The sequence below is a fragment of the Xyrauchen texanus genome, chromosome 27 (genome assembly GCF_025860055.1).
Source record: "Xyrauchen texanus isolate HMW12.3.18 chromosome 27, RBS_HiC_50CHRs, whole genome shotgun sequence".
In the NCBI taxonomy this organism is placed as follows: Eukaryota; Metazoa; Chordata; class Actinopteri; order Cypriniformes; family Catostomidae; genus Xyrauchen; species Xyrauchen texanus.
This window is the reverse complement of record NC_068302.1, coordinates 23677267-23789073: the sequence shown is the minus strand read 5'-3', so window position 1 is coordinate 23789073 and position 111807 is coordinate 23677267. Positions and strand designations below refer to the sequence as shown.

The following is a 111807-nucleotide window of genomic DNA, read 5'->3' as shown; positions in this document are numbered from 1 at the left end:
TTGGCGATCATGATTTCAAGATCGATTGATATATTAACCCAAAACCAGCTGGATTGCTCATCTGTACAAACAATAGTACGCGAGTATAAACACCATGGGTCCACGCATCCATAATACTGCCCAGGAAGGAGACGCTTTCTGTCTCCTAGAGATTAACATAGTTTGGTGTGAAAAGTGCAAATCAATCCCGGAACAACAGCAAAGGACCTTGTGAAGATGCTGGAGGAAATATATATATATATATATATATATATATATATATATATATATATATATATATATATATATTACAGTGCATCTGGAAAGTATTCACAGCGCTTCACTTTTTCCACATTTTATTATGTTACAGCCTTATTTCAAAATGGATTAAATTCATTATTTTCCTAAAAATTCTACAAATACCCCATAATGACAACGTGAAAGAAGTTTGTTCTTTCCAGCCTCCCCGTTTCAACGCACATGTGCGTTTCCTCCAGTATGCCTGGTCCACTCTGTCAAATGCAAAGTCCAAGAGGACATGGAAACGGTTCTATTAGTTGCACCGAAATGGCCAACCAGCCATGGCTTCCATAAATGATGGAGATGCTGTACAGCTCACAATGGGAAATACCACTGAGGAGGGATCTCCTCTCTCAGGCGCAAGGCACAATCTGGCAGCCCCAGCTGAGGAACCCGTATGTGTGGCCCTTGAACGGAGCGCACTACACACACCAGAACTGACGCGTTCAGTCACTAACACCATTTTACAAGCCAGAGCACCGTCCACAAGATGCCTCTACGCACTAAAATGGAAGGTGTTCGATGATTGGTGTCTCACACAGCAAGGACCCAGTAAACTGCCCCATACATGAAATTCTAATATTTCTTCAAGAGCGATAAACACAGGTCTCACCCGATCAACACTCAAAGTGTATGTGGCAACTATATCTGCGTATCACGTACATGACACTGGCACCTCTATAGGCAAGCATGATTTAATCATAAAGTTCCTTAAAGGAGCAAGACAATTAAACCCACCTCGGCCAGCTACTGTCCCGACTTGGTACTTAACTTTAGTCCTAAATGCTCTCACAGGGCCCCCCTTCGAGCCTTTGGACTCTGTTGATTTGCGCATGCTCTCCATTAAGACCGCACTACTGTTGGCTCTGGCCTCAGTAAAATGGGTTGGTGACGCATGTATTATCAGACGACAATTCATGTTGAGTTTGGCCCCAGTCTTTCAAGAGCCACTGTCAAACCACTAAAGGCTATGGTCACCAAGGTCCTGACCACACCCTACAAAGCGTAGGTGGTTCACCTTCTGACCTTCTTCCCTCCTCCATTTTATTCAGTTGAGGAACAATCATCGCATTAGTTATGCCCTGTGAGGGCGCTACATGCATACGTTGAGTGCACCCGCCAGTTCAGACTGTCTGAACAGCTCTTTATATGCTATGGAGAATGCACAAAGACATATGTTTTGCAGCAGGATGGTCCTCTCAAAGCACATTCACAAGGTTTTACTACCTAGACGTAACGTCTCTTTCTTCACAAGTCCTTTCTGTTTTGAACACTTGCTATTCATTGTCCATATAAATATATACTTTTGCCCTTCCCTTTAAGCACGGGCTCCCCATCACAACACAACCCCCTGCATCAGACCGTTATAATTACCATACAGTCACAAGCGCTTTCATAATAAATAAACTCCCTTACCGACTGGGTTCATAAGGAGTTAATTATAATATATGATAGTTTATATATTCATTATGAGTGCTCTCCTCCTGGCCATCATGAGGATCACTCACTGCGCAATGTCTTGTCAGTCGTCGTCCCATAAGACTGCGCCACCATGTTTCCTCTCTGGGAAGTTATGTCGTGTAGTGTGGTGTGATGGGATTCTGTTCCCCATATGCGTTACTACGCAATGTCAAGTGGACTGAGTCGTAAGGGAATGTCTCGGTTACATATGTAACCTCGGTTGCCTTAGATGAAGGGAATGAGACATTGCGAACGCTTGCCGCACTACAAGACTGCGAGTGATGCGCTCCTTGTTCTCAGTCAGAAATTCTGAGGAAATGGTGTCTGTGCACCTGTTTTTATAGCTGTCAGTTTTGCGCAAAAACTGGCGGGGCTCAAACACCATAGCCAATATTCGAATATTGGCATTATTATAGAGAGGTATCAAATAGGTTGTGTATGAAGGCACTCCCTATTTGCGTTAATAAGCAATGTCTCGTTCCCTTCGTCTCAGGGAACCAAGGTTACGTACGTAACCAAGACGTTTTGTAACCAAGATTTTTGCTATTTTAAGTAAATGAGGGGCGAGTCGAAATGATTATTGGAAATCGATCATGAATTCTTTGTATATAGCTGCACTGATCTGAATGCTACCATACTTAAGAATGGAGGAAATACCTTTGAATAGTGGTGAAATTTTACTAATAGTTCGAAAATATAATTTCCATTTAGTAGAATCAAAGACCCTGTCCCAATGCCCACGCTTGCGGTCTTAGCCACTTGAATGCTCATGCACGCGACAGAAATGAAGTGTTCAAGACTGTCTAAAACATGCCAAATCTCAGTGCACTTAACCCACACTAATGTGAACACCGCTTTTGAGCGGTCTTTCATGCTAAGTGTATCCCAGAATTCATCACGATCAGGAGCCACACCCCACCTACCCGAGCGAACGTCAAGGGAAGCTTTTCAACATAAGTAATTTATTATAATCAGATCAATATTTATATTATGTCCCACCCCCAGCTTTTAATTTTTAGTTTTTTCTCTTTTTTATGTATGTATTTTGTTGTTGACTGTTATTACTTATGTACTGTACTGTTTTGAGCATCATTAAAAATTTAAATATGTTTTTTTTTTTTATTATAATCAGATGTAAGTGAAGCATATATTTATTTAAGTATAAATGAATATATTCAACATTAAGTAAAGGATGACTTAATAGCAGCATCATAATTAGAAAATATTATGTGTATATTTATATACCTCTGTTATCATTCTCACCTAATAATCACATCATTTTTTTGGTTCTTGTCTAACACTGCTGGTCATTTTGATCATTTATCAGCCTGTGTGTCATACAATATGTGGTCTAGTAAATGTTGTTTTAAAATTAAAAATGTATCAACTACTACCACAGGTTCTTTCTCATCTGTATGTATTTAAAATATACCTTTTAATGTTTTTTTTATTTGTTGTATGAAACCACATACTGACAAGTTGTGTAAAGCATCCTTTTATTGTCTTATATAAATGACAAGCCAAAGCATATAATTTAAATGGTTTGTATTAGCTATTAATGAATCACACAGGTTATAGGATCAAGTTTTCATTTATTTTTTAAATTAGGTTTTATGTAACGTATTGAGAAACAAAGTAGAAATTAATTGCTTATATTTCATATTTTACAGCAATTATGGATGGTGCAATTTTACAGTTAAACAGTTTTTCATGTGCAAAGTAGTGAAAATCAAAATGAGTAAAACTAGTGAACTTTTACGATTTTCACACAATAAAAACATTATAAAAAATGTCCTTACATATTTTCTACAGCACAATACACTTCCAAAAACCAGTACGTACTAGTGTAATAATAAATAAAAATATGGGTAACATTTTCAGTTATTTATTATTTTAAGTAAGCTATAACAGTCAGCTGAGAGAAAATACGAGAACAGCTGTCACAACAAGCACCAACATCTTTAAGTCTACGAGTGTCCCAACGTGCAAACAAAAGTCAAACACACTCGCAGTCTTCACGTCTGCTTGCGTCCAAACACCGGAAATACGTAAGACAGACAAGTGGGTAAGTACCAAGTGGATAGTAGGACAGGGCCTTTGAATCTCTGTTAGAACAAGACAATGTCCAGTAGATGGCAGTACAAATGGTTTCTATTTTTATGCTGCTCAAAAATCTTACCAGAAGAAGAAGGAGTTTCAAAGACAGCTGCTTTATCTGCTGGGAGGGCGAAAAAAGTTACCAACATGTAGGTATCAGAGATCAGATCACATAAATTAAATTAATGCACGATGAATAAAATGCACGTGTCTCTCCCAAGCAGCCGCTACACAACCGATTGTTCATTTGTTTTCTTTATCTTTACCTTCTGAGTTGCTGAATAACCGGTCACGGTTTGCTCGTGAGTGTTGCTGCGTGGTGTTAATGTGATTTTGAAGCTGACATTCTTGATAAATTGTTATTATAACATCACTATAGCACATACGCTCTTGCCATATATAGACATTTTGAATGAAGCTCTCTTAGTTCCTTTTAGAGAATAGCGCCGCGACTTGTGGCAAATTGCTCAATTTAATCATTTTCTTGTACTGTTTGGTATAGTTAGTTCGTGTGCATTACTATGACCCTGAATGAACCAAATGCATCTTTAAGGTCCAGCTTAAATAATTTACCCCCAAATTAAAATTCTGTTATCATTTACTTACCCTCATGTTGTTCCAACCCTGTATGGCTTTCTTTCCTCCGTGAAATAAAGATTATGTTATGCAGAATGTTAGCCTCAGTTGCAATTTTTAATTTCATTATTTCATACATTTATAGTGAATAGTGACTTGGGTTGCCAATTTTGTATCAGCTGGATACTGGACATTCCAGCTCTAAAGGCCGAAACATACTGTACACGAACACAGATGCGAATGCTTGGCCACAGCATTCCCAATTTGCGGTCCTGTTGGGTTACTGTGGCAGGAACACTCCTCTGTACTCGACAGAGATACCTTTAAACATCTGTGTCATTAAACTGGATGTTATTATTCATGTAAGTTGATATAATTATTGTGACTTTATCTCACTTGCTAAGCAATATTCTCTTTGAACTGTTGCACTTCCATGACAATAGTTGACATGAGGGATAAATCCCACTTCTATCAATCTTAACTTTTAATAAACTATTATTTGTCAAAAGAACGAAGCTGTAATCAACAAACCGGCTTTCAGTTTAAAAATGGGGTCATAAGATTGTAGACAGTATATAAAATAGTAAATAGGGCCTATATAACCAAAAACATGAATAGGCCTTCCCACTGTCTTAGTGCAAGTTTTAGTAGGCTACAATTTTAAGCAAACATTCATGGCATCAGTGTGACGTTTAAAAGCCTATATCTCACACAACTTATGTGAAAAAAGTTTCAGATGCATTTCTCTCAGTTTCTCAGCAGTTTGGGTGTGACATGCTTAAATACTGGCATTCCGGATGGATTTCATACAGAGCTCAATTTTGTTTCCCTAAATACGGGACGATGCATATTATATGGAGGGTTGGCAAACCTAATGGTGACTGAGAGTAAAATTCTGCTTAACATCTCTTTTTATGTTCCATGGAGAAAAGTTGGTTGGAACTGCATGGGGGTGAGTAAATGATGGCAGAATTTTTATGTTTGGGTGAACTATTACTGTAATTAATTTGAAAGTGAAGAGCTGATTGCTCTAGTGAATGAGCTTCCTATTGGTCTAACAATTTGGGTCTATTGGACTCTCTGCATGTTAAATTGTAGTTTCCAGAACAGACTTACCTAGCCTTTTCAAGATTTGTCTCCATATTAGGGCCTGCAAAGAACATTATAGCACAACCTCTCTAAAGCCCACACACTTCATCAGCATTTCACACTTGCTAAAGACAAAAAAAAGCTGTTGAAAGCCATCTTGTTTAATTACTGATCTGGAACCAGCTTGTCCCCACAAAAACAATTTGTAACATACAAGATAACTGGCTGAACTGATTCCATGTCAGTGTTAGATATAACTTTACATCATCCTTCTACTTCAGTCTCTTGTTTCCTGATTTGACCCTCAGCTGCACGAGAGCCAGTTTTTAAATGGTTAACTGGCAGTTCGGTCTGTCTGAATTCTGCAGGTGAGGCTGGTTATTTTATTCACAATTATGATATTGCAAACTCTACACTGTATGTAGCTTTGGCAGTTTTGCATGTGGTTTATTATTTTTATTTGAACGAATGTGGATGTTTATTTTGGCATGCCACATTTGGGTTTTTAATCTTTTTCTGAAGGTCTCAAATAATTATAATCAAGGAATGGTTATCGCCCCCAAAATGTCCTATTCCACAGATTCATCTGTATTTGATTTTTTGCAAAGAAATCATCCTGATCACTTTTTGTTCAAAAGACAAAAATCATGTAATTTAATCTTCATATGTTTGGTTCCATTTATAAATAATGAACTGGTTTTTAAATGATGATGTGTTGTCTGTTCTGGGGTTTATTATTTCTTATATATCTTTTATCTATATTCTTTACTAGATTAAAGTTCACTTTAGAATAACGGCAAGATGTAAAACAGATGTCACATATTCAGACAAACCCAACAGCAACAAATACAGACCACAGCTGCTTCTGCTTTTAAATTTTGCAGATAAGAAAACGTGTTAGTTTTAAATATTATTTACATGCGTTGTTGCCTACTCATGAAATGTTGCCATTGTTCTTGTTTTTGTTATAAATTAAAGGGTTAGTTCACCTAAAAATGTACATTCTGATGTCATTTACTCACCCTCATAACGTTCCAAACCCATATGACTTCCTTTTTACATGGATGATAAGAGAATTTCAATTCACAATGAAAGTGAATAGGGAAATACAGTGAAATGAGTTTGGAACAACATGAGGGTAAGTAAATTATGACAGAATTTTAATTTTGGGTGAACTATCCTTTTAATTACTTGAAATGCCTTCAACTGAGTATCCACAAGCTTTCATTTGCATGACATGTGGCCATTGTGGTGACTGAAGTGTTGAAAATAACTGTCAACTATTGCGAGAATGATATAGCTGCAGGCCGAGCTCCTTAAAGAGGCAGGAGCTCCAAACCGCCAGCAAAAATGTACAGAGCCCCTACACTAACCCTGTAGAAGTGTCACACATTTTGGAGTTGGCCTACTTGACTATTGCACAAGTCACAAAAATAGTATCATGTAGGAAATAAGTGATTTTAAGGTACTGAGTGAAGAGAGCAGCTTTAAACACCATGTCTGATCTGAGCTGTGGGGCGGGGGTGGACTTCATGCATGTTTTAACACATTATCTTTATCAGAACTTTATCATACTTATTAATTGTATACTTAAAGCATAATGAAAGAAGAAACTTAAGCTGCTAATAATGTTTTCCAACAACTCCTGGTTTCTACTCAAATTTAGAGTCACTGACATTTACTTCTCAGTTGACCCCTGCCTTTGGCGTGTGTGCAGGTGCGATGTCGACTGCGCAGTTGTTCAAATCGAACCTCTTCATGAGCGCTGGGACTTAGTGGAGGCATGTGCGGAACTACTGAACACCCAATGGCAACGCAGTATGGGGGCGCGAATGCACTCCCTCCATCAATCGGGCCACAACTATCCTGTGTGTCTCCTCCTACTGAAGGGGAAGAGGCTGAGTCAAGATGAGAAGTTAATCGGCCATGCCCGCTTATCCCGCATACTGGGAAGCCATAGTCTGTTTGTAGAGTCTGTTGTGGTGTGTAGCACACTGCGAGGGAAGGGCTATGGGCGTATCTTGATGGAGGGTGTAGAGCAATATGCAAAGGCACGGGGCTGCACCCGATTGTGCCTAACCACCCATGATAAGCAACACTTCTATGCCCATCTGGATTTTGTGCTGTCCAAACCTGTCCAGAGTGTCGGTACGCTGGCATCCTTCGTGTCTATGGAGGTGCTGCACAAGTTCTGTAGGACTGCGGAGAATGAGGATGAGATGAAGAGTGATGCTGCTAAATTATCTTCAAAATCAATAAATAATATGACACAGTCTGCATCTTCACCGATTCTGCCTCCACCACCTCCTCCTCCTCCTCCTCCTCCTCCTCTGTCTGGCTCTGTTCCTCCACCACCTCCATCTCCTGCTCCTTTGTCTTGGACTCCAGTTACTCAGACTCTGGAGCAAACACCATACACAGACAACAGAGGGCTGCCTATCTTCTGGATGCACAAGGACATCTGAAACAAATACACAAACGCAGTGTTTACTGTGTAATATAAACCTGTTTGAACTTTGGTGACTTAAAACACTGTGACAATCTTAATGTGCCTTAATACCAAAGATTTACTTTGTGTTTTAACTGCTATTTATGTAAAGTTTTTATTGTAAAATCAGTTGAAGGTTGACAAATTTCTCTGGACCAGATATATTTGCTGACATTTTGACACCTGCCTCAGTTTAAATGACTATCTCAAAATAAAACCTTTATAATATTTTTTAAGTGTTGTTCTTGTTTTTAAGAAGGATCGGATATGAGGTTGAGCAATGATGACTTGTAGCTGGGTTTTATCCACATATTTTTATTCCAATTTTGGGATATCGCTTAAAAAATCCTGGATGGAAACACCAAGATGTGAATAAATATGCATAAAAAAAACTTGTACGTTCACTTAAGGTAGAGCATTTTGGAATCAGCAAGAAGACATGCACATAAACTACAATGGAAACACATTTAGCAAATATATTCCTATAAAATGTATATAGGAACAGTGTTGGGTGTATCCGATTACAAAGTAATTAGTAATCAAATAACTTTTTAGTCAATAAAATTAGTGTAACACATTACATTTTAAATTCCTGTAATCAGATTACAATTACTGACTTTCATTTAATTACTTTTAAGTACATTACGTGCATTAAAGTAATATGTATAATTCATTTAAAATACACTGCCTGGCCCCAAAAAAGTTGCATACTCTAATATTTCGTTGCACAGCCTTTAGCTCTGATTATGGCATGCATTCATAGTGGCATTGTTTCAACAACCTTATACAACGTCACAACATTTATTTCTGTGAGTTGCGTACATTTTTGGCAGAGATCTTGTATTGATAACGGTAGAGTTGAATCACTCAAAGTCTTCTCCAGCACATCCTAAAGAATTTCAATGGGTTTAAGGTCAGGACTCTGTGGTGGCCAATACATGTGTGAAAAGGATTCCTCATGCTCCCTGAACCACTCTTTCACAATTTGAGCCCATTGAATTTTGGCATTGTCATCCTCGAATATGTAAGGGAAGAAAAAAATAATTGATGGAATAACCTAGACCTGACCAATTGAAGCAACCCCAGATCATAAAACTGCCTCCAGAAGCTTGCACAGTGAACTGGACTCATCAGACCACATGACCTTTTTCCATTGCTCCAATCTTTATGCTTCCTTGCAAATTGAAGTAATTTTTTCCAATTAGCCTCACTAACAAGTGGCTTTCTTGTGGCCACACAACTGTTTAGTCCCAATCCTGTAAGTTCTCGTCGCATTGTGAATGTGGAAATGCTCTTTCTTTCACTATTGAACATAGCCGTGAGTTCAACTGTTGATTGTTTATGATGTGACTTCACAAAGCATTGTAGTGATCTCAGATCACAATCATTCAATATTTTTCTCTGACCACATTTCTTCCATTATTAAAACCAAGAAGGACAGTGGTGAACCGTCAGCTAACCCTAACCCACCACTATCCTTCTAGGTTTTAATAATGTGTTGCAATTCCAGTTAGTACCCAATTCCAGTTAGTACCCAATTCCAGTTATTTCAGCCATCTCCTTAGTTGTTTTTTTTAACTGCATCAGTAAGGGTAAATTAATTGTTGCCTACTGAAACAAAACTGCAATTATGATCCAATCACAGGCTCTTAAGTACATTATCTGCTTATTTAAATCCAAACAGTGACTTACCTAACAGTGACTTTTTTGGGATATGTGACAATGAATGAGGAGACAATATAGACATTTTGAATTTAAGCAGAAAAACTAAAACTTTTTTGGAAAAGGGATTTAGAAAGTAGCTTAAAAGTAAAATAATTAGTAATGTGATCACTTTTTAGATGAAGCAATCAGTAATGTACTCTGATTATTTTTGGAAAAGTAATTTATAGAGGGTTACTTATTTTGAGTAAATTACCCAGCACTGTATAGGAATATAAATGCGCATCAAAAAGTAATGTGATTTTGCCTCAACAAGCCATGTGAATACATAATGCACTCAGAGAATTTCAGAGAATATTATCACATATAGCATCTCTAATGTTGCTCTGGTTATTCTCAAAAGCTGGACACAAAGCCTGTCATAAAATTAATGTATATTGACTGTTAACTCCCAGAACAGTCTGACATGCTTTTGCTTCAGGGCTACCAAACATGAAGTTTGTCAGAGCATTTTATCTGCTTGCTCAAACCCGCAAATCATTTATTACATTTAATAAAACAGGCACAGTGGCTTTACAAAAACATGACTCATGGACAGGCCACAGAACTCTGCATATACCATCAGAATTGTAAAGCGTGTTATTTTAATTTAAGTTTTTCACTCCATTCCCCACCCACCCTTGCATGTTCATTTATTAATTTTTTTGACTTGCTCATGGTTTCAGCTATATTATTTTAGAATTCTCAACTCAATGCAAGACATTTCCCCTCAAAAAAGAAAATACCAAAAATGTCAGCAGGTTCCGACTGGGCTTGCTCATTGGAGATTTACATTGTGTCCATAATGTCCTTATTTCTTGTTCTGTAGTTTTTATGGCACTACACTTTGGTGAAAACAAGAATCATCTTACTATACCTACAAAAAATATTTTTACATGGCATGTTGCACATATTGCAGCACTTTTTCTGGTGAAAGGAACACTAGACACTAAAACAATGAATTGTATTCCCTTTCACACAAATTATGAGTAAATGGCAGATTATTAGTTCATAAACACATACTTTTCCTTTTCCTCACAATTATATTTTATTACATCAAAACACTTACTATTAATATTTTAACATTTGCATTACATAACCAACTACATTCATAAACTGTAGCTCAATTGATACAGTAATACAAGTCCTGAGTTGAAAGTGAGACAAAAGTGTCATAGTAGTACCACACAATGACAGTTGCTTTTTATGTCACTGTCGCTAAGGTTTAGGTTTAGGGTATCGAGGTATGTTTCGTTGATTTAAAGACTGATAAAGCATTAACCATAAAAACCTCATCTGATTGGGAGAAAATGTAACTTGCTTTTTGCGCCATTCAGTGTAACGTTTCATTTTGGAATGTGAAAGGCAATTTCAGCAATAATAGGCTATTGCCACAGTCACGTCATTTTCATGAGATCCAGTTCACCAAAACTTTAATTAAGCTTCAATCTAGATTATTGCTGCAGGGTATGTTTTTGTCTGGATATTAGTGACACTAAATCTATCTGTGTGTGTATTTCATAGGCATGCTCTTTGGATCCTTTATACCCCATCCCATCCTCACCTTAGCCCTGTCAGTCATTTTGTCCCACAGCAACCCATCTTCTCAAAATATAGTGAAAGGGATGGAGTCTGTTTTGGGGCGGAAAGGCTTTTCAGTGATCTGGAATATGCCTACAGCACGGTGTCAGCGTCGATATGGAGTCTCCTTGCCCTTGCGCCAGTACAACATTATACATAACTCAGAACAGAGGTTTCTCGGTCAGAATATCAACTTATTTTATCAGCGCCGTCTGGGCCTCTACCCCTACATCAACCGTCAAGGGTCGAAGGTCAATGGTGGACTGCCTCAACATGGAAACCTGAAGGCTCATCTTTTATTGGCAGAGGCACAGATCAGTGATGTCTTGCAGCAGACATTCAGTGGATTAGCTGTGATAGATTGGGAGGCGTGGCAACCCACATGGATGTTGAACTTCGGGACAAGAATGGTATATCGGAAATTTTCTAAGCAGCTGGTTAGGTGGGAACATCCAGAGATGTTGGAGAAGGAAGTGAAATTAAAGGCGAAGGAAGAGTTTGAATCAGCAGCAAGAGATTTTATGGGAGAAACTCTTCGCCTTGGAGTTCATCTTTGTCCTAAGGGGTTATGGGGGTTTTATGGGTTTCCCAGTTGCTTTAACAACAATGTCCAGGGAAAGAGTGGCTACACAGGGCAGTGCCATAATGGCACAGAGAAGTTGAATGACAAACTGGCAGTGCTATGGCAACAGTCCACTGCCCTGTATCCGAGCATTTATGTGTGGCGTAAGCTAGCTGGACACACTCATGTTCAACTCATGGTGAGACACCGTATACTAGAGGCCCTCCGAGTGGCATCCCAACACTCACCTGGCACTGCAGCACTCCCTGTTTTCCCTTATGCCAGAGTGGCATTCACACACACCTTGATGTTCTTGAATCAGGTACGTTCACATGCACTCAGCTGTTCCTAAAAAAAAAAAGGGCCCAAACATACACATCTTGCAGCATACAAGCTATGAATCCATCACTTTTGGTATTGCTCATTCTTAGCAGAGGTTGACCAACATTGGATATTTCTGATACTGATAACTAAGAAAAAGCTGATATCCGATTAATCATCTGAAAATCGATTTATTGAAAGTCTTTCCCTGACTGGGACGGGCACCAACAAAGAGGCTACAAGAGTCTAAATTTAATTAAATCCCAGATGCAGTTTACTGTACATCCAAAATCCCAATAATAACCATAAAAACTTAAGATTTGGAGCATAACGTGGGACTTTTATCTATACACAAGCCCGAAATATACTATGGAATTTTATTTTGAAATGTCTGTGCTCCCAGCTGCTTACACAAATACAAAAGGGAAACAAAATATACACTTTTACAATAATCCACAATGTGTCACAATAAAAAGACTATAAGATAAACATTGTCATATAATAAATACTGTATGAGCAGGAATCCATCAACAGTAGATAATCAGCGATCCAGTTATATGGAATCATTTAAAAACAGATTTTTTTCCTTTTCTTGTGACACTGTAATACAAACCCTTAAAGGGATAGTTCACCCAAAAATGAAAATTCTCTCGTCATTTACTCCCTTTCATGCCAACCCAGATATGTATGACTTACTTTCTTCTGTAGAACGCATACGAAGATTTTTATAATATCTCAGCTCTGTAGATCCATACAATGCAAGTGAATGGTGACCAGACCTTTCAAGCTCCAAAAATCACAAAGGCAGCATAATAGTAATCAGTAAGACTCCAGTGGTTAAATCCATGTCTTCAAAAGCAATATGATTGGTGTGGGTGAAAAACAGATCAATATTTATGTCCTTTTTACTATAAATCTCCACTTTCACATTCTGAAAGTGAAGGTGGAGATTTATAGTAAAAGAAAAGGATTGAAATATTGAGCTGTTTCTTACCCAAAGTGATTGGATCGCTCCTGAATATATTAAACCACTGGAGTCTTGTGGATTACCCTTATGCTACCTTTAAGTGATTTTTGGAGCTTGAAATGTCTGGTCAACATTCACTTGCATTGTATGGGCCTACAAATATGACACATTCTTCTAAAAATATTTGTTTGTGTTCTGCAGAATAAAGAAAGTCATACACATCTGGGATGACATGAGGTTGAGTAAATAATGAGAGAATTTTCATTTTTGGGTGAACTATCCTTTTAAGTATTAAACTTCAGCACATACTTTAACTCGTCCTGCATGTGCTACGGACATAAATTATATCTCAAAGTTTGGATTGTTGAGGAGATACTGTATGTGCTATTACTTACTTAAGCAAATGGACTTGTGATTTTTGCCTGACCTACCTTAAAACAAGCAACAACAAAAAAAAGACTATTTTTTTCCCCTGTAGACTTGTATCAAAGGAGCCATATCTAGGGACCAGAACATCATTACTTGTCCTTTTGATTTGAACCAGTAAGCAACCACTTAGCAACGTCCTAACAACTACATAGCATCCATCCATCCATCGTCAACCACTTATCCTGTGTACAGGGTCGCGGGGGGCTGGAGCCTATCCCAGCTAACATTGGGCGAAAGGCGGGGGACACCCTGGACAGGTCGCCAGTCCATCGCAGGGCACAACTACATAGCAATGCACAAAAACACCCGAACACCTTACCAACAGCATTGTCATCGTTTTTTTTTTAATGTGAAGAAGCACCACTCACATTTTTGTCAGAAACTGTAAAAATCTAGTTTTTGATGTGTTTATAATTTATGTTCTTGGATAGAATCTTTCTTACCCAAGCACTACACAAGAAGATGCATATATTGGGAACATGGAACACCGTCAGTAGAACTGTACTGCTAGATACTGTACATTGAGTGTAAAGATAAAAAGTCACAAAATCCAATACGATCACACTTTGAATAGTTATTGTGCCCCTGTAACTCTTTTGTGGTCCTATAATTTGACCACTTCCACATGTTGTCTCACATTGTGAAGGTCAGAATTTGATGTTTCATGTTTGCGCTGAGCTCCAGCCTTATCATGCATTAATTGATTTATCTCTCCAGCCAAGAATAGATATGCCCACTCAGAAACCTAGCTAAAACCAAACCATTCCCTCTCAGACAGCTGGTTCTTTCTGAAAGTGTTTATTGGGGCTAATCAGAGAGTAGTTACTGAATGTATGTGTGTTGATCTTTGCAGACAGATTTGGAGCACACACTAGGGGAGAGTGCTGCTTTAGGTGCAGCTGGAGTTGTGTTATGGGGTGAGCTGAGTTTCACCAAATCCAAGGTCAGTGTCTGTGTGTGCAAGAGGTTATGACGTGTGTTACCGAAATGCTTTAAAGATATACACCCAAAATTTTTAATTCTGTCATCATTTACTTGTATGCCATTACACTGGTTCAATTACACACGAGGTCCCTCGTTTTCTTTAAATAAAAGCAAAAATCGAAGTTATAGTGAGGCGCTTACAATGGATGTGAATGGAGAAAATTTTTGGAGGGTTTAAAGGCAGAAATGTGAATCTTATAATTTTATAAAAGTACTTACATTGATTTTTCAGATAAAACTTGGGTATTATTTGAGCTGTAACGTCATTTAAATTATAACGTCATTTTAGGGTGTTAAGTAGTCATAGCAACAAAGTTGTAAAATTGTATATAACTTTCCACAGAAAAGGTTCATAGATTTGATCATGCTAAAAGCATGTTAACACATATATATTGTTTACTTCTTGTGGCTTTACTTTTAATACAGTGAGTATTTTAACCTTTACAGATTGGCCCCATTCATTTCTATTGTAAGTGCCTCACTGTCACCCAGATTTTTGCTTTTTATAAAGAAAATGAGGGACTAGTCAAAATTATTTTTGTGGTAATCAACATTATGCCACAAAATGCTGTCGATTGTATTGAACCTTTAACTTGTATTGAATCTGGTGTGCCATGACATCTTTCAGCCACCAGATTGGCTATATGACGGAGGGGCTTATCTTTCCACTTAAGTAAAATTATACGGTGGGCCAGGAGTGACGCAAATGCTAGAGAATCTGATGACAAGCACACCTCCTCTGGAGCAACTCCATAAATAGCAGAAATGGGATTTGGGTTAATATCTTGATTGTATGTCTGTGAAAAAGTATAAAATATAGAGGACCAAAAAGGAGCTGTAGAATGACATGGAAAAAAAAACATGTGATATAGATTAGAAGGGGCACTAGGGTATTTTTGGCAGGTCAGATCTGTGTCAGGGTATAATCCAGGGACGTAGATTCTAGGGGAAGTAATCCCCAAATAATCAAATCAAGCAAGTTCAACCCAGCACGAACAATGGAAACATGGGTAATTGCTTCACGCTCCATGTCTTGGGATGTCATATTCTTTGTTCAAATGTCAGAAACATACTTTAATTCCATCCAAGAACACAGAGGAACAGCTAAATCCAGCAGAGCGGCAATGTGGGGTATGGAAATGGTAAAATTTGTTTGCTTGTGGCCATAATCTGAATTTCATCTAAATTGCGACCATGGTCCATATCCTAAGAGAGCACCAAACAATAGAGTTGTTGGAGCGATGCATCCTACTTGGAGGCAAGTGAGCACAAATCAGGGATGCCGGAGCTATTGTTTCTCAAGAATGTTGTTCCATAGTGGACCAAGAGTGAGTAAATAATGACAGTATTTTTATTTTTGGGTAAACTTTCCTTTTAATTTCTACTTAATTCAGATGCATTACAGGCCATATATGATACAGTACATGCTTTACAACTCCTTGCTTGACAGCTGTTATGATATAATAATGTTTTTCTATTTCTTTAGCGGCAGTGTACACTCTTGCGCAAGTACCTCAGCTCAGTATTAGGGGAGTATGCTGCTGCTCTGCAGGCTGGTGTGAGGCACTGCAGTGAGAGAATTTGTAACTCCCAAGGACGCTGTGCTCGACGGGACCCACACTCGGGTCACATGATCCCTCTATATGACTCCTATGATGCCGACAGTCTCAACGACATAAGATCAAATTTCAAGTGTGTGTGTTATGAAGGATGGAGTGGAAAGCAGTGCGAGAAAACAAGTACCTGAGAACAGAGGTGTCCGAAATGTGTGTGTTTCTGTTGTTTTTATTTCTCTTTTTATTATAAAGCAAACTGGTAACACTACACAAGTTTCCATTTGTTAACATGAACTAACAATCAACAATATTTTACATAATTTATGGTGTTATTACTTGGTTAATGTTAATTTCAACATAGTAATACATTTTTTAAATATTAAAATAAACATTTAATGCATTATGAACTAACATTAACAAAAGATTCATAAATGCTGTAAAAATATATTTTTCATGATACCTAATGCATTAACTAATGTTAATAAATGGGACCTTGCTATAAAGTGTTACCAGTACACTGACTAAAATAGTTTCTGATGACCAAATAAATGTTTAAAATCCTGTAACCAGAATACAAGCACTTTTTCATTTATAAATCATTTCACTCTTTATTTATTGTAAATATTATTTTTTCTCCCTATATATATATATATATATAACATCATGGCTCTGGCTCTTAATAATATACACTCATTGTCAATATACGTTCATTCAAGAGAGCTCACTGTAGTCCATTCAAGAGTTTTGGTTAAAAAAACAATCTACCTTGTTCCTGCTTTGGGAGGTTTTTGCCATAATGAACATTAACAAATTATAACATTTAAGAACTGGTCATAGGTATCACACAGGTGTGTCCACAAAACTCTAACTCTTTCTCTGATTAACTTTTAGTCATTGTAGTTTAGTGCATGAGGGCAGCGTATAAGCAGTATTTATCTTAAGAGTGTAGAGGACATTTAATAGGAGTGGAATGGTAAGAGACCAGAAAACTAAAGATACTGATGAGATCTTTGTGGCCTTATGTGCTGTTTTCCTTTTGAGTTACAAAAATGAAACTTTTAAAACATATGAGAAATTTCAGCCATAAAACTGTCAGATCGTATTGTTCATTAAAAAAAAAAAAAAAAACAGGCCAAGTAAATGTCTTTGAGCAAGTCAATGCACTAGTGGATACTTTTGGAATAGCAAAACAAGACAGAGAATCACACATGTTGATCTGAATTTCTCCATCATGTTGGCAAAGTGTAGCAGAATTTTGTGTTGATTGTTATTTTCATGGTCGCTGTTTATTTCCCACTGCAGTCAAGTTCAAGTGCATCTTGTGTACCTCTTGTAAGAGTAGGGAGATTTCTTCAGCTGCTTCTGGTTTCTGTTTCACCATCTCCAAGAGTGTGTGAAGAGCACTGCTCTGCTGTACTGGAATGTTGGTAAGAGGAACCGATGTTATTTGAAGAAATTACAAAATATATGTTTGAACAGAACCTTTAAAGGTGAAGTGACGCTAGTGGTTAAGAAATTACACACTTCACCTTTTAAACCAATATTTCACCCAAAAATATAAATACTCTCATTTACTCATCTTCATGCCTCCCCAGATGTGGAAGACTTTATTTTTTCTGCTTAACACAAAGATTAGAAGAATATTTCAGCTCTCTAGGACCTCACAATGAAAGTGAATGGGTACCAAAATTTTGAAGCTCCAAAAAGCACATAAAGGCAGGATAAAAGTAATCCATAAGACTCCAGTGGTTAAATCCATATCTTCAGAAGTGATATGATAGATGTGGGTGAGAAACAGATCAATATTTAAGTCATTTTTACTATTAATCACTTTCACATATTTTCTTTTGTTTTTGCCGATTTACATTCTTTGGGCATATCGCCACCTACTGGGTAGGGAGGAGAATTTATAGAAAAAACAGACTTAAATATTGATCTGTTTCTCACCCATATTAATCATATTGCTTCTGAAGATATGGATTTAATCATTTGAGTCTTATGGATTACTTCTATCCTGCCTTTATGTGCTTTTTGAGCTTCATAATATTGGTACCCATTCACTTGCATTGTATGAATCCACAGAGCTGAAATATTCTTCTGACAATTTTCATTTGAGTTCAGTAGAGGAAAGAAAGTTATACACTTCTGGGATGGCATGAGGGTAAATTATGGGATAATTTTTATTTTTGATGTGAACTATCCCTTTAAGTCTAGCCTAACATTATTTCAGAATGATACAATGACTGGATAAGAAAGTGGTATAAAAAACAGATTATCTCACCTAAAAAACTGAAGATAAGAATGAGCGCGAGGAGGGCTACAATAATAGCTGCACATGCTAAGAAATAACGCCACCTAGCGGAAGTGCAAATGTCATTCAGACTGCTCACACAGGGCCTTCTCGAGGATTGTGCTGTTTGACAGTCAACTGGCCTGTCTTGCATGTGAAGGATCCCATTGGTGGAGGGAGGCGGCGGGCGGGGTGGTATTACACCTGGAAGTAAGGAGCATGTTTAAGTTGCCATGAAACCATTGAAGATCTACAACATATCTTCAAAAGTGCATGTTGGTGTGACACATATCAGTTATATAGCAACCTGGACAGAGATAATTTTATATTAGATGTTATTCAGTGTTGACATGAATATAAACATGATACCTTTGTTGTGCTGCTCAAAGTGTGTTCGGTGCAAATCATTGATGGAATCAACTGAATGGAGCTCAATCTCTGTCAGGTCTCTGTCACTGACACGAACAAATGCTGGCGGAGGAGTGGACTTCATGATCACTCCAACAACTGAAAAACTGAGAAAGAACACATCTGATTTAATATTGTAGATAGGAGATTATGACAACAGAACCGAAGAATAGAGCAGAAAATGGGTGAATGGATATGCATTAAACAGATAAAAATTGTCACCAATTAGTTCTAAAAATAACTTGTTCATGGAGTAAGAACTTTCAAAGGTTCTCCGAGAAACCCTCCCATGGGCTTCTAGACAACAAACAAAATTAACAACAGAACCTTACAGGGAAAGTCCATGGGTGCACCCAAAAATGACAATTCTGCCAACATTTACTCACCCTCATATTGTTCCAAATCTGTGTGACTTTCTTTATACTGTGGAACACAAAAGGATATGTTAGGCAAAATGTTAACCTCAGGGTGCTTTCACAATGGCACTTTTGGTATGCACCTGGGTTTGATGTCAAAGTTCAGTTCATTTGGAAGGGGCACACGAGGTGCCTTTGGTGGTGTGTTGAAGCGGGTTTCACCCAGGGCGCCAAACAAGCTAGAACTGCTACTGACCGCTACTGATGATATATAATAGTGTCTTTGCAGGCTCCCGGTCACAATTATTATGATACAGTGCATTTCTCATACCTGCTTGTCTCCAAATAAATCGCCATCAGTGAACAGCTCACATTCTTTACATCTTTTGAGACGCATCCGTGGGCTCACGGCATACAAACACTAACGTTCTTCCAAGTTATAACACATTCAATGCATCCGCGTTTTGTGCATGTAAAGTTTTGGTGGAACTAACTAATAATTAAGCTGATGACTTCAAGTTGTTACCTGGTTCCAGTGGTAAACAGTTGCAGCTTGTACTCATGTTGATGATGCAATCGGACCACGGTTTCGATTCCAAATAATATGATGTGAACAGAGACCAGCGGGGACAGGGGGAGGAGGTAGAAAATGAACTCCGGTTCGGACCAAGAAATCCAACCAAGTGTGAAAGCACCCTCAGTCACCTTTGCCTTTTAATTTTATGGAAAAAGATGCAATGAAAGTGAATGATGACTGAGACTGACAATTTACTTAACATCTTATTTTAAGTTCCTCAGACTGGGTTAGGAACAACACAAGGATGGGTAAATAATAGCAGGTATTTCATTTTTAGGTTAACTAGCCCTTTAAAATTAAAGCAGAACATCATGTAGCTTTGCATGGTGTGAGGCTACAGGGTTGTTGTTGTTATTTGTCTTGGCCAGTTTTCCAAGCATGAGCCAAGACTGAAAACAGCAGCAGTTTGCAAAGACTACAAACAGCAGTGGTGATATGTTACATGTTTCCATATTTGATAGTGAACAAACAAGGACATTAATTCGTTTTATACTCTTCAGTAAGTGACTCTAACAAACACATAGGCCTACTCTTTTGCAAGAAATGCTAAATCAAATTCTAAACCTAAATTATTTAGTTAATAGTCTTAGAAACAGTAGCAGGTGATCTCAATTATGTTAATAATTATGATTTTTTTTTTGTTGTTGGTTTTTTACTTATTCGCTAAAAATATATTTTGTTTTCAAGATTTATATATTTGTATTAGTATTCACTTACCCTCATGTTTTGTTTACCCTTTAGACTTACCCTCAGGTTTTGTTTTCATCAAACGCTGGTAGACGTCTCTGAGTTGCCGTGTTGTTTACAAGATATAACCCCTTACATCAGAGAAAAAGAGAGAAAAGATTTTATTTGGATAGTTTTTTCAATATATAATGAAGTAGCTGACGACGGTCTTCGCAGGTCTTAAGTGATCTGGGTCCGTCTCGTCCGCCTAGCTGGCACCTCTACCCCCATACAAACTCAAAATCCCCGCACCCAAAATAGCTACAGTCTCATGGAGGAGAAACACGGGTTATTTATAGATTTTGGGCCTAATAATCAGTAGGTACCATACGGACAGTGAATATTGTGATATCAACATTGAGTAAGAGGAGAAAAGTGCAAAATAATAGACGGCAACAACTTGCATGTCACGTATAAACACTTCTATTTAAAATGCAGTATTTTACAAACTTATTTACATGATTTTCATGTAGCTGCAGTATTGTGCGGTGTATTCGTTTTTAATGCAACATACAGAAGGCTGCAGTAGTTTTAATGAATGTTTAAATTGAGTTAGGGACCGTTCACACTTGTTTGCGTCCGTCTGTGTTGTTTCACATTATTTCTCTATATGGAAACATGCAACGTCTTTGACCTAGTGCAGGAGCACCTTTTTAGACACCATGTCACTTAACGATTTTCAACGGTCAAAAACGCGTTTCGAGACAGCTGCTTTCGTTTTTGTTTTCTTAATGCGTCTAGTCTTGCTTTTTATTTATTTATTTTTATATTTATTTATTTATAGCGCAAAAACGTATTCGGTTTGAATGGTCCTTCGTTGTCACAGAAGTGTGAGGAAATTTCTCAACGGCACGTTAGCTTTAGGAATTCCAACTACATTTCCCAAGATTCTCTGAATTATGCTCCTTGTTTTGCAGCGAAAGCAGAATTACGAGAGCCGAGTCCAAAGGAGCTGACGTTTTACCGAGAGAACGTGCTGCCTTCCTGCTCTGCTTTTACCGGAGAGCTGTGTCAGAAACTGAACGAAAGACGGAATGCTTGCTCGGGTGTTTGCAAACGGACTCGGTAACCGAGTTTCGAAGGAAACCATGCGGACTGTCGGGTTGGGTGTTACGGGGCGGCAGGACAGGCACGCTTCTACAGAGGTATGCAGGAATGTGGAATTAAAACATAATAAACGATGAAAACAATTTAAAATAGACCCAAATTGGTGCAAAGACTCTGCAAAAACATGACAAATGACTAAAAAATTTCCTCTAAAAGTTCTGTGTAGAAAGGGAAAGTTTGCCTTGGTGTATTTCGCTTTACAGCCTTTGCACATTTCATTAAAGATAATACTGGATTCATTTAAATTTTAGTGGTCTGTTATTGTGCTCAGCGTGTCGGTCATGCACGAGATTCACGGCATCTGTTGTGCTGTCCGCTCTGCTGCACTTGAGGACACTAATTAGAGCAAGAGAGCGTCCATCCGGATTTGATTGCTCACCTCTTTGCTTGACAAGACCGAATCAATGAAAAACACATATTTTCCTCTTACTTTCTCTGATAAACATATCCTCCGTTTGTTCTAAATCGTTGAGTTGTCCAGGTAATCAGACTCTCTCACTGGTAGTGAATGAGTGAAACTCTTAAAGGTATAGTTCACCCAAATTGTCCTTTTTTTTATTTTATTTTTTATTGTAATATTTAAGACAGCCTTTTAATATTAAAATTATAAAATGTAAAAAAAAAAAAAAAAAATACAAATAACATTACATTACATTTTCATAAATTTGAATATTAACCACATGCTATTTGTTATGGAAATTGTGTAGTTTTGCTACTAAGAAGTGCTAATGTCAAGAATTATTGTGTAAGAAGTTATAATTTGGTATGTTCTCACCCAAAATGTATAGGATCTCTTCAGAAAATGGATTAAACAGTGAAGTTTTGTGGATTACTTGTATGATGCCATAATGTGCTTTTTAAGTTTTGGTCACCATTCACTTGCATTGAATAAACCTACAGAGGTGAATTGTTTATTATTATTATTTTGTAATCTTCGTTCTGCAGAAGAAATAAAGTCATGCACACCTGGGATGGCATGAGGGTTAGTAAATTATGAGAGAATTTGTATTATTGGGTGAACTATCCCTTTAAATATATCGGTGTCTGTGTTTGAAATCTCCAGTAATAAAGATAAGTGTCATTGCCATTAACACAAACATATGGGCACATGTTCCTGTCTCTGTCCTCTTGGTAGATCATATAGTAGTGTTCTCTCATTCAGACTACTTAGTTGACTTTGGACTGGTTTCGTAAACTGTAAATAGCTAATGGTGCTGATTATAATGAGGCTACACTAAGCGGGATCATAGGTAGGAACCAGTTCTGGAGGTCAGAGTACAGTGAACTAATTTAATATACCAAACTTAAAGGATCTTATTAATTGTGGATCTAATTATTAAACCCATGCTGTATTAAAAAGGCAATCATGTCATTGAAAGCTTTTAATACACTATATGTGTAAAGTGTTTATTTTTTATATTTTATAGAGCTTCCTAAAATAAGAGGTTTTTGTTTTGCTGTCTCTCTGTATCCAGGTGGCACTGAAAAAGACCCCACTACATGACTTCCATAAAGCTCAGGGTGGTAAGATGGTGGAGTTTGCAGGGTGGAGTATGCCTGTACAGTACAAAGACAGTCACATTAACTCCCACATGCACACACGCCAGCACTGCTCCATCTTCGATGTCAGTCACATGCTGCAGGTGTGTGTGTGTGTGTGTGTGTGTGTGTGTGTGTGTGTGTGTGTGTGTGTGTGTGCTTAAAGACCTTTAATTGAAATGTCTAGGTATGCATGGTTTAGCTCAACCTGTGCATTTATTTTGGTCCAATACTGACTGAAAATTAAGTGAAAAGTAAGAGATTACAGATATATATTCATGATTTTATTTATTTCTGTGTATTTATGAACACTGATAAAAACATATTTAAGTGACTCTTTTGCCTAATGATTGAGGCTGCAACTAATGATTTTTTTGATAATTGATTAATCTTCTGATTATAAGAGTGATTATTTTACTATTCAGTGATTATTACAATGATTAATCATTAGCTCTTAACCAGTTATTCAGCTTGTGCCCGACTTGAAAGGTTGTATTAAATGTACTTACTAACAATAAAGAGGACAAAATCATCTTTTAAAAATACCACTAAATGACATTCTCTGAATTAAAGGGAAAAAATACTGTGTTTAATTTAGTAAAAAAATTCACTGCGAAAAATTCTACAGTTATCAAGTGTTTTTGTCTTGTTTTCCATTTAAAATTGTCTAAATCCTTAAAACAAGATACATTTACTCGAGAAGCAACATATAAGATATTTAGACTTGCTTTAAGAGTATGTATCTTAAATGTTAGTGTATTTTGTATATAAGTGTATTTTCTTCACTTGGTTTTACTTTTGCGAGTGCAGCAAAGACAAAATATACTTATATTCAAGATCTATTCTCTAAAAGCAAGTCTAAATATCTTATATGCTGCTTCTCAGGTGAATGCATCTTTTTTTTTAGATATTTTTAAGTATTTTTAGATATTTTAAAATATTTGTATTTTTAAACATCTGATAAAAAAAATTCTTCCGCAGTATAACGTATATAGTAAATGTACGTTGTTTTATATATTTTTATTGGAAAACAAGTCAATAATAAAAAATATAATTAGTTGCAGTGTATAATGGGGCGAGACTACCTCTCTCACCTTTCTGTACACTTCAATCCATCTATAACGCACAAAAAACAAACTCTCTCTTATTACTAAAGTTGCGAATTGCCAATTTTCTTCAAATAAGAAATGCAGTGACACATATATTATGATTCAATAAGTCGCGAGCCATCACGTTGTAATCTAGCTGCATTAAACATGCACGCTCAAGGGATGAGCATCCCTACAATAGTTTGTGTATCAACCTGGTGGAGTTTGAATCTCTCCCCTTTTGATCGTGACATTCGTGCAACTCATTAAAAGAGGCGCTGACTGCACAGAGAAATGTCGGAGTCGGAGTTTGTAGTTAATTACATGATCTGCTTCCATGATATTTGAACTTAAATAAAGCTATAACACATTAAACTTAAGCGTTTGTTCTGTACATTTTAAGGATGACTGTTTTGAGAACAAATCTCAATATGATGCTGGCTTTGCCAGAAAACTGTTGCTCAAAGATAAGTCCGTGCCGACTATTCTGGGAACAACGACGACGCAAACTGTAAGTAATCTATTTTAAACTTTAAACTACTTTTTAAAGCGCAATTTCATTCATTATGAATAATCACAGTGTTTTTACTTAGTTTACTTGCATATTGTTCTGGCTGGAGGCGTCAATAATTGATACATAGGCACTGACGTTAGCCAATCATAACAGTGGGCGTTAACACTGAAGTCTTAAATGGAAAACGCCCCAAAACAGACTGTTTGAATCAGAGGATGAGAAACAGGGTGGGAAAAGGTCATAAATCACTAGATTTTAAAAGTTTTTCTTAAAAAAAATATATTAATACTATAATTGCACCTAAGGGAACATAATAATACAATAAAAAAAAACATGTCATGACCCCTTTAAAACTGCATTAGATGTAACACCGGTGCGTTTCCTTCAAAGAGCTCCGGCTCCGCTTATTCCACAACGAGAGTGCTTCTTTATTTACTTATTTGGTATTTTTGTATAATTCCCTCATACTTTGCGATCTACATAAGCTGATGCTGTTTGGAAAGTTTAGAGTGCATCTGGACTGTGAGCTGTGTAATTCTTCCTCAGTCTGCTGCTCTCATGCTGCTCTCACGCGTCATTACAGTTTAATGTGATTTCATGTTACGTTAAATTAGATGAAACGACTATTTGACAACTCAAATATTTGTTGACAACTTCGGTTAATCGTTTCAGCCCTATTATATAGTTTATTCAATATTATTAGGCTCTAGTGTGAAGTGTTTCTGATGTCTATTTGTGTGTTTTGAATATTGGTTATTTTCCTTCAGACTAAAGTACACGGCAAAGACAGAGTGAAGTTCATGGAGTCTCTGATTGTTGGAGACATTGCTGAACTAAAAGACAACCAGGTAAGAAACACGCACACAATTCTCTGCTAATGTTTCCTGTGCTTGTGTGTCAGCTGAAATGTCAACTGAAAAATCTCAACTGAAATGTAAGGTAATTATCATTTTGAATATAGTTTAAATTGATTTAATTTCCAATTATTATTTAGTTTAGTTTAAGTTATTTTACAAACTGTGTTTGTCAGTTAAAATGTTTCAGTGAATTATAGTTTTAGTTTTGTTTTTGTATATAAAGATATTTTAGTTTGTATTTTATTACTATTTCTATTATTGCAGATGAGTAAATAACACATGAATGTTTAAAGCACTGCATCAGCATCTGTTGGCCTATCTGATGAGATGAGTGAGATGACTTTCCTGGCCTGGTCCGCCACCATACACATTTTGTATGCACATTTTGGGACATGGCATAAAAATGCTAAATGGAAACACTAAGATGCGAATAATAGCTCCAAAATGTGCATAAAAAAACGTATATGCTTGCTCGAAGTGGATCATTGTTATATTCGTTAAAAATACACATAAACTAAGATGGAAACCGAATTACTGAATATATTCCTATAGAATTTATGTAGGAATGTGTATGCTTATCAAAAAAGTTCACTGAAATAATATTATTGTTTACTCAAAAGACTGTGCTCAGTGGAAATTATAATTTAAAAGATTATTCAAATATTCAGTTGTCACGACTAGCGTCATCAATATATTGATAACGTATCAATCTAATAATCAATGGATGTTATGTTATTGATGACTGTAATACTGAATTAAATTTGCATGAGGGCGCTATGCACATGATCGTCTCACTCACTCAGAAATGCTGCCCAGCTTAGATGGGAGAGTTTCAAGATACAAAGAAATAATAAATGCAATAATGTACACCTGTTCAATGTGACACATTATTTTCTGCGACAGCTCCAGCGCTCTGTTCGACACAACGGCCTTTACATCAGCATCTGCATTTACTCACTCATTTCATTCACTGCTTGTTGATATTGTTTACTGACTGCCATCCACTATATAGGAAATAGTGAACAATTTTGAAAACGCCATATTTTGCGGCAGTTTTTCTGAGAATAACAATTTTGTTCCCCGTGGTCATCCATGTCTTTGTGCATGCTTTCCAGGTGCACTTTCAAGTTTGTTGGGTTTTTCCTTACAGATACGCACTTGTATTTAGATTTATTAATCAGAGCATAATATTTGAAAAACCCTCAAATGCAGCAGGAACATCTCCTTCCTAGAGAATCATGGATGATAAATGGAGATGATAAATTCTAAATAAATATTCCTGTAATTGATGTTGTAACATGCAGAATTCAAGGTATTAAAAACAAAAACTGAAAATAAATTAAGATAATTTTTATTTCATCTTAAAGTCCCCATGAAGTTCCTTGACGAGCATGATTCGAATTGATGTTTTGAAGTTTTTCCTACTGAAACAGGAAGGAAGTGGGGATGGGACATGTCAAACAACTCGTCCCATTTTTAGAAATAGCCAGTTGGCTTTAGTTTACAGCCACACACATACACACACCCCTGTAATATGGTTCAAAAGGGCAAGGAGGAGGCGGGAACCGGTGAAGAGTAATATTTAATTAAACAAACACACAAAACACAAACGCACATAAGGCAGCTGCATGTTTCTCTCTCTCGAACTGCAGCATCCCGCTGCACTTATTCCTCTCCTTTGCTGATTAGCCCGATTGGGGGCCGGGCGTGCGTAGTGATGGCCCGGCCATGCCGTCGGCCTTGTCACAACCCCTTTCCACCATGCAGCTCATGTCAGAGCCATTTAACGGGGAATCTTGAGAAGCAATCTCAATACCGGCCAGCTTTTTCCAAGACTAACTAAACTAAATATAACAATCTTGAACCAAACCTGTTACTGCATAACAAGCCCTAAAACAAACACAGTGCATCACGATCTTTGCATACAACGAGGTTGGAGCCAGTGCCAATTAGTGTTGGGTTCGAGTCCACCTTAGTCGAGTCCACCTTAGTCGAGTCCGACTCAAGTCTGAGTCTTTAAACAATCGAGTCAGAGTTGAAACCAAGTCCAAAAAGGGCAGAGTCAGACTCAAGACAGAGTCCATAACAGTCTGAGTCGAGTCTGAAGGAATCTGTTCGTGAATCTGAATTTAAATTGTAAACTTAAATTAAACATCAATATTTTTAGCTTATTTTAAACTTCACAACTAAGAAAAGACACCTCTGTTGCATTTCATATATACATTTTATGATTAGTATCCTGCTGAACAGACTTCAAAGTGGTTTCAGAATGAAAGCATATGCTTTAGGTTTATGAAGACAAAACTGTCCTTTATTGTGTTCTGTTGTCATTTCAATTATTTGTTGCTTTTTCTCCTCAAACATAGACTAAAGAAAGTGAAAGCTGCGATAGTCATTACAAGCAAGGTTATTATTATTTCTAATTTTTATTTTGTTTTATTTGTACTTAATTTTCAATTTTTCAATTTAATTCAGTTTTATTTATAATGATCCCTATCTAAAGAAATAATAGTCTATACTGAAATTCCTTTCTGAATCTTTTTCTTTACCTGCTGACTGATATGGGAAAATACATAATGTACAAATGAGTCAACACAGTAGTAATTAGCACTCACTGAGAAGTTAAGTCTCATGATTTTACTGCAAATGCTACATCCAATAACACTGGAAAAGTCCAATGATAATATTAGGGCCATGTCGTCACGGACATGATATTCTAGTTAATTTGCAGAAAACTGCACAATGCAGGGCAGTTCTGCATGCTGCTTGTGTACCTAAATTCCTGATGTGTCCATGTGCATCTCACAGCAGCTGCCGAAGAAGATAAAAACTGAAAAATCTGAAATCTTTAAATACCAACCAATATGTTTTTAATTGAGCTCTTCTTTAACCGCAAAAACATGGAGAATAATAATTTGGAGTCATAAATTTAACAGAATTGTCCTTCAAAAGTGTCAATATAGGCAAAAAAAAAGACGTGCATAAGTTACCCAGAGAAAATTGTGGCTGCACAAACTGCACACACAATTTTACCAGTTGTCAGGTTCCGTGTCATGTGAAACTGCCTTGTTTAGTTTCTATTACATTGGATACATACCCGTCTTTATATGTTTTCATCGTGCCAGCCACCTTGGTAGTTGATGGTATACAGTAGTCTCTGTAGTAACATTCAAGCGTATTGGTTGACTGGTGTGTGTGTGCGCGTGTGTTTAAATGCAGTGAAACAACTCTGGCTATGTCTATGATTTCAGGGGCTAATACAGCTGCATGCAGACAGAGATGTGTTCCTTAAATTCTGTTTATTTTTTTCATTGCATCACAAATGTCATGGACTCTGAAAAAAAATCCCGAGTCCCAAAGGCTCGAGTCAGAGTAAAAATGCATCCAAACTTGAGTACCCCAATACAGAGGAATAAGAAACAAGCAAGTAAAATATAATATATACATGTTTTGAATCACATTACGCTGAGAATAAAGTACACTCAAAATCCCAATAAACCAGTTTATAAAAAGAATCGATCAGCTACGGCATTGGCATGTCCCATTCAGAAGTGATCATCCCTATGCCCTATTCCTCTCTAAGAAAATGACCCTCCACTATGAGAGCTTTAGATGGCTAAAAGGTGATAACGGTCAGTCAGAACTCACGTTTTGAATGAATCTTAGTGGAAAATCTGTTTGGAATTACCCTACAGCATAGATTGTGTTTCCTTCTAAGTGCCCTGCGAAGGCATGATCAGCGGCAGTTAGATCACAGCCAGACAGCCTGAAAAGTTAGAAGGAGTGTGTATTTTAGTTCTAAAATGCATTTGATTGAACAAGGTTTCTCAAACTCTAAGTAACATCATGGATTCATGGAAATCTTTTTAGGCAGAAGACAGACATTGCAGATTTTAAATGCCTATCTCTTCTGAAAGTACATTTTATAAACGTTTAGAAGTACACTAGCATAACGACAGGGTTGGGGAGTAACGGAATACATGTAACAGATTACGTATTTAAAATACAAAATATAAGTAACTGTATTCCACTACAGTTACAATTTATATAATTGGGAATCAGAGTACAGTTACAGTCAAAAAGTATTTTGAATACTGAATAGATTTGCATTTTATTGTCATTTGTTTTATTTAATATTCAGATGGAAAACATTTATACATATAAATGATGTGATCCACTGTGAAACACTTTCTTATGATGTGTTACATTCATTCGAGCAGACAGAGAAGTACGTTTAAAGTTTGGAGCACAAGAAATAGAAATAAACCTTGTGTAAATTGTCAGCTTTACGCTAAGCTAAAATGCTATTTCTAGAAATGTTACATGCACATGTTAGCAGGCATGATCATATATATTTTTTATCAAGAAAATCCACGTTAGATAAAAAAATAATTATTTATAAGACCTTTTGATATTAGGGCAAAAGTTTTATTCTTTATGAGAATTTTTGTATTTCTTTTCTGTAAAAATATCTACAAATCCTTAAATCAAGATTAATTTGATTTATCTTGTTTTAGAATCATGATATTTAGGTTTTTCCGAAAATTTATTTTTAACATGTATGTTTTGTCTTACTGTACTGTACTGAGTTTTTCCAGTGCTGAAGAAGTAATCCAAAGTATTTAGATTACGTTACTGACCTTGAGTAATCAGCGGAATATGTTACAGCATGTATTCTGTAATCTGTAGTGGAATACATTTTAAAAGTAACACAACACTGCGTGTAGATGATTTTAAAGATAATAGACATGGACTAAAAGCAGCAAAACTTTAATTTTGTAATTAAAAGTAATGAACCAATGCAGGACCATTTCAGTTTGGTTTTAATGAAAACTTTCAAGGTTTTTTTTTTGGAATTTAAGTTTTAGTTTCAGTTAACCATAATAACCTTGAAAAGAACCATATTTTCAGTCCAAATTATTTTTTGTAATATTTTTCCCTAGGGCACTCTTTCCCTCTTCACAAACACTAAAGGGGGAATCATGGATGATCTGATTGTGACTAAAACAAATCAAGGATACCTGTATGTTGTTTCCAATGCTGGCTGTGCAGACAAAGATTCTGCTCATATGCAGGTGAGTAACAGCTCTATGTTAACAATTAAACCTTACATGCTCAGTTTTTTTAATTGTTTATTACACTGTTCTGTGGATTACTACATTCTGGTTGGGCGATCATGACATGCTGCAGTCAACTATTTTCATATCTAATAACCACTAAACGGCATGGCCATCCTTTTTCTGACTAAATTATCACTCAATTAAAAACAATCTGCATGTCTACGCAAGGATTTGCCATCCATTAATGAGACACAAATAATAGGATTAACGATGAAAGAATTTGAAATTGAGTTATTTAGCCAGAGTTATTTAGTTTTATATGTAGTGGAGATTTGTGTCTTCTCTAATTCTAGAACAGCATGTCAGTGATCCTAGAGCTCTCTATCTGTAACTGAAGTGACTCCAGAAACAGTTAACCTAAAGACCAGCAGTGGGTGTTCAAATTCCTTTACATACTTCAATTTCTAAGTTTACTTAAAATATATTCTGATATGAGAATCTAATGCTTTAATCTAGGTAGTTTATTTATATTTAGGTAGTAAAATACATTGCAACATATTTATATGTTGACATTTGTATCTGCTCAAAGGTTTGTTGTTTGTGTTTTTGTTTTTAGGACAGACTGCAGGAGCTTAAGTCAGCAGGTCATGATGTAGATTTGGAATTAATGGAAGAAAGTTTGATTGCCCTGCAGGGTAGGTTTAGGCTTATTCTATGGTTTAAAAATAAATCAAAGTTTGTTTGTTTTTAAGGTTAATTTCACCAATTTAATTGCAGTGGCAAGAAAAAGTATGTGAACTCTTTGGAATTGTTTCTCTGCATTTAGTTTTTTTTGCATGTATTCTGCAAACACATGATTCCTTGATGTACTGAAAACCCTAATGAGTTCATTGCACACATTTGATTGAGTTAACTCGTTCTCTCAATTCCATTGAGTAATGGGGTCTCCCAAAACTTGAGTATTTAAGTTCAGTTAACTTGGTTTTCAAGTAGAGTGAACTTAACTATTTAAGTTTAATTTAAACTTAACTCAGATTTGAATTTAAATATTGTTGTTTCTACTGTTGTACATTTTAATTTAATCGATTAAATTTTAGATCAAACAACAGCACAGCTCAAATAAAGATGATAACTGATTCTAGGTCAGTTATTAAATAATTATTTACAGAAATGCATGTATGCACTTCAGCTGCACATGCACAAAGAGAACTGAGATAGTGTGACCAGGGTCCAACTTGACCAAAGAGACACAGATCACCCTAATGGTGACATTACATCAAACAACTATTTGCAACAAAGTATAAATAATACAACAAAAGAGCTAAAACATCTATGAATTCTTAATATAAAATTCTCCAATCTGTTCCCTTTGATCAAGGAAACATAATTCAAGCAGCAAGGGATTGTGGGTATTCCCCATAGCCTCAATTTTGTGCTCAATAGTTTGTTATTAACACTTCAAATCTTAATTCTATAGATTTATAAGAACAATAAGTTCAATGAACTTAAATATTTGAGTTATGAATCCAAAACTTGACATTTCAAGTAATACTTTAATTAAGACAACTTATACTATTTATTCCAGCATCCTTTGCACTATGCTTCATCGCACTGTGTACATGTATGCATGTATGTGTACCTGTATATCATATCCACCTCCGACGTGTACATAATAATGATAATAATAATTTTACTCCTGCATCCTTTGCACTCTGATCACTGCACTATTTGTCAATATGTCTATATTGTTTTTGTTCATAGTGTGTATATTTGTGTTGTCTACACTGTAGCCTGTGTCTGATTTTATTTTATTATTGTATTTTTGTATGAGTAAGCAAACCGTGAGCAATGTACAATCCTGAGTCAAATTCCTCGTATGTGTACACATACCTGGCAATAAAGCTGATTCTGAACTTGATTTTTACAGTAATGACAACTTTAGGGTTTACAGTGTGGGAACACTGGCCACACTTCTGTTTTATATTGCTTGTGCATTGGTGTGTGTTTGTATGTATGTAATGTACAATTTTGGGACTTTTTCATTTATGTTTATATGTTTTAAGTGCATAGTCTTTACTCACATGTATGCAGGTCCATCAATGGCACGGGTTTTGCAGAAGGGTGTGTGTGATGACCTCAGTAAGTTGACCTTTATGACCAGTGTTTTGACACCAGTATTTGGCATACAGGGCTGCAGGGTCACACGCTGTGGATATACAGGGGAGGATGGAGTTGAGGTGTGTATGTGTCTGTGTGATTTTGATGGTAATGCATGATATCTACCTGTAGCCTGAAATTCTGATTGCCTTTCTGTTTCTTGACTGTACTCTAAATGAAAATTCTGTCATTGTTTATAATGTTTTTAAACAAATGACCTTTTTTGTTTTTCATGGAATAGAGTTTTAGGTGAACCTGGAAGGCTAATTCACCATGGGTTTCCTCTGGAATTTCCTATGAGTTTTTATAATGGCAGTTTTTGATTTACGAGTAAAATAAGGTCTTTGGTAAACATTACTTGAAGATACATGTTTTGCTCTACAATATAAATTACACACTTTCATACCTCAAACGTCACAAATCCATAGGAAATTTCAGAGGGAACTCATTTCTTGAAAATGCTAATTCTCTTCAGGGTTTTTGACAACAACATGAACAGCTCTATACAAAAGGAGATGTTGCTGATATCTCTTTTTTTCAGATCTCGGTACCGAGTGGAGATGTTGTCTCATTGACTGAAAAGCTGTTAGCCGATAGTGAGGTGAAACTTTCTGGCCTTGGTGCCAGGGACAGTCTCAGGCTGGAGGCAGGACTTTGTCTCTATGGCAATGACATTGACGAGACCACCACACCTGTGGAAGCAAGTCTAGTGTGGACTATAGGTGCATCAATACTCATTTTCTCTGCACATGTACACCTATTTTCCCCTGTTTTCACTGATGTTTTAAACCTTTCATTGAGTGTTAATCCATTAGTGTGTGTGTAAAGGTAAGCGTCGTCGGCAGACACGAGACTTTCCAGGTGCTGACATCATTGTTCCACAAATAAAGGCAAAGACTCAGAGGAAAAGAGTGGGACTGGTCTCCACTGGTCCACCTGTCAGACAACACACACCCATATTGTCACCTGACGGCAGGGTTATAGGTAAAAATCGCTAATAATTAAAGAAATAGTTCAATCAAAATTCTGCCTTTGTTTACTCAACCTCATGTCATTCCGAGTCTGTATGACATTCTTCTGTGGGTCACAAAATGAACTATCATGCAAAATGTCCTTGCTGCTCTTTTACAAACAATGGGCCTCATTCATGCTACTTCGTAAATCCTGTATATGAGTACATATACATATTGGAGTCGTTTACATGTAAAATGGACCTACCTGAAAACAAACGCTTTGTACTCCCCAGATTTGTTAGTAAAATGTGTCTATGTTAGTGAATTCCAAACATTTGTAAACGGGGGGGGGGGGGGGCATGTGCACAGTAATTCACAATTATTATATTCACACCCATGAAAACACATATAAGGAAAGGCACCAGACTCGCTAGTCAATGCTGTTAACATCTTGGTGGAACAGTAATGAAATAGTTTTTATGAATGTAGTGCATTCACATCGTAAAATTGATTTAGCAATCACAGTTGCGTATTAAAGAAAGTAAGGACTTATTGTCATTGCAAGTTTTTGCTGTCATTTGAGGCTCTTTTGTGAATTAAATGGTTCAAGAAGTCAGTAAAAATGGTTGATGAGTGTAAAAGATTTTCAGTTCATGCAGGGAGGAAGATGTCCACTGCCATTAGACTTCTCTGGTTCAGTTCGCAGCTCATCACCATCATCAGTTATGAAACTTCTTGGGTAAATCATGATGGTAACAGAGTTAACTTGCAACTGGAAGAATCTTCAGAGAAATTAATAGAATGCCATTAGAAGATCTTTGACCTAAAAGCTGTAAGATATTACAGATATTAACCATTGAATTGTGTACACACCTGCCCACAATGTGTTTATTTATTGGTTAACCAGCATTAGCACTGACCATACATTATCAGCTGAACGTGATTTACCGATGCCTAGCTCGTATTAAAAAAATAAATGTCCAACCAGTCACGTTAGAGGGCATTAATTTTTTCGAGAAAATCAAATGCAAACTGCATCTTTCCATTAACTTTCATCCCATGTCAATTGCTTCTACTGGAAAAATAAGCAGAATAGGGAAAACTATAATAAAAACTTTAATATTAATTAAAAAATAAATGCAAGCAGCAAAGAAATGTTTCTAAAAAAGTACGTTATATGGTTTAAAAAGAAAACAAAGTTAGTTTTTTTTAAGGTTAATTTCACAAATTTAATTGCAGTGGCAAGAAAAAGTATGTGAACTCTTTGGAATTGTTTCTCTTCATTAATTGGTTTTAAAATTGGATCCCATCTTCATCAAGTCATAAGTATAGACAAATATGGTGGTGCTTAAGCTAGCAACACAAACTTTATTGAACACATCTCATTAAACAGTCACAGTGTTGTGGATTTAATAACTAGTCGATCCTCGTTTGGCAGCAATAACCTCAACCAAGCATTTCTAGTAGCTGCAGATTAGACCTACACAATGTTCAGAAGGAATTTTGGACCATTCTTCCTTAGAGAACTGCTTCAGCTGAGCCATCTCTTGTGGTCATTCCACAGCATCTCTATTGGGTTAAGGCCTAGGCTCTGACTGGTGTGTTTGACATGACGAAGACCCAATTTGGGTTGAAACGTCGTCAATAAACAGGAACATTTAGCAGTGTGTCAGCGTCTCTACTCATTCTTAGGCTCTGACTGGGCCACTCCAAAAACTGGATTTTCCTTCTTTTTTTTTTAAGCCATTGTCTTTCTGCATCACCCAACTTCTACTGAGCTTCATTTAAATTTTTCCCTTGATGATGGCAAGCAGTCCAGGCCCCAAAGCGGCCCCAAATCATGATGCTCCCTCCACCGTTGGTATGATGTTTCATGTTGGTTTGCGGTGCCCTTTTTTCACCTGCATGCTCTTTCCAAACAATTCAACCTTTGTTTCACCAGCCCACAAAACATTTTCCAAGTAGCATTGTGGAGTGTCAATGTAATATTTAGCAAACTTCAGGAGCACAGCAATGTTTTTGTTGGAAATCAGTGGCCTCCTTCATCCGTATAGTAGACTCATGCCCAATTCCCACTTCTTGGTTGGTCCTCGTGGTGGTGTCGTTGCTCGCCTCAATCTGGGTGGCGGAGGACAAGTCTTGGTTGCCTCCGCTTCTGAGACAGTCAATCTGCACATCTTATCACGTGGCTCGTTGTGCATGACACCGCAGAGAATCCCAGTATGTGGAGGCTCATGCTATTTTCCGAGATCCACACACAACTTACCACATGCCCCATTTAGACTGAGAACCACTAATCGTGACCACGAGGAGGTTACCTCTTAGAAATGTATACTTTTTTTATTTGGGTAAACTGAACTCTTTGTTCTCAGAATCACGCAAATGTGTATTAAAAACGTACTTTGTTTACTGAGGTTTTAGTTTGTGTTTTAATTCGCATCACCAGAATGTATTGCTGGTCAGGGGGGTGTTGAATAATTTTGGTTGCAACTGTATACAATTGTCACCTAAATCACATGGGTATGGAATGACATAAGGCAGAGTAAATTACATGGTTTTAATTTTGGGGTGAATTGTTGCTTTAATTCAGAACCCTCTTAATCATCTTTTATCTGGTAGATCGGCTGTCATCATAACTCTGTCCTTTTAACATTTGTAAATCTGGACACCACTCCTTCATTTTTTTTTATCTGAAAACATTCCCTCTTTATTTCAGGTGAGGTCACCAGTGGATGCCCCTCCCCTTGCCTAAAACAGAACATTGCGATGGGCTATGTGGAAGCTGGCTTCAGCAAAGTGGGCACACCAATCCAGGTGGAAGTGAGGAAAAAAGCAGTGCCAGCTGTGATCAGCAAAATGCCCTTCGTGCTCACCAAGTACTACATGGGCCAGTAGACATACTGATCATGGACTGAAAAAAAAAAACCTTCTGTTTTTGTGAGAGAGTCAGTTATAGACCTATCTGGCAGTATTCATAAGCGAAAGTCCCAGCCACTGGATTCACAGACCAAAATTAGATATTGTGACACTCTTCAACATTAAACATTCCATAATGCAGACACAAATGCACACTTTAAACAATTACAAACTGTATTTGAAAGTAAATTATATTCCATAAATATTTTACGTTCTGTAACACTTTTATAACATTATGGTCATTGCACTATATTCAGCTCAAATATATTTTCAAGATATGGAATTTGAAGTGTGTGTGTGTGTGTGTATTTGCTCTTAAGCAGAGCACCAGCACATCTGTTTGCTGGAGTGTGGGAAGATCTGTTTTCAAGGCTACTGAGAAAGTTTCTTGCAATAACTGGAAAGGGGACACAGTACATCACACACACCTGATTCATAATATGCCAGAGTCCTAATATAGTATCAGTGCTCTTTGATGGGAACTGAAATATAACCAAACTAATCTGAGATATTTGTTTTTGTTTAGAAAAGTGCCTAATTTATGAAGAGATGTATAATTAATTTTAATGTCATAATCGTTATCTCATAACTGTCAGAACTGCCTGAAAGATCATTTCCATTTTCTTTTTTCTTTTTGGTACTTCATTTTCTTTTATATGCATTTTCCCAAATAAGAAAACGTATATTTTTACATTTTCCTTGGCAGTAGTCAAGTCACAAAACAATTTGGTTCCATTAGTATTTAATTGCCAAAAGTGTATTGTCATATTGTGTAATAAATCAGAATTATGGTTAATATTTTCCGTCTGTTAATTTTTGCTGTTGTTAAGGGGTGTTTGTGAAACATGTGCCGACTCATATTGCGAAGAATTGAATTCGAATTGTGTGATAACACCGGTGAAAACGACTCGGTTACTAAAGTAACCTCGGTTCCCTGAGAGGAGGGAACGAGTATTGCGTAAGTAGCTTACGCTATGGGAAAACTCCGTTTCTCGAGAAATATTGAAGTCTTTATGTAAAACGCATTGCAGCTGCACAGCAGACAGCAATGAGCGAGGCAGCTCGGTCATTGGCTGTGCTGCGGCAACTTGCTCGAACCAATGGCGGGGCGACTCTGAACGCGCGACCAATGGGCGCGCGCTCAGAGCCTGCCAAGATGGGCGTGGCTAGGGCTATATATTAGGCGCCCCGTCATGCGAGTTCTTTAGGTTCAATCGACTGAAGCGAACTGACCAAGCACAAGCACGGCAGCTTACGCAATATTCGTTCCCTCCTCTCAGGGAACCGAGGTTACGTTAGTAACCGAGTCGTTCCCTCTCGAGAGGTCTCTCCTATTGCGTAAGTAGCTTACGCAATGGGAACACCATGCAAAACGCAGTGCGTGCTGACTTTGCTCTATAAAGCCAGAGGCAGATGCCTGAGCCTTAAAGCAAAGTGATTATTCAACGAGCTGGCCAACGGCGAGCTATATAATGGGATAATACAGAGCGCCTTTGCCCCAAGGTGGCCCATGGTGGGGCGCTCATTGTAAAAACATAAGCACATATCTTATGTACTGATTTTATTTTATTTTTTTTACTTACTGATATGCATAAAAAACCCTCTAAGTCAGTCTGAGACGGACCTTATAAGGGAGGAGATAATGCTCAGCAAATACATACTCCAGTTCATACTACAGTCAGGCTGATAGAATGTTGGAATGCCATGAGGGGACCTGTAGGTTATAAAACCTGATAAATGTCGAAGGCGAGGCCCAGCCTGCAGCCGCACAAATATCTTCAATGGGTATCCCACTCGACCACGCCCACGAGGAGGCCATGCTCCTCGTAGAGTGAGCTCTGACGCCTAAGGGGCATTGAAGGCCCTTGGCTTCATAAGCCAGCGCTATAGCATCCACTATCCAGCGCGATATTCTTTGCTTTGAAACTGCGAGACCTTTAGTGCGGCCGCCAAAGCATACGAATAATTGTTCCGTCTGTCTGAACGGGGCAGAACGTTCCAAATATACTCTGAGCGCCCTGACCGGGCAGAGTAAATTAGCGTGGCTTTCGTCTGCTGGAGACGATAGCGCTGCCAGAGATATAACCTGTACTCTGAAGGGTGTGGAGAGCACTTTAGGAATATACCCGTGCTTTGGCCTAAGGACAACTCTGCAGTCGTTAGATCCAAATTCCAGGCAAGCAGCGCTTGATGACAGCGCGTGCAGGTCGCCCACTCTCTTGACTGAGGCGAGCGCCAGCAAGAGCGCAGTTTTGAGCGAGAGCTGTTTAAGGTGCACGGTTCGGAGAGGTTCGAACGGGGCACACTTGAGTGCGTCCAGGACCGTGGCCAGGTCCCAGATCGGCACCGAGGGGGGGCGAGGAGGGTTCATCCTCCTAGCGCCTCTTAGGAAACGAATGACTAGGTCATTTTTCCCTAATGAGCGTCCCTTGTCAGGATTGTGTGATGCCGCTATGGCAGCCACATAGACTTTGAGCGTGGAGGGTGTGCGGCCCGCCTCCAGCAGCTCTTGCAAGAAGGTGAGTACACTTGGTATCTCGCACGATTTGGGGTTCAAGCTCTTGGTATCACACTAGTCACTGAACACTTTCCACTTTTGGGCATATAAGCGCCTCGTAGAGGGCGCTCGTGCCTCAGTGATGGTTCTCAACACTCCACTGGGGAGGTTCTCGGGAACCCGTTGAGGGGCCATGCATGAAGGGCCCACAGATCGGGCGGGGATGAAGAATCATCCCGTTGGCCTGCCTGAGGAGGTTCAGCCTCAACGGAATCGGCCATGGGGCAGATTGCATCATCTGCATCAGTTCTGGAAACCACATCTGGTTCTTCCAGAGTGGGGCTACCAGGAGCACTGCACATTTCACTTCCCTGATCCGACTGATGACCTGAGGTAGCATCGCGATCGGGGGAAAAGCATACAAGGGGCGGTTCGGCCAGACTTGGGCGAGCGCGTCCGTGCTTTTTGAGAAGAAAAGAGGGCAGTGCGCATTTTCCCTGGAGGCGAAGAGGTCGACCTCTGCCTCGCCAAAGGTTTGCCATAACACTGAGCCGTCAGGGGGTGGAGAGACCATTCCCTTGGGAGAACTTTGTCTCTGGACAGCATGTCCGCTCCCTGGTTCAGGACGCCTGGCACATGTGCTGCTCTCAGCGAGCGCAGGTTGTGCTGTGACCATAAGATGAGCTCCCTGGCCATAGAGTGCAGAGAGCTCGACCTGAGTCCACCCTGGCGATTTATATACGATACTACCGTCATGTTGTCCGTTCGGACCAGGACGTGTTCGGTTTTCAGGTACGGAAGCAGGGCTCTGAGAGCCAAGGCGACCGCTTTCATTTCCAGACAGTTTATATGTAGGCACTTTTCCGGGTTTGACCAAAAGCCGGAGACAGGCCTGCCCTCGTAAAGGGCCCCCCATCCTATTTTGGAGGCATCTGTCGTGATCATTTTTCTCCGTGTGTTCACGCCCAGACTCACGGCGGTTTGATACCAGTCGACGGCTTTCCAGGGCGTCAGGGCTTTTATACAGCCGTGATTCCCTCTGATTAAAAAGTGGCCCGAGCGCCACGCGTGAGTGGGGACACGGCTCTTGAGCCAGCGTTGGAGAGGACGCATGTGCAACAATCCTAGCTGGAGTACAGCTGATGCCGAGGCCATGAGACCGAGCATCCTTTGAAATCGTTTGACGGGGGCGTGCGCGCCCGCTCTGAATGATGTTGCAAGGCGCCGAATAGCGAGCGCGCGCTCTGATGAGAGGCACGCGGTCATCTGCACTGACTCTAGCACTATTCCCAGAAAAGAGATATTTTGGCTGGGGGATAGCACGCTCTTTGCAAAATTGATTCTCAGACCCAGGCATTCTAGATGGCTGATAATCCAAGATCTGTGCGTTGTCAACTGACTCTCTGATTGTGCTATGATTAGCAAATCGTCAAGGTAATTCTGTATTCGCACTCCCCGCTGTCTCAGGGGGGAAAGTGCTGCGTCCATACATTTTGTGAATGTACGGGGGGCCAATGATAGGCCGAATGGTAGTACTGTGTACTGGTATGACTGTCCCTCGAAAGCGAATCTCAGAAAAGGCCTGTGATGAGGCACTATCGGGATGTGAAAGTAAGCGTCTTTCAAATCCACTGATAGGAACCACTCCCCGGGGCGAACTTGCGCGAGGATATGTTTGGTTGTTAACATTCTGAACAAGCGAATCATTAAAGCTTTGTTCAGATGTCTGAGATCTAGGATGGGGCGGAGGCCACCGTCCTTTTTCGGGACGAGAAAATAGCGGCTGTAAAAACCCGCCTCGCTCATAGAGGGAGGGACAGTTTCTATAGCGCTCTTCTCTATCAGTTTGAGCACCTTGGTGCGTAGAACATGTGAAACATCTTTCCTCACTTTCGTCTCGACCACCGCTGAAAAGCGGGGTGGTCTCGTGGCGAATTGAAGCGAGTAACTGTGTTTTATTATGTTCAAAACCCATTTCGGTATGTCGGGGATTTTTTCCCAGGCTTTTGCTCGCACAGATATGGGCTGAATGCTGGCTGGGGGCGTGTCACAGTGATGTATGGGCCCCACCGGCGAATCGCCTTGTGCTAACACTGAGCTTACAGCTCTCAGAAGCGCGGGCGCGAGCTGAGCAGCTTTGTTGAGTGCCGAGTGCAGGGGTGCGTGTGAGATTACAGGCACGCGTGCTATCTCCATAATGCTCGCAGCATGAGCTGGAGAAATGTTTGAAACTGTATCGACAGTGTTTACGGGTGGGGGTGCATACATTGTAATAGGCACGCGCGCCACTTTCATAAAGCTTCCCGCTCTTAGCGGGGAGTTTCTTGGCTCGCGCGTCGCATCTGTGATGCTCGCGGCATGAGCCAGAGAACTGTTTGAAACGGTATCGACAGTGTTTACGGGTGGGGGTGCATATACTGTAGTAGGCACACGCGCCACTTTCATAAAGCCTCCCGCTCGCGGCGGGGGGTTTCTGGCCATGCATACAGTGTTTGTGTGTAGGGGTGCATGCATGACAGCAGGCACGCGCGCTACCTTTATAGTATTTCCCGCTTTTACTGGGGAAGTGTTTATAACTGTGGGAACAGTGCTTGTGTGTAGTGGTGCATACATGACAATAGGCATACGATCTACATTTATGGGGCGTCCAGCTGGAGCTGGGGAAGTATTCGGCACGGTTTGAACAGTATTGATATGTGGGAGTGTGCACTTTAGTGTGGACATGTGACCCCTTAGTGACACAAGCAGAAAATGACTCTTTTTGTGATTTTTGTGTGTCGCCGTTAAAACGGCGTTTGATTGCAGGTGAGCGAGTTCTGTGACTGGCCCATTGACTGCTGTACAGACATTTCCAGCTGCCTGTAAGGGGACTGGGTAATGTTTTACACGTTTTGGAGAGAGTGGTCCGGCTTTTGCGAGACACGCACTCTCTCTAGTTCGTCGTGAACTGCGGGGAAGAAAGGGGAGGGTCTCTGTCGAGGGGCCTGCCGGCGCCCCTGTAGGAACCACTCGTCCAGCCGGCTGCGGGCGGGTTCTTCCGGAGAAGACCAGTCGAGCCCGAGGTCTTCCACGGCTTTTAGATAGGATGCGGACGATCTCCGAGTCCATGCTGGTGCCCGTGCTCGTGTCCGCTAATGTCGACGGTGCGGGGTCGAAGGCCGAGCCTGGCCAGTCGTCGGATGCAGCGTCAATGGAAAGGCTGTCATCCTTTTCACCGTCGTCCCCTGACGCGCCGGACGAGACGAGACCCACCGCTCTGTTGGAGGGGTGCTGGTCTGCCTGCGTGAAATGGACTGGCGGCGGGGAGTTCTCGGGTAGTGGTGAAGCACGCGGGGACTGGCCCGGCGTGACGTCACTGAAGTCCGCGTGCTCTGGCGGCCTCTGTGAGCGGAGCTTTTTCTTGCGCGGCTCGAACAGAGGGGACGGCAGCACGGTGGTAGCAGGCTCGTTCACGGCGAAGCGAGCGCGCAGCTCGGTGAGGCCCAGGGAGTCACATTCGGGGCATCCGCCTCGAGTGAGAGCAGCTTCTCATCTTGGCGGGCTCTGAGCGCGCGTGCGCGAAGCGCGCGCCCATTGGTTGCGCGTTCAGAGTCGCCCTGCCATTGGTTCGAGCAAGTTGCTGCAGCACAGCCAATGACCGAGCTGCCTCGCTCATTGCTGTCTGCTGTGCAGCTGCAATGCGTTTTACATAAAGACTTCAATATTTCTCGAGAAACGGAGTTTTCCCATAGCATAAGCTACTTACGCAATAGGAGAGACCTCTCGAGAGGGAACTAATGATGCGTTCCATTCAATTCCGATGCGAGATATTCTATATCTCCAATCTCCAACAATAAATGCATTCCATTGCCAGATGGGAAAAATTTCTCCCATCAACCCAATTCATAAACAATTCTGCAACGCTAGCATTTGTGCTACAGTTGTAGGATTATCAAAAGAGAGTATAATTTACCATGAATTCAACACCTGCTACTCAGCTAACATTTGTTAAACACACTTTAATATTATGTAATGTAGGAACTTTGACTCATTATCAATATCGACTTCTTATATATTTTTGTTTTATTGTAAATGCAAAAAAATGAACAATTGTACATTTATAATTGCATATACAAAAAGGCAATAACAATATAAGAAAAAAAAAACTAACATTTGTCCTAGTTCACGGCCCATACAAAAATATTATCATAATACATTAAAAAAACAAGAACATTTCTTATTCGTGAGCAATTTTAAAGATTTAACCAAGTACTCCACATCAACTAAGAACTCAGTGAGCCTGGGTAGCTTTTTAAGATACCTCTGCTTGTGCAAATAAAATTTTGTTGCAAGAATATAAAAAAATAACAATACAAAATAATGCTTTATTCTCGTGTTCAAAATAACAGATAATATCTTTAATGCAAAAAATACAATTTTATCAATTGTAGAAAAACAATAATTATTCAGTTCACATCAAAACTTCGAAGATATACTACAAGAGAAAAATAAATGGTTAAGGCTTTCACTTTCATTATTACAAAAAGTACACATATCGCTTAGGACTACATCACATAATTTCGCCAGGTGTGCATTACATTGATATATTTTGAGCAAAATTTTAAAGTGCACTTCTTTCATTTGATTTGAAATACAATATTTATATGGTAACAACCACGCTTTCTTCCATTGTATGTCGTCAATAAAAAACATTAAAAAAAAAATATCCTCTTGGTGCAATTGCTAACTGCGAATGGGATAATTGGCGGATAAATTTGTTATTACAGGCTGTACTTAAAAATAACGTTCCTCCCAAAAATAACTGAGGTAGTTGTTTATGACCAACACCATAAGTTAGAGACGATTTCATCAAAAATGCCATGCTCTCTGGCAGAGCCGGTCCAAGGCATAAGCGAACTAAGCGGCTGCTTAGGGCCCTGGTGGCCACTAGGGGGCCCCCAAGAGTACATTAATGTTTTTTTTTTTTTTGATTATACTGTCAATGGACAATGTTAATTATACAAAAACGCAATATTAAATGCAATATTATGTTAACGGGCTACAGGATGCAAGCACATTCAGACAGCAAAACAGCAATGTCACAAAAAAGGACATATCCTGTGGTGCAAAGAAAAGGAAAAATAAGAAAACAGAGGAAGAGAAAAAACAGCACGATAAAGGTATGTTAAGTAGCTAGACTAAGTTATGAGCTAACATTAGCTGGCTAGTTAGTTAACATAGCCTATGTAGCATATCTTCTTTTTTAGGAATGTTTGATTAATCATCCGTAAATAGCCTTGACATCTTAATATATTATTAGTACAACATATTACTTAGCAAGTTTTAGATTAAAGTGTTTGTCTTCTGTGTAAAAATAACTTTCCTGGGTATATATTTTTGTAATAAAAACAAGCTTCTGTTCCATAAACTTTGTACTGATAACTGACAACTTAACATTATTTACATTAGTCTACCATTTTGGGGTCTTTGCTATTATATTCCAATATCATTATGCCTCAATTAGCTAGTTATAGATTAAGAGTTGTTGTTTTAGGAGTACAGATGGCTTGCTGCTGTGTATAATAATTTGTGTTGAGAAAATAACATATTTTGTCAAATATTCTGTCAAATATGTACTCTTACGAAACTTCCCTAGGAGCACTGTTGAAATATTTTGGACGTGGGCACAACCAACGCCACCTGCCCCAAGTTCCAGTGCTACAGCTGATGATGATTTTTCAGCAATCCCAGATCATTATATTTATATGGATAAATATATGCCTTTGTTTTTGACAGACAGTTGCATTACCTTCTAATATGACATCTAACATGGCTAGCTTTTATTATAATTTTCATCTTTCATCAGGTCCATCCTCTGCATGTGAGGAGCACTTCCCAGCACGTGCATCCACTGATGTGGTCATCTATCCTGTCTGACTCAGAAAGGACTGATCTGGTAAGCAGAGGGCCACTGCCTATAAAGGAAAACTACACATTCCCTGAAAAACCTGATGGCCTAAGCTTCCACTACCAATACACCTACAGAAAGTTAATTAATGGGGAAAAAATGTAAGTGGAGTCGCTCACTTATTCAAAAAGAAATGATACTGTCTACAGCTTCTGCTGCAAATTGTTCTCTAGAAAGTACACAAAACTGGTAACAGAGGATCATCAGGATTGGGTATAGGTGTGCTACTGTTACATTTAAAACCGTAGAAGGGTAAAATCATGCCAGGCAGACATTGGTATGTTGTAAGCAACACAGCTACAACTAATAAAATTGATAAGGGGTGTGTTAGATTTATAGTGTGCGAATAATCAAGCATTGACAATATTCTATCATATTGGCGGCACCGAGGGGGCCCCCAAATCAAATTCTGCTTAGGGCCCCATAAAGGCTTGGGCCGGCCCTGCTCTCTGGCATCGCCTTTATATCGACTTCTTATATATTTAATACAAATGAGTGTTTATCACGTAGTTTGCATATCTTCCTGTGTGCCGACGTGATTGTGTGACGTCACACCTGCATGTCGGCGAAATTGTTGGAATCGACTTCAAATGGCACTTTTCCCATTAGGAAGTTGGAAAATCCGAATTTAATGGAATGCAGCATTAGACCAGACGAGCACGTGTACGAACGTTCCACGTAATACGAATTATCAACTGTTTATAGACCTTCGAAATTCCGGTATACTGTTAAATGTATCTTTTTTTTCTTTTTTTACTAATTTTCATAGTTCTCAAATCGGAAAAGTTGTATAAAGCTTTAAACAATTTTGCACAATGTGCAATCCAACATTTCTAAACAGCTGATTTTTGTGCTGTAATTGTGGGAGTTGTAGTTCTCAATCTTCGCTCGCTCGCAGCGGCGCTCACTCTGGATCCCCACAAAGAACTATATTACCCAGTAAAGTCCTTACACTGAGAGACGGTAAGGCGGAGGGTGCCGGGTGAGCGAGCTGTTATCGAGGGAAGATGGTGGAACCTGTAGCTGCAACGTGCACGAAACTCCTTCCTAAACATTTCCAAAAACCGTTTCCATCACAACCTGGCATTAGATATCGGTTACCTGGGGACAATCATAGATAATAATTACTAAAACTAAGAAGGAATCATTCGCTCTTTGATTCGGGTGGGACTCCTGTGTTGTGATAGTCTGGGAGAGATTTCTCGGCTGGGATTGTTGACAAACAGTTTACTGCGTACATACTATTTTTATTAATATTATTATTTATTCATAAACCGCCTCTTTGGGGCTTCGGTGCTGTGGTGCTACAGGCGAGGCTGGACCGACTGTCAACATGCCACGGAGTAAAAAGGGGAAACGCGGCGGTACCGGTTCAAGTAAAGGTGAGTTTAACCTTTCAATCTGTCCGTTCATGCACTGTAAACAGGCGATCAATATGCTATAACAACGCGTGATCATTACAATGCATGGACAGTTCGGCTATACTGGTGTATAATTACAGTATTTTAATAAATATTTATAAATCGGGCACGTTACCTTCATTTCAAGTGCCATTTCTCTTCTAAACACACTCCCTGTGAATAAAGCATTATGATAGTAGATTGATGCATATGGGTTGCCTTTAGCAGGGATGTATGAGTAAAAGGATTGACTGTCAGGTCCATTCAGTCTACAGCACCATGAAAGGTGAAACTCGAGTAAATTCAGCCCATGTGCCGCGGAATTCAGGCCTTTCCGAGCTCATTCTGCTCCGCTCACTTGAACTTTACGATTAGATGAATGTTTGATTATGTTCTATTGAAACGGCAGATTTTCTCGTTGTTGCGGTGAGATTTATTTTTAAAAGTAAAAAAAAAAAAAAGCAAGTTCCCGTTAACTTCACGGTCTGAGCAGTTAGAGATTCCTGTCACGTGCATCGTCAGCACGCATTCCCTGTGCATTTGTAAAGCCCGTCCAACCGGTGTTATGTCTAAATCGGTTTCCCCGTAGTGTCATTAAAAATTAAAATTATGGGGGAACAGACTTCGACAATAACCTTAAAGGGAAGTATAGGGGGACAGACTTCAAACTTATGTTAAGGGAAAACATAGGGGGACAGACTTTGACACTAACGTTAAGGGAAAACATAGACTTCGACACAAATATTAAGGGAAAACAGGGGACAGACTTCAAAACTAACGTTAAGGGAAAATATAGGGGGACAGACTTCAAACTTATGTTAAGGGAAAACATAGGGGGACAGACTTTGACACTAACGTTAAGGGAAAACATAGGGGGACAGACTTTGACACTAACGTTAAGGGAAAACATAGGGGGACAGACCTTGACACTAACGTTAAGGGAAAACATAGGGGGACAGACTTTGACACTAACATTAAGGGAAAACATAGGGGGACCGACTTTGACATTAACGTTAAGGGAAAACATAGGGGGACAGACTCTGACACAACATTAAGGGGGAACATAGGGGGGACAAACTTCAACAGTGCCATTAAATATAGGGGGACAGACTTTGACACTAACATTAAGGGAAAACATAGGGGGACAGACTTCGACACTAACATTAAGGGAAAACATAGGGGGACAGACTTCGACACTAACATTAAGGGAAAACATAGGGGGACAGACTTCGACACTAACATTAAGGGGGAACATAGGGGGGACAAACTTCAACAGTGCCATTAAATATAGGGGGACAGACTTTGACACTAACATTAAGGGGGAACATAGGGGGACAGACTTTGACACTAACATTAAGGGAAAACATGGGGGAGCAGACTTTGACACAAACATTAAGGGGGGACAGACTTTGACACAAACATTAAGGGGGAACATAGGGGGGACAGACTTCAACAGCGCCATTAAACATAGGGGGAACAGACTTCGACACATCGTCTCTTCATAAAGTTCAACCATTTTTAAATATTTAATGTAGCTTTGTACTCTCAGAGACATCATTTGTGAGGCAAAACATGTGTGGAAAAACACTTTGGTGTGAAGTTGGAGCCAAGGTTGTGCTGATGTGTCACTTCATAGACTTCAATGTATTCAGCAGCACTGACACAAGTCATGTGACATCCCCTCAACTTTTTGAAACATCAGTCACTTTTACACATTAATAGCTCTTCCACTCTTTTCTCTCCATGATAAACAAGGTAGACTTTCGTGCCGATTCTGAAGTAAACGAACAACATGCCCCTCTCATTCAGTCGGTCGGTACTTGTACCAGGCCATTCAGTTTGTTTATGAATGAGAAGTTTCACGAATGCCGCTTCTTACTTTACATGCACCGCTGAAGCAAGGCACGCTATTGGTCATAGCTGTAACCAATCAAGAGATCTGCCTTGGTTGCACCACGATTGCAAAACTCACGATTGGCTGCTGCTGTAATCAATCATGAATCAATCATGAGGGTGTAAGCGACCTTAACCGCTGATGTTGTTTCACAATGCGCAGCCGTCAGCAGTGAAAAAAACTATACACATTTGTTTATTTGACACTATTTGACTTGTTTATTCAAAGTCAGATCATTACCATGTTTTTGTGAAACCTTGCTAGCAACACAGTCAAATGGTTATATTAATATTTTCCCGGACAAATCTTTATTTTTCCAGGACATTTAGGTATTTTTCTAAGTTCCATTACTTTTCCATGACTGCAAAAACTGCATTGCAAAATTCCAGGTTTTCCATGACATGAGGGAACAGACTTTGACAGCACCATTAAACAAAGGGGGAACAGACTTCGACAGCGCCATTAAACATATGGGGAACAGATTTGACAGCGACAAATGCTGAAGAGTTGAGTCTGGATGACAAGTTCTGTGTGAAATTCCTGTGTCAGCAGGCCTTGTCCCACAGCTCTAGTTGAAGTCAAAGTTCACTGATAAATGAAATTTCTCTCATTTACTCACCCGCTTATCATTTCAAAACCATATGATTTACTTTCTTCTGTGGAAGTCAAATGGAGAATTTTTGAAGAATTGCACTGTTCTTTTTTTATTTGTATTTTTTTACCATATGTTTACAATTAATTGGGACTGAGGCTTTCAAGCTTCAAAAAGCATCCAAACAAACCATAAAATTAACAAATGTCATCTGTATGACTCATGTACTGTATTCCAAGTCTTCTGAAGCCATACAATAGCTTATTAGGAACAGACAATAAGGTACAGACTGAAATTTAAGTTATTCATGCTTTAAGTTGTTGTGCTTTAGCCATTTTGCCACAACTTTGGAGGTATACTTGGGGACATAGTCCGTTTGGAAGACTCATTTGTTATCGAACTTTAACTTCTTGATGTTGCTTCAATATAGTGTAGTCTGTTTTTTTATGGTGGTTTTGGAGCAGTGGCTTTTTCCTTGGGAAGCAGCATTTAAGGTTATGTCGATATAAATATCAGAATCAGCTTTATTGCCAAGTATGCTTACACATACAAGGAGTTTGTCTTGGTGATGGGAGCTTCCAGTGCATAACAATACAAAAACAATACAAAAACAGCAGCAAGACATAGATAATTAAAGAAAAAAATAATACAAATAAATAATTATACATATACGTACATACACTCAGACACACACCTACATACATACTCACATACACACACGTAGTGCAAATTTAATACAAATCTGTTATATGAAGAACAAAATACAGTATATTATGTACAGAGCAATGTATGTAATGGCAGAACTGGATATGTTGGATACTATAAATAGACTTAACCGTGTATTGCACATAATTATTGCTCAATGGGGCAATTTTAACTGTTCATGAGATGGATAGCCTGAGGGGGAAAAAAAAACCAATTCCTGTGTCTGACGGTTCTGGTGCTCAGAGCTCTGAAGTGTCAGCCAGAAGGCAACAGTTCAAAAAGATAATGGGCTGGGTGAGTGGGGTCCAGAGTGATTTTTACAGCCTTTTTCCTCACTCTGGAAGTGTATAGTTTTTGAAGGGGTGCAACCAATAATCCTCTCAGTAGTTCAAACTGTCATCTGTAGTCTTCTGATGTCTGATTTTGTAGCTGAACCAGACAGTTATTGAAGTGCAGAGGACAGACTCAATGACTGCTGAGTAGAACTGTTTCAGCAGCACATATATATATATATATATATATATATATATATATATTTATATATTTGTCTACGTCTGCCTGTTTCCTCCAGTATCTTCACAAGGTCCCTTGCTTGATTGATTTGCACTTTTCACACCAAACTACGTTCATCTCTAGGAGACAGAAACCTTCCAAAAACATCTCCAACATAAAATGTATACATAACTAATTACACATACAAACACAACAATAACTAAAGGTTCGCATAGCATGCAAACATAATTTTAGTAATGAGATTTCACAGAATGATTTTAATTCTGTGCCATTTGAGACATAGAGTCTCATGCATTTGTAACAGTCACCAATCACATGTCTCTGTCCAAATATAAATAAATTTTTGCACCGATCTGAGCTCAATCTGATTGGTTTAGTGTTCAATGACACTACATTTCCTATGACATCATCTGATCCAAGAATGACAACTTGTTTTCAGCTAGATTGCAAGATACCAGATAGCCAGATGCTGTGTGCACTGTGCACATTGTGCTTTGTTTCAATTATCTAATGATCTGTTTATCTGATTACCTTTTGTGTGAGCTTGTTTGAAAGATAAACACCTCCTTTAAGTAATGGTATGAGATATTTTATGTTCTGTTTATTTTTTGTGAAGTTGTAAGCGAAAATGGGCAGCACTTTGGTCATAATGCCTACATGCGTTGTAAAGAAGAGCTTCAAAGTTTTTAAATAATACCTATTTTGTTTTGGTCAAGGCTGTAATTATTAATATTTTGATAATTATTTTCTTCTCCAATGCCTGCCGACGGGCCCATCAGAGCTTAAGGAGGGTTAAGAATCGATATCGATGCATCTGAAATTTTTTATTTTAACTCCCCCCTAAATCTTTCCTGTATGTAGGATCTTTTCAATAATTTGGTTGATTCAGTTCGCAAAACACGTCTGAATGGCCTTGCTCCCAATTTATTGTTATTCCTGGGAAAAAAATCAAACAGTAAAACTCAATGTATTTGTCTTCCACTGAAGAGGGAAAGTCATATAGGGTTAAATGATGAAAGAAATAAAAATTTTCGGGAGACTAACGTCCGTTTCGCACATACTCCGTTTGCGGTGCGTATGCGTTGCGTATGCGGCGAGTATGCAGTACAGGAGCAGCACGTGCTATAGTGCTTTCACATATGCTGTGTTTGCAGTGCGCTACTGATCCGCAGTTTCTGTGTGCCACAAAATCAAAAATGTATTAGTAATTTTGATTTTAAATCCGAACGTTAACTTTGACATTGTTTAAGACATTGAAACAGTATGAAAATTAATTTTAATCATTGTGATTCTTTGTTTTACATGTAGTTTGAGTTGTTGACAGAAGAAAAACTATCGCGTTATATCTTTTGCTAAGAAGGAGAAGAACGAGATGCATTTGGGTTCACTCAGTCAAACGAGGCAGGAGACAGTTTGGTGCTTGTCTCAGAACTTCGACTTTACAGTGACCGGCACCTAAAGTACTTTCGGATGAATGCCGAACAGATGGATAATCGCTTTCTCTGGTTAGAGCAGACATCACAAGGCAAACCACAACGTATCGTGCGTCCATCGAATCATATATGATGCCATTTTGCAACTTTTGGGACTATAATCATACTTTTTTGTTTTTCTTGACCCTGTAATTTAGTAACTGTAGAACACATTAACTGAAATTATGCGTATATGATGAAATTATTACAGTTTCTTGACAATATATGTCTATTTTAATGTGAACAATGCGCTGTCACTTTAATTCACTGCGGTGCAGCACAGCAAAAATAGACTCGGTCCGTAAACGATCGCTGCACTGCTGTATACGCACCGCAACTGGAACGGATCGACGGACTGCATCCGCGTGCAGTGTAAAAGCTCTAACCTGTTAACATGGGAACGGAAAAAAATACGCACTGCATACGCACCGCATACGCACTGCAAACGGAGTATGTGTGAAACGGGCGTAACCCTTTTAAAATGGCAAACTTGAGCATTGTGAGTCATTTAATCTTTCTCTTCCTCCTGTTCACTGTGAGCAGGCTCACTCCGACAGGAAGTTCTTCAGCTGCAGTTGTCAAAGACTGCTGTGCCACGTCCAGGTAGCGTGACATCTGATCTCTATCATTACCTCATGCTTCTCATCCCATTAATGTTTTCTTCATTAAAGAAAGCTCAGCTGCATGTGAATGTCCATAATATATCTAATATTGTTTACATTTATCTTCCTTCGCGTGTCTGGATGTTATTGACACCAGAACCAAATTCCATAAGCATCTGTCACCTCAAGTCAGGTGTTCAAATCTGTCCTGTCTATTGGTGTTTTTTCTCCACTGAGTGACTAAGCTTTTGGAGAGTTCTGGAACTCGTGTTCAAATATTTGGACTAATATTTCATCCACATTTGGACTTGGCTGAGGCTGTTGTGGGGTGTCTCAGAATTCCCAACCATTCTAGACTCCTCCTACACATGCCATTTATTCTATTTTAAAAATGTAGCTGATTCTCAGATGATCCAGTGTCTTAGTATGCTGATGCATGTATTACTACAGCAGTTCCACCCAGCAAAAAAAGTAATTCTCTTGTGCTGTCATAGTCTCACTTTTTAAAATGACTAAAGTGATAGTTTGAGGCCTTTTCTTCACAGGACATACTCCTGTTATTTATTCTGAGTGTATTCAAAATGTGTTTATGCTTGAATGAGTATCTCACATATGCCATGTTAGCAGACTGGCCTCAGTTTCTGTCCCCATATCTATGCTGTAGTTTAGGGGTTGGTAAAAAATAGATTTTCAGATGCATCGCAATCTTCATTTGAACTATGTTTATATTGATTCTTTAATCCCAAGATCTATCTTTTACTCCATACGTAACCCACCACTACAATGAGATGAAATCACTCGCATTTGCAACCAAATTTCACACTATGCGACTAAAATTTATATATTTGGCAACTGGCTGGTAAATGTTTAGATTTCACTCAACAGTGATTGTGTAGTATAGTGGAGTATTCAGCAGCGAGATCCTTTCACTGCTTCTTGAGAGTAGAAATTGTTCTGTGTAATGCATGTCAAAAGATGAGATCAATGCAACCCATTTGTCATTGAATAGTGTCTTTTTAATACACTTTCTGTTCTCTATCGTCAGTTGTTGATCAAAAAAGAAACATGCATAGCTCAGATGAGATTAAGCAATTCTCTCTCGTTAACATGATGCTCAATTTCAGATGCTGTTTAAATAAATGCCGATTTTGTTAAAGAGAACGTGCTGGTTTGTGCTCAACAAATCAATGTAAATACTTGTAAATAGTACAAATTATTCAGTTAAACTATAAACATGTAGCAAAAAATTATATATGAAATATAATATCTTATTTATTGAATGAATACATGGATTTGTACATTTGTTTAAAAGCCAAAATGTGAACATAATGAGAAACTAATAAAATATAATTAGTAAAATCTTATATTTTCGAAATGTACCTAGGTCCCATTAAACCAAATTTTCAGGGTGATTTTAGACCATATCTAGTAAAACTGTTTGAAATCAGAAAAAGAGCTTTATGCGGTGCAGTCTAATAGTTTCTAGTGGATTGAATAATTTCAAAAGTGTGAACTGCAAGAACATCCATGCAGAGATTAGACTAATCATTTACTAAAAAGATCTGTTTCATTGGATACATGATCTAGGGTGGAACAGTGAAGATAGTGAAGACAGTGTGATTGGTTTAGGGGATATCAATTGGAGTGGTGGTGGCGTAGTGGGATAATGCACACAACTGTTAATCAGAAGGTCATTAGTTCGATCCCTACAGCCACCACCATTGTGTCCTTGACATTTTCAAATTAAACTAAATGGCAAGTTGTAAAATATCTAAACTCGGGGAACTGCCAGGTTTTACAATCCTACAGGTGTGTTTTGTTTTTTTGAGCAATGAAGTCAAGGCAAATGAACTCTTTGGATAGCTGAAATACATCTGATCGTTCTCTAACACGCATCCATTCTCATATCAAACCTCTTGATCAAATCCATTCTGTCCGTCTGTCTCTATCTCAAACCATTCAACTAATCTTTCTGCATTCAGTATCTGTGTATCTTTGTTCTCTCATCACAATTGATGCTGTAAGCACATTCCTTTCTGGATGGATGGATGAATGAAACTTCATTGAAACTTCTCACTCTTTTTATTTCTCTCTCTGTCTCTCTGTATCAGGGAGGAATGGGGGGAGAGGGGAGTCTGGCTTGAGTGATGATGATGTAGCCTCTGAGGTGCTCAGTCACTACAGCAGTGCCAGCGAGAGTGCATCAGTCTTTGAGGAGGGCACAGGTATTGACACAGTCACAAACCAACAATAACATACATACTGTACATGTACTAAACACAAGCATCCACTCGATCATACACTAATCACAAAAATGTATTGGCACACATACACACATAAATCCACTCATATTTACATTGTAAGCACAAAACGAACACACTATAATATGCATTCACACATCTACATGCTGTGCAGGTGAGGTAGTGGAAGAACAGACTGCTCAGGAAGAAACGGAAGATAAACTGAAGCAATGCATTGACAATCTAATGGACAAAAGGTATCAATATGCTCAAATACATCTTTAAAATACTTAGCCAGTAATGCATGCAACGCACAGTCAGTTACTGAGTTTGGAGTGGTATGGCTGCAAATCTGAATTACTTTTTAAAAACAAAATATGTATGTCATTATTAACATCCTGTTTGTTTATGTATCTGTTTTTCTGTCAGTGCTAAGACACGTCTGGCTGCGTTGGAAAGTCTGCGCTTGGCATTTTCCTCCAGAGTCTTGTACGACTTTCTGTTAGATAGACGTTTCACCATCAGTGACTGTTTGGAAAGAAGCTTGAGAAAAGGTGAACATTAAGACTTCTGTATACGCATGGTTCCCATGATCAAGGACTGATTAACCGGGCCGATTGGGCTGTTTCCCCCATTTGTTCGGCCGAAGGTGTGCTGGATGACAGCAGCGCGAGCAAAGACAATCAAGTGCACGCTCAGGAAATCTGCGTCTTACAGGAGCAACGTGTTTATTTGAAGGACTACAGAGAACAACCTTTGATTTACAAAATGCTTTCAAACACAAAGATAAGGTGCAGTTTACCCTGGCTGTGTACAAATCTGATGGTTTAAATTCATATAAGAGACAGCGTTCGTGAAACAGTATAGAGGACTTTTAAATGGTTAAGTCCTGCATGCATTTAATGTTTAATTATAAAGAGAAAGGTGCCTTAAAGCCCTAAATATGTGCACGGTAACCATTTGTAATATTTGGTTAAGCACGTGAGTTCATGAACTGTTATTGTGCTGTTTGTCGGGACTCGGGAATAAAGTACCTTTATTGCCATGGATGCGTTAAACACAATCTCGTATAGCAGAGAATAAAGTGCACAGTGAGCTATGAACCTAAATGGCACAATAGGCCTAAATAGATCTTCAAAAGATAAATAAAAAAAAAAAAGTCACTGCCTGCAACATAGTATCCAACCGAATCTGCCAAGTGTCCTATAGCGCATAAAAGTAAGTGTAGTCATGTGATGTGTCATAGGGTGCTTACATGGTGTACCGGCCCATGGGCTTCTCAGTTCTTAATCCATCTTTGCCTATGGTCATGGAAAACAGGAAATTATCAGGAAGATTTGGCTGAATAAAGTAAATTATAATTTTAATATAATTTATGGCTCTACAATTGCTGTTTGAAAATCACACACAAATAGAATGGAAAATATTTACATGAAAATTAAAATAAAATAACCCACTTTTTTATTAGGTTTGTTTTAAGGATAGTTGATCCAAAAAGGTAAATTCTCTCATCATCATCATCCCAGATGTGTATGACATTATTTCTTCAGCAGAAAACACATTAAGATTTTTAGAAGAATATTTCAGCTCTGTAGGTCAGTACAATGCAAGTGAATGTGTACCAAAATTTTGAAGCTCCAAAAATCATGTAAAGGCAGCATGAAATTAAGCCATAAGACTCCAGTGGTTGAATCAAGCGATTTGATAGGTTTGGTTGAGAAATCAATCAATATGTATTTTATGCTAGAAATTCTTCTCTCTGTCCAGCAGGGGGCAATATGCATGAAGAATGTGAATCACCAAAAACACAACAAGAATGTGAAAGTTAAAGTGGAGATTGAGCAGGGTGGAGAATTTATAGTAAAAATGGATCCGTTTCTCACCCACACCTATTGCTTCTGAAGACATTGATTTATCCACTGGATTTGTATGTATTACTTTTATGCAGACCTATGTGATTTTTGGAGCTTCAAAAATGTTGCACCTATTCACTTTGTATTGTGTAGAACAGGGGTCGGCAACCTATGGCACGCATGCCAGCATTAGCATGTGGAGGGGTAATCACTGGCACACCAGCAATGGCGAGATGGTAGATTATTTATATAAATTCCGCACCTGCATTCCAATCTACATCTTGATGGAATCCTTCCTCATGATCACACAACATGCTTTCATGAGCTGAATGGGATGCTAAACAAAAAGTTAAAATGTGACGAGTCTGCAGTATACCCAACAGACTCGTGCAGAGTGTGCAAGACATTCGCACATCACGAGCCAGCAGCTTCACAAGCCAGCAGCTTCACTTTCGGTTAATCAAGGAGTAAACGTGCCTGTTTTGCTTCAGTCGGTTTGTGCGGATGACCACCTACATTCCGTGTTTCATTTTTGCTTTGAACAACACGTGATGTTATGAGGAAAACACCCCTATTAATCCTTGAGATTTCCTACCCAGCAAACAGGTAGTTAAAGACACCTAATATAAAGTGAGACCAAATAAAGAAATTAAAAGACGGTACAAGGTAAGGGCCATTTTCACTTTGTAATTTTTTTTTTTACTGCTACGCATGTACGTGTGCGTGATTTATCTGGAAAAAAAAGCCCTTTCAGACATGCACACAGACCTGCGATATCTTGATCTTGGCAATTGAAGTCGGCTGGCTGATGTTATTCATGTGTAAACAATGTACTATTTACTATAATATTTGTTTAATCTAATATTTAGATTAGAAAGGTCACCATAGCGCTGTTTGTCTCTGTAGGTGGAGGAGAAGAGCAGGCTGCTGCTGCTACAGTTTGTGCTCTCCTGTGTGTGCAACTCGGGGCCGGAGTCGAAGGCGAGGAGGGCTTCAAGATTCTCCGCCCCATCCTCAGCTCCATCCTGATTGACAGCTGTGTCAGTCTGTCAGCACGACAGAGCGTGAGTGGTGCCCCAAACATTTTTACCTTTCACATCCGTTACATTTGTAAAAGTTCTAATTGATCAATTAATTTAATTGTTTTCCTCTGTCTCTGCATTTTTGTCAGTGTGCTCGAGCTCTGGGTTTGTGCTGCTATGTGTCTGCCTCAGAAGATTCAGAGGTACAATCCGTTCTGATTATCTTACAAAACCTGTACCAAATTAATAGATTTGAGCATATTGTAAAATGCATATGAATATTTAGAGATCTGCATGTTTGATTAAGTATGATTGTTGTTAAATGCACTGCTTCTTGACATTTAATGTCTCTTTGTCTTAGGACCTGGTGAAATCTCTTGGACATTTAGAGAGTGTGTTTGTAGGTGCGTATCCTCTGGGTGATGGCACTCTGCCTTCTGTCAAAGCCGGGACCCCTGCTCTCCACAGTGCTGCCCTGAAGGCTTGGGCACTGCTCTGCACCCTCTGCCCTGCATCTTGTATCAACAGCATTCTTAACCAGTAAGTCTGCCACTCAAATACAAGAAAACAGACATCTATATGCATTGAATCAACAATTCAAAAGCTTAATAGTAACCTAGTTGTTTTGTGGCCTGTTTCCCTGCAAAGTCATAATCTAATGCAAGTCTGAAATCCAAGTCAATGAATTAATAATGGCCTTGTTATGTTTTGGCTAATGCCTTTATCAGGTTATACAGCTATGTGATAATACCTGATTGAGAGTAAAAATATCTTCTATTGTCTGTAATATGATCTCTCTCCCTTTTTCAGTCACTTGCCGCGTCTGCATGCATGTTTAGAGAGCAGTGAGGTGAACTTCCGAATTGCTGTGGGGGAGACTATTGCTCTACTCTATGAACTAGGACGTGACATTGATCAGGTGTGTATTGTAAAGTGTAAAACAGTATTGTGTGTGTGTGTGTGTGTGTGTGTGTGTGTGAGTATGTGGGTTTGATTGCAAATGTAATGTGTGTTGTTTTTTTTAGGAGTTTGAGTACGAGGACTGTGATGCGTTGTGTAACAGTCTAAAGAGTCTTGCGACTGATGGAAATAAACATCGTGCTAAAAACGACCGCAGGAAACAGCGCTCAATCTTCAGAGAGGTGCTGCATTACATTGAGGTAAGAACTGTGACCTCATTGTGAACATCCTGACTGCTTGTTTTGGATCATATTAGTTAATAATGTTGGTAGTTTTTATCAGCAAAGCATACATTTCTAATAATGTGACATAATGTGAAAGCGGAGACTTTGTTGTACCAAAAAAAGACACAATATTTGCTCAATGCAACTTCGATACATTGCATAATTTAAGTTTTATTAATTCAGCAGATTTGAGTCACGAATGTGAGATCAAACCTTGCATTTCTTGAATTCAAGCAGATGGAGGGCTATATCTGGGGCCTATAAAATGAAGATGGGAAGACCTAAACTAATAATAAAAGTGATATTGTTAGTATATTTTACATTTTGCCTTTTTTACATTTGAATTTTTTTTTATTATTTTTATAGGTTTAAGAGTGGTATTTTGTAACAAGACCATAGTAAACACATGTAAGCATGGATCTTCACAACCATGGTTAGATACAACGTGATTTCTATATATATATATATATATATATATATATATAAATATGCCATTTTTGTAATTATAAACAGTAGACCTACTTTAAACACATGTAAAAATCAATAAATACAAAATATAAGTTGTAACATACATTAAGTATATTCCCTCTCTCCCCTGTAGCCTATGATACCTTTAATAGAGCTGAATTAGTGATATGATAATATTTATTTTCAATCTATTTCTGCCTTAAGTACAGTTAGTTTTACTATAGTAAATTCAAGGGTGGTGATGTAGAATTCTGTGCCGAATTCAAAGGCTTTAAGAGATTGCGTTCCTGCTACTCTGTCCATTGAGACGTATTCGTCTACAGAGCCATACAGGTGCATTAGCCGAGGTTGTGCCCCCATCTGTGTATTTGGCACTGCTAAACCAGATACTTCAAATGTGTCGCTAGACTTCAAAATCAGATGAACCGTGGTACAAATGTGTACCAACCAGTATAATTGAGGACCAACTGACATACTCCAAGTCCAAATAAATGTTTTAATGCAAAGAGGAACTGGATGATAGATTTTATTATTATGAGTGATAAACGCCCCCATTTGTAACCTAATGCCCCATTCTCTACTAATTTGCTCTCAGCACCCCCCCTGGCAACCTTTGAACTACCCATGGGGGGCAGAACCACCTCCAATGAGAACCCCTGCAATAGTCTAATCATTTCCTTTCCTGTTTTCAGAATGATGATTTCACCGAGGAAAAGATCAAATTTGGGATTGAGACGATATACATCGATGGGTGGATGCGCCACAGGATATATGATGCCTTTAAGGAGGTGCTTGAGTCTGGAGTCAGACACCAACTACAGGTGCGGAGGACCAACAGCATTTGCATATGTATTACTATAAACCTTTACTATGTATTACTGTGTAACTTTGTAGCAGATCATATTCGATTTTACAGGCTAACATTTTAGTCATAAGCTTCCTAATAGATTTGTTTTCTCTTATATGTGGTATAATATTTCAAGTAGAATGTTTTTTTGTGTGTGTAGTTTAATTCATTGCTGAGGGATATTTTTGGTCTGGGCCCACCTCTCATCCTGGATGCCTCTGTCAAAGCCAACAGGATCTCCCGCACAGAGAGGGTAACCTTTAAAATTTGCACATTTATAGGGATAGGTCACCCAGAAATTCTAATTCTCTCATAATTTACTCACCCTCATGCCATCCCATATGTATATGACTTTCTTTCTTCTGAAGAACACAAACAAATATTTTTAAAAGAATATTTCAGCTCTGTAGGTCCATACAATTCAAGTGAATGTTGACCGGACATTTGTGGCTCTAAATATGAGAAACAGATCAATATTTAAGCCTTTTTATTTTACTTAAAATCTCCACTTTCACGTTCTTTTACATTTTAAAAGTGAAGATATTGATCTGTTTCTCACCCACACTTATCACTTCTGAAGATATGGATTTAACCACTGGAGTCGTATGTATTACTTTTTTGTGAACTTTATGTGATTTTTGGAGCTTCATATGTCTGGTCACTATTTACTTGCATTGTTAGGATGAAAAAAGCTGAGATTTTCTTCTAAAAAAAATCTTTGTGTTCTGCAGAAGAGAAAAACCCATACTCATGTGGGATGGCTTGAGGGTGAGTAAATGAAGAGAATTTTTATTTATGGTTCAACTTTCCCTTTTAAGTGTAATAAATCATGGACTGTAAAGAATTAATTTTAGTTTGCAGAATAAAGTCAGATTTATATTTGATTTATAAGAAGGGCTGGGTGATTTTTATTTTTTTATTTTATAGATTAATTTGAATTTACGTTTTGTCACAATATCAGCAAACACCATAGATGGATATTGCCCAAATCTGATCATCTGTACGTGTGCGTGCTCCAGATGAACATAACAGTTTAGCAACATGGAGTCCGAATTAAATGTACTGTAAATAATATATATAAATGTGTAAAATATATATATATATAAATGTATATTGCTGCATGTGCCACATGCTCTCACAGTGCGGATGAAGTGGTGAATGCACAATGCAAAAAGCTGTTTAGGCCATTTCAATCCTAACTCAATCAGTCGTGCAGCCTTAATGGATACCATAATGATGTTTCAGAGGTCAAAGTGTGCCGGTTTCACAGCATTTGTTTTTTAATTTTTCCATGTTCATTTGTTTCATGTATGTAACACAAGTACATTTCCTGTTCTAAACTGGTGGGAAAAACTTGTTTAGACTGAATTTTCATGTCTATACACTATTAGCAGGGGTTTATGATTATACAATTTGTATAATATGCAGTGAGTACATTCTAGATAAAGTTGATCAAATCTAGATAACTTTCTAGATAGACTTGGTTTGGGCTAGGAAGTATTTAGCAGTCTTATTGTATAATATTATTTCTTAACATCTGGGGTATTTTAAATGAATCTGATTTGTATTTATTTATCTTTGACACAGCGTTGACAACTTCCTGTGTGGTGCCTTTGTTTTTTTTACACTACTATTTTTATAATGAACACAACTTTGTTTTCTCTAACCAGCTTGCCTTGCATTCTAATAAAGAACATGTTATTTGAATCCTGTTGAAGTGAAGTTTTAGTTGAGTACATTTTAAAATGATAAAATCTGTTTGGTGGGAAAAAAAATGTTTTTTTTGCCGTATTGCCCAGCCCTGTTTATAAGTAAAATTATTACAATTTCTCTAAATAAGTGAAGCCCTGCAATTATTTTATTTTTATTTGAATATTTGTACAGTATCATACCAGCAGGAATCTTATTTCCAATTCAGAAAGTATTTTCCTGTCTTGTATAGCAAAAGTATGTTTTTGTGTTAATTTTTATATTCTTTGGTTTGTCTATTAACAGCATCTGTTTAACTCTGCTGCATTCAAAGCTCGGACTAAACTAAGGAACAAAGTGAGGGACAAACGTGCTGATGTGATGTGAGGATGCAAAGAAACAAACACTACATCCTTCCGATTCACTTGACATAACTCTGCAAACTGCCAAGCCAGAGACTTGACAATGGAAGTGTGTGTGTGTGTGTGTGTGTGTGTGTGTGTGTGTGTGTGTGTGTGTGTGTGTGTGTGTGTGTGTGTGTGTGTGTGTGAGAGAGAGAGAGAGAGAGAGAGACTGGGCGCGCGAGTGTGCGCGCGTTTTGTTTTTTTTAACATCACACTGTGGAAAAAAATTAGGAATACTACAATTAAACAAACATGAAATATGGTATATTTTATCCTAATGATATTGCAACAACCTCTTGTAAGGCTGTATTAAGCTTTTCTGTTAAAACCTATTGTACCGCCTCAATTAAAAGTGTTTTTGGGGGGAAAGGATCATTTTTAACAATGAGACATTACAACTTTGTACAGCTCTGCAAAGTGAATTCTTTCTAGTTTTTCTATATGCATCTTAAAAACCGACATTGAACTATGAATTCTACATGTAAACAAATGAAGAAAAAAAAATACATCTTTGACTTCTTGTGAATTTCTCACTGCCACTAAAACAGCCATTGTTTTGCATCCTAACTCTACTCTGCTGCTAAAATAATGAGATTTTATTGGCCACATCTCCCAGTCTGAACTGGTCAGCTAAGGTTCTTGCCGCCCAGTTTGTTTCTGGAGGTGTAGGTCATGTGTCGTACATTACCAAAAGCCATCTTTGAATGGTTTGGAGAGAAAATACTGAAGGAAAGAAACCATAAGAAATATGGTAAGAAAAGTGCCGCTATCCTTCACAGAGTTGGAAGTGAGCTTGACAGAAATTGTGTTTGTACCAAGACTTCATTGCTTTCAATAAAACACAAATTATGAAGAAAGTGTGTGATCTTTATTACTGTTCTTGGATTATATTCAACAATATAAAGGGGCTATTTTTTATGGAATGGTTTGCAGAAACTGTTCCTTCTCCCATAAAGTTGTCACTGAAATATGTCCTCTATGATATCTCACCGGTTTTGTGACCGCATTAGACAGTCAACAGCAAATACAAATGTGGCGACACATTTTTAGATCAGCCAATCGGAAGACTTTGATGTGCTTGCTGGGACTCTTATTTTGAAAGCGATCCAACCGTTTCTTCTCACTGGTAGTCTCGCGTGAACACCGTCCAAACAAATCGGACTACCAGTAGATAACACATTTAGCCGAAATGTTCAGCCACAAGCCAATACACAAAGGTAAACTATTAAGTTTATGTTGTGAATATATATATATATATAAAACTATGCATTACAACAAAGACAGACATATCAACGGAACAAGTATGTTTATCAAAGTACAGAGTTTATAACGCTACAGGTGAGTGATAGTTTGATGCGATTGCTCGACGCGACCAGCTGCACGTCTGCAGATCGGTCTCTCGGTAGAGGAGCCCCTCAAGGGATCAAATGTTAATTTATGAGACTTTATTCTCTGATGGGATTACCTCCTGTATTGATGCAGATACCAACCCACAATGAAATATGTTATGTTTAGGGCCTGGCCACATACATCAATACTGCGTTAAATTACACTATTTGTGTAGCTTTTGCTTTTTAAACATACTTCAATAGATGTGTCCAGGCAAACATAATTTCGAAATACTTAAAAAAAAAAAACACCTTTAATTTAATCCAATATTAATAACATTAAACCTTCTGTGTTGTGAAAATGACAAAAGTACTTGCTTTTAAACGAAGAAATGAATACCCATTTCAAAGAACTTTATTGAAAAAAAAAAAAAACAAGATGGTTATATCTTTATATTTGACATAGCTACACAGATCTATATTGCGAGGTGAGGAGCAGCCAATTGTCAAAAGATGTGTGGAGTGTTGTTCTCTGTACCACTGTCCTTGTTGTGGGCCTGATATGTTCAAACCCACCATCAAAAGCAAATGTTTGAAACATTTACAGGGACATCGTCGAAGAGCAATACGACACAAAGGCAAGTACTAAACCATACTTACATTTCGCATTTTTATTACAAGCTATTTATTTACATATTTAAATGTATAGCAGTTACCTGAATGTGTCCCATGGATCAGGAATAATGGATTAGTTTGTTCTTAAAAATTCTTATTTTACACAAAAGTTAAATGTATTCCTTCACAATTTTAGCAGAATCACTATGATGATAAAAGCTGCTGTATTAAATGTTGAAAGGATAAAACAGTGTAATAAAAATAAGTCGAAGCATTTTATTTACTTTTGAAGTTGACATTATAGAACTTCTGTTAGGTTGTGGTGTCTTTTACTTTTATTTTCTCTCTAGAGTTCTTTATTTTCAAATGTCATTTAAAGTGCCGAACTGCTCCACACTTCCACTGCGTCAGCTGCAAGTCCACCTTCATGAGGAAAGATGGATTTCTAAAACACCTGCTGATGTGTGAGCGCAAAGACCCCAAGGTAGTGATTGTGGAGGTGAAATCAGAGGAGAGCTCACCTGCATCAGAAACTGTTACAACACGCTCACCTGAGGCTGGCCGTGCTGAAGAAATGTCTGTCAGTGACAGAGCAAAGAGCCTGCTCTCTGGGAAAAGAAAAGCTTATCTTGAGCAACCCTCATGCCCTAAACGGGTAGCAAGCAAACTTGTTACTTCTCTTTCTTTTTTTTAGTCAAAATGAACACAAGATGTAGACATTTCTATAAACAGACAAAAATAATTTTATCCTGTGCTGTTACAGGCTCTCGTTGTCCTGCAGTCTACAGATGAGGAGAAAGTAGACCAGGGGCCCACATCTGATGAGATGGCAGGCAAAGGGTCCATAGATGAGATAGTGGTCCAGGGTCCCACAGGTAAACAGAATCTGGAGGAGGCACAGTAAAAATTTCATCAGTTCAATCAGCAAATAAATAACTGAAACGATTGCACACGAGAGCCCTAACACATAGAAAGATCTTTTGACCAATGACATTAAAGGGGTCATGGAATTCTCATTAATTAGTGGTGCTTGCAAAGCATCACTATTGTAATCTCACATACTTATTTTTCTTCTTATTATTATATCTCCGTACAAAAATTCGGCACCTAACTCGTCCCGCACCGTTTGGCGTAGACCCACGAATGAGGTGTCAAATCGAACGGCCTATTGAGGACACGTGTGCTATGACTTTTATAAGCGATCGGGGGTACGGTGTTTGCCCCAGTGGCAAAAAAGCGGCCGAAAAATCCCATAGACTTAACATTGCGACAAACTTTGACGCGTCACAGCTCCGAGCGAGGATTTCGCAGAAACATGTGATTTGCCACATTTGAAGAGGCTGGCAGGCTCTGTAAGAGCATACCTCAATATGTGGTAAAAGTTGCACCCCTGGGGGGCAAGAGCTGCCCAAAATTGCCCCCATTGACTTACAATGGTGTAGGACGGCCCATGAAATGAAATTGCATAGGGATTTTGGATTGGACATAGCTCTGGATCACAGTGTCATAGAGACAAGGGGGCGGGCTCATTTTACTCAGATGACCAATCAGTCTCTCGGGATCATTGTGAAGCTATCAAGCCACGCCCTAGCAACAATTTAAAGCACCTTAGCAACAAGTCCCATAGACTTCTAATGAAAGACATCAAAGGGATATCTCCGGATAGAAGTGTCATAGAAACACAAGGGTGGTCTCGTTTGACTCGGAGCAGCAAACAGCCAATCATGAATCACCTCAACACTTCCTAGCCCCTCCCTAGCAACCATTGTCGAGCACCTTAGCAACCAAAATCCATAGAGGGATATCTTCCATTCTGAATGTCACAGAGGCATGGGAGTTGGTTTATGTCATTCATACTGACAAGCAGCCTTTGGAGATTCATGATTGGCAGCTGCCAAGCCACTCCCTAGCAACTAAACAGAGTACCCTAGCAACCGAGTAACAAATCACATATTTCTGCACCAGAAAATCGTACAGACTTCTGGGTTGATTTATTTATGACCATAATTTTTGATCTTTTCAAGTTACAACATGCTGTTTGACGAGTTTTGCCACGGCAAGCACCACTCACATTTTCTTCAGGAAATGTACCTATCTAGTTATTATATTATTATCTTCCCAGAGGTCCACTGATAATGTTAGTAAAGTTTTTATTTTTATTAATATTGGTTGCATTAAAACATTCCATTCATAGTTTAGTAATATATGCAAATTTTTTACCCTGTCTCTGGCCATTTGTCTGAAATGCCGGTTTTGGCATTAGCGCCTCCATAAAACTTCAACGTAAACACCCACTGTTCTGATTGGCTAACAGCGTGCAGCCCCTCAAATTCAGCCATTTTTGAAACTCAGTCTGAAGAGAAATAACATGATCCACTTCCAACACATGAAGATATTAAACTGTTTCAAGCACAACTGTTAACACTCACACCCTGTCTCCACCAGACAAGAGAGTCGTGTCACTTCAAAAGCAATAGAACCCATCCATGATGCTGTCTACCATGGAAGCGTCCGTTGCGGCATGTCACCCTGACAGTAAACAGTTGTCCCACTCCGGTTTGTGCTGCACGCACTGGTGCTACCACTGCCAAAAGCACAAATAAATGGTTTGAGAAGTTTGTGTCGACGCACCCCGTGTAGACAGCCTCAAGCCGTTGTGTCGCTTCAATGATTTATACAGGATGTCAGCACCATGAACTATCAAACAGCATGACATTTGAAATATTCATTAATGGAACTGTTTACTTACTGTTTTGCATTGGGTCCAAGTGTTTTTAATAATCGCGCAGATGGGCGAAAGATTGCTCTATGCATTGATGCATTTGTGCTCAAAACAGAAATAATTTAAAGTAGTTCAGGAATAGTGAGGCCACAGTAGGCTTATGTCCTGCTCTCTATGTGAACAAACTGAAGTGCCAATGGTGCGATGATTTTAGATAGGCGTTAATCCTTTTAAGCTGTAGAGGCGGTTGTGAATGAATGTACTCCAAATTACTTCAAGAAGTCGCAAAAGAACGAGGCTTTTTTGTAGCTTGGTTTCAATAAATGCTTTTATTGCATTGAGGGTTAAGTTTTGAGTTCTGAAATTTATAGTATATTTTTTAGTAGAAATACCTCTTATATGTCAAAATAGAAAGGAAAATTGTGTTCCTCATGACATGACCCCTTTAAACGCTAATGTAATTCAAGGAAGAAATCCTGAACCAGCAGTGAGGATGTGTATTTCATTTGCATCAAATATTTCCAAAACTGAAAAAAAAATTTTACATGAAAGAAATATTGCTGCATCAATGCCATGCATCCCCTTTAAAATATAACAGTATCATATTTAGTGTCCTGTTTGAATATAGAGGAATGTAAATGTCAGGTGACCACTCCCTCTCCAGTGATCTCATTAAAGGAATATTCTTTCAATACAATTAAGCTCAAACAACAGCATTTTTGGCATAGTATTGATTACCACAAAAATGTACACTGCCTGGCCAAAGATTTAAATAAGCAGATACTTAAGAGCCTATGATTGGATCATTATTGCAGTAATTAAATATGTTTCAGCTGGCAACAATTCTTTTAACCCTAACTGATGCAGTGTAGCAGCTTCTCATTTCTTAAACAACCATGTCAAAAGATGTATCCTGTGGTCATGGATGATGTCACTGTGTTTCAGAAGGGCAAAGTATTGGCCTGCATCAAGCAAAGAAAACAAGGAGATTGCTGAAAAAACTAGAATTGGGTTAAGAACTGTCCAACGCATCATTAAAACCTGGAAGAATAGTCAGTGCTGGATGAACTACTTGTGAATTGTAATCAGGTACTGATTACAAATTACATGACGAATAAAATGTGACCAGATTACATTTTGTGTAATCTGATTACTTTCAATCTAATTCTATTTTATTTCACATGCATTTGAGTAGGATAATCATTTTAACATAAAATTACAGAGGAAGAAAATCTAACAAATGTAACAAAAAGAGCTACATTAAATCTAACAGCAATGACAGTGCATGGCCAAAGTATATTATTCAAAATTCTGAGAAATCAAGTTAATTTTAAGTGCATAAAACAATAGCAGCATTACAAACATGAACGACCTTAAAATCAACATCAAAAAGATCATAAAATTAACAAAAACAAAGTTGCCTAGGTCAAAGCTTTCATCTAGAAACACTGAAACACTTTGAACCCTTAATGCGGTCTGACAGTCCATTACTTATTCCTTAGCTGAGGTGCATTTCTTACTGTTGTAAAAGGAGCACATGTTCAAAATGTTCATCTGTGACACCATTGCACTTTGGGGTTAAAATATGATTATATTGATATGAAAATTATCAATAAATTATTAAAAATGTACTGCTGTTGCCTTATTAATATGTAATCATGTAATATATATATATAAAAAAAATATGATTATTTAAAAATGTAATTTAATCAAATTATAAATACTTGATTTTTGTAATCTGGTTACGTAATCCTGATTACATGTAATCTGTTACTACCCAGCACTGAGTTTAGTGGTGAACTGTCAGCTTTGCGGAAGAAATGTAGTAATCAGAGAACATAATCAGAGATCACTAAAATTCACATCGACTGTAGAAACTCACGGCTATATTTAATAAAGTACGAGCATTTCCACACCCATAATGTGACGAGAATTTACAGGATTGGGACTAAACAACTGTGTGCCCACTGTGTAAGCCTCTGGAGGCAGTTTTATGATCTGGGGTTGCTTCAATTGGTCAGGTCTAGGTTCAGCAAGATTATGCAGCAATTAAATGAAGTCAGTTGACTACCTGAAAGTACCGAATGACCAGGTTATTCCATCAATGGCTTTTGTCTTCCCTGATGGTACAGGCATATCCCAGGATGACAATGCCAAGACTCATCTAGCTCAAATTGTGAAGGAGTGGTTCAGGGAGCATGAGGAATCATTTTCACACATGAATTGGCCTGACCTTAAACCCAATGAAATTCTTTGGGATGTGCTGGAGAAGACTTTACGGAGTGGTTCGACTCTCCCGTCATCAACAGAAGAAACATTAATGCAACACTGGATGGAAATAAATGTTGTGATGTTGCTTAAGGTTGTCGAAACAATGCCACCATGAATGCGTGCTGTAATCAGTGCTAAATGCGGTCCAAATGCATTTTTTTAGCCAGGCAGTGTATTTTTACTTGCCCCTCTTTTTCTTTAAAAAAAGGTAAAAATCTGGATCACAGGCACTTACAATGGAAGTGAAAGGGGCCAATCCGTATACGTTAAAATACTCACTATTTCTAATGTATAGCCACAAGATGTAAACAATACATGTTAACATGATTTAAATGTAATAAAATCACTTACTAAACTTTTCTGTGTAAAGTTATAAATAATTAGATGTTGTAATTTCAACAAACCCTATATCCCCAAAAGGAATGACAGTTTGAACTTTAGAGCTCAAATAATATGTGAGTTTTATCTGAAGAATAATTAAAAAAAAATTATAAGCTTCATATTTCTGCCTTAAACCCTCCAAAAATCGTCCCCAATCACTTCCATTGTAAGTGCCTCACTGTAACCTACATTTTTACTTTTTTTAATTTTTTAAATAAGGGACAGTTTGAAATAATTTTTTGTGCTAATTAATATTATGCCACAAATGCTGTCCGGATTGAACCCAGAATATTCCTTTTTAACCATTTTTTTCAGAAAGCTCTGATGTTGCTGCAGAGGCAATCAGCAAAACTATATTTGTGCTTCAGTCCTCAGTGAAATTAAAGATGTAATTTAGATTCTAAAATCAGTGACTAAATTATCTTTCAAAGAGACTGCCAAACTACAAGACTGTGAGATCAAATATTTAAAGTTTAGTGGTTAGGCTTGTATTGATTTGCTCTTATCAGAGACCTTGATAGCCTTACTCTTCTTTAACTCAGATGAGGGAGCTATTGTGGAGGGGCAACTGAGCACAAATGAATCACCGAAAAGCCAAGTGGATAAAGGAAATCCTTCGAATGTAGACCTCAGTGTCTCTGTAGGGGATCACATTGTCTCAAATTCTGCTGAGAACCCTCATGCCACAGAGACTGATGTTGCAATACAGACTTTGGTAAATGAGATCTCTGGACGTACACCTGTTGAAAGCACCGTCCCACAAAGGTCAAGATCTGACATACAAGATCTGTGTCCTTTCTGTGGTTTATTGCTGCACAGGAAAAATCTGCAGGTGCACTTAAGGAGGAAGCACCCAGAGCAAGTGCCAAGGCAAGAGAAACCTGCACCTGCTATGTTGAAAAACCCAAAACAGCAGAGACTCCCTCTGCGACAACAACAAAAGGTGAGAAGGAGAAATACATCTATTGTATGCATATTGATGTTTGGCAGTTCTTTGTTTTTAAGCAAATATTTGCTGCAAATTGCTAGTATTTCTACTAATTCTTGTCCCACTTGGCCCACAGCATTAACATAACAAAATGTTTTTTTGATAGAAATATTAAATAATTTTAAATTAAATATCTTAACTGGTAGAGTATTGTGTGTTCATTTATCAACAACGATGGTGCACCAGTGTTGCCAAATATTTATCATGGGAAGTCCCCAAAGGCTCCCTGAAATGTTGCTAAAAGTAGCTAATTCACGTGACGATTCAAGTCAAGGGCAGTACACAGTGAAACGAGACAACGTTCCTCCAGGACCATGGTACTACATAGGACAAACACAGAACCACATGAGACTACACAGACTAAATAACATACCTATATAAAGTGCACTTGTAAACGTTTGCAAAAAGTACGGGACAGTACAATAAATTACTAAAAATGAACAGTACAATAGGCACAATGAGAGACAGTGCAGCACTGACCAGTACACAGTAGTGCAAAAAAATGCAAAATGTAAACATAACATACTATGAGATGAGTGTTCTATGCACATAGTAGTTATTGAGGTAGCAGCCAGGTATAAAGTGACAATAATTAAAGTGCAACTCAGGACACGTGTGTTTGTGTGTGTTTCAGTCCAGTCTCTGAGTATTGAGGAGTCTGATGGCTTGGGGGAAGAAACTGTTAGACAGTCTGGCCGTGAGGGCCCGAATGCTTCGGTACCTCTTGCCAGATGGCAGGAGGGTGAAGAGTTTGTGTGAGGGGTGTGTGGGGTCATCCACAATGCTGGTTGCTTTGCGGATGCAGTGTTTTTTTTTTTGTAAATGTCTTTGATGGAGGGAAGAGAGACCCCGATAATCTTCTCAGCTGTCCTCCCTATCCATTGCAGGGCTTTGCGTTCCAAAACAGTGCAAGTCCCAAACCAGGCAGTGATGCAGCTGCTCAGGATGCTCTCAATAGTCCCTCTGTAGAATGTAGTGAGGATGGGGGGTGGGAGATGTGTTTTCCTCAGCCTTCGAAGAAAGTAGAGATGCTGCTGGGCTTTCTTGGCAATAGAGCTGGTGTTGAGGGACCAGGTGAGGTGCTCTTGACGATCTCCACAGAGGAGCCGTCGATGTTCATCAGAGAGTGGTCACTCTGTGCTCTCCTAAAGTCACCAGCCATCTCTTTTGTTTTGCTTCCACTTTCAGAGACAGGTTGTTAGCTCTACACCAGTCCGTTAGCCGCTGCACTTCTCTGTATGCTGACTTGTCGTTCTTGCTGATGAGACCCAGCACAGTCGTGTCATTGGCGAACTTAATGATGTGGTTTGAGCTGTGCATTGCTGCACAGTCATGAGTCAGCAGAGTGAACAGCAGTAGACTGAGCACACAGCCCTGGGGGGCTCCAGTGCGGTGGTGGTGGTGGGTGCTGAAGAATGATTGTGTTGAATGCTGAGCTGAAGTCTATGAACAGCATTCCTTTTTATCTAGGTGGGTGAGGGCCAGATGGAGGGTGGTGGCAATGGCGTCGTCTGTTGAATGTTTGGGACAATACGCAAACTGCAGAGGGTCTAGTGAGGGGAGGGGGCAGCTGGGTCTTAATGTTGCTTTCCTCACATCAGCCATGGTAAGACAGATCACCTGGTCGTTGGGAGGAGGGGTGGTCTTCCTCGCCACCACATCGTTCTGTGCCTCAATCCGAGCGTAGACGTGGTTCAGCGCATCTGGAAGGGAGGCATCTTTGTCACAGGCAACTGATGTTGTCCTGTAGTTGGTGATGGCCTGGATGCCCTGCCACATGCGCCGCATGTCGCCCCTGTCCTGTAAGTGACTGTGGATTCTCTGGGCGTGTGTGCGCTTTGCCTCTCTGATGGCCCGGGACAGTTTGGCCCTTGCTGTTCTTAGGGCAGCCTTGTCACCTGCTCTGAAGGTGGAGTCTCGGGTCCTCAGCAGCACACTGAGTGCATCTGACAAGCGGTCTGTATAATGGAATTAGCATAACAGAGATGTGTTCTGAGTAGCCAAGGTGGGGGCGGGGCTCCGCCCGGTACACGCCTGGGATGTTTGTGTAAACTAGATCAAGCGTGTTCGACCCTATCGTTGCAAAGTCCACATACTGATGGAATTTAGGGAGCACTGTCTTGAGATTCGCATGGTTGAAATCTTCGGCGACAATAAACAGTCCATCAGGGTGAGCGTTCTGCAGTTCGCTCATAGCCCCATACAGTTCACCGAGCGCTTCCTTAGCGTTAGCGCTGGGGGGAATGTAAACTCTGGTTATAATAACAGTGGTGAATTCCCGTGGTAAATAAAAAGGTCTGCATCTAACAGTCACAAGCTCCACCACCGATGAGCAGTAACTAGAGACTAGCATAGAGTTATTGCACCATTCCGTGTTGATGTAAAAACACAAGCCACCACTGCGAGTCTTACCGCACAGAGTTGCATTTCTGTCGGCATGAGCCCGTCTAGCTGAATGGCGGCATCCAGAACTCTGTTGCCAAGCCACGTCTCCATGAAAACAAAGACGCAGCTGTCTCTAAGCTTATGCTGCGTGGTCTGCTTGAGTCGGATGTAGTCCAGTTTATTGTCCAGGGAGCAAACATTTGAGAGCAGGATAGACGGGAGAGCCGGCCGGCTAGGGTTTGTTTCTAGCCTAGCATGGACCCCTGCCCTCTTGCCGTGCTTTCGCTTCCTCGCACACCGCTTACGACGGTCACTCAGGCGACGCCGAGGACTGGAGGCCTGGTCTCCGCAGCAAGCCGAGTTTGCATAGCTTCTCCTGCAGATCATCATGCAGCTTGGTTGTTGCATGAATCTTATATTTTAGCAGTGTCTGGCGATGGTAGACACGAACACCGGTTTCTCCGATGTCCTTGTGACTTAAAAGTCGGGCTAAGTGACAAAAATAGCACCATTATGGATCCGGAGTGGCCACTGCGTGCTACCGTGCCGCCATCTTGGATCAACTCTTGGATGATGTCATTTATTACGCATGACGTCAAATTTACATATGTAAATGAATTGCCGTAAAGAGCTATTGCAATTCTTTGAAGGTGTAGAACCATGTTTTTTTTTTTTATTATTGAACTAATGATTTAGAAATTTGTATTTTACTACTAATAATTTAGCTATCACTAATTGAACTTGTCAAACATTCAGACAGTGGGGGATGTCTATTTATTTTTTTGTAATCAAACTGCATTATTGAACAATGACAAAGTCAACCATGGGTAGGCAGCAGTGTAGTGTTGGGGATGTTTTTAATTATTATTTATTTTTAAATATGGATCTATATGCCTTATATTTAATATAGCTTAACAAAAAAAAATTAAACATATGTTGTGTGACGCTCAACCATCAGTGTGTATTTCTTGTGCCAGTGTTACTGTGTCACAATGCCTTTTAGACCGTGACACCTCATCTGCTCATATCACTTATCTATAGGCCTATACTTTATTGTAGATCAGGGGTTCATATCCATTTTCTTTCTCTGCTAGATAATTTCTCAATGCTCTTCTATCGATGTAGGCTGACTTTTCTTTTCTAAACGGAGAGCATGCACGTGAATTGAGGTTGAGATTGCAACAAATATCAACAACACGTCAGCTCATCGGTCATTCGATTTATAGAACATCCGTATGCACATACTGTAAATCCAACTCCTGATGGCATGATGGTCAGTCATATAACTTTAAACACAGTGGGCGCTAGAACACAGAAAAATTAGACATCCACGAAATAGCTGATGTTTTTTGTGTCGCCAGATGTGGAAGAATATCGCTAAAGCAGACTACAAAAGTTGCTAAATTGTTCGCTACTAGCTAAGTTGGCAACACTGCGGCGCACACATTCTTTATCAAACTGAGGGGAGAGGATTGTTCCATAAGAGGGAAGGGACATGCAATTATAAATTTTCCTGTTTTCAGGGCAGGCAAAATAAAATTCCTTATAATAAATATACATTCACAGTGCGTGTTTAAAATCGAGCTTAAATATCGACGCAGTTAAATGAAGACTATGGTGTCGAATATAATGTGGATGAACCCAACCAGACACCCCGCTCGGCACTCAGAGTAGACGCGTCCGCACATAGAACGGTTAAAACATTCGGGTCTCACCGACTAAAGACAAATCATCGATCTTACAGCTCTGTTACGGCAACTTTGCGGTCGATATGCACTTCGCGGTCGTCTCTGTTGTTGTATTAGCCGGTTTTTATTTGTGCCCATATAACCCCCTTCTATTTTGAGGTACGAATCGGTGCTACTTTGTAATGTACTGACTCTACCTTTCATTAACATTTGTATACATATTCATGAATTTATCACACACTCTTTTTATTTTGTTTTCTCGAGACGTGATATCGTCGACGATTTTATCAATTTGTTATAAAGACAAATGAGATCAAATGGGCTATCTAGTGGAAAATATACCTACGTCACTTTTGTTTTCGAATAAGCAAAACAGCTTTGTTGCATTTTAAGAGTTAAAATTTGTTTATAAATACTGCTGTGTTGCGGTAGTCTCATCTCTGAGATGACATTTACTGTAGAGAGTGGACAAAATCGGACATGCTGCTCTGGCTTGTTTACTTGTTTACTTCTGTTGTTTCTGTTTTGTTTTCTGTTTTTATTAACTCATTGTTTGTGGTTTTAGATTGCAATGGAGAGTGAGATCAGAGATGTGTTCAGACACTGTATCGGGTTTCCCATTCCTATTTCTGCCTCTGTGGTCGGTGACCAGCAAGTGGACACTTCCAATGAAAAGCGGTGCATTACTGTATTGACCTGTGAGTCTAATGCCAGCTGGCTCTAACAGGAGAGTTGTTCCCATAGGAGAATTCTTTAACTTGGTTCCTAAAAGATTATTCACTTATGCATGCTTCTCTCTCTCTCATTGTAGGCTGGAGTCAGTGTGATGTAGAGAGAGGGATGAAACTAGTTTTCTCTCAGAGATGGACACTACTGTGTACACATGACAAAATAGAATATGTGCTGCCATCTGGAACGAGCACACACATACAGGGAGAGTAAGAGAAACATACACACATCCTAACACACATACAAGAAGACACACATCTATACAGAATTTACACTCACTGAGCACTTTATTAGGAACACGATGGTCCTAATAAAGTGCCCGATGTGGACTTCTGCTTTTATAGCAAATCCGCCTCAAGGTTCGACGTGTTGTGCATTCTGAGATGCTATTCTGCTCACTACAATTGTACAGTGTTTATCTGAGTTACCATAGCCTGTCTGTCAACTTGAACCAGTCTGGTCATTCTCTGTTGACCTCTTATTAACAAGGTGTTTCTGTCCTCAGAACTGCCACTCACTGGATGTTTTTTGTTTCGGGCACCATTCGGAGTAAACTCTAGAGCAGGGCTACTCAACTTCAGAAAGTTCAGGGGCCGCAAAGCTGGATCCCTGTACCCTCGAGTGCTGCACTCTTAATTTTTATGATATAGAATACATGTAACGGTATTACGTATTTAAAATACAAAATATAAGTAACTGTATTCCATTATAGTTGCAGTTATAATCGTTGGTAATTAAAATAAAGTTACATTCAAAAAGTATTTTGATTACTGAAGGGATTATTTGCATTTTATTGTAATTTGTTTCATTTAATATTTAGTCCTTTTCAGATGGAAAACATTTATACATGTAAATGATGCGATCCAAAGTGCATTTGAACTGCATTAAAACACTTTCTTATAATGTCTGCTTGTACATTCATACAAGCAGACAGAGAATTAAGTTTGAAGTAAGTTTGGAGCAGAACTAATAGAAATAAACCTTGTGTATTTTGTCAGCTTTATGCTAAGCTAAAATGCTATTTCTAGCCATTTTACATGCACATGTTACCAGACACAATCCTGTTTTTGTATCAAGAAAATTCACGTTGGGTCATAATTTCTTTTTTTCTAGTATGAACTTTGATATTAGGGCAAAAATCATATTCTTGATAATAATTTTGTTTTGTTTTCCTGTAACAATATCTAAAAATCCTTAAATTTATTTATCTTGTTTTAGAAACAACACTGCATAAGATATTTAGGTTTTTCAGAAAATGTATTTTTAATGTGTGTATTTTGTCTTACTGTACAGGCAGAGTTTTTATAGTCAAAATAATTGAAAAAATCAACCAGTGCTGAAGAAGTAATCAGGAATAAATAAGCAGAGTTATGAATCATTCATTGAAACAGACAGTATCACTAAAATGAATTAAACCTACCAACTCTAATGCCATTTTGTCTATTGAAGCGTAAAAGAGACACTACTAAAACATCTGCCTTAACACCCTCATCCTTGCAAGTCATTAATCAAGGAGGGATCGTGAAAATAGTATATTTTCAAGTAGATATAGTAGTATTAATTAGTACTGTATATCTATATCAAGGTCATGGCAAATATATTGTGAATTTTCAATACATCACCCAGCCTTAACTTGTTCTAAACTATTTGTGCACTGACCCACTCATCAAAATGAATTCCTCTTTCTCAGGTTGCTTAGTTGCCAGTCTCCATCTGGGACTCTTCGAGCTGTCTTCCGGGAAGATACTGTACATCAATACCTGGAGGTATTTATATCAATAACATTAAACTGTTCTTTTGATAAGGAAAGATTTTTCTTAATCATCATTTATTGACCGTTTACACCTTGTGTTTAGATGCATCTCAGGTGATCTAATCACATGTGGTCAGGCAGGACACTTCGCTGTTTACGCCTGGTCGCTGAAGTGCGTCTCCTGTGACCACTTGTGTTTGGATTTCGAGGGGAGGGACTCTGATTTCATGTTGACATGCATTAATCACTATGTCAGTGTGCTAGTGTGTGATAGTAAACCACAAATACATTTGAAAGACAAATTTCTTCCTGATGCAGTTGAAATTTAATCTGAGCACAAAACACAACACTTAGAATTCTTAGGTATTTAGTGGAGTACCTGTATTTGCTGAGGGTGCTTCTCATCTGTGTCTCTGCATGTTGAGCTTAGACACATTAAAGAAAATCCCTGAAGTTATCATGCTTGTGCAGTGACGTGCACAGACCTTAGTAGGCACAAGGGCTGAAGGAAATTGAGAGAGTGGGAAGAGAAATTGGTCCAGGACTTGAAATAGAAACCAACCCAAAACATGTTTGTAAGGGGGGAGGGGGGTTTGTGCTGCCCGCTTCAGCCTGCCAGCGGAGGATTGTTCTGTAGTGTGCGCTCTTTAAGGCACCTCTGTTTAAATTTCCCCTTGACCAAAAGGGCACCTTTAGATTTGTGAACAAAAGGGGTCCCTGTGGCCCAGTTCTGTGTACATCAGTGAGCTTGTGTATTTACTCGCTTTTTAAAATGTTCTGATCTGATGGTTATTTTCTTTTAATGCAGCATGTTACCAGCAAAGTTTAAACTCTTGTTTTAGTGCAGTGTTTGATTGACAGGCGAGGGCTGGTGCTTCGCTGCTGTCCAGGACGCATTCAGGACTGATAGTGTTTACACCTCAAATGTGATTTGGTCACATGCATTTTTGACTAGCTCCGAATCTGTTTTTTGTAATCTGATCACAAAATGTTTTGCACCCTGTCTATACCTGTATTTAGTGCTGGCCACTTGTTATCAAATCACATGAAAATCATCTTAAAACCAGGTGTAAATGGTTCATTTTTCTTTTGGTAGGTATGGGGTCAAAACGGTTTGGAGAAAAGTTTAGACCTCACAGCTCATAGTAAACACGGAAAAGTGTATGAAGATGGTAAGAGAGGCAATTATTGCTGTTTATGTTTTCATTTTATATTCCTTTTATTATGAATAAACTAATATAACATTATGTCTGATTGTGAATGCTCATTTATGTTTTTGTGTGTGTGTGTAGCTCAGTTTGCATGTATAGCCTGGTCACCATGTGAAAAAAATGTAATGTATGTGGCTGAGAAGAAGAGGGTGGCGCATTCAGGGCATGCATCGTTTGGATCAGCCAATGAGGATGGAGAGAAAGTGCTGCTGGAGGAACAGGTGAGATACAGTGCATCCGGAAAGTATTCAAAGCGCTTCACTTTTTCCACATTGTGTTATGTTACAGCCTTATTCCAAAATTGATTAAATTCATTATTTTCCTAACAATTCTACAAACAATACCCCATAATGACAACGTGAAAGGAGTTTATTTGAAATCTTTGCAAATTTATTACAAATAATAAACGAGGGAATAAAAATCACATGTATATTAGTATTCACAGCCTTTGCCATGACTCTCAAAATTGAGCTCAGGTGCATCCTGTTTCCACTGATCATTCTTGAGATGTTTCTACAACTTGATTGGAGTCCAACTGTGGTAAATTCAGTTGATTGGACATGATTTGGAAAGGCACATACCTGTCTACAGTATATAAGGTCCCACAGTTAACAGTGCATGTCAGAGCACAAACCAAGCCATGAAGTCCAAGGAATTGTCTGTACACCTCCGAGACAGGATTGTATTGAGGCACAGATCTGGGGAAGGGTACAGAAAAATTTCTGCAGAATTGAAGATCCCAATGAGCACAGCGGCCTCCATCATCCGAAAATTGAAGAACTTTGGAACCACCAGGACTGTTCCTAGAGCTGGCCGCCTGGCCAAACTGAGCGATCGGGGGAGAAAGGCCTTAGTCAGGGAGGGGACCAAGAACCCGATGGTTAGTCTGACAGAGCCCCAGTGTTTCTCTGTGGAGAGAGGAGAACCTTCCAGAAGAACAACCATCTCTACAGCACTCTACCAATCAGGCCTGTATGATAGAGTGGCCATACGGAAGCCACTCCTCAGTAAAAGACACATGACAGCCTGCCTGGAGTTTGCCAAAAGGCACCCGAAGGACTCTCAGACCATGAGAAACAAAATGGCAACCATCATGTCAGGAGGAAACCAGGCTCATCACCTGCCCAATACCATCCCCACAGTGAAGCATGGTGGTGGCAGCATCATGCTCTGGGGATGTTTTTCAGTGGCAGGAACTGGGAAACTAGTCAAGATCGATGGAAAGATGAATGCAGCAATGTACAGAGACATCCTTGATGAAAACCTGCTCCAGAGCGCTCTGGACCTCAGACTGGGGCAAAGGTTAATCTTCCAACAGTACAACGACCCTAAGCACACAGCCAAGATGACAAAGGAGTGGCTAAGGGACAACTCTGTGAATGTCCTTGAGTGGCCCAGCCAGAGCCCAGACTTGAGCCCTGAATGAACATCTCTGGAGAGATCTGAAAATGGTTGTGCACCGACGCTCCCCATCCAACCTGATGGAGCTGGAGAGGTCCTGCAAAGAAGAATGGGAGAAACTGCACAAAAATAGGTGCCAAGCTTGTAGCTTCATACACAAAATACTTGAGGCTGTAATTGGTGCCAAAGGTGCTTCAACAAAGTATTGAGCAAAGGCTGTGAATACGTATGTACATGTGATTTTAATAATGTTTTTTATAAATTTGCAAAGATTTCAAACAAACTTCTTTCACGTTGTCATTATGGGGTATTGTTTGTAGAATTTTGAGGAAATTAATTATTTAAATTCATTTTGGAATAAGGCTGTAATATAACAAAATGTAGAAAAACTAAAGCGCTGTGAATACTTTCTGGATGCACTGTATGTCAACAGAAGTTCACCCTCATGTAGTTTCTTTTAGTCATTTCTTTTAGTAGTAATTTTTGATGGTTAGTCTATAGAATATGTTTTGAGTCAACTGGCATGTAGTATCATCTATATAACCTTTTAATCATTGTGCTTCTTCAGTGTATCTATGGTGTATGGCACTGTGTGTCCGTGTATGTATTTGTCAGGATACAAATTTGTATACTGAAGACTGGGGTGAGGGACTGGTGGGTAAAAGCTGTCCAGTATTGTGTGTAGCTGATCTCAATAAAGGAGCAGTCATCGTATATGCTGGTGTCCCTCCTCATATATCACCAGGTCAGGTAAGCCACAGATTCTACTTTATCTTATTATACTTGTTTGTTAAAAACAGAATTATTAGGTGCTAATCATTGTTCTTTCTTAAGGCTTTGTGGGCACCTAATGGGAGGGGCATTTTGTTTGTGGGCCAGTGGAATGAGCCGTTCAGACTGGGCCTGAAGTTCTGCTCCAATCGTAGGTGTGTGAAGTTAGAGAATGCTTCAGTCCCTTCAAGCATCTTATATTTAATTCCAATATTTGTATCCAATATGTCAAAATAATAAAACTTTAGAAGTCAATACTAATACCAGTCAAATTTTACGATTTTTTAAACCAATGTCAATTCAACAGAAAAAAACTGAATATTCCATTGCACACATTTATTTAAATGAATATTATTCAACATAAATATAATTTTTATATAAAAATAAAACAATGACTTTCAGTTATTTTTAATCCAGTTATTAATTTTGTAATGTGGCTGAATTTTTCAGAATCCAGATAGCTTTTCCTTCTTCCAGATACTTTAATCACAGCTGGGGGACAACTGGCCAATTGTGTTAATTAGGAACATAGTTTGACAGTTGTCCCACAACTGTGACTAAAGAATCTGGAAGTAGGAAAAGCTATCTTGATTCTGAAAAAGACCACCACAATAATAATTCCCACCCACAGTGCTTACATTAACTAAGATGCTTAACCTAGTTAATTAGTGTAATATTTTTCATGTTCTAGATCAGATCTCTACTATCTAGATTTGAAGGGGAAATGTGGTAAGACTCTGTACAACAGATATTGTGTGTACACGTGTTTAATTGTGTTTGCCTTAGGGGCTATTTACACTCGGTCACTTCATGCGTTTTTCTGCTTAGAATGCTGTCCGATTAAATAAGCACATTACTTTCACACTTGGCCACATCAATGTGTTTCTGTCAAATGGATATTAATCCGATCTTAAATTCCCTTCACTTCTGTGATTATGCTAATACTGTGCAGCGAATTAAAAATGTTTTATTTATTATTTGATTCCAAGTTTCTCTGCCCCATGCATGCGTATCTGTGTGTGTGCATGCACATTTATTTATTTTTTGCTCTCTGGGCTTGTCGTAGGTAAAATGCGTCAAGCGTGTCAGCTGTGCTCATTGTCAGTGTTAAGTGTCAGTTTCGTCAGCGATCTGCATCATATAAATTAAGAATAAACGTTCTGTCTCCTACAATGTTCATCTGTTTGTTAATATGTTATTATTTATTGCGCAACGTGAGCCCTATGCAAATTCTCGGTAACAGCTGTTATGTTTAACATTTTCCCTATGTGACGTAGCACAGTTTGGGTGGAATAAAGTTTATGTATGAGGCTTGAACAGCCAGATGCATTTACATTTGACAGAGTTTTGCCTGGAATCTCTGGAGGTGGTTTGAGGGATGGTAATTATGTCTGTCTTCAATCCGTCTTGGAAGGCATTCATGATCAAATACCTGTAGCTATCCGATCAGTAAAAACGCATGAAGTGACAAAGTGTAAATACCCCCTTTTAAATGATGGGCTTTGACTCTGTGATACCCAGTTTTGTAAAACGAAGTACTTTATATCTCTGTGTCTTTTGACCTGGTCAGAGTGCTTGTCCTCTGAAGGCGTATCTGTGTCGAGCCCACGTATGAGTCCAGACTCCTGTTGGATTGTCTATTTACAGGGACATGTGTTTGGACCACATCATCAGTGCCTTAGTATGATGCTGGTGAGACCTTAAATCAGTGACTGAACACATTACATCCACTTACATTTGGATGTCTGGGAACATTTTGGAATATCTAAATCTGAGTTTTTGTAATTATTAAACAACTGTTATATATTTTTCTCTCTTAGTATGACATGAAGAATAGAACCACTTCAGTCTTAGTTGATGTTGTCAGGAAAGCAGAAAAAGGTAGCTAGATAAAAGCAAAATCACACACACACACACACACACACACACACACACACACACTGAAGAGTTATGTGAGTGACATCATGTCCCCTCATAGGCCAGTTTGCTGGAATATATGAATCATTGCCGCCTCTGTGCTGGTCTGCAGACAGTGAGAGAATCTTCTTCAGCAGTGCTTGTGAAAACTATAAGGTAAACAGAATATTTGTAGTAGTATTTAGTATTTGCAATATTTACAGATATAAACAATGAAGAACACTCAAACATAAAACATTTAAGTATCATATGTGTTTGACACAGAAGTTGTGAATTTCATGTCATTTTTGCCTTAAAAGAAACCCAGAAATGCTAGTGGAAAATATACAAAGATTTAGGTTTAGGTCACCAAAAATCAAATGTAACAGTCAGTATCTGGTGCATTAAGTACTGCAGTGCATCTCCTCTTCATGGACTGCACCAGATTTGCCAGTAGTTGCTGTGAGACGTTACCCCACTCTTCCACCAAGGCACTTGCATGTTCCTGGACATTTCTGGGGTGAATGGCCCTAGCCCTCACCCTCCGATCCAACAGGTCCTAGACATGCTCAATGGGATTGAGGTCTGGGCTCTTCGCTTGCCATGGCAGAACACTGACATTCTTGTCTTGTAGGAAATCATGCACAGAATGAGCAGTATGGCTGGTGGCATTGTCCTGCTGGAGGGTCATGTCAGGATGAGCTTGCAGGAAGGGTTCCACATGAGAGAGGATGATGTCTTCTTACCTGTAATGCACAGCGTTGAGATTGCCTGCAGTGAAAACAAGCTCAGTCCGATGATGCTGTGACGCACCACCCCAGACCATGATGGATCCTCCACCTTCAAATCGATCGCTCCAGAGTACAGGCCTCGGTGTAATGCTCATTCCTTCGATGATAAACGCAAATCTGATGGGAGGGATTGTGCATTCCTGGTGTAACTCAGACATTAGTTGTTGCCATCCTGTACCTGTCCCGCTTGTGTGATATTTGTATTTACTGATCCTGTGCAAGTGTTGTTACTGCGAGGATGATCAGCTGTCCTTCCTGTCTCCCTGTAGCGCTGTCTTTGGTGTCTCACAGTATGGACATTGCAATGTATTGCCCTGGCCACATCTGCAGTCCTCATGCCTCCATGCAGCATGCCTAAGCCACTTTTATGCAGATGAGGAGGGACCCTGGGCATCTTTCTTTTGGGGTTTTTCAGAGTCAGTAGAAAGGTCTCTTTAGTGTCCTAAGTTTTTATAACTGTGACCTTAATTGCCTACCATCTGTAAGCTGATAGTGTCTTAATGACTGTTCCACAGGTGCATGTTCATTAATTGTTTATGGTCCACAGAACAAGGATCGAAAACTTAGTTTGAACCCTTTACAATAATGATCTGTAAAGGTATTTGGATTTTTTCAAAATTATCTTTATAATACAGTGTCCTGAAAATGGGACGGTTATTTTTTTGCTGAGTTAATGAGTAAGTTTTCCAGGGTCATGGAATGCTAAACCAATCGTATTAGGATTCAGATCACTGCAACCACAGGTTGAAGTCATCCAAATATGGGCAGAGAGGATTGTTCACTAATTACATATGGCCACCAGGAGATTGCGGCAATTTTGTGACACAGACTTGATGGCTTAAATGACACTGAGAAATGCCTGCATGCGTTGGAGAGAGAGCATATCTTTAGTAATTGTTGTATTTGCATGTATAATTAATTGTTTTATTTGTTTGGAGACATTTTTGGACACTAGGATAAATTAGTTTTGTAATGCTAAAACTTTTGATCACAAAATGTTACTCCGGTAGATTGGGAGCAAAACAAAAGCAGCTTTTCAGAGCTATCTTATTCACACCTTGAGAGATATAATGTCAAATCAGAATTCATTTTGGATTTTTTTTCCCAGCAGTTTCTTAGGCTGAGAGTCTCAGAATGTATCATAGCCAATAGAATTAAAAAATGTGAAAAGGTTTCTTTAAAATAACACCAAATACTTTGTTTTTTTTATCGAGTTATAAGCCTTTAAATTGGGTATGTCACTGAAAAAGGATATCTTTAAAAAACAAAGAGCTTAAAGGTTTTAACATTTAAAAATATGTATTTACATGGTATGCTGATTAATCAAATGCATTGAGAAAAGCCCCCAAATTCATTTTAACACCTTACATTTTGTGGCTGGCATGTTAATCATTGAATAGAATATTCAATATTAAATCAATATATAGTTTGTTTTGATTTAACATTAGTTGTTATGATTGAACATTGGCAATTAAACATTGCTGCAATGGTAGGAAAATCCCTTATTTATGTATGGGGCAGGGAGTATGGTTACATGTGTTAATTTATTTTGAACCAGAGTTTCTTTTAAATTAACACAGGACATTTTAAAGCTCTAATTCTGTATGTTTTCTAAAGTATTGATTGTAGTATTTGGTAAGTTGTGTGAATGTTTTGTTTAAATTATTTTCTAGGCAGTGTACTCAGTGGACAGAAGTACAGGAAGAGTTACACAAGTGTGCGGAACAGATTCTCTAAGACTAGGTAGTGTGTGTGTGTGTGTGTGTGTGTGTTGGCATATGTGTTGTGTGTGTATATATAGCATTTGTTCTAACAAGTCATCTTTCTGTAATTTAGTTTGTTCTTAATTCTTCTTGTGGTGACAGTCACTGATTACAGTTTTATATTTGTTAGATAACTTTGGGAGTGTGCAGCTGTTGACAATACAGAAAGACCTGATGGTGATGAGCTGCTCGTCTCCACTTCAACCACCCTGCCTGGTATGCACGCACACACACACACACACACACACACACACACACACACACACACACAAAGGCACATGATCACACTTTTTTGTTTTACTGTGGAAATAACACCACCTTATATTTGTTCTGTAGAGAGTTGGCTTTCTCTCATCAGTAGATCATGCTGAAGATATGCAACTTTATAATCTTGGCAGAGCAGATGTGTATGAGGGACTTGATTGGCAGTCCATGTTGATCATGGCTCCTTCTCAAGAGGAAAACCATCAGTTCTGTGAGTAGCTTGGGTCTATCACTTATATGGCATTCACAAATACAGCGATTTCACTGCTGAAAGTTGCAGAGTGGCTGTAGTGTGTGTTCCTACTCCCAGATGCTGTTGGTGAACTGCACAATTGACCATCATTTTTCCAATTCTGATCACAAATGGGGAATTTTGCTGGTAAAATAAGATCATTTTAATTTTCAATAATTGTTTTTTGCTTTTCAAACAGGGAAAGCATCAAATTATAAACAAGCTCCAATGTCTCCAATGACTTTACTCCTATTGGTAGTTGCAGCATAGTATTACTGCTCCTTTGCATCAAGTACAATTTGTTTAGCTTTGTTGCATAGCTGGACATGCTCACAACACATCACCAATGATTTTCTGTGAGTGGAAATCACCAACTGTCATTAAAAATGAAGGATCCAATTGCTTTCGCTGCAATTTCCTGAATGTGCGGATGTTACTTTAAACTCATGAGGTACAGCAATATTTCTTAGTGTCTTTAATCTATCTTCTCTCTACTCTTACCTCTCTGTAGCTGGTCTGAATTTTGGAGCAATTTTGTTAAAGCCGTATAGTCCACCTGAGAGAAGGAAAACTCCTCTAGTGGTGAACATACATGGTAAGGCTGGCACAAAAATTGTTTTGTCCAATTATTTTTTTTTAAGGCATCAGTGATCAGTGAAGTGTTTGTGTGTGTAGGTGGTCCTCACTCTCATTTTGCTGCAGAATGGAACGCCACAGCGGCTGCTTTAATCAAACTGGGCTTTGCCGTTCTGATGGGTAAGTGTGTATTTTAAAGCTTCTATCACAAGAAGAACATAAGAAGACATTGAGCAGTGATTTTGAGTGTGTGTGTATTACAGTAAACTACAGGGGTTCTACTGGTTTCGGTCAGGACAGCATAGATTCTCTACTCGGAAACGTCGGCAGTCAGGACGTCAAAGATGTTCAGGTGAGCACACACAAAATTAATAATGTGCACTTGCTCAGAACAAACTGCATTGACCAATTTGTCACTGTTTAATTCTGTCCTGTTTTCCAGAGAGCTGTGTTGTGCGCATTGCAGAATGAGGCAACCCTTGATTCCGATAGGATTGCAGTAATGGGAGGCTCTCATGGTGGCTTTCTGGCCTGCCACCTGATTGGTCAGTATCCAGATTTCTACAGAGCATGTGCAGCACGGAACCCCGTCATCAATGCAGCTACATTGCTCGGAACCAGTGACATTTTAGACTGGTAATGCCCAGATAGATTCATTAATACCAATGCTATTAAATGCATAGAACCAATTTATTCAGGCCCAGTATACGTTTTTAATACTAAATTAAGTGTTATTTAGTCTAGCTCTAGGGATAGTGGAGGATCAGGTGAACCTCTCTATAATATGATATAATGTTGCTTATGTTGTTATGCTAAATCTGTTTGATATTTCATAATATTTATTTCACAAAGAGTTTGCAGTGGTTGAATGTCATTGTGTGCTTGTACTGCCCGCTACAGGAGATATTCCTCTGTTGGGATTCAGTATTCTTTTGACCAGCTGCCTACATCACACTGCCTCACTGCCATGTTAGAGAAATCGCCTATAATACATGCTGCACAGGTATATATAAACACACACACAGACATACATACAGGAAAAGAGATAAAGAGAAAGTATTTTTTGGGTAGCCTGTGTGTCTATGCAGATTACTCAAGATAAACTGCTGATGTTGTGTGCTGATCCTGAAACCTTAGTATGATTGCCTCTATGTGTGTCTGTGGGCATGCGTGTGGTTTAGATACGTGCTCCTGTGTTGTTGATGTTGGGTGGGAGAGACAGGAGAGTATCACCTCACCAGGGTCTGGAGCTCTACAGAGCACTCAAGAGCAGAAACACAGCTGTCAGGTAAACACACACCCCAGCATTTAAAACACTCTGAAAACTTATATTATTAGTCACTTTTCTGGAAAGCAAAACTTTCTGTTCATCCTCATTCTTCCTCTCTCTCTCATTCTATGTCTCTATCTCTCAGGTTACTATGGTACAGTGATGAGGGTCACTCATTGTCTAAAGTCAACACTCAGTCTGACTGCTTCTTCAATATTGCTCTGTGGTTCAAAGAACATTTAAACTGACAGCACTATAGCAACATTTATTGGTCATTGCCTCTCTACTGTGTCAGTACTCAAGTTCTCAAATGCACAAAATTTCCATCTGATGTTTTTCTGTCTGCTCACATTGTGTTTGAAATGTATGCCAAAAATAAACGTCTATTATTATTAAACTCTCTGTGAACCCGAAGTCGTAGTGTTTTCAGGTCCATGGCCACTAGGGGGCAGCCCTGTCCAAGTTTAATCAGCACTGCAAAATAAGGGGTCAAATGCCAAAGGATGGAATCATTAAGTTAAGAAATCTGAGCTCATGTATTGTGATGCTGAACTTCTCCCATTTTGGAGTCAAAATCCAAACAAGATTTAAGAGTTTACTCTTAGCGTAATAGATGTGGCAGTAGTTTTAAATCAACTCAATTTGAGACCTTAACTGTGTAATTGTGACGATTGTTTATAGAATAAATTATTTCACAATAAAATACTTGTACTTTTAGAACAAAGTAGAAGAAAATTACAAAATTATGTTTTCTAGTTTCTAAAATGTATATTTAGATATTTTAAACATGCCATTGTGGACTGTTTTTCACACCATGATCTTTATAAAGATGATACAAGAAAGAAATGTGTGGCTAATAATATTAGAATATTATTAGTACATTGACCGTTTAAAAGTTTCGCCTGAATCACAATTGAGTCTGCGTACTTTAATATTATCCATATTATAATGTTAATATTGACCTTTAAAAAAGGTATCGCCTGAATCGCTAGGGTGTTTTTATTATTGTAAATTTGGAGATGTAGTAACCTCTCCTACAAACTGAAACGAATCGATCCAATTACACTGGTGATAAAGGTTTTGACAACTCTGCGCTCCAACTGTATTCTTCAAACTTTGTTCATCCAAGAATCCTCTACTTGCAGAAATGCAGTTGTTTGACATGAACTGTTTATTAAAGCTGACAGTTTAGGACCTGCGAGGAGTCTGTTTCTCAAACTAGAGACTCTGATGTACTTGTCTTCTTGTTGTTGTGCCTCTGGTCTATCCACTTCCTTCTCTGTTCTGGTTAGATCCAGTTTGCTTGCTTCTTTTAAAAGAGTAGTGCATGGATCGCCTTCATCTCTCAAAAGAAGAATAGACTGATGAATTTCAGGTGAAATGTGTTTCTTCTTGGCCATTTTCTAAAACCAAAATATAACTTGCAATTGTAAAGCGAGTTGTATGAAATGCAAGTGTACTAATACCTCAGCAACTGTAAAAAGACACTGTATATATTATTACTTCATTAAGTAGCACAAACATATTCAACTGTTCTAAGTATATGAAAAGTTCCTTGAGGACCAAAATAGCACATTAAAATGTTTTCTTAAAGTTCCTTGTGAAGTGCCTTGATGAACAGTTCGATTTGGTGTTTTGACTTATTTCCTACTGAAACGTGAAGAGAGATGTCAAATGATTTGTCCCATTTCTTTTTATAATAGACAATAGGGTGAAGTTAACAGCCACACACACACATGCCTCTTTCCACCGTGCTGTCCATGTCAGAGCCACTTATCGGGAAAACTTAAGAAGCGATCTCAATACCTGCCAGTTTTTCTAAAGACTTGAGAACCGAAAGATGATCTAACTGACAACATTAATCCATAACCAGACCACAAAAGCACACAGCACATCAATGTCTTTGCTAACGACAAAGCTGGAGCCATTGTGCAAGTTCAGTGCAGATATATGAGAAGCAAGCGAGTAAAAGATCATATATTTATGTTCTGAATCGCAATACACTTAGCATAAAGAAAGAACTGAAAAGTTTATAATGGTCAGTCAGAACCCACATTTTAAGTGATTGTGTTTGGAACGACCCTACAGCATGGATTGTGATCTTTTTGAAGTGCTCTGCGAATGCATGATCAACAACAGTTAGAACACAGCCAGATGCTCTGAACAGGGAGAGTGTGTTCTCGTTCTAGAAAGCATTTGATTGGACAAGGTTTCTCAACCTCTATGTGATGTTATAGATGTTCCTGACTTTTCTTTACCTGGAAGAGAAGGGCTGCAAATTGTAAAGCAGCAAAACTTTAGTTTTGATTTCAGTGGGTCTTTAAGGATTGGGTGACAATGTGTTTTCTTAGTGGACTAGAGTGTTGATTGCTGAAAATGTGGCTTTGGCATTGCATTTGCTTTTTCAATCATACAGTCAGAATTTAAAAATAAATAAAATCAAAAATACTTATTTCAAATAATAATTTGTAACATTACAAATGTTTTTAGCAGTATTTTTGACCAATATAATGTATCCTTGCTGAACAGAAGCATCACATTTTTCAAAAACAAATGTCTTAGACAATGAAATACACTTCTGTACAAACGTTTTGCAACAGTTAGGAAGGTCATTTCCTTGAATGATTTTTGTAGTTTTGCCTCATTTTTATCTGTGAAGTCCTCTTTGATAGAATTATTAAAATCTAACTTTTCATGAACTGTTTTTAATGATTGGTATATTTTTATTAGATATTTTTATTCATGTAATTTATGGCATGTTGAACACAAGCCAGCTTTATGTTACAGTGTTTTATGGCCGATTGTAGCATGTGGATTTTCAATATACCGAGGGTCTCGTGAGGCAGATTGTGCCCTGTTAGAGTTAAGATTGCATTGCTAATGACCCACTGAGAGAGCTGTAGAACTCAGCAGGTCGCCTGAGAACACTGCCACTGTGTGTGTGTGTGTGTGTGTGTGTGTGTGTGTGTGTGTGTGTGTGTGTGTGTGTGTGTGTGTGTGTGTGTGTGTGTGTGAGAGAGAGAGAGAGACGGAGAGAGAGAAAAGGTCTGTGTATAGACCCTTTCTATAGTTCTTTTTTCTCTCACTGCCTAGATGCTAAAAGTCATGTTCGTGAGCAAAGATTAAAGAGTGAAGAAGGATTTGAAGAAGAAAAAAAAAAGCAGAAAACCATTGCAAGGGGGATAAAAAGCAGATTAAAGTCATGATGAAATTGGAGGAAGAAAAGGGAATGGTGGAGTAATTTTAAAGGGATGGTTCACCCAAAAAGGAAAATTCTGTCATCATTTACTCCCCCTCATTACCATAAAATTAAAGCAAATTGTGACATTCTGCCTCACATCAACTTTTGTCTTGCAACAAACAATGTACAAGTTTGGAACAACATGAGGATGAGAACATTTTCATTTTTATGTGAACTCTCCGTTTGTCACATTGATTGTCACATACAGCCTCTCATAAAGATCCAAGTGCTCATATACTAATAATTTGGAAAGAAACTTAATAGTGAGGAAAATAGAGATATGGTGTATATAAGAAAAATTGGGGTAAGTGTGAAGGAGAAGGGGTGGTGATTCCTGTTAATGAAAGAAAATACACTAACTGAGCACTTCATTAAGAACATCTTCTGCTGTTAAAGCCCATCCGCCTGGAGGTTCGACGTGTTGTGCATTCTGAGATGCTGTTCTGCTCACTACAATTGTACAGTGTTTATCTGAGTTACCGAAGCCTGTCTGTCAACTTGAACCAGTCTGACCATTCTCCATTGACCTCTCTCATCAACAAGGTTTTCCGTCCGCAGAACTGCCACTCACTGGATGTTTTTGGTTTTTGCTACCATTCTGAGTAAACTCTAGAGACTGTTGTGCTCGGAAATGCCACGGGATCTTTACAGAAATACTCAGACCAGCCTGTCTGGCACCAACAATCATGCTATGTTCAAAATCACGGAGATCAAATTTTTCACCATTCTGATGGTTGACGTGAACATTAACTGAAGCTCCTGACCCATATTTGCATGATTGTATGCATTGCACTGCTGCCACGCGATTGGCTCATTAGATAATTGCATTAATATGTAGGTGTACAGTTGTTCCTAATTAAGTGCTCAGTGAATGTACATGAGAGGCTTGTGTATATTTTGATATCAGTGTGTTTGGACAAAGTTCTGGATGGGATTAAATAAAAAAAACTATTTGTGAAAGTTTCCACCTGTGTTTGTTTGTTATTTAAGAAGTGGATTGGAAGGGAATTGTGTCAATCCACTGGGTGAAGGCTGTAACTGGGAGTGAAATGCAAGCCTGAAAACATTAGTTACCTTCTCGTAGGCCGTGAAGGGTCCGTATTTGTGTGTGTGTTCACTGGGCCGAAAGGTAATTTAATGTTATGAGTTTTGGGCAATTAACATGCTGCTGAAAGCTATTATTTCATCTCACCCATCCTCCCCCATGCTTCCATTCTTGGGCCGGTCCGCAGCACTCTGTTCAGTTGTCACTGTAATGGATGAGTACATTAGGTGCTCCAGGCAGGGGAGGTAATCGCTCAGAGAGTAAACTGGGTAAAAAGGGCAAAACTGTCACCAAACAACTTAAGCTAATAGCACCCCCACTTTACTTGATGAAATGTGTATATAACAGCCCCTCTCTCTCTCTCCTTTTCTCCTTTCATCCCTCACATACATGCCTGGCTCACACCTTTTATATTCTGACTTCTCTCTTCTTAGCCTTTCTGTGTCATGTTCTTGTTTCTCCCTTTCATCCCTCATGCCATTTTTCCATGTAATTCTGTCGTTACTTGGGAGTGACTGAGCTAGAGAATATTCAGTCACTTCTGAAGAACTGATATTTCCTATCAACGTTTGAGTGTTATTGTTGGACATTTGGGTGAGACGGAGTGCTGAAAGAGCATATGTGTTCTGTAAGAAATAACAAATCCAGCAATCATTCACCATTCTACAAAGAGAAGCCAGAACTTAAAGATAACTTTCATACACTAGACTGAATAAGCATATGCAAAAAAAAAAAACTCATGCCTATGTGTATTTGCACATGTGGAAATGTTCAGTTATGCATCTGTGAGTTTGTGCATGCTCACTTAGAACGGAGTATATGTTTGTAATTGAATACTAGGATACATAACAATGCACAGTATACACACAATACTTGAAAAAGTAGTATGTGAAACAGTATGCATTATGCAATGCTAAATGTCAAATAGTACAGCACAATGCTACACTATTGTCACATGACCTTTTTATTATTTTCATGTTATTTCAACAAGTATCCATCAGTTATTATTTTGGAAATATAAAATGTTATTTTGCATTTTTAATTTGGCTTTAAAACTTTGTGAAAGAAAGAGGAAAAAAAATAGTACAGATGATATTCATTCGTCACACTTCAAATAAAAAGTAGAAAATGGGATACAGTATTCCTCTGAATTCTGCACTGTTTGGGAATTGTAGTAGTTATAAAAAATTGCAGTTTGTAGAAAAACTGCACATTGTACTGTGTATACTGCAGAAATTGTACAAATAGTATGGTAGTACGCTATTCCGTATATAGCCCTGGTCTCTGTTGTTCTCATGAGAATTGTTAAAAACAAATTCTGACTTTAAGGAAAAAAGTTTAGGTTTAATATATTAAAGGGTGTAATTTTGTGTTAAGACAAGGGGGGGAAATTAATATTTAAGAATTTGATCATTTAGACTCGATCACACTTGCATTCAAATTAATTGCTCTCTTTTCTGGCTGTTTCTCTGTGTAAGTTCTTCTGTGTTCTTCCATTCTTGTGGTCATAATCGACAGCCGAAATTCAATTCCAATCCTCAAGAACACAAGTACAGAGAATGCATAAAATTATCTTGATGTGTTCTCGATCAGGCAGAATATCAAGGATGCAGTGTTTCCCAATGTAAGCTTGTTAAAATCTGACGATTCATGAGTTGGGCATCATAATTTAGTAATAAACACATGGAGGAAACGACTGTTAACACGTGTTTGTCTTTCAACGTTTTACTAGTCCTTCAAAACCACATTGGTGTGATGATAATAATGCTGTCACTGGTGTGATGGCACATTTGAAGCCTGTAAGAGAACTACTGGTATTGCAACAGAGAGATCACAGCACATCTCAAAGCTTGCAATAGATGTGTTCTACGTCCTCCTGTCCTTCCGAGATCATTCTTACAAGGTGGCTTGGCAGGACTGGTGTTCATAAGAACACACGTCCTTTTTCTGGGCTCTTTACATTGAGAAACCGCCACTGTTTGATGTCAGGAGTCTTTAGTCCAGTAATCAATACACTTTAAGACCAAGCTCATCCCAGAGTTTGAAAATTACATTTTCAATCAGTGTTTAAGCGTTATTGTGTTTTTGTCTGCTTATCCAGCATTAGATGCTTTTGACTCTACATTTCTTTTAATATTTGTACTGCCTGAAGGTAGGACATGTCCAGAGTGTGTGCATACATCTCTGTAAGTTTTTAGTTAAAGGGTAACTAAACACCTGCTCAGAGTCTGACTCCACCCACTAGAAATATTTGAAAATGCAGGAAAAGTGAGCAGACCCCGGCGGGGATAGAGGGAACGAGCGGGGGGGGGGACTCGTAGTGACGGATTAATTGACAGCTGCTGTCAGACTCTATGTTATTATTATTCCTCACACGGTCGCAAGACGACACGTACATGAATTTTTTTTAATTTATTTTTTTTTTTTTTTATTTGCAACAATAACAAATACAAAAACCAATACAATAATACACAATACTAAAGAGTACAGTACAGAGGGTTACATTACAAAAAACAACAAAGAATATCAAGCTAGCTTAAATGATTGACACCATTGCAGAGTCTTACATGCAGTAGAGTTTTTAGAGCTCTTCAACGAATTTAGATATAAATCAAGATCTTTCTTAAAAATAAAAAAGGAAGGAGTTTTCTTTGAAAATTTACACTTGTGAATATAAAATTTGGCAAGAAAAAGTAGCAAATTAAGAACAAATTTAAAATGATAAGGGTCTAATTTCAAAGAGTCACCAAAAAACACAATTCTTTGGCTTAAATAGAAGTTCAAAGATAGATACCTTTTAACAAAGTTTGAAAAGTCAATCCAAAAAATTTTACAGTACACACATTCCCAAAATAAGTGAATAATTGTCTCATCAAATTGATGACAGAATGAGCACAAAGGAGAAATACTGTTATTAAATTTAGCAAATGTATAATTAACTGGGTAGCAATTGTGAACAATTTTAACAGAGACTTCAACCACTTTATTAGTTAAAAAGAATTTCCGTTGAAGAAACCAAAAATCTTCCCATACTATATCATTAAATTTGTTATTCCAAAAGCTTACACAAGCAGGCAAAGAAATCTGATCTCTGCTAAGAATTGAGTGAATTTTCTTATTTGACAAGCTGTTGAGAGGACATTGATCAACAAATAAATTAGAGCTGTCAAATACAGGTGGAGAGCATAAAGGACCTTTAGGGCCAGGTCTGACTAAAGATTTCACACAATCAGGAATTGCACCAAAAACAATGGCATACTCTCTTGGGGGGACTGGAAAAGAGAATTCTTGCATAAAGTGTTCATAAGAGAGCAAGGCACCCCTTTCATCTAAAAGTTGACTTACTAACAGTATATTTTTATCAAACCAATTAAAAAAAAAAAAAGAGATTTATTTTTATATTTAATATTTTGGTTGTTCCAGATAAAAAATCTATGTGGAGAAAAATTATAATTATATATTAAGGACCAGCAAATTAGAGCCTGTTTATGAAAACCAGAAAGAGTTAAAGGTAATTTAGAAATGCTATAGTTGCAGCGCAATAAAAAATGCAAACCACCAACTGAATTGAAAATATGATTTGGGATAACATTCCAAAAAGATGTAGGATTGTTCAAAAAAGATTTTATCCACTTAATCTTGAAAGAGTTATTAAGAGTGGAAAAGTCCACCAAGTCAAAACCACCCATTGTCCGATCAGCTATCATAACACTCTTTTTAATTAAGTGCTTTTTAGATTTCCAAACAAAGTTCAATATAATTTTGTCCAGCTTTCTACAAATCTCCACAGGAACATCCAGAGCCATTGCAGGATAGATAACCCGAGATAACCCATCTGCTTTGGAAAGCAACACTCTACCCGTTACAGACAGATCACGCTGTAACCAAGAATTAAATTTGCGTTGAATAGAGAGAATAAGAGGTTCAAAGTTAAGTTTTGATCTTTTTTCCTGATCTTTACATATGATTATACCCAAGTATTTAACTTCGGATTTGACTGGAATGTCACAGACTTTAACACACGTACATGAATCTGGCGTGGTGAGCTGGAACCTGCTTACGTCAGCTGTCACCGCTTACGTCACGAAGTACCGCAACAGCCAATAGGAAAATTCAACTGCAGTAGCCACCGTTCAACCTGAAGAGGGCAGCACTCAGACGTTTTTAACACCATATATTGTAGAATTAAAACACTTTATACACAAATGTCAAAAAAATTACTTGAATCAATGACCAGTACTAATAAAGCCCCATGCTTACAGATCATTAACTAAAAAAAGTTGGTTTAGGGTTTAGTTACGATCCCGGATCCGGGATTTAAAATTACGTCAGTAATAATGTACTTCCAATTTTAAATGTATGCGGAGGAGTTATGAGCTCATATCTGGTACTATTTGAAAGCTTAGAATGTCTACTTTCTTGAGATATGCATCACTTTGGCATTTGTTTTACACTAAGTAACTTATTTACAATAAATTACATAGTTCCACCCATCAAAAGTCGTGTCATAATTATGTGCGTTTTTGAATACATATGTCTCATATCGCTCAAATATGACGCACATGTACAAACCATGTATCAAATGAAAGCTCTCATTGCCAGTAAGAAGTTCCAATAAGTCTTTTTATTGAGGTATAATCACATATCTAATACACGTCGAATGAATCATGAAGTATACAATCAACATTTGTAAACATACAAGTGAAATTATTGAATATTTGCCGTGCTACTCGCACTAGACAGCACAGTTAGCCACAAATGCTACATAATCCTTTACCTTAGGTTATTCTCTGCAAAATGAGCCATTTTTCAGTGTTTTCTGTGATTGTGTGCCCAAGTAATCCCTCGAGTGCAGAAACACCACAAAGTAATGTTATATGATATTCAACAATCCAGGAAAATATGTAAACATCCGATCCGGATAAAGCATATATTGCCATAAAGCTTAGACCCTCCGCTTTCCGGCAATGTCTCTCAAGATCAAATAGACCAATCAGGGGCTGTGATATTGCATCCTGACTGTGAAGTGATCACTAGGTAGGTTACGTATGCAAAACACACAGACGCGTCTCACCAGACACCTGAGCGCATATTTACCACTTTCAACAGTGTTTTATGTAATGACAAAAGGTTTTCTGTAAAATTACACTGGGATTTTGCATTTATAGCACTGTATGTATGGGTACGGGGAGACATTAGATTTGGGTAGGCGGAAAATACACCAAAAAAAGGTAATATTCCTCCCTTCAAATAAATTGAAATAGATATTAAATAAAACATGATACAGACAAAATTCCTTTTTCAGGTATTTGCTGACACCTAGTGGAAACAGCCAAAACTGTCTGCTTGCTGCTAGGGTTTACAGGGCTTGAGTTATAACTTTCAAAAATGAATTTATATAAAAAAAATCAAAAAGCGCCTCTTTTTTTAGGAGGGTTATTACTGTTCAGACAACATATATTTAATTTTTTTTTATTTTTAGCAGTGTTTTATGCAACTTCAAAGGGTTTCCTATAAAATGACACAAAAACTGTGTATTTAGGCCAAAGTATGTGGGAATGGGAAGCTTTTTAATTTGGGTAGGCCAAATCCAGGTGGAAATCCCCAAAAATGGCAAGGATATTAAGAGGATAAGTTCATGCTCAAGGGGGAATTCAGCAAATCTATGGTTTATAGATTTCTCCAGGGTTCAAACCAAAGATTTTGGTTGCCAGTGCTGATATTAACCACTACACTGCCACCGTCTCTGTTTCGTGTGTTTAAGGTTGTTTAAGATGTTTTGACTGCATCAAATGGATAAATGAATCACTATAGTGTTGTTTTGCATTTATTAATTTTCAGACACAAACTCCCCAAATCTAATAAACCAAGCTACAGTTGAATTGGAATGCATTAAACATTTTCCCTATTGCTGAGAAATTAGTTACACTCCAACACGACTTAAAAAAATAATGGGGCATTACCATGGCACAGTGATGGTAGCATGATGGTACTTTGATATACAGTATGCCATGGTTCTGAATCATTACCAAATTAATATACTATGGTATTTGCATGGACAACGTCCAGAAAACCATGGTTTTACGTTCATACTTTTTGTCCTTTTGAACAACTTCAAACTTCATAGGCTGATAAACACTGCTAAGGAGTATTAGCGTAATCTCCCATCAATCAGAGGGAGCGTAACATAAACAAACCTGCTGTAATGTTTGCCACATGTTTCAGAACGCAGACATGCATGAATTACTACCATAATGCCAGTACAAATGACTTCAGCTCTCAGGTTGAAAGACTATTTAACACTGGTGATGTCAGAGGAAGGCCTACAGTGCAGTAAACATGCTTCAACCCTGAGGCACAGTTAAACACACACACAGCCAAAAGGCAGATATTTAATCATGTGCATCATGTAAAAAATGTTGTCACCATTAGGTGATTTTTCACCATTTGGCCAAATGGTTCCTGTTGCAGAATGTGCCATTCTGTACTGATCCGGGCATGTTGACATGAATACAGTTTCTTTTTCAATCGTGGTGCTGCAAAATCAGGATTAAAAACTGACTGAGCAAATGATCAGTCATAAGTCAACACCAGTACTTAAGGCATTGATTACAGTTAACTAACCGTGCCAAGAAATCCAGGTAGGGAGCGATTTGTAATCCTACTGTACCTAACATTTTTCAAGTGGAAATGCTACTGAAACCGTTACTCACCTGGCTGAAAACCATATGGGCCTGATGGTAGAAAACCATCTTTTTACTCACCATCATGTTGTTCCAAACCCATATGACTTGATACTGAACAACACAAAATGAGTTATTTACAGAAGAATGTCCAAGCTGCTCTTTTCCATAAAATGTTAAGTTTTTAGTGAATAATGAATCTTACTTAAATTTCAGTCTACTCTGTTTGTCTTATAGACTCAAAAGACTTTGAAAATAGCACAGAAGTCTTTTAGACTTCTTTTATTGTGTTTTTTTTTTTTTTTTTTTGGAGCTTGATAGTCCCTCTCCCCATTAACTTTCATTGTATGGAAGAAAGCAACTCAGACATACAGCCAAACATCTCCTTTGGTTCTCCTTGTAAGAAAGACATATAAAGTCAGAAGTTTACATACATCTTAGCCAAATACTTTTACACTCAGTTTTTCACAAATCCTGACATTTAATCTTAGAAAACATTCAGGATAGGATCACTAGTTAGGATCACTAATTTATTTTAAGAATGTTAAATGTCAGAATGGTAGTAGAGAGAATTATTTAATTCATCTTTAATTTCTTTCATCACATTCCCAGTGGGTCAGAAGTTTACTTGCACTTTGTATTTGGTAGCATTGCCTTTTAAATTGTTTAACTTGGGTCAAACATTTTGGGTAGCCTTCCACAAGTTTCTCACAAGAAGTTGCTGGAATTTTGTCCCATTCTTCCAGACAGAACTGGTGTAACTGAGAGATTTGCAGTCCTGCTTGCTCACACACACTTTTTCCAGATCGGATTGAGGTCAGGGCTTTGTTATGGCCAATCCAATACCTTGACTTTGTTGTCCTTAAGCCATTTTGCCACAACTTTGGAGGTATGCTTGGAGTCATTGTCCATTTGGAAGACCCATTTGAGACAGACCTTTAACTTCATTGCTGATGTCTTGAGATTTTGCCTCAATATATCCACATCATTTTCCTTCCTCATGATACCATCTATTTTGTGAAGTGCACCAGTACCTCCTGGAGCAAAGCACCCCCACAACATGATTCTGTTACACCCGTGCTTCACAGTTGAGATGGTGTTCTTTGGCTTGCAAGCCTCACCCTTTTTCCTCCAAACATAACAATGGTCATTATTGCTAAACAGTTACATTTTTGTTTCATTAGAACAGAGGACATTTCTCCAAAAAATGAGATATGTGTCCACATGTGCACTTGCAAACTGTAGTCTGGCTTTTTCATGCCAGTTTTGGAGCACTTCTTCCTTGCTGAGCAGCCTTTCAGGTTATTTCGATATAGGACTCGTTTTACAATGGATATAGATACTATAGATTCATATCTAGGAGACAGAATGCGTCTCCTTCCTGAGCAGTATCATACTGCTCAGGAAGGAGACGCATCATGGCTGCATGGTCCCATGGTGTTTATACTTGCATACTAATGTTTTTACAGATGAACGTGGTACCTTCAGGCATTTTGAAATTGCTCCCAAGGATGAACCAGACTTGTGGAGGTCCACAATTTTTTTCTGAGGTCTTGGCTGATTTCTTTTGAAGTTTGAAGGTAGGCCTTAAAATATATCCACAGGTACACCTCCAATGACTCCAATTAGACTATTATAAGCTAATTGTTGAAAGCCTTGACATCATTTTCTAGAATTTTACAAGCTGCTTAAATGCACAGTTAACTAAGTGTATGTAAACTTCTGACCGACTGGAATTGTGATATAGTCAATTAAACATGAAACAATCTGTCTGTAAACAATTGTTGGAAAATGTAATTGTCATGCATTAAGTAAATGTCCTAAACGGCTTGCCAAAACTAAAGTTTGCTAATATGAAATCTGTGGAGTTGTTAAAAAAAAAAGATTTCTAATGACTTCAACCTTAGTGTACAATATGTAAACTTCTTCAACTGTAGGTTTGGAATAACATGAGGGTGAGTAAATAAAGGCAGAACTGGCTTCTTGACTGCAATCTTTTTTGAAATGGCAGAACTTTATTCTGCTTTATTAGATCTAGAGGGGTTTGTGTGTGGTCCTGGTTCTCTCTTTCAGATGCCACAGTGTCTGTTAGGTTAAAATTACCCAGACTTTATTGGCGGCTGCTCTTTCTTTCTCTGCAGGACAGCTTTGTGATAAAGGAGGAGACGGGAGTTTGGGTTGAAGTTGGTGATTAGTTGTTATAACATTTTATTTCTATTATATACTGCATAAAGCTTTACAGTAGCAGGGTTGCTTTTTTAGGAGTATAAATACCAGTCTTGGAATGTTTAAACTATTTGGAAGGAAAGAAAGCCAGACAGTGTGACACACACACAAAGAATAAGGTCTGAGGGGTCTCAGAGGGTTTGTGAATTTGTTTTTCCTCTAAATGCAATCGGTCAGTGTCAGACTGCACATGTTCTATATGTTTCAATGGCCTGATTTCTCAGTTTGCCCCCCCCCACACACACACATACTGCAGCTTAATGTTCCTTAATTTCCTCTCTTAAAGCATTAGTTCACAGGAAAATGAAAATTCTGTCATCATTTACTCACCCCCATGTTGTTCCAAAATGATTCTCTTTCTTCTGCTGAACACAAAAGGAGATATTGGGTTAAGTGACAGCCTCAGTCACCAATGATGACAGAATATACATTTTCGGGTGAACTAACACACTCAGTCATTCATGCCTTGACCATCCCTGTTCATCTGCCTCTCTCATACTTCATCACTTTTCATCTGACAGTTTTTCTGTCCAAACAACAAATCATTCTTTGCCATCCACCACTCGTTCACTTATAGTCTATCACTATTCTCACACTGTGTAGAAAGTGCTGCTTGTGTTTGATCAATAAGGGGCCCATCGTTCTCTCTCTCTCTGATGAGGTGCTGTATCGTTAGACTTCTGTCTCCTAGGAGACCGGAATCTTGGAGTGGGCGATGATGTCAGAAGAGGTTCTGGAATGCTGGTGTCTGAATAGAATCTTTATAATATGGAAATCTGAGCACAGCTCTTCATCCTCTGAGAATCGCTTTTGAGTGTTTAAAATCCTTGGATAAATTTAAATCCATCACTCATGTAATAATGCATGCAGCATTTGACTGCCTTTGAGGTTACAGAGCTAGAATGCAGAGCAATGTTCAGTAAGTCTCATAATCTAGAATTCTTAACAGTTCCTAAATAGTGTTGTTCTGTTACTTTGGTCTGACCTCTGTTTGGTCTGGGGTCATATCATTACAAATTTAATTTTCATTGATCTTTAAAATGTAATATTTGTTCAATGAAAATATACTGTAGCTTTTAGAACTAAAAAAAACTCCTCCCCAGTCCATAAATACAATTTATTTAAACTTATGCTGCAAACGTGTCTTTTTCTGAACCTTAACAACCTGAACAAATGAATATTTTAACAGTTGACCATGTCAGTGTTGGGCTTCACTTCACATTGAAGGAGGAAGTAGGATAGATCCTGTTATTTGTATAAATCAGTGAAGTTAATAGTATTTCAGTTTGCCTATAACCATACAATTTTTCATGTGAAAAATTCCTACATTAGGCAAGAGTGGCTGAAGTTTATTTTTGACAATGTCCCAGATCATAAGGACTTAAAGGAACGGTTCTCCCCAAAATGAAAATTCTGCCATTTTTTACTCACCCCAGTTTTGCTCCTAACCTGTATGACTTTCTTCTGTGGAACACAAAAGGTGAATTATTTTAATAAGTTGAATAGTGACTCCTGTTACATCATAAAACAACAGTAGAAGTGATTAATCTGACTCATGCACTATAATTTTATATGATCACTTTGTGCGATGAACAGAATTAAATTTAAGTTGTTATTCACTCTCAAATAAAATCAATAATAAAGCGCTTAAATCAGATATGGCAACAACATCGTTAACATCAAACCTCATTGATTCCCATTGCATGTTGTGATTAAATGTCAAGATGTTTGGTCACAAGATGCAATGAGAACCAATGAGGGTTCATATTGCAGAAACTGTAAACCCAGTGAAGATTTATTATTTCACCAATTGTGTTTTACGGAAAGAAGAAAGGCATATGGTTGTAGAGTAACAGTAGGTTGAGTAAATAATGACAATTTAAATTGTTGGTAAAGAAGGTAAAGAAACTAAAAATATTTAATTCTAAGGGTCAGGGGGAGGTTGGAAAAAGGTAAAAACTGAATTAAACTAAATGTCTTTGTTTTTGGTGCAGAAAAAAAGCATAAAATATGATATGACCCCTGAATGTGAATATGTGAGCAGTATGGTGTCAGCCATAGGAGCAGTCATATTAAAAAAAACTCCATTCAAAAATGCAGAGATGCACTGAAATGTAAAACAAGATTTACTTGGTTATTTATTTCTTATTTTAAGGTTTTACACACACTGTTTCAAACCAATTTTATGTGTGTAAATTTAAAGGTGCAATATGTAACAATTTTCATGTAATATTAAAAAAATGTTTTGCCAATGTGTGAACGGCTTGTAACGCAACTTTAAAAAATTTGCCCTTCCCGCACTTCCAAGGTTGTCTATTAAAGCCTATAGACTGATTTTCATGCAAAGGGAGCGGATCGCTTTTGCCGTTAAAATCGAAAGGATGTGAAGTTTATGCGTGCTCCCGAGAGCCTTGCCTCAGACAGTAATAGCTTCTCTTCTGCTATTCAACAGCGACAACAAACTGCAACACTTGGTTATGTTATCTGAGAAATGGAATTCAGCAAATGTCCGGCTCCCAGCACAACACAGACTCCTACACAAACTCTGAGTAAGCCAAAAACTACAGTGAACATCGGCAAGGCATTTGATTCCTGGAGGGATCTTCGTTAGGTTTTGGGGATCAAAACAAACCTTGAATTGGCATTATTCTTATTGAACAGGTAAGCTTACTTAAATGCAAACATGCAAAATATTGTGCCATAAGGATTGATCTGTGTAAATTTAGCTAACTTGATCTTGCCTGCACAGTAACTGTCACAATCAATGTTAATCTGTAATTATACAACAAGGTAAACTATAATAATACATTAAATGAATGCTACACAATGTTCAAGATAATGAAAAAAGACCCATTCATTATGTAATGTAACTTACACAAAATATATACAATCTATTATTATAAAACAATAGCACATCATTATATCAAAATGACAGTTGTGATGGAATCACATCAATATTGTGAATTGTGTCAACATATTTATAATGTACAGTCTATTTTATAAACGGCTTCTGTCATCATCCACCAAATTTAGCTAACAGCTATTGATAAAGCTGGCTAGCTTGCTAACGCCGATATATCGTATAAATGCAGTCAAACTACAGTCTCGCATATACAGACCTATATCCACACTTTGTTTTAGCCCTGTTCCAGCACTGGAGAGTCAAATATAATATGCAGTCTCAAAGTTTGTAGTAAAACAGTTATAACTGTGTAATTTTAATTATGCTATCTTATCTGTCAGCACGATGCCAGTGGATCACATTCAGTCTCTTTCATTGTTTTGGCCAATGCTCGCTCAGGTCGCTATGGAGTGTGTGCAGTTCACTTAATGGCCACAGGTGTCATTATTAACAAGGGTTTCTGATTCTTACATACTGCACCTTTAAGTAAAATCTGCTTAATTTCATGACAATACTGATTGTGATGTTTGATTGATTGAAGTGAAAGTAAATTTAAATATACATTTTACTAGACTATAATTCTAATCATGTGGCACATTATATAATGTATATATTACTGGCAATGGGATCACGATATGAAGCTGCGCATGTGGACTTCAACACTTGGTCAGCAAAACACAATGATGGTGACAATTAACATATCTTTTTTTTTTTTTTTTTTAATCATGAATGTGTAATTTGTCTTCAAAAAACAAGAAGTTACCAAATGTAACAACAACAATATAAAAAATAAAAATGGTGCAAATAAACGTGCAAACATTGAATCCATGCAAGCTCATTCATTATTCAAGCCAAGTACATGCATAAATCATACATTATATTTACTTAAAGCATACATTTTTACATGTTGAATTAAAAACAAATACAGTAGTTACTTTATATTTTCAAGTTCACATTTAAAATAACTTATTCAATGTAGAAAATAATTAGATTTACTTCACCACAAAGTAAAAATATTTTTTCAGTGTGTTCGCTGTTTACTGGGTTCAGATCTCTCTCTGTTTCAATCATGTGTCATTACTGTCCAGATGAGCATGATGGTGGACAGAAAAGATCCTGGTGTAAGGCAATCATAATAAGATGTCCCCTCAGTTCACTCTCTCAGATTCCACAAACTTTTTCTCAACTGCTTACTTTCCTCGTTCTCTTTCAGTATTCATTCAGTAAGAGCTCTGTTAACACCTGGCAATTCACTTACTGCCCTGACAAGCACCCCTCACTCAAAATAAATCAGAAGACAGAGTGAACAACCACAGCAAAGACAAACCAATGTGTTCTCAATTAGCCGCCTCCCGAGGAGCAAGAATGAACGCAGGAAAACAGTGATGGATGAGAAAAAGGGATGATGGAATAATGGGATGGAGAGGTGATGCTTTGTCCCCAGATGGTTTATGGTTAATGGTTAAATTATCTGCTTTTGAAGCTTTACAAAGACCGTCTGGAACTAAACGGTCTTTCCAGCTAATGAAAGCGAGACAGGGTCTGACAAGTTGATCACTCGCTCTTTTTCTCTTGCTGTGCAATTGTCTGGTTGGCTGATCAACAGGAAGTGGGCCTGTGGCTATATTGTCTGACACTCTCACCCACTGAATTGCCCCTCTCTCACACTTTCCTTTCTATTTTATCTTCCAGCATAATCCATTATTCACTTCTCCATTCAAACCAAAATCTCACATTGCATGGACACGAACATAAATACTGCCTGCTCATTAACACATATGCCAACACAAACACATCAAACCAGGCCCCAAAAGCCAATAAGATCATGGCTGGCCTCAAATGCATACATTGTACACCTCCATGAATTCAACTTTAAAAAGAGATGCCTCACAGCTCACATCCCTGTTCAGTTTATTTGGTGTGTGGCTCAAAGGGAGCGTGTTGTCTTTTGAATGAGAAGGCAATCTTAACTTGGGCATCTATTTGTGTTTTTTAAGCATGTGTTTTGAAGTCTGAAGTTTGTCTTTTTTTCTATGTAAAAATACTTTCTCCTATTTTATCATCACATAAGTTTTTGTTTGAGTATGCATAAGTTGTGAAATCAGTTTCAGATATCACAGTATTTCCCAATCAGTCCTTTGCATGCACACACAGTATGTACTCATGCATCGTCTGTGCTGACATCCTGATAATTCATGCATGTCTGGTTTGTCTTTCTGTCAGCACAGAAAATGTGGGTGTCAGCTTCAGGTTAATTATGTGTGTGTGAGAGAGAGACACTTGTTTCATGCTCTACTGTCACATAGAGAATGTGTTGGGCAGATAGTCTTGAAAATCATACACTTCATGCATTGACTCAGGACGGGTCACAACCCTTGATCATGGTGCAATTCAAGTTGTCGTCTCCTCCATAGACACTTTTTTTTTTAAGAAAAGGAGGGATAAACTGAAATGATTGTTTGTTGTAATCAACATTATACAACAAATGCTGTCGATTGAGCTTAACTTTGATTGAATCTTGAATATTCCTTTAACCAGCATGCAATTCCAATGCTGGTTTATGCTGGCCAGTGCCTGTTTGGTGCTGGTCAAGTCAAGTCAATTTTATTTGTATAGCATCTTTCACAACACGCATCGTTTCAAAGCAGCTTTACAGAAGATCAGGCATTAACAGAATATAAAACTGTAATGTCTGTAATGTCAATTAATTATCATTGAGTAATTAGATAAAATACGATTGTTAATTGTGTTTAAAAATAAGTAATTAAATAATAATTGTATTAATAACCCCAGTGAGCAAGATGAAGGCGATGTTGATTAATGGAGAAAAATAACCTTGGGAGAAACTAGACTCAATGTGGGGCCCAGTTCCCCTCTGGCTAACATCATGAATATAATGTAAATATTACATATGTATAGTGCAAGTCATGGTTTAAAATTATTAAACTAAGTAAGTGTTAAGGGACAGTGTTTAAACAAAGATTATGTATGAACTGTAAGATTAATGACCAATATCTTTGAAGTCCATCCTGGATTAACTGCAGAAGTTCACACAGATGCAATTGTCCTTGTTAATTGGCTGATGAAGGCTTTTGTTGGCAATTGATAGTCTGTGTATTCCATTTCAAGATCGTAGTCCATCAATAGACCGAGGTGATGCAGGCAGAGATCAGTGAGGTGCATCACAGTTCAACATGGCCGGTAATTTCGGTGAGGTTTGGTGTGGTCCATCCTAAATCCAAGGTTCAGACAATGGCATATGAAGTATCCCATGTCTTATGGTTGGAGTTGGCATCAGTTAGTCCATCAAAATAGACTGAAGTGATATTTGGCTGGCACCGGCTGCATTTAATCATCATCACTCAGAGACACGCAGCAATGGAGGCCAACATGAAGCAGGATTGGAGCTGGAAATTAATTCTGGTAGTTAACAGAATTTTAAAATGTATGAAATTTAACAGGTAGCCCATGTAACGATGATAAAATGGGGCTAATATGATCATATTTCTTGGGTCTAGTCAGCACTCTGGCTGCTGCATTTTGAACCAATTGAAGTTTATTTATTGATCTTGCTGGACATCCTCTCAGCAATGCATTACAATAATCTAGTCTTGAGGTCATGAACACATTAATTAGTTTTTCGGCATCAGCAACAGAAAGCATGTGCCATCATTTTGCAATATTTCGTAGGTGGAAGAATGCTGTTCTACAAACATTGGTAATTTGATTGGACAGATTCGTATCAAATATAACACCTAAGTTCTTCGCTGTTGAAGATGATGTAACAGTACATCCATGGAGAGTCAGATTCTATTTTAGTGGTTATTTTTAGAGTTTTTTGGTCCAATGATTAGTACCTCTGTTTTGTCAGAATTGAGTAGAAGGACAATTCTGGCCATCCAATCTTTTATTTAATTTATACACTCAGCTAATTTGGAGAATTGTGAAATCTCATCAGGCTCTGAAGAAATGTAAAGTTGTGTATCGTCAGCATAGCATTGGAAACTTATTCCACGATTCCTGATAATATCTCCCAGGGGAAGCATATACAAGGAGAAAAGCAGAGGCCCTAAAACTGATTCTTGTGGCACTCCATACTTTACTTTTGTTTGGTTTGACAATTCCTCATTTAAATAGACAAAAATGTAGTGGTCTGCTAAATAGGACCTAAACCATGCTAATGCAACTCCAAAAATGCCAACATAATTCTCTAGCCTATTCAAGAGAATGTCATGATCTATCATGTCGAATGCAGCACTAAGATCTAAAAGCACTAGAAGAGAAATGCAGCAACGATCAGCTGGTCTAGTTGGTGGACCAGAATAGCCATGCTTTTCCCCAGCAAAACTTAGCTGGTGAAGCTGGTGTGATCGGCATGGTCTTTCAGATCAAGTTGGTTAAGTTAGTTAAAAGCCTGGTGGGGAAACCAGCACACCAGCATCTAAAACACAGCATAAGCTGGTCTTTTGAGCAGGTTTTGAACTATACTATGTTTCGCAATGTCACAAATTTAGGATCTTGTGGTGATGAACCTGTTGAAACTGTTGGACTGCTTTTAAATCTAACCTAGGAGCCGTTCAGACCGAATGCATTCTTGTGCTAAAAAGAGCCATGGATAGAACATAACGCAGGTGTATCGAGTTGTGTTTTTAAAGATGGTTCTTTTAAACTTGACGTCATCTAAAAAACGTGGCGCTCTTGCTCGAGATGCTGTAAAAGCAGTGTGATGCAATGGTCAAAAACATCCATTTAGCGCATGTTCACATAGAAAAACTTGTAAAACGTCACACATGGACATAAAAACACTTTCGGTGTGATCATCCCCTTTTGATTTCTAATATAATGTGAAAGACTGTGGGGTGTGGGAGAGGAACTCATGGGTGATTGTGCACGATTTATTTATTGTGCACATTTTATGCTTGTTAGTTTTTAAATATTCCCCTAGATTAGCTTTAAATGTGACTAATTAACAGGGTTACCGTAGCACCCGTTTCACAGAAATATGAGTTAAGGACATGTTTTTCTTAGAATTTTTGGATAAACAGTGCATGACCACATCACAGACTCAGCACTTGGCAATCCTCCATATCCCTGCTGCCTTACAACCCATGCATGCAATCTGATCTTGACGGCAAATTCTAGTGCTAGTCAGAATCAGAGAGAAAGAAATAGAGTCCTTGCATTATTAAAGACACATTCTGTGGCAAGGTTGCTGTGATGGCGAAACTAATTACACACACACACACACACACAACACACACACAAACACACACACACACACACACAAACACAGAAAGAGTGATGAAATAATGGCAAATGGAAGGTGTTAGAATGATTGGTAAATCTGGACAGCGTAACAGGTTTCTAGTTTTATGTCATTCTGGCTTGCTTGGTTAATATCACTCTTTCTTTCACTCATTCAGGCACTTGAAACCACATCCCATGGCTCACAGCATCACTCACCACCTTCTGTCTCTACTTGCATCTCTCTATCTCTCATCCCCTCTTTTCACTTGCCCTTATTTTTGGCTCCATTCTGTTTTTTCTGTCCTTTTCTTTACAGGGGCCTTTACCCTCCCTGCTCTCTTTCGGCTGGCTGTAATGAGATGCCCGGCCCCTTCTTGGAGGTCCTGCTGCCTGTGGCTCTGGTCAAGGTTACTGGGTTTGGGAGTTTGTGACGTTGGGGGTCTTTCTCTAAGATGATTGCTTTGGGGCCGCTGAGTATTTCAGGGTCCATTGAGCTTTCTAGGGGCCCCCATTCAGTATAAAGTCCTAGACACATATACACAGTGTGATGACATTGCTAAACAACACCTGTTTGTAATAGTTTGTATTTTCACATTTATGTATAGTGACAGTGGTTTGGGATATGGTAGTTTAGAATTGGCCTCTTGTCTGTTTTATCTCATTTGTCTTTTTCTATTTTGTCAGTCTCTTTCTCTCTCTCTCTCTCTCTCTCTCTCTCTCTCTCTCTCTCTCTCTCTCAATCTTTAATTTTTTCAATTTAAAAGTACTTTATTGGCATGATTGTGTTTACACTAATTAATACACAAAACAAATTATGACAAGACAAATAATAATAATAAAATAGTAACAAAAGACAATAAAGACAAAATTAAAATAAGGTTCCAGGTAATGAATCAAATAAAATAAAAACTATAATAAATACATACACTATACAATATAAAATAAGCATTTAACACGACATTATGAACATAAGAAAATAAAAGTACAGTGATTGTACTTTTTTTCTCTCTCAATTCAATTCAATTCAATGGGGCTTTATTGGCATGAATCTAAACAATACAATATTGCCAAAGCAGAGGTTGCGTAAAAAAGCAGAACTACATCTTAATCTATAATTACATTTAGTTTAACAAATATAAAAATTAATTATAAAAATAAATACAAAACAGGTTCAGAACTGCTGAAGACCACAGTGTTTAAATAACTGAAGAGAACTGACATATACTTACACATAAATGAATATATACACATATACTGTGGGTCACTGTGGTGAACATTGGGGTGACACACGGGGGTAAAACACATAACGCAGATCTCTCTGGCTGTGACACGTTAAAACGTATCTTGCAGCCAGTGCTGCTGTGTGTCAATCTCCAAGTATTATGTTAATTTTGTCTTGTTCTGTCATGGTTATAAAATTTTTTATGCTGTGTGTTAATTTATCCATATAAATGTCCCTTGTATTTTGAAAATTTGGGCAGTGAAGAAGAAAGTGCACCTCTGTCTCAACCTCACCTGTCGAACAGAGAGCACACACCCATTCTTCTCTGGGTAACCATGTTTTTCTGTGTCTGCCTCTCTCGATGGCGAGACTGTGCTCACTGAGCCTGTACTTGCTCAGGATCTGTCTCTGCTTTGTATCTCTGACAGTCAGGAGATACTCTTCCAATTCATACTTTGATTTTAGAGTCCGATAGAATTGTAATTTGCTTTGTGTTTTAGTTTCTTGAACTCTCTTTCTCTCTCTCTCTCTCTCTCTCTCTCTCTCAGTCTCTGTTGCTCACTCTTGCTCTCTCTCGCTTTCTCTGTGGCAAACACAAGCTAAAACCAGCTTTGTGCATTTGAGAGATTGGGCAAAGTAAATATCCATCAATACAATACACTTACACTTATTATGGTATAACAGATTTGAAAAGAGATTTTAAAGCATTGTCATATAGAAAAGACATATGAATGTTTAAAATACTTATAAAAGTCTTCATGGATTGATTCTGTTTAAAACTCATTGTTTCCCATTTATGGATTTACACTGGAGAAGTTGTTTTCCTAGAAACAAACACAGAGCCCCTAATCTGTTCTGCAAGAGTCTCTCTCCTTTTGATCTTTTTCTGTTTCTGTGTTTTACAGAAGCAATTTTCTGTATGGGCATCCATTGTGTTAAATTGAAGGTCAGACTTTCCCATGAAACAGGCGAGATATACCAAAGAAAGACCTCTGCTTTCCACCACGATCAGCATATTTGCTTTCAGTCTCAACCTTTGCCAGAATAACATTCCTGCATTACTATTTGCTTTATGTTTGCATTTCTTACATTTTCATGACCACAGGTCTAATATGACATGTTTTGCATTCCTTCATGATGTTTTTCGAATATAGAGATGAGCTTAAGTGAGTGAAGCTCAATCGAAAGCATTTGTGGCATAATGATTACCACAACAAAATTATTTAATATAGACATATAGAAAATAAGAAGCAAAAAAAAAAAAAAGGTTACAGTGAGGCTTTTACAATAGAAGTGAATGGGGCCAATTATCTGATAATTTAAAGGAAGAAATGTGAAGCTTATAATTTTATAAAAGCACTTTAAACTTAACATTAAAACTCTGTTAAAACTTCTGTTATTTGAGCTGTAATGTTGTTTAAATTTGTTTAAAAAACTTATTAAAGTCGTTTTTAGGATTTGTTGACTACATTGTCATGGCAACTAAATTGTAAAATTGATTAATTTTACACAGAACAGGTTAGTAAACTTTACCACACTAAAATCATCTCATCTCACCATTAGCTAGGTAATTCCTAGCCAATCACATGAAAGCCATTGCTTTATAAGTCTGCTCACAATCTATCACATTGCTATTTCATTGTGCTAACGCGGCCACCTCCACCACCCCACTACCACCAGTTGAGTCCCGTCCTGCACGGGTGTAGGCTCCTCGCCCCTGCCTCCTATCTCCGGCAGGATATGATGGTTCCAAATACAACTTCTTCAGACCGCCAGATGGGCTTACGCCAAAGAGAGACATTACATTTCTGTTTAATTTTCATCAAATAAATATCATCTTAAATTTCACTCAAGTCTGCGAGTCTTCCTGATAAAAATGTTAGGATTGGCCTGCAACACTAAAAAATGACTACATCATACGTCATCACATTACACACAATTCAGAAAATTTGATGATTGATCAATGTAGTGACCTGATCCTTATTCCAGGACATTTAATAAATGTTAACCATAGATGAAACAGTTTAAAGAAGTTAAAATGTGTAAAATTTAAATGAGTTAAAAGTGCCCCTAACTGAAAAATCACCCATGGGTGCATGTATTTGTGTGTGGAGAGGAATGAGGTCCCTCACTGGAAACTGCAGTATAGTTCAAGTTAGCAGAGGTCACAACACCTCAGTTCAAGGTTTCATCATAAGAACTACAGGGAATAAGATGACAGCGTCCCAGGTGTTAAAC

General features: G+C 38.3%; 6 protein-coding genes across 11 annotated transcripts; 5 read left to right on the top strand and 1 right to left on the bottom strand.

The window, feature by feature from the left end:
* The first annotated feature begins 5664 nt into the window (after positions 1 to 5664).
* LOC127620778 (N-alpha-acetyltransferase 80) lies at positions 5665 to 8202 on the top strand. Its single transcript, XM_052094011.1, has one exon. The coding sequence runs from the start codon at positions 7131 to 7133 to the stop codon at positions 7965 to 7967; it is 837 nt and encodes a 278-aa protein (XP_051949971.1). The 5' UTR covers positions 5665 to 7130; the 3' UTR covers positions 7968 to 8202.
* Positions 5864 to 16291, top strand: hyal3 (hyaluronidase 3). The gene is made up of 4 exons (XM_052094008.1): positions 5864 to 5870; positions 11216 to 12156; positions 14405 to 14494; positions 16022 to 16291. The coding sequence occupies exons 2-4, from the start codon at positions 11218 to 11220 to the stop codon at positions 16280 to 16282; spliced, it is 1290 nt and encodes a 429-aa protein (XP_051949968.1). The 5' UTR covers positions 5864 to 5870; positions 11216 to 11217; the 3' UTR covers positions 16283 to 16291.
* A 75-nt stretch (positions 16292 to 16366) lies between these two features.
* On the bottom strand, positions 16367 to 20840 carry si:dkey-20d21.12 (uncharacterized protein LOC556245 homolog). The gene is made up of 4 exons (XM_052094012.1): positions 20470 to 20840; positions 18751 to 18896; positions 18373 to 18585; positions 16367 to 17507 (listed from the first exon to the last, which is right to left on the bottom strand). Exons 2-4 carry the CDS (start codon positions 18872 to 18874, stop codon positions 17365 to 17367), a joined length of 480 nt encoding a protein of 159 aa, XP_051949972.1. The 5' UTR covers positions 18875 to 18896; positions 20470 to 20840; the 3' UTR covers positions 16367 to 17364.
* Positions 20841 to 21268: 428 nt separating this feature from the next.
* On the top strand, positions 21269 to 37417 carry amt (aminomethyltransferase). Its single transcript, XM_052094009.1, has 9 exons — positions 21269 to 21593; positions 23031 to 23198; positions 25464 to 25544; positions 30497 to 30628; positions 31230 to 31308; positions 32705 to 32850; positions 33312 to 33492; positions 33599 to 33754; positions 36440 to 37417. The coding sequence occupies exons 1-9, from the start codon at positions 21483 to 21485 to the stop codon at positions 36616 to 36618; spliced, it is 1233 nt and encodes a 410-aa protein (XP_051949969.1). The 5' UTR covers positions 21269 to 21482; the 3' UTR covers positions 36619 to 37417.
* An 8652-nt stretch (positions 37418 to 46069) lies between these two features.
* Positions 46070 to 62816, top strand: ifrd2 (interferon-related developmental regulator 2). Of its 2 annotated transcripts, XM_052094418.1 has the most exons (13): positions 46070 to 46465; positions 52203 to 52262; positions 54373 to 54486; positions 54677 to 54758; positions 54931 to 55055; positions 57261 to 57418; positions 57526 to 57579; positions 57738 to 57916; positions 58187 to 58295; positions 58402 to 58536; positions 59721 to 59849; positions 60036 to 60128; positions 61871 to 62816. In XM_052094418.1, exons 1-13 carry the CDS (start codon positions 46417 to 46419, stop codon positions 61949 to 61951), a joined length of 1368 nt encoding a protein of 455 aa, XP_051950378.1. In that variant the 5' UTR covers positions 46070 to 46416; the 3' UTR covers positions 61952 to 62816. The 2 variants fall into 2 exon arrangements, with proteins under 2 accessions (XP_051950378.1, XP_051950379.1); XM_052094419.1 differs by lacking the exon at positions 52203 to 52262.
* Positions 62817 to 63141: 325 nt separating this feature from the next.
* Positions 63142 to 87411, top strand: zgc:136971 (S9 family peptidase). Of its 5 annotated transcripts, none has more exons than XM_052094608.1 (25): positions 63142 to 63185; positions 64291 to 64566; positions 64675 to 64786; positions 69828 to 70228; positions 74912 to 75044; positions 75158 to 75284; positions 76766 to 76841; positions 77925 to 78000; positions 78121 to 78260; positions 80056 to 80190; positions 80275 to 80366; positions 80903 to 80940; positions 81782 to 81903; positions 82032 to 82092; positions 82190 to 82284; positions 84572 to 84641; positions 84792 to 84877; positions 84998 to 85136; positions 85669 to 85752; positions 85833 to 85913; positions 85997 to 86085; positions 86176 to 86369; positions 86634 to 86736; positions 86915 to 87021; positions 87149 to 87411. In XM_052094608.1, exons 2-25 carry the CDS (start codon positions 64339 to 64341, stop codon positions 87249 to 87251), a joined length of 2892 nt encoding a protein of 963 aa, XP_051950568.1. In that variant the 5' UTR covers positions 63142 to 63185; positions 64291 to 64338; the 3' UTR covers positions 87252 to 87411. The 5 variants fall into 5 exon arrangements, with proteins under 5 accessions (XP_051950568.1, XP_051950566.1, XP_051950567.1 ...); XM_052094606.1 differs by having other exon boundaries at positions 63159 to 63185; positions 63763 to 64566; XM_052094607.1 differs by lacking the exon at positions 63142 to 63185 and adding an exon at positions 63266 to 63934.
* The last annotated feature ends 24396 nt before the right edge of the window (positions 87412 to 111807 follow it).

What these genes read in the sequence shown, in the direction of transcription:
- zgc:136971 (XM_052094608.1), top strand. Translation starts at nt 64,339, where the DNA reads ATGAGGAAAGATGGATTTCTAAAACACCTGCTGATGTGTGAGCGCAAA. An exon ending in GGGCTTTGCCGTTCTGATGG is followed by an intron (nt 85,914 to 85,996) that starts GTAAGTGTGTAT and finishes TGTGTATTACAG; the next exon opens with TAAACTACAGGGGTTCTACT. An exon ending in AGCAGAAACACAGCTGTCAG is followed by an intron (nt 87,022 to 87,148) that starts GTAAACACACAC and finishes TCTATCTCTCAG; the next exon opens with GTTACTATGGTACAGTGATG.
- si:dkey-20d21.12 (XM_052094012.1), bottom strand. Translation starts at nt 18,874, where the DNA reads ATGAAGTCCACTCCTCCGCCAGCATTTGTTCGTGTCAGTGACAGAGAC. An exon ending in CTTTGAGCAGCACAACAAAG is followed by an intron (nt 18,586 to 18,750) that starts GTATCATGTTTA and finishes CCTTACTTCCAG; the next exon opens with GTGTAATACCACCCCGCCCG. An exon ending in TCTTATCTTCAGTTTTTTAG is followed by an intron (nt 17,508 to 18,372) that starts GTGAGATAATCT and finishes CCAACATTCCAG; the next exon opens with TACAGCAGAGCAGTGCTCTT.
- amt (XM_052094009.1), top strand. Translation starts at nt 21,483, where the DNA reads ATGCTTGCTCGGGTGTTTGCAAACGGACTCGGTAACCGAGTTTCGAAG. An exon ending in ACAGGCACGCTTCTACAGAG is followed by an intron (nt 21,594 to 23,030) that starts GTATGCAGGAAT and finishes CTCTGTATCCAG; the next exon opens with GTGGCACTGAAAAAGACCCC. An exon ending in ACCTGACGGCAGGGTTATAG is followed by an intron (nt 33,755 to 36,439) that starts GTAAAAATCGCT and finishes TCTTTATTTCAG; the next exon opens with GTGAGGTCACCAGTGGATGC.
- LOC127620778 (XM_052094011.1), top strand. Translation starts at nt 7,131, where the DNA reads ATGTTTTCCAACAACTCCTGGTTTCTACTCAAATTTAGAGTCACTGAC.
- ifrd2 (XM_052094418.1), top strand. Translation starts at nt 46,417, where the DNA reads ATGCCACGGAGTAAAAAGGGGAAACGCGGCGGTACCGGTTCAAGTAAA. An exon ending in GACAATCTAATGGACAAAAG is followed by an intron (nt 54,759 to 54,930) that starts GTATCAATATGC and finishes TTTTTCTGTCAG; the next exon opens with TGCTAAGACACGTCTGGCTG. An exon ending in CTGCCTCAGAAGATTCAGAG is followed by an intron (nt 57,580 to 57,737) that starts GTACAATCCGTT and finishes TCTTTGTCTTAG; the next exon opens with GACCTGGTGAAATCTCTTGG.
- hyal3 (XM_052094008.1), top strand. Translation starts at nt 11,218, where the DNA reads ATGCTCTTTGGATCCTTTATACCCCATCCCATCCTCACCTTAGCCCTG. An exon ending in CCTTGATGTTCTTGAATCAG is followed by an intron (nt 12,157 to 14,404) that starts GTACGTTCACAT and finishes TGATCTTTGCAG; the next exon opens with ACAGATTTGGAGCACACACT. An exon ending in TGAGTTTCACCAAATCCAAG is followed by an intron (nt 14,495 to 16,021) that starts GTCAGTGTCTGT and finishes CTATTTCTTTAG; the next exon opens with CGGCAGTGTACACTCTTGCG.